Genomic DNA, 133,519 nt, shown 5'->3' with positions numbered 1-133,519 from the left:
TGTATATAGACAAACCTAAAAACTCCACCAAAAACTGCTAGAACTGATAAATGAATTTAGTAAAGTAGGAGGATACAAAATAAATATCCAGAAATCAGTTGCATTTTTATACACTAATAATGAACTATCAGAAAGGGAAACTAAAAAACAAATTTCCATTTAACAAATACACCAAAAAAAAAAAAAATACCTAGGAGTAAATTTAACCAAGGAGGTAAAAGACTTGTACTCAAAAACTTATGTCACTAAAGAAAGAAATTGAAGAAGATACAAATATGTGGGAATATATACTATGTTCATGATAGGAAGAATTAACACCATTAAAATGTCCACACTACCCAAAGCAATCTATAGAGTCAATGCAATTGCTATTAAAATAGCAATTTCACAGAACTAGAACAAATAATCCAAAAATTTATATGAAACCACAAAACCCAGATATAATCAGCAATATTGAGAAAGAAGAACAAAGTTGGAGGTATCATGCTACATGATACCAAACTATATTACTAGGCTATAGTAATCAAAACAGCATGGTGCTGGGATAAAAAACAGATGTGTAAATCAAGTGAACAGAATATGAACAGAATAGAGTTCAGAAATAAACCCATGTCTATATGGTCAATTAAGCGTTGACAAAGAAAGTAAGATGGTCTATTTCATTAATGATGCTGGGAAAATTGGACAGATACTTGCAAAAAAATGAAACTATATCAACTTCTTACACCATATAAATTCAAAATGCATTAAAGACTTAAATGTAAGACTCAAAACCATAAAAATTCTACAAGAAAACATAGGCAGTAAAATCTCGGTCATTTCTCTTAGCAACATTTTTTTTTTCCTGATATATCTTCTCAGGCAAGAGAAACAAAAGAATAAATAAATAAAAGGGGAAAAACTAAAAGTTTTTGCACAGCAAAGGAAACCATTAACAAAATGAAGAGACAGCCTACTGAATGGGACATATTCACCAATGATACATCTGATAAGGAATTAATATCCAAAATTATAAGAACTCAGGCAATTAACTCCAAATGCCCCCCCAAAAAACAACAACCCTGTTATAAAGTGGGAAGAAGACCCGAATAGACACTTCTCCAAGGAAGACATACAGATGGCCAATAGACATAGGAAAAGTTGCTCAATATCACTAATTGTCAGAGAAATGCAAATCAAAACTACAATGACATATCACCTCACACCTGTCAGAAGGGCTATCATCAATAAATCCACAAATGACAAATGTTGGCCAAGATGTGGAGAAAAGGGAGCCCTCATAAACTCACTGTTGGTGGGAACGCAGATTGGGGCAGCCACTATGGAAAATAATATGGAGTTTCCTCAAAAAATTAAAAATGGCCCTGACTAGTATGGTTCAGTTGGTAGGGCATTTTTCTGCAAAGTGAAGGCCACCAGTTTGATTCCCAGTCAAGGCACATGCCTGGGTTGCAGGTTTGGTCCCCAGTTGGGGCACAGATGAGAGACAACCAATCGATGTTTTTCTATCACATCGATGTTTCTCTCCCTCTCTTTCTCCCTCCCTCCATCTCTAAAAATAAATAAAAATATATATTTTTAAAAGCTAACATTATTTTAAAAATTAAAAATGGAACTGCCTTATGACCCAGAGATTCCACTTCTGGGAATCAAAGAAACCTGATGCGCAACTTTGAAAAATATATGTATCCCCATGTGCATTACAGTGTTACTTACAACAGCTAAGATATGGAAGCAATCCAGGTGCCCATCAATAGATGAGTACATTAAAAAAGCCCTGGTACATTTACACAATGGAATGTTACTCGGCCATAAAAAGAATGAAATCTTACCATTTCTGATGGCATGGATAGAGTTAGAGGGTATTATGCTCAGTGAAATAAGTCAGTAAGAGAAAGACAAATACCATATGACTTCACTTATATGTAGAATCTAAAGAACAAAATAAACAAACAAAACTGAAACAGACTCATAGACACAGATAGGAAACTGGTGGTGGCCAGAGGGGAGGGCAGTGGGAGGACTGGGTGAAAGAGGTGGCGGGATTAAGAAGTAAAAATTGGTAGTTACAAGATAGTCATGGGGATGTAAGTAAAGCAAAGGGCATATAGTCAACAATAATGTGATAACTATGTATGGTACCAGAGGGAGTACTGAAAATATTGAGGGGATCACTATATGATTGACTAATCACTAAGCTGTACACCTGATACTAATACAAAATAAAAGTGAAAGAAAAAAAAGGAATGGCCATGGTCCCTGGAGTGGGGGAAGAAGTAGAATGAGAGAGGGAGGGAGGAGAGCAGCACTGAAAGAGGAAGATGAGTGGCCCTGCCCAATACAATTTTAAGAAAATCAAAAAGAAGAAATATTTGCTCTCATATTCATCATCCTGCTCTCTTTATTCCTCTGTTGTAGAATCAGGTTTCCATGTGGTATAATTGTCTGTCTGAAGAATTTCCTTTACTATTCCTTGTAGTACAATTGAGGTAATGATGTTTTTGCAGCTTTTGATTTTCTGAAAAAAATTTATTTTGGATGATATTTTATATAAGACTTTACTTTGAAGGATATTTTTATTTTTGAGGGTATTTTATATAATTTCAAGTTAACAGATTTTAATGCACTGTGGTGTGGCTTTATTGTATTCCCTCTATTAGGGTTCCTGATCTTGAATTTGTTGGGTTGTTTATAATTTAGAAAAATTTCATTCGTTTTTCAAAATTTTAAAATCTTCTTTTTATTCTGGGACTCCAATATACAGATTATACTGCCTGGTAGTTCCCCCAGGTCAGTGAGGCTCAGGGTTGTTTTTTTTTTTCTCTTTGTGCTTCAGTTTAGATAGCTCACTTCATTTGTTTCTCTCCTCTTAGGGATCACAGTGTGGCTATTATCCAACATCTGAACTTAGGTATTTTTGTCCAACTAATTCTCCAGTTGCTTATATGGGAAGGGAAATCTGGTCCAAGCTACTCCATAGGGCCCAAAGCAGAAGCCTCAGCTTCATTTTTTAGGAAAGAATAATCAAACCAGACTTGGGCATATCATCAAATTACCAGTCTTAGATGGTAATTTGACTTTAAACTTTAGTGAGAAAGTAGAGTTAGAGGGAAAAGGCTCTCATGTTTTCACTACCAAATCTATCAACCTATGGGTATTTACTCTATTTTACCATCTTCCCTCTAGTTACAATTTAGAAGTGTCCATGATCTATTAAAGAGTAATTTCTCTTTTGTGCTCTGGATCAAATTCAAAATTTCACTCCTTTTATAATTCTCTCCCCCATGTCAGCCTTTTTCTCAATGGCTCAAGCCATCAACACATAAACATGGTTTAAGGTCTCCCAACTAAAAACCAAGAATCCTCTTTTCACACCCACATGAAATTTTCACCTTCTTTTCCTCTCTTCCGTGGCAAAACTTCTCAAAACAGTAGTCTACATTTACTGTCTCCGCTTCTTTACCAACCTCATAACCTCTTTCAACCTGATACAGTCTGGAAGCTTGCCCTTTGAACTTATCCATCAGTTTGCTGTGGCCAATTACAAGTCAGTTCATGGTACTCCTGTTACTTGATTTTTTACTCAGTAAATACATGCAACACAGTTGATCACTTTCTCCTACTTCAAGCACAATTTTCTCCTGCTATCATGAAACCCTACTCACTCACTTCACTGACCGTTCTTTGTCTTTTCTTACCGACTCCTCTCCCTCAATCAAATCTCTAAATGTTAGATTGTCTCAGGTCCTGATCCTTTCTTCCTTTTTTCTCACGACACTTCCTTAAGTTACCTTAACTGTATCCATTATTTTAAATGACTACCTATGTGACCTCTCTACTTCGATATCTAATAGGCATTTCAGATTTAACGTGCCCAAAATGGAATTTTTCTAAACTCCCTCCTCCTCCATATAAGTAAACAGTTCAACCATCCATTTAGTTGCTCAAACCACAACCTAAGAGACACACTGACCTGTTCCCTTTTCTCAACCTTCCCATACAATCCATCAGTAGCAGCAAGATACTTTCAGAAAATGAATGGTGAATAAACTAGTTTAGCTGTATTGAAAAATGATTAATAGTGGGAGATAAATCTAGGTAAGGCAATGTCTAGGGACATGTTTTGGAAGTCTTGAAATGACCGACAGAATCCTATTTTACAAAGGGGAGCAGATGGAGTTATCCTTCTTGAGCATAATTCTCCTGGAAAGTGATACTTATTCAATAGCTTAAAATATATTGATATGTTATTAATATTATAATAAAAGGATGCTAGTTAAAGCAGTATGAGAGCAATACAAGGAGACATGTAGAAAAGGCCATCAAATGATGGTGTCTTTAAAAATACTTTCTTCCTATTGTTCAGTCAACAAGGCAGGCCCTACCCCAGACTCTCTTTCTCTTAAAAATAAAATCTGGCTCTGCCTCTGGTTACAGTCTGGGCTGTTGGGGAGAGTTGGGAAGTTTTGGGCAGAAGAGTGACATGACTAAAACTGTGTTATGGGAATAACGAGCTGACAGTGATGTGCAGGACTAATGAGAAAAAAGTAGGAAGAGTAATTAAATTATTACACCAGTACAGACATGAAATTTTAAGGGAGTGCAAAAGAAGAGACTGATGGAAACAGTGAGGAAGGAGAACGGAAACAGTACACGAAATAAAAACAGGACTCAAAGGTTTTTACTCAGGGGCAGGGCATCTTAGCTCTGATGACAAGAGAATTGTGGCATCATTATCATGACTAAGCACATCAGGAAGAGAGGCTGTTTTGTGGAGAAAACACAGTGAGTTCGGCCTAAGAGTTCTGAACTGACAGATGCGAACAATAGTTACATATGGCTGCACCTGGTGTAATTCTTTGGGTCATTCACCATCATGCAAAACAGTTTAGCAACATTGGTTCTAGGTTAACATTTCCTATTTACTTGATTCAAATTTATTAAATATCTGTTTGCTAATATTATAACTGATACTGCTTCAGTTCTACCTACCACTTATTTCTGCTACTGAAAATTCATCAGAAGTAATGTCCTTTTAGAGATGAGCATCTATTTAATGTTCTGGTTTTTTTCCCTTGATATTTGTAAGTTATCTTTGTAACACTTTCTAAAGGTACATCTTTCTCCCCTCTCAACTAAAAATCCCTTGAGGATCTGAACGTTTTTGTTTACTAAGGGTTTAGCTTAGTGCCTTGTTCACTGTAGGCTCTCAAGAAAAGATTTGATAGAAGATTAAATAAGTGAGGTGTGTGGTTTGTTTACCACATAGGCTCATTTCCTCAAAAATAAGGTGGTTTAGCATGTGTTGGTATAGAGAGCACCCATCGGAGTCAGAAGAGCGGGGCTCTAGCCTGGCTTTGGTCTTGATCAGCTCTGCGATGCAGAAGAGTTACCGACCCTCTTTGGACTGAGCTTCCTCAGCTTTAATAAGGTTGTAACTAAATCTCTGATCCTCTTCTCTTACCCTAGAAAGCCTCCTTCATGTAGCAAGTATTATGGTGACTAGAAAACATGTTTCAGTTCCTTAAGCAATTATATGTCTGTCTAGATTTGAGAGTGTCTAATTCAAATAATACGTCTGGCAGAGTACTCTCAAAGTTATACAACACAAGCTTTTTAAAATTTCATTTAGTTTCAACTTTTTCTCACTATCCTTACATTGTTCCTTCTATAAAGGCTAACTTTCTACATCTTATTAAATTGTTGTGCACTTAAATTCTTTTGTTTGGAGAACAAGATGTAGAAATCCAACTAAAATTATACTTGAATAATTTCCACTGGGAACTAAAGTGATTTTGTCATCTTGCTACCTGAGAAATGTAACCATGGATCACTGCAGAAAGCTTTATCTATTTTATTGCTGCTTTATATGTGTGCTGCCAAAGCTGTTAAAGGCAGCGTGGTGAAGTGTTTATGAACTCTGGCATTGGAATCAGACTGCCTAAGTTTAAATTCCAGCATCATTCTTTCAACATGTGGGATTTGGGGATTTATTGTTACTTGCTAAACTTCAGTTTCAACACACTTAAAATGAGAAAAAAAAAATAGTACCTACCCCATAGTTGTATGGATAAACTGAGATAATTCACATAAGAGGGATATTACCCCTGCCCAAAGCATACTACAGATTTAATGCAATCCCTGTCAAGATCCCAATGACATTTTTTGCACAAATAGAAAAATCTATCCTAAAACTCATATAGAACCTCAAGAGACACCAACTAACCAAAACAATTTTGAAAAAGTACAACAAAGTTGGAGGTCTCACACTTCCTGATTTCAAAACTTACTACAAAAGCTGTAATAATCAAAACAGTATGGTACTGCCATAAAGACAACAATATAGACCAATAGAAAAAAAATAGAGAGCTCAGAAATAAACTCTCAAAGACATGGTCAAATGATTTGTGACAAGGTTGCCCCAATATCATTCAATGGGGAAAGAACACTCTGTTCCACAAATGGTACTAGAAACACTAGAAACCTACATGCAAAAAAAAAAGTTGGACCCGTACCTTACACCAAGGGTGTCAAACTCATTTTCACCAGGGCCTCATCAGCCTCACGGTTGCCTTCAAAGGGCTGACATAATTTTAGGACTGTATAAATGTAACTACTCCTTTAACTGTTAAGGAGTTGAAATTACATTTGGCCCTTTCGAGGCAATTGCAAGGCTGATGTGGCCCCTGGTGAAAATAAGTTTGACACCTCTGCCTTACACTATATATAAAAGTTAACTCAAAATGAACCGAAGGCCTAAATGTAAGAGCTAAAACTATACAATACTTTGAAGAAAACATAGGGAAGAAAGCTTCATGACATTGGTTTTGACAATGAATTCTTCAAACAATACCATAAGTAAAAATAAACATGAATACATCAAAATTAAAAACTTGTGCAACACAGGACACAATCAGCAAAGGAAAATGTCAATAACAGAATGGAAAAAGATATTTGCAAATTACATATCTTAGAATATATAATTTAAAAATCCAGACCATATAAAGAACTCCTATAACAGCAATTAAAAAACAAACAACCTGATTTTAAAATGGGCAAGACTTAAATAGACATTTTCCAAAGATACACAAATAGCCAATAAATTGCATATGAAGAGATAGTAAACCTCATTAATCACTAGTAAAATGCAAATCAAAACCACAATGCTATACCACTTCACACTCATCAGGAAGGCTACAATTCAGATAAATGTGGAATCTAATGAACACAATAAACTGGTGAACAAAATGAAACAGAGGTACGGATACATGGAGCAGGGGGGTGTTATGAAAGAAGGTGAAGGGATAACATATATATATATTATCATGTATCTCACATATACACACAGACAACAGTGTGATGATAGCCGAGAGAGGGTTGTGGGGGGGTAGGTGGAGGTGGGCGAAGGAGGGGTGAATGGGGATGAACGGGACTTTGCTTGGGGTGATGGGTGCACGATGCAATGTGCAGATGATACTTTATTGAGTTGTACACTTGAAAGCTGTATGGTTTGTGAACCAATGTCACCCAATAAGTTCAATTTTTTTAAAAAGCAAAAAATAAAAATAAAAAATAAAATAAAACTCCACATTTTTCAGTCAAAAATGGATAGTTTGTGTTCTGGGTAAATTTTGTAGCATAGATATCTAGACCTTTATTTGGCATTAACTGTTTCTTTCCTTTTTCTCTGTGGAAGTTTTATTTTAACTTTAACATACAGTAATGTTACATGGTTTTAAAATCAAAAGGTACTTTCTTCTTATCTCCTTACGACCAACAAGAAAAATCATTAACATCTGCATGTTACTATACCCCATGTTAAGTTTTTTAAGAAACTCTTATACATTTATTGTGAAATGTAAAACCATGCCACCACAATCGTACTTGAGGATATAGCTCCACTAAAAAAGACCCAATTGTTATATGTTAAGGAAAATCTTTAAGTCCTAGAAAGAAAATCCTTACCCGAGGACATTTTTTTTTTTCACTGCTTTAAGAAAGAGAGCAAGGAAGGAAGGGAGAGAAACATTGATGTGAGAGAAAAACATCAACTGGTTGCCTCCCACATGCATCCAAACTGGGGATCAGACCCACAACCTAAGTATGTGCCCTGCCTGGGAATTGAACCTGCAACCTTTCAGTTACAGGCACGACAATCCAACCAACTGAGCCACACTGTCCAGGACTACATGACTTTTTAAAACGGTATGTCAACTAATTTTTCTCAGTTCAGATACACTATTTAGAACGTTTCCTTAAAGATCTTATACTCAGCTGTTCTGACACTGACACATCCACCCTCTCTTTAATGAGTCATTCCTGAGGTAGTGCTATCTCGGCCCATGTCCCTGTAAGTATACTCTAGAGTGCAGTTGCTCAACTTTCTTTACATTATCTTCCTTCTCTTATGCCCCACTGCCCAACCCAAGACTTTTAAGTATTTTCCCCTAATCTCATCCACCATGAAATTTTAATAGCATTGTATATGTTTATGAACTTTATGCATTTTTTTGTTCTATACATGAAAACAGATTTTTTATCCTCCAATGTCAATATTCACCCTTTAGAGGTAATATCACATCTGTTGAAAAATCGTGCTCTGTAGAGACTCCAATTCTCACCCGAGGCCCAGGCTGCAGATGCTTTCCTGTGGCTCCTTCACATGAGATTATTTGGGGCAATACCAAACTAGGTTCCCTGAAAACACAATTGAGGTGCATATCCTCAGAGCTGCAGCAGAATGGAATATTTAAATGTTTTTGTCTGAATACTATTTAACAAGGAATTCTAAATTGATATACCTTCAGGATTCACCCTCGCATACAAAAGGGGACCCAGAAAAACCTGGCACTATCTTCTGGAGGGTGGGTCCCTTGTAGTACAGGCTTCCCCCGCTAGGTGAGTGGTCTAGGAATCCATCTGCATCAGCATACCAGCTGGTGGTGTTGTGAGAGGCTGTGTTTGGCTTCAGTGAATTTTTTTTGGAAGACTCTTTCAATATGCTCACTTCATGATGGGTGATTTGCAGCACACCTGCCCACCTGCACCAAGTGTTCAGCTATTTTTGACCAAAAATGGCATGACCCTATGCCCCACCCTCCATATTCACATGATCTCACCCCAAATGACTTTTTATTTTCCTGGATGAAAAAAGTCCTCAAAGGGAAACATTTTGCCAACATGGAAGAGTCGAAACAAACAAACAAACAAAAACAGCAGCACTAAAAGCATCAAAATTGACGAATTCAAAAACTGTTATGAACAGTGGGCAAAAAGTCTTGACAGATGTACTGCATCAAATGGAAAGTACTTTGAAGCTGACTGCAGTTTCAACATGTAAGAATAAATACACATTTTTAAGTAAATAAATTCTAGTTTGGGGGTGACCCCTTGTATAGCATTATCCAGGATCCCTTTGCCTATACCCATCACTGGTTTATCTAGTCTCTTTTATTCTCAACATGTGAATGAAACTTAGAATTTTATCAGCCTAAGAGGTGATGGCTTCATTACTATAACCAACAACTTGAATTACCTGATGCAAGTTAAAGGTTACAGGTAGCCTACATGGTCAGTATTGATACATGAGTGCAAATACAGAAAGGTCTGAAGTGTTATAAAATGTAGACACAGTCTTTATTTTATTTTTTTAATTTAGAAAGAAGAGCTCTACTAAAAATATGGTCATGAAGTAGTCAAGTGGGAGCTGTAAAAAATGACATAAATACTAGAGCCAAAGGATTTTTGGTATTTGATTGAGTTATGCCCTAATTCAATACTCTAACCTTCTACATTTATTAAAGTAATACTAAAATGAGAAAATTTTAAATGTTAGGGAAAAAATTCCCATTAAATGTGAATTTAATATCAGATCTGACAAAAAATTTAGGAATTCCCTTTTCCCAGAACTATACTTGTTGTTCCTTAGGTTTCACATTTCCAAATTATTTTTAGGAAATAGATTGTTCTTTCCAGCGCTATCCATTTTTTTTGGAAACTTCTTCCCCTGTAATAGTAGTTCTGGAAATAAGTGGGCCTCCTGAAGGAATGGTAAGATACTCAGGGTTCTAGAATTCAACTTCAACATTAAAAAAACCTTTCAATTTTGTCAACAATGCCTTTACCCATATTATCAAGAATTTGTATTCAACATGCTGCAAAGCAGTGTTATAAAACATTAACAGAAAGTGGGAAAAAATGGTACTAGGAGATCCACACTATCCTCAAAATCACTGATAGAAAAGATTTTAAATATTTTTTTAAAGGAAGGAAAGAAAAAAAACATTCTGGCAGGATTTATGGAAAATAGTAACTACAACTTTGTTTTTAAAATGCTTTCTGAACAGTAGTCAATAAGTGCTATCATTTAACAGAAACCACTTCTGATTGGTCATTTTACTCTGGGCCACCTGAAGCTTGCAAGTGAGTCGCTTTGATGATGCAGATTAAAAGTATTGTTAAATAATTTAGTTATTCTTAAGATTCAAGAAGTCTTTGATTCTGCAAATAACTTTCTTTTTTCTCCAACCAAAACTTGAGGGGTCTTAAATATTACTAAGGACATAAAATAATGAATCTTGTCCTAATAAACTTAAAATTTGAAATAGCTATAAAGATTCATTGTTATAGCAACCTTCAAAAGAACTTTTATGCAGAGGAAGAAAGTATATGTGTATTTCAAGTAGCTGAAGATGAAAATCTCAAGTAGATAGTTTCATAATTCAGTGCCTTGAGTGTTAGGCTTACCTTTCTTATTTTTTCCACTTTCTTTAGTATCTATGATTTTCTTAATTTAGAATGTTTTTAAATTCAGTAAATAAATTCTGACTCACAATCTTATAATATATGCTAAGAGAAAACCCACACTCGAAGATTTTTATATTCCAAGTATTAGAAAGATCCTAGAGTTTTCCATTAAATATATTATTCACTTATCTTTTGTTTCATGTGAAACACATGCCTAACATTTTCATCTATGTATGCAACTGTGCTTGAAAGGACAATTTATCAATAAACCTTTCTATTGCATGCTTTCACTTGTTTTTAGAACTTGTTCTGATGTCTTAATCATCCATAACTGGCAATCTGCCTTCTCAGCTGCTTGCTAACTTTATAATATCCTGCTATACTACTAACAAGAGAAAAATTCTGAGATGTTCTAAATTAAATTACAGCAACTGGAGAGTGAAAGAGACGAAGAGTTAACCAGTTAATAGCTCTAAGCAGCATAAACACTCAGGTAGGCACTGCACAGTGCCTTCGAACGCCTCACGGTTCTTTAGCATCTTCAGCTGGCTGCCTGCAGTGCCTTCTGCATCAGATCTCTTCTTCAAATTGAACTTAGCATTTTGTTTGTTATTATAATAACTTTGCTGTTACAAATCTTCATCCTGCATAGCTTGATGTTATAAAGACACCACTCTGATAATGGTTGCTCAACTTTTTAAGACCTGTGAGACAAATCTCAAGAAACTGCAGAAGATAACTGTCTTTAAAGACACATGACAGAAAAGCCTTTTCTGATCTGGCACTCTTTTTTGTTCAAAGGAGACCTAAGGCTCCTAAAAAACCACTTTCCCTTTTACATGGAACCTAACACACGAGGAATGAGCCTTCCCGGCTGTGAGGAACTGACAGTGCAAAGACGCGTCCAAACTGAGCCCCCTAGCAATGGAGGACCAACGACGTTTTAATCACTGATCAGTGCTGCTTTCAAATGACTGATCAGGGTCGCTTTCAAGGAAAGATCTTGACAAAAGGGGGGAAATATAAAAATGTAAACAGAGCCACTTTAAAAAATGGAGCTGGAGCTGCCAGAGGAACTGCCTTGCACATCTTATGCCTCAAATCTTTGGGATGTTTGAACAAGACAAAACAACCTTTGGACCGGGGTTTGGCCAACATTGTGTCCTAAAGAACTCTGCTGACAAAACAAAACTGCAGTTATTACTGCTGCTGGCCTACCAAACTCCAAATTAAAAACTTTGTTTAAAATTAACATCCTTATGTTGTAGTATATTCACCAGCAGCCAACATCTGCCTTCCACTGATGAAATTGCTCCCCTTCCCTTTCTCACAAATACCCATTGCTTTGTCTCCTAACCGAAACACTATCTGGGCTTCTGTCGGAATCCGTACTTCTTCCATGACTATTCTTACTGATCTCGAAGGAACACTTGTTGCTTCTCACTGAAAGACCATTTTATTTTTAAGTGAACATAGTTGTGGGCCAGCTAAGAAAAGACTACTCACATTCCTGAATGTATGTTGCAGCTTTGACTCAACCTCCAGGAGTGTATTAACCAACCACTAGACACCACTGCTTCCCACATACATTAACTTTCAGGACTGTCGCATGTAACCAATCAAAAGTAGCAAATACTTCTTCCTTACAGATTGGGCACCTATCATAGAATTCCCCTGCTTTACCTTTTCCCAACCCTGTTATCTGTAACCAATGTAAATTCTTTCAAAGCAACTTCCATCTCTCTTCCCCCAAACATTATGTATAAAAGCACCAACAACTTCGGGACAGCAAACACGTTTGTCTTTTCCACCCAGCTCTGCTAACGGTGGTTTACATTTCAAGCCCCAGGACTTGGTCCTTTCCTGGCTGGCATATGGCTCAATAAATCTGTAAGCTTTCGGCGGCAAAAGGTTTTTTTCATTTGTTTAACACCACTTTTTCCTTACCCCCTTGCACTACTTTTTAATATTATTTAATAATATTATTTAATGTTATTATTAAATATTTATTATTTAATATTACAACAGATCTAAAATGTATGTTTGTTTGTTCACACTAAAGCTGACTAAAGTTTGACCCCAATAAGTATTATTTATAGGAGTGTTTCCTACTACAGTTATTAAGATAAAATATATTAATCAAATCTAAGAATATGGATAACTGGAACAGGGATTCTGAGAGCTCTTTTAACCCTCTCATTTTATAAATCATTACAGTTACATTAAAAAAGTCAGCAATAAAAGCAATTGCTATGCAACTGCTATGCAAAGAAAAGCCTTATAATGGAATGATTATGTATCATAAGCCCCAACAGTTGTTTTTTCCTTTTTTCTAATGCAAATGTTCGGCTTAAGCTTTGATTGCTGAGGCATCCACCGCAAAGTAGGCTATCTCCAATAAACACCTTGTCAGCTACAGGAAGAATCAGGCCTCCCCTCTCCATCGAGACTCCTTTGTTTCAGAGATCTTAGTTAATTTCAATAATTGGCCATTTGGGCCACGTTTTTTTTCTCTTCCCATGCTTTAAATTCCTGCTCTTATACTTCAAACTTCCCAATAGAGTGAGCCCATGAAATCCTAGGCCCCCACCCTTGATAGAACCCCAGGCCAGTGTGCCTGTGCTCTTCTCTCTTCTCCCCTTCCCTCTCCACCCTTTTCTTCCACTGCCCCTCTGCCCTCTACCCAGACCTCACTGTGTGGCTCCAGGTGTACTATGTGATTTCCAGGTCCTATTGTTAGCGTGGGTGTTTAGCTAGAAAAAGGAGACAAAGGGAATTAGGCATTGAGTTCAATAAACTGGGGAGCATAAGCCTGTTTGCTTACCCAGGAAGCTACCTTCACACCTCAGGGAATTACAGCATTGCTCCACCAACGGGTTTAACACTCCTCCCTTCCCCACTCCAGTACAGGATTGTTGAGGGGGTGACAAGGGGAAGTGCTTGACCAAAGAGGCCCATCAATCTGGCTAGGGGGTGTGGACCTATCAAAAGCCCATGAAGGCTTGGAAAGTTCATTGGTGCTTTTGAAAAAGCACCTGATCCATCCCAAACCCAAGCTAATATAATCCTAGAAGAAGAAACTCTTTCCCTCTCTCTTTTGCTGGTGACCTGCAGCTGCCCAAGCATTCCTGCGTCCTCTCCATAGCCGTGTGGCCCTAGTAGCCATATGGCCCATTGACATGTGGACTCCACACACAGGCTCCAGGAGGGGGCACAGCAAAACCCTGCACCTGGAAACACAAGCTAAGCTAGCCACATGCTGGACTGGACTGTGCTGTAATACAGAGCAGAAACTCTGGACATTGGCTTTTGTTTTGGCAAAAGATTGGACCTTCCCTCTGGCAAGATGGATGGAAATGGGACATGGGGATGTCAGGAGGGGAACCCCCTTAATTTTACCTCATCAAAAAGGTTTACCACAAGCACCCCACCCCATCCTCCTGTGCGGGTCTCAGAAATTATCTTCCTCGCAACACTACAAGAATTCCGCTTCCACTGATAACACTAAAATAAACCTTTTTTTTTCAAAGTTTCCTGACAGTTATTGCTACATGGCATCTTGTGATCATAAGAACCACAAGGCCTGGTCCAACCACAACACTAGTTACTGACAGACTGAGACCAAAATGCAAAACAAGCCATTAACAAGTTTTAAAGCCATATTAATAAAGATTGGTGGTTCAGTTGGACTGAGGCTTTTCTTTATACATTTGTAAGATTTTAAAAATTAAATATTTTAATATTTAAGTATATAATGTACATTTTACTAAGAATTTGATTATGTGAAAAGGTAAAGGCCATATGATATGCCTATTATATAAATCTGATTAGTGAGAAAATTTTTAAATTCTGTCATTCTGAAATGTCTCTAATGTTCGTGCCCGCATTCAGAAGCACTTAGCAGCTAGCTACCTGAAATTAGCGCAACCAGCCCAAACCTTGGAGTAAACGCACATTTAGATCTAGGTTTTCTGATATTCATGCTCTGATACTTTTTTCTTAAATAAAATGAAGTTTATCTCATAATCTAGTCTTTTGTTTGGGTAATCCTCCTGACTTATATACTTACTCTTATAATTCATTCTAATATAGCAAAGTGAAAGATCTTTAGTAACTTATACTGGAAAACTAGAGAAACTTTCATTAGATGAAATTTAGATACCAGACAATGTTCATAAAAAGCACACAGTAGTTAACAGCAATCTTAGGAAGTATTTCTTCAAAAAAATCTAAAGGTAAGTTTACAACTGTAAAAGGCTTTCTCCACACATCTCTAAACCAGTGTGTGCACCCCCACTTCCTTGGTTAGGTGGCAATACAAAGGAATATAACTTCTGGATATTTATTACATGTATTTCAATTTTGTGGGAACATGCTAAAGGCACAATGAAGAAAATAACAGTTTTAATAAACTGACCACATAACACCACCCCATGGAGAATGGCTCTGCAGGTATAGAACTGTAGGTGGTTTCTAATTCCTACTCCATAATAAAACTGGTTAAATAAAATACAAATATCAGAAGTTATAGTTACAATAAAAAATTCACTTGACTTATAGCAGAAGTCTTGGGTTGTAAGAAAGTAATCCTCCATTACTGTGAAAGTGAATTATAGTGCTACTGACAGCACATATGCATATAACATAAAAACTTTCCCAATCGGACAGCCGTGGATATAAGAAATTATTTATAGAAAAACTGTATCACTTCATATACCAGAATATTTACAGAACTCTAGAATTCTAAGAAAATCTTTACCCTCACTTTTAATTTGAAGCAACATTTGGTACTAACAGGGACAATAATGACCCGTTTCTTGTGCAGAACCAACCGGACAGCTGCAAGTTTAATTTCTTTTATGTATAGTCAGGGTCACAATTTAAAACAGCACTGACCCTTAATGAATAATAAATAATTCTCTTGAAAACTTAAAACCTTACAATAAGATAGTTGTACCACTCTAAATACTTAAGATCATTTATATAATATTTTCCCTGAAACTAAAAACTGAAACATTAAAAACATTTTTAAAAGAAATCTAGTTAATATTCTTGTTTTTAAGAACAAATGTTTTAGACCTTTAAAATTCTACCTCTTAGTACTTAAATTTTAGTACAAAATCTGAAACCAAGCACATCATATGATATGCTACTTCTGACTTGAAAAGTAGCAAAACAGAAGATCTTTAATTACACTATATTTATAGATCCTTAAGCATTTTTACAAGTTAAATAAAAATTATATTCAACTTTCATCAAAATACCTACTAGAAATCTTTTAAAATCTAATATACTATCATCGTAGATGATTTTGGTAGTCAATAACTAATAAAATGTTTTAAACTATAAAAAGCATTTCTTCTCTTTCCTTCCAACCAAAAAATCTCAAACTTTACATGTAAAGCATTTTTGCTTATATAATTTGCACTTTAAAACTAGCTCAAAAAAGTCAGAAAAATAATCAAAAGTCTTAAATACAAGTTAAAAAATAGCACATACGGTCAAAACTAGAATAAAAAACTATTTTCTTTTTAACCAAAATACTAAGTATTTAAAACTCTATAAATAACACAACAAACCCTCCACAATTTAGATACGGTGCCTAAAACCATGTTTAAAGCAGTAGCACTAACACGAATGACAAAGACAATAAATAACCCTTTATGCTGCATTGAAAATATGTACACTTTCATTTTTCTTAATGGCATATTATGAATTTTCTACTGGCATTCTTGAATAAAATAACAAGCATACTTTTCCACCAATTTATTCTCATTTCTCCCTTGCACATAAGAATCTCTAACAAAAGAAAATTTCTTCTGTGACTACAATAGAGATTTCTAAAATCCCTAAAATACAGTCTTTAGAAAAAAAATTCCTAACCCATCTTAATAGGCTTATATATTTAAAAACAATGTCTCTTATGGCTTACACGCAAATTTAATGCATGACCATAGGTCCCAGGGATTGAAGAATTTTACTGGCAGCCAACAGCTGAAAGGATGACAATATTCCTGCATTTGTAATCTCAAAATTTTAAAAGAAAACTATTCACCATAGTCTTGGAAAAGCTCAAATATAGTTCTATTTTTAAAAAAACATACACAAATAGATACAGGGAGACAAATAAGAAAATAGATTGTGTTACAGCTTTGTAAACTTGTTCCATTTCAAAATGTATTTTTTAGAGCCAGGGAGATTTCCTATACAAATAAAACTAAACACTTGTTCCCTTTTCTTCAAAAAAGTATTTACAGTACATAGAACTACAAGCAAAAAGTGTGTAACTGCTTCTATTTCTGGCCAGTGATATAGATGAACAGGAACACAAAGGTGCTTATTCAATTATCTGAGCATCTTAGTTTGCTTGTAAAGTTATTATAGGTCAACTATGAAAAAATTAGAAAATACCATTAATGAATACCAGCCCTTTTGTCAAACATCACACAAGATGCCAAGGTATTTATACATTCTCTGTGGTAAAAACTGTACATACATATTCTGTGCATCTTTAACATTGCAAAATTTATATTACAACTTTTTCATCTCTCAAAATTCTGAGTTAAAAAATGCCTCTTTTTTCTTTTGCCAAAAAAAAGGATATTAATTGACTGATTAGGTTCATGAAACTTTCTACAAAATTCTTTGCTAAGGACTTTTCATCAATTTCTTTTCCTGGCATCTTCATAAAGCAATATTCACTGAACTTTGAAGGTTTTGAGCAGATATTCCCACATCTTTGTGGCCAGCACCCTGACACACATAATAACGACGTATGTAACAATAGTCCACAGCCGTGTGAAATACAAAACTTTGTTCTCTAACTTTATTTTGGTCTCAGAGTATGAAGTTCATTGCTTTCATCCAGCCATACTGTCCCTTATTTGATCAACTCGAAGGGCGAGGTGTCTGAAAGAGGGGCGTTGATTTACATTATTGTTCCAGCATTCTGTCATGATCACATAAATCTGTAAAAGAGAAAATAAACCAAAATTACAATGAGCACAAAGATCTCCCTTTTAATTGGCAGAAGACATGAATTCGGAACTCCCATTTTATTTTCCCATTCAGGTGGACTTCATGGCCACGCCTAGATCCACAGTCATGTGATTTATGCTATTTATCTAAGAATTCATCAATTAAATTTCATAAAGTGACCTACAGTCCTTGTTTCAAAAGGGAAGACAACTGCATGATTCCTATGGATAAAAGAAATATTTTGTTACCTCATCCGGGCATCCATCTGGTCTAGGTAATCTTCCATTATTCTTCAAGAGCTCTATCAAATGGAACACAATCATCTGTCCTTGTTTGTCATTGCCAATCATACGCATGAATTCCTGAAACACAAACCCACTTTTCAATGAGAGCTTTCGGGTACACTTCATTTGAAACAGAATTTTCTCAACTTATTCCAGTGAACTGGAAAAATTCTGTGTATGTATGTTACCTTATACATTTGAAACCTTTTAAAAATAGACTATTTTAATAAATAAAAACTTCCTTTTCAGTAATACTTCAGAAAAGACTGTTAAATGTGGAACTTCTATAATGCCATTTCCATAACTGTAATATATTCAACACAAATTCCCTAAGAAGGACCCAAAACAAGTGAACTAAAAACATATTCCCATTTTTTTGGTCATTATTGTTTTAGCATGTCACATTACATTTCAGCTGAAATTAAAATTTGAAGGTAAAAGAGGACATAATAAAAAAAAGTGCAGAATGAATGTTTAAGCATAAATGCATAGAGAAAAAAATGTTCATATGTTAAGAATTCATAAAAGTCTAAATGTAAACTAGAAAAATATTCAAATCATGTCATTAATTGAAATACAAAGAGCTCTTATAAACTGGTAAGAAAAACCACAAATACAAAAATGGGCAAAGCACATAAGGAGACAATGCACACACCACATACACTTGTACTGAACACCCAAAGAATACGTATTCAGGCACACTAATAGGAAAAATGTAAATTAAAATCAAATAGATGCAACTTCTCTCCTATCAATTTGACAAAACTTCATAAGAACATAATGGTCAATACTGCCAAGTGATGAAATGCACACACCCTGTGCACTGCTATTGAGAGTGTAATCTGGTACAGCTTTTCTAGAACGCATCTGGAAATAATCAAAAAACCTTTAAAAGAGTTCATGACCTTTCATCTATCATTATACTTTTATTCTAAGGTGAAAATCAGAGATAAATAAATATTTGTACATATTTATTCATCATGATCCTTGCCGTGTTACTTAAAAGACTAAAAAATGGAAAATAATTGTTTAGATATATCCTTACTATGAAATGCTACCCAGAAGATAGATGCCATATTTGCAGAAAATATTTATCAATACAGGAAAATATCCATGCTCTAATACTTAATGAAAAAGCAGGAGAGCAAGCTGTATAGTGTTTTAACATTTATTTTATAAAAGAAATATTTTAATAAAATTTAACTTTTACATATAAAATTAAAAGAAGCCTGGAAGAAAACATACCACAATATTAAAGTAGTTATCACTGAGTAGTTGAATTAGAGATGATTTTTTTCATGCTTTTCTATATTAAAAAAGTTCCACAATACAGGAAAAAAATTACTGTAAAAGATTTATTTTAACTTTTGCAATCACTCCTATAATGAATGAGTTTATTGGATTCACTGAGGATAATATTAAGAGAATATAGTAGATAGTACTCTACCTGCCCTTTTTAAAAAGTTTAAAGTTTATTTAATGAATAAGTTTAGGGTTGTTTTGTTGGATGCTGCCTTACAAATAAGCAGTAAGAGGCTCTAAAATGAGCCTTAAGCTTACTACTATTGTTTGGAAAAAGCTTTTTTAAGTCAAAAAAAGTTGAAAGTAAATAAAAAACACACTGACCGCTGGTGGACTTTTACTCTTCTCAATGTATGTGAAAAGTTCATACAGAACCACTCCAAAGCTCCAAACATCTGAGGCCACAGAAAACTTGCTCTCTGTCAGTGATTCTGGAGCATACCTGTGATATATAGGAAAAGCATTTAAAAGATGGTTTCTCGATGTGCCAACTCTTGATTTTACCTGCAAACCACTAGATTAAAGAAAAAGCAAGGTGTACAGGAAAGAGTTAACACAGCAGGTTTGAGGTTGCCATCCTCAAAAAGTCCTGCTTGCAGTGTTGACACCTGAGTGGTACATGGAGCTTAGATTTCAGGAGGGTTTCCACAGTTCTCTAAATGATAAGAGTGGCTCACTGTGACTACAATGTTTCTGCAAACAATATGGTTTGCGCTGAACACCTGCTTTCCTCCTACGAGTTTGGAGTTTTGGTACACACATATCCAATCCCAACAAAAGCCTTGGGCACTGAATTTCTAATGAGCTTCCTTGGTGGACAACATTTGATATGTGTTGTTACAATTTACTGCTGGGAAATTAAATGTGCCCCAAATGATTTTACTGAGAAAGGATCCTTGGAAGTTTGTGCTTGGTTTCCTCCAGCTTTGCTCCAGACTCCTTTTCCCTTTGCTGACTTTGCTTTGTATCCTTTCCCTGTAAGGAATCATAGCTATGAATATGACTTAATGCCGAGTGCTATGAATCCTCCTAGTGAGATTCAAACCTGAGGGTGGCCTTGGGAAACTCCAACACACAAAAATAACTAAAATCCAAAAAAAGTCATTTCTGTCTCTACAAGAAACACCAGAGTTAACTGCCAAATATGTTCTAAAAACTGAAAAATAATGCCCTGGCTGTGTGGCTCCATGGATTGAGTGCTGGCCTCTGAACCAAAGGGTCACCGGTTCGATTCCCAGTCAGGGCACATACCAGGGTTGCGGGCCAGGTCCTCAGTAGGGGGTGTGCAAGAGGCAAACACACATTGATGTTTCTCTCCTTCTCTTTCTCCCTCCCTTCCCTTCTCTCTAAAAATAAATAAACAAAATCTTTAAAAACAAAAACCCTGAAAAATAAGCTGTTCTTTGCAAGTGAAGCTTTAAATGAATACAGATAAGTATCCCAGAAGAAAAAGAAATGGCTTCTAAACTGGAGCAAGACTTGAAGCTATTAACATATGAAAGAAAGAACCTGTTTACCCCAGGAGAATGATTATGTGAGGGAGCCCAGAAAATATTACAAATCACAGGGAAGAATGGCACCACTGACTCCTCAAGTATCAACTCTAATCAAGGGAACATTTTTGGCCAATGGATTGTGAATATCTTGTTTACATTGCTAAGTTTATCCTTATTATGGAAGGTGATGACAAGGACCTGTTTAAGACTGATGAGATTAAAATATGAATTACAACCTGAAAAAAAAAGAATTATCAAAATTTAATCTCTTCTTTAAAATTTACTCCCACGAATCCTTCTCTGACTACTCAAGGTCTTAATGATCAAATGTTACTTAATTTCTATGATACTTGTAGTCCATACCATACAATTAACCATGTAATGCTATGTTAATCTTATATTTAGTTTTTAAAAGCACTTTACATATTTAGTTATGATATTTTAAATGAACACTAGCTTTCTCCCACAAATGGAACATAATCTTCCTGAAGACAGTGCTACTCCCCTAACCACTGCAAAATATTCTCATCTTTTGGTTTTCATGAAAGCACTCTGTAACTTCCCCTGCTCATCTCCGAGGTTGCTTTTCTCTTTCCCATTACTTGTATAAAGATAAATACAAATCAAAAAGAAAAAATATATAATCCTCCCTGTTGAAAATGAGGGAAATGACTCTTCCTTCTCTTTGCTGAAAGCATTTACTTTAAAAAACTTACCACTGTAAATTCTTTATCTCTTTCATATGTATGTAATTTTTTTTTAAAAAAGCTTTTGCTTAAAAGCCTCTTGCTAGCTTTATATTACCTAAATAAATGTCTTTCTCAAGAACCTGGGAACCATCTTTTTGGAAGGTAATCATCAAGGAAGTTAGTGACCCTATCTCCCAGTTCCTGTGGGAGTGTAAGAACCTAACTTCAGCAGATGCCCCTTCCTAGTTACAAAATTATCTCTTGTCATAAAGACATGAGTTTATTTTCCCTTTGGCAAAGCCAATTAACTAACAGAGATGGTGACTTTAATTACCTAGTGAATTCAGGGTGAACTGTGTGTGACAAATGGTGATGTCAAGTCCTCTCACTTGAGGACTCGTTACTGTTTATCTTGGGAACATGTATGTAATGGGTTGAATCTGCTTGGCCATAAAAAAGAGTAAGACTTCTTTCTCTCTTTGCAATCTATAAGTAGATTGCTTTTGATGCACATTACTTTCTGGATTAATGCTCATTCAGTAATAAAACAGATGTCTTTCTCTTCTATCTTTGTGATGAGGTTCTGGGTTGAGAGGAGATTTAGTTGTAAATTACCCTTCCCCAACACTTTCCTTTGTTTCCTCCATCCTCTAAGTCTAGCTTTCCCCAACACTGGCGATCCATCATCAGATCTCTTCCTCTTGGTCAAAAGCTTTCCCTTAGGTAGTTCATCCATCTAAATCCTCAAGTCTCCTAAATTTATAACATCTTTGACCTTTCTTTTGTACTTCAGACTTACTGAATATTCACATATTAAAGTTCTATAGGCAAACAGAATTCCATCCCCACCTTTCCAAAACCTACTGATTATTTTACTTTCCCAATACAATGAATTGTATCACAATCTGTGTAACTGCCCCAGCTTGAAATCTTGTGAATTATTTTGACTTGTTTTTCATTCCAAAGTCTAATGAGCCACCAAGTCCCTCTAAAGCATGTCTTAGAAATGTCGCAAATCAGTCTCCTATGTCAATATCCCTGGAAAGATATTAGGTGAGATCCTGTACTCAACTAGTACAGAGGTCTTCAAACCCGATGAAGAGCAACCCCAGGGACAGAGGATTTTCCAAGGGGACCTCTATAGCAAGAACAGTATAACGGTCCTCCATGAGTACAAAACACTGCTTCAACAATTTAAAAAAATATTTCAGCAGAAGCATTTTCCCTCATTTCTTCTTACTATCAACCCCTAGGGCATGGTGGATCGTGCTACTAGCAGAAAAGCACTTTTGAACAACAAATTAATATAGATGACAGGTTCTTTTAAGTGAAATTATAATTTTTATAAAGATATGATGGCTAAATACTATTGATAAAAATTATAACTGATTTCTTTCAGGCCAGAGTTAGTGTTCACTATTCAGTAAGTTGGCTAAAACCTATTTTATTAATTCATACTCTGAAATATTTATATAAAGTGTAGTGTATTATATAAAACATTTAATGTTTTTACTTGTTAATATAAAACTATATGTCAATTGCCAATTTGATTAGTTTTTAGCAGCTTATAGCAGCCATCTTTTTCATAAAACACATAGGGAAATTTTGGTCATGATGAAAATGATGTTATTTAAGATTTTTATTCAAGCTTCTCATTTAATGATTCCTCAAAATCAAAAGCAGCATTCGGTATATATATCTCCCCAACACATTTACTGAAGGAATATACCTTACTTCATAAGTTACAATCTTAGCTATGTTTTATTCTGTATTACTTATTGTAAATTAAGTAATGAGACGTTATGTCTTATTTTCATCACTTAATATGAAATTAATGATACTAGATATAGTATATCATTTTAAGTTTACCTTGACTGTCTTTGTGATTTAACTTTCCAGCTATGCAAGGAGAAATACAGGGTCCAAAGTTTACATAATTTGGGGGTTTGCATTATGACAAAGAATATAAAACTAGGTATAAAAGTGAATATTTAAAATTGGAAAAGAAGAAATCTTAGAAGGAAGGAGCTATGGGAAATATGTGTTGTTAGCTTCATTATAAACATGCCTCTGCACACGTGTTCTGCAATTTATTCTGTTTTTTACAAATAATATTTCATAATATTACTATAAGTACTTAAATTGAAAATTGAAGTCAGATTTTTCTCTTGGAAGTTAAATGTAATTTTTTTATGTGGCAAGGCATTGCCAAATGGGTAATATAAAAAATATTCTTCATAAACTGACTCAACCTTTGAGGCACCACAAAGGTTTGCCATATTTAAATAATATATTTAAAACATGATACAAAGTGTTATTAAAAAGCACGATTTGCCCTGGCTGGTATAGCTCAGTGGATTGAGCACCAGCCTGCAAACCAAACAGTTGCTGGTTCAATTCCCAGTCAGGGCACATGTCTGGCTTGCCCGTCAGGTCTCCAGTAGGGAGCGTGCGAGAGGCAACCACACACTGATGCTTCTTTCTCTCTCTCTTTCTCCTTCCCTTCCTCTCTGTCTAAAAATAAAATCTAAAAAAAAAAAGTACTATATTGAAATTTAAAATATTCTGTTTTTGCAACCTTTTCTGAATGTATCATTTTAAACAAGATGCCTTTAAATAAGAGCAACACCACAATTTAAATTAATTTGAAAAATTATTTTAGTATACTGCTTCTCAGAGATGGAGAAAATGAACGACTCTCATGGTTGGGTCATTAGAAAAGCAAGTGGCTTTAATTATTTGCTTTAAGAACAATGAAAGTAGATCTAATCATATTGCCAGCTAATAGATAAGTTTTAATGGAAGATTACTATATACATTTTTACTACATATCTCAGGAGTCATAGAAATAAATGATACTGTTATAACAAAACTTCCATTCCTACCTATTTACCCAAACAAGTTTTCTCAGTATTTATATGTATGAAAATGCAAAATAAACAAAGAATTTATGCTGAATTGGTCCCAATATAAAAATAAAAAGTATTAATCAAGGATATATAAACTCATCAGAGGGGGGAAACTCCATTTATTTCATTAAGAAATATCTCCAATAAAAATTTTTAAACAATTATCCAAATTTGTAATTTATTTACATTACTTTAGAAAATTGTATCCTAATAACTTCAATGATGACTCAATCTAGAATAAAAATGTAAAAACTTATGAGTTTTGTGGTCAGAGGAAATTTAAAAATTAATTACAATTTATATACATATTTTGGTTACAAATGAGATAAGTGATCAAAGAATTTTCCAAGTACAAACATAATACATTATGCAAACTTCTGGGTGAGAAGGGAAGTAGAAATATAATTTGAATGTAATTTTGAAGAGAAAAAAGACCAGGTTGGTGGGGCCCAGTGGAATGAGTGTTAGCCTGCAAACCAAAGGCTCACTGGTTCGATTCCCAGTTGAGGCACATGCCTGGTTTGTGGGCCAGGTCCCCAGTGGGGGCTGCACAAGAGGCAACCACACATTGATGTTTCTCTCCCTTTCTTTCTCCCTCCCCTGTCTAAAAATAAATAAATAAAATCTTTTAAAGAAAAAGAGAAGAATGATATAAAATTTTTATCAAAAATAAAATATCTGTTCCTATACTTTAAGTGGGTGATAATAGGTATCAAATTACTGTATTTAGATTTCATTGGATAAAATACTTTAGAAAATATATTATTTATAACTATTTAAATTTACAAAGAAAAAGTTTAGCTATCAATTTTAAAATGTGTGAGACAAGATACAGTTTTTATAATTCTTTCAGTGGGTATATGTACACAAAGGGTTTAAACACCAACAGCCTAGATTCCTGCAAAAGTTGCCTAACTAGCCTCTCCCTGCTGTTAGCCTCTCCTTAATGCAACATACCCTCTACACCAGCAGTTCTCAAACATTAGTTAAAGGCCCCCTAAATGCTCTTAAAAATTATTGAAGTTCCCAAAAAGCTTTTGTTTGTGTGGGTTATTTCTACCAATATTTACCATGTTAGATATTAAAACTAAGGAAATGTTAAAGTATTTATTAATTCACTGAAAATAACAATAAACCCAGTACATGTTAACAACTAAGTTTTATGAAAGACTATTTTGCAAAAACTATTTTGCAAACTAGAATAATTTTGTGAGAAGAGTAGCATTGTTTTACATTCAACTATCTTTAATGTTTGGTTTAATAGGAGACTGTAAAATTATAGCCTATGAAAAATTCCACTATTTACTCATGAAAAAAATGAAAGTGAAAAAGGCAAATAACATCTTAGCATTATTATGAAAATAATTTCTGATAACACAGACTCCCTAGAGAGAGAAACAGAGGTCCCCACACTTTGAGAACTACTGTTCTCCATCGAAAGTAGAGGAGGAGAACAAAAAAAAAATGTAGATTTATGTTCCTAAATTATGAGTCCCACCACACTATGCCCCTGGATAAGGCCTCTAATATCTCACCTACACACTTTCTACTAAACAAAGTCTGAACTAATTAACACGGTATACCATGGTATTGGGGCTGGAGCTCAGTATCATTCTAGCCCCAATTACTCCCTGTTTGTTCTGTAATTGTGCCCTTACTTGCAAGCCCCTGATCCTCTTGTTCTTGTTGCCCTCCTCATGGAATGCCCTTCCTCTGATCTATCAGTAAAATTTTTTTAAAAATTAAGTACTACTTTATTTCTTTTCTTTTTACTTAAATATAGTTGACATATAACATGAGTTTCAAGTGTACAACATAGTTATTCAACATTTACATATCTTACGAGGTGATCACTGTGATAAATCTAGTTAACCATCTGTCACTACACAAAGTTACTGTAATACTTCTGACTGTATTTCTTATGCTGCACATTACATCCCTGTGACTGACTTATTTTTATAACTGGAAGTTTGTATGGCTTATCCCTTCCACCTTTTTCACTCATCTCCCTAGAGACGCCCAACACTTCTAGGGTATCATACTAAGTGAAGTTAGTCAGACAGAGAAGGACCAATACCCAATGATTTCACTTGGTATGTGTAATGTAAAAAACTTTGACCTTGAGAAAGCTATTTACCCTGTCTACAATTCAGTTCCCTCATGCTTAAAATGAGATAATAATACATATTCTCCAAAGGTGGTTGTAAGGATTAAATGAGATAATCCATTAAATGCATTGAAGCCTAATGTAAGCATGTGATAAATTTTTGCTATTATTGACAGATTATTAATAATAGTAAAAATAAAGTATGAAGTTTGTGCTCTAAAATTTCATTTTATTGTACTAAAATATACTCACCAGAAGATGGGACTTTCACCAGGTTCTTTCACTTTGTAGTATTCTTTGTCTTGCGGCAAGACTTTGGTTAATCCAAAATCTCCAATTTTAACTCTGTTTTCATTCTCCACCAATATATTCCTTGTTGCCAGATCCCTGTGGATATACCTTTTTGTACCAAGATACTCCATACCCTATGGATAAAATATCATTCTTCTTTAGCTGGTTTTGTAAACATAAATAATTTAAATGGTCTTGCCTACATATACACCCTTAATTATCTAAGAAAAACTGGAGAATTTCTTAACAATTACTTCAACATGCTCTCCTCATCTACAACAAATAGCCAGAATATTAGGTACCTTGCATATTTGAAATGTGTACTGCAGAAGTTTTTTATGATCTATCCGTTCTTTATGCTTTTGGAGATAGTCGCGTAAACTTCCATATGGTAAATATTCCATAATTAATCTTAGATTACGCCGGCCTTTTAAAATACAAATGGTAACATAATTTTACTTTATCATATTTTACTGATAAAATATTTAAAAACAACCATACATAAGTGACTTAAAGATATATAAAACCTGAGTCTAAGATGACAAAATTTTATTACAAATGAAGGTGATATAATAAAGAACATAGGCTTTTGAATCAAAAAGTTTTTAAAAGCTTTAAAAATAGTTATATTTTAATCTTCTGTAACCCTTTATGCAAACCAAAGCTGATGAGAAAACTTTTCTCCTCATCTTGTATTAAACAAAAAACATCTAATTTTTCAAATATTTTTAAAGAAAATGTGAGCAAAGGCAATTTCTTTCTTTAAAAATAATATTCACTTGATAAGCTTAAGAAAGAGTGATAACCACTATTCTCAGCAAAGAGAATGATTAGCCAACTAGTCAAAGATCTCCTGTAGTGACAGTGCACTATCACCAAGCAGCATCCCCAGTCTTCTCTCTCTGGTCACTGGTATAAGTCCAGATCTTAAGACAGTATATGTTTCGATTACTCAGGATGCCAATGACATATCTTGAGTTCAAAATAGGTTTCAATGGGCAACATACCAGCACTGTAGCACACTCCCTTGTACTTTACAATGTTGTCATGTTGCAGGGATTTAAGGATTTCAATTTCCCTTTCAAAGTCCCTGAGGTGCTCTTCAGTACTGTGCTGAAGCTTTTTCACAGCCACCACCTCCCCAGTGTTGTCCTGTAGAGGGTCATACCGGCACATCTCCACACTCCCAAAATTACCCTAAACAACAGCACATAAGGATAGAAATCTCAAGTTTTCTACACAAATCATAACAAATTCTACGATAACTACATAAGCAATTCCAACAGCTAGAATTAACAGACATCTCTAAGCTTACATTAGGCAACTTTCAGAATAAAAAAAGGAAATAGTGTTTCAACAGGTGGGTAGTAAACCTACATATTTAATTTCTTCAAAAAGAATTATAAACAACTTCAAGAAACCATTTACACATAAATTATGAATATTAATTCTTAAGACATCCTAAGGGACATGCCAGGGAATTCCTAAATTTCTACTACTAACTTCCAGAAAGAACTTTGCTTCTTCCCAATATACCCTTTGATATCGCTGTCAGTGAGCTGGATGGAGTAAGGGTCTATTATGACTGAATGTGTATGTCCCCCCAAAATTCATCATAAAGCCTTAACCCCCAATATGAGTGTATGGTCTGTGAAGAAATGATAAAGGATGAATGAGGTCATAAGGGAGAGGCCTTAATATCACAGGGCTGGTGCCTTTATAAGAAGAGGAAGAGACACCAGAGCTCTGTCGTATGAGGGCACAAGAAGAGAGACATTACCTGCAACCAAATCCTGCCAGAACCTTGATGCTGGACTTTCTAGCCTCCAGAACAATCATAAATAAATATCTGATATTTAAGCCACCAAGGTTATGGTATTTTGTTATGGCAGCCTGAGCAGACTAATACCAAGTCTGATTTATTTGCTCAAGAAAGTAAATTTTTAGCGTATGGGGATTTTTTTTTAGGCAAGTCGTTAAAGATAAGTTGATATATAACATTAAAAATTAACTTCTGAGCATTAATCAAATTAGTATATTTTGGATACTATTGCATTCTTAAAGAATAAAACAACATAGTCCTTGAGCTATAAGATTCTAAGTGACTATATTTTCAGTTATATATTTGAAGTCAATTAAAAAAACTTAGACCATATATAACCTGAAAGTTAAATCTCTAATTACAGAGGCCACATAGCAAGGGGCGAGATGTCCCTTCTGAGATTAGGTTATAAAAAGGCCGTGGTTTCCACCGCAGGTGTTTGCTCTCAGCTGCCATGCTGGGAGGCAGTCCTACAGAGAGGCCCATGTACCTGGGTTTAAAGCAGATATTCTGAAGCCTGGCAACAGCCACATAAGTGAGCTTGTGAGTGGATCTTCCCCTTGTCAAGCTTTCAGATGAGACTGCCAGGTCTGGCTGACACCCACTAAGTTGCTACCAGAATCGTGACTCACCTAAATTAGGTGATAATAAAAGCTGTTCTCAGCTGTTAAGTTTTAGGGTAACTTGTTACACAGCAATAGACTTCTTTTTTTTTTTTTTTTTTTTTTTGCCATTACTACATCACTTGAAACATTCTTGAGAATATTTACAAACACAGAACAACAGCAAAGTATTAAACAACTAAGCCAACACCCAATATAATTCCCAGTGTTTAACTCTGGTAAAGAGGGATCAGAACATTTAGCTTAGAAACAAGGCCTAAGAGAGGCCTTCATAATATGTCCATACCAAAATCCAATTCATAAGGTCACATGGTACAGAACCCTATACTAGCAAACTTAGGGGAAGAAAGAGAGCTTACCACTATGATAGGACCTGCTAAGAACTGAGCTTTTCCTTGTCTTAAAATTTGTAGACTAAGCATGACTATGTCACCTTTTAGCAGAAAGAAACTGTCTGCTAGTGAACACAGTCCATCCAGTCAACAAGTAGACTCTGATGACATTCCTTTTCCCTGAGATGACTACAAAAGAAAGGGAGTAGAAAGGCTTAATTCAATTATTCCTTTCTCTATTTCGTAAATAAAGTGCCCTCTACCAAGAAAGAGTCCCATGGTCAAATCAACCAGGGAAATATTCCCTAATTTATCAAGCTCTTGAAGATATTCGATGCGCATTACATATTAAAGGTTCTGAGAAGCCCTCAGAACTTCTGACAACTAAATCTTTTTACCACACTCCTTAAAAATTTGTGAAATGTGAACTTTAAAGAATCTCTAAAGATTTTTTTTCTAAATAAAATGTTCTATGATTATACTTTATTTTAAAACTTCTGTCTCCTTACCTTGCCAAGTTGCTGCAGAAATTTCAAGTGTCTCTCTTCAAACTGAGTAGGGTCTCGGTCTTCAAAAGCACCAGAAAACCCTAGAGCACCTATCCTCATATTTGGTAACATGTCATTCTCTGTTAATAGTTCGTAATCTGCAGAAATAAAGTGTATTACCACCATAAGCTGGAAAATACATTCTCTGGGTTAAAATGATGTGTATTCAAGCTGACCAAAATAATTAGAATGAGTTAGAAATATTAAATACAAACTAATATAGGGTAACTCTAATAGCTTAGATTATATTAATGGGAGCCTTTAATTATTACCCATAATCTGTAGGCTTTCAAGAAATATTTTTACAAAGGATAAATGATTACAAGATAGGTAGTTTTAATATTTATAAAGTAAGAGTATATTCTGACATTTCCTGTGAAAATGGAGACTAGTTTTGAAACAGGAACTAGCTGTGGGTCAGACACATGCATATTTAGCTACATATTTTAAAGGAGAAGACAAACAAAATCAAATCTACTCCATGTTTAGAAAATATATTATAAAATGTATTAAAAACTGGTTTTTAAAAAAAGAAATTATTTTTAAAAACTCAAATAAGACAAATATACTTCTCTAGTACACTACTTATCAAGTGGAAGACTAAAACTGGGTAATTGAAGGAGAAAAAGCTTTTAAAAATGGAAAGACTGATCAATCACAGAGACCAGAAAATGTGTAAAGTAGGAAAAGTCATACGGACATAAGAAGTTAAGAAGTGCTAAAGACATTAAAGAACTTACTGGAAGGGATTATAAAATTACTAAAGATCTGTTAAATACAACAAAAATAGAAAGATACCTGGAGAATCAGTAAGAGTGCTGCGTCAATACATACCGGGAGTAAACAAACTGTTTAGATCTCGTATGATGGCTCTGAAAGAAGGTCTAAAATCTGGTTCGTAATCCATACAATTATTAATAAGATTTGCTAACTCTGTCCACTTTGGTGCAGGAAGCTGGTGTCTGTCTTCATAAAACTGTAGTTTCTATAATTAAAGAACCATACATTGAGAATAAATTGCATAATGCCTTATCAACCTTCTTTTAAACATTAGATGGGCTAAAAAAATATAAAATCATGTGAAACATCAAGGATCACAGAATTAATCCAATTTCCCAGTCTATAAAAACTTACTCTCTGAGAATCCAAAGCATTCAGAGGCTTATCTCCTCCACTGCAGATTTCCCACAAAGTGGTACCAAAACTCCACTTGTCTGTTGCCAAGTTTAAATTTTTAGGATTTTCAATGCATTCAGGTGGTACCCATGGTATTCTCTCCTGAAGGACTTTTAAATGATCAGAACATTGTATGGTTAAGTAGAGCTCACAAGTAATTCTTTAATATGCAAATACTTTTTAAAGTGATTTGAATAATCTACTTCAATATATGCTTTAACAATGACAAAACTGAAATCCATAAGGATGGTAATTTGCCCAAAGTCACACAATTTGTTAATAGCACTAAGAGAATTATAATCCTGTACAATAAATCCTGGATCAACTACACTTTTTCCATTAAATAATAGTGTCTCTTTACCCCTTCCTATTAATACTGCATTCAAAAAAATTTTTTTCACCCTGGCTGGTGTGGCTCAGTGGATTGAGTGTCAGTCTCTACCAAAGGGTCACTAGTTTGATTCCCAGTCAGGGCACATGCCTGGGTTGCAGGCCAGGTCCCCAGTAGGGGGCGTTCAAGAGGCAACCACAGATTGATGTTTCTCTTCCTCTCTCTCCCTCCCTTCCCTTCTCTAAAAATAAATAAATAAAACCTTAAAAATTTTTTTCCCATAAAATTTGTCCTCAAGTTGCCTCTTAATATTTTTTTGTATTTCTTTATAATGTGTAAGTAGCAAAGGTACATTCTAATATATTTTAATGATTCAATAGCAGTGGTAGTTCTAATTTGTAGATGAAAATATAAGAACCAACAGGCAGATGGGTGAGTAAATTATACCAAGATATTCTGGGTACAGAATCAATATATGTAGGTTCTGCTCAAATCATTGAATTTCTCCAGTAAAGTTTCTATGGTCTTTAACCTCATCAAAAAATGGTATTCAAGAAAAGAGGGAGCACTTTAACTCCACCTTCTTGTATTCAGGCATAGATAGATAACATAGGTAGGTAGATGGATAGAGAAGAATGAAGGATAATCTGTTGCATCTTTTGGTATATTCAAAGAGTACATGTGCCTTTCTCCTTCACTGTATGAATATGGTTTTCTTTCTTCACCTCCCATTCCAAAGGGTAAAATTTCACTGGGAACCATATTTAAGATTCTATAACATTTTCTGCCTTATAATCTGTCTTCACTGTCAGATAAGCCATCAAGTTTAAGTGCATGCATCAAACATGCTTAAACAAGCTGCATGCTCAAACATGCATCAATGCACAAAAATTGGTCAATTTTGATTCTAAATTAGAACATTCAATTAGAGAAATTAGCTAAGATAATGAAATACAATTACATTATTTGGACCAAAATAACTCTTTTCAACTATTCCACTGAAATTCTTAATTTTAACTAAATGTGTTAAATAGAAGGGTTAAGAAACACAAAAGAAAGGTTTGTTTCTTTTTTTAAAAAAAAGCTTTGAAAAGTCAGAATTACCTGAGTAATTAAACTAAATAAAGTCTCACACTAGGTAAACATATCTCCTCAAATTTTTATTTAGTGACTAAGAAAAGAAAAATTTAGCAAATTTACTTGTGGCTCAAAGAATATTAGAAAATTTCTTTTTAAAAATGGATAAAATCTGACCCTCCACATACAATTAGCGATCAAAACTATTTTTAAAAATTATGGGTAAAATGATAAATAAAATAAAAGCCATTTGACAAATGTATGAGAACTACACATCTAAAGCACACCCCAGTACGCGGAGGAATGCAGTGGGTAACAAAGAAAGGGTGCATGAATACCACAGAGACAGAGGGTAAAACTGGCTAACTCCTCCAAAAAAGTCAATGAAGATACATGTACAAACATCAAAATAAACTCCAGTTCAATAAGCATAACAAGGAAACAAAGGACATCAAATAAACAGAAAAACATTTAATTGAGTATTCTATCTGTGGGTAGGAAAGAACTATCAAAGCATAAAAGCAAGGGAAGGAATTATGAAGAAAATTATCAACAAATTTTCAAATTTACATAATCTTAATGTTAAAAAAATTAAAAAGTAAATCAGAATTGTAAAGAATTTGACAAAAAATGAGAAAGGTTAATATTATTCCGTGAAGAATATATGGGGATCAATAAAAAAAGTTTACTAAGATTGGCAAAGAAAAATAGACAGAAGATGGGAAAACCAGTGAAGGGTAGATATAAATACACAATAAGTTTATGAAAAACTCTTCAGTGTCATGAATAATCACAGAACAGGAAAGCAAAACAATGAGATGTTATTTTCATCTATTAAATTAGGAGTTCACAATGCTAGAAAGCCCTCTGAGGACAACTGAATACCACTTTTTCAGAGAGCTCCCTGATATCAAGAGCCTTAAAAACGTTCCATCCCTGGACCCAGTAATTGTACTGTAGGTATCTAAGGAAATATTCAGAAATATAGCCAAGATTTTTGCATATTATCATAGTCTCCAAAAAATAAGTAAAATAGAAAATAAAAATAAAGATAAAATCTGCCCTTCTATACAGAATTGGGGATTAAAACTGTTTAAAAAATTATCTTATAGTCCTGTGGTCCCTGAGAAAGAAGATGCCTACTAAGAAGGGCTCCTGGTGGCTAACTGGGCTCAAATTTGAAAAACAAACAAACAAAAAAACCCACCAGCAAAAAACAGAGCCTAGCAGACATTTCTATACAGGGGTAGCCTCTCATACAAACTGTACTTTAAGAAGAAGACTGCACTGAACTATTTGCCTCTGCACTGAACTGCCTGCCTTGCACTGCGTTTCTACCACCTGAGCCAGCCCTTATAAAGGAGCTCTGAAATCCTATTTCAATCAATAGGACTAATGCTTTTCCCACCCAGTTGGAGTAGCATAACTCCAAACAACCAGACTGGCTCTGTTCTGACCAATCAGGACAGTGACTTTTGGACCAATCAACTGGAAGGATTTGGAAACCTCATTTGCATAATATAGACCAATTAGGGACCAGGGGGTGGGGATTTCTGTCTATGTAAGACAGCTGGCCTCTTGCTCTGGAAGTGTACTTTACTTTCCACCAAAGACTAAAAAGAGTGTTTCCCTGGCTTCTCACCAAAGCAGATTGGCACAGAACAAAGCAGACCAGCACAGTGCAGAGCAGACTGGCATGAAGCAGAACAGACCAACAAGGAACAGAGTAGAGCAGGGTTGTCTAGCCAGAAAGGGGTCTGACCCTAGGGCCACCTGTTTTCACAGCCATGCTGTATCACAATTGCCCTGTTATGCACTGAATGAAGTTTCCCTTTCTACCACAGCCCAAATTTGGGGATTCCTGTTGGCAATGAATTAGCACCAATGACCATCAGTTGACAGTCCATAGTAACAAGCTTATAAGGACAAATGAACAGAGAGACTTGGATGCAACTATTACTTAATTTAGATTGCCAAAAATGGTAGATAAATTTTATTATTAATCAAGAACATGTCAATAAAATGGTTTAAGAAAAATTAACATGTTTTTAAATTCAACCTTCCAAGTAAAACTTAATGAAGTTAAATAAAATCCCTGTCGAACTTACTGTCCTTTGGCAAAACTGTGATACTAATGCCAGGATCACTAAGTTTGATGAAAGGAGGATTTCCCGTCTTCCTGTCTTCTTCTCTGATAAGTAGAATATTTTTGGCACACACATTCCCATGAATAAGGGTTTTTTCTTCCTATTAAAGTAAAATGGACATACATTCAAATATCAATCCATAAATATATAAGCACTTAATATAACTTAGACCCCAAAATGGCTTTAAAGAAGAAAACTAAGATAGTATTAATTAATAAACATTAATTTGGAGGTATGCTTTGAGATAATAAAAGGAAATTTTATGGCTAACAGTATGCTTCCTGTTTTACATTTTAAATGATAGCAATAATCTATACCCATAAGACAAATACATTAAAACTACTCAATGCCACTTTAGTTTCTAAAGCTGAGATTTTAAGTAGCATCTATTTCTAGGTGGTAGCTGACAGAAATACTATTTTGTTCAGCAGCACAATATAGGTACACTCTGAGGGGTCTGATCACTGGCTGACCCTCTAGTATTCTGCTTCTTTAGCAGTATTATTTTCTTATTGGGCATAATTTCTAATTGCCCACAAACACCACAGCAAGTTATATTTTAAGGTGTTTTCTACCATCCGTAGTAAGCACAAGTTTCTGCATAATTTTTGGTTAAATTCTCTCAACCTAAGTGACACAAACTACAGACTGTCTGTTCTTCAGTTCTCTGAGATTGGTGGGATGACAAAACTATTTCTAAACTATTTAAAACTATGTGCGTAAAATAATACCTTTCATAAACTACACAGATTAAATTATTCAGCATCCATTTATAAATGTATTTCTTGCTCCAGGGTCAAGATCCTTTCTATACTGCTTCATAAGATGAAACAAATTTTTGATAGAAGAATATACTAATTACTTACTAGAAAATGCATGGCCCATGCCAACTGTTTAGCCACTTCAAGTTTCCATAATATATTTATAGAAGTTTTATTCTTTTTCAAGTATGTATCTAGTGATCCAAATTTCACAAACTCCTGAACCAGAATATCTGCATAAAAATATATGACAATAAGGCTCAAGTACATATACACAATAAAAATATATAATTTTAAACTTTTATAAATATATTTATAATTATATGTGGATATTACAAAAAGATTTAATATATAAAATTCACTAATTTTTAAAAAGATTTTATTTATTTACGTATTATTAGAGATGGGAAAAAAGGGAGAAAGAGAGGGAGAGAAACATCGATGTGTAAGAAAAACATCAATTGGTTGCCTCTTGCATGCCCCCAGCTGGGGACTTGGCCCACAACCAAGGCATGTGCCCTGACCAGGAATCGAACCAGTGACCTTTCAGGTTGTGGGGCAATGACCAACTCACTGAGCCACACCAGTCAGGGCAAAATTCACTAATTCAAAGAAAGCTTAACAGCTATATACCATTTGAGAAGAGTTTAGTTTATTCACAACAGTAAAAGGTAGGAACCTAAACCACTGTATCTATAATATTATACATATATATGTATTACATATAGTAACATAATATACAACATAATACATATTATATCATGTAGTAGTATATGATATACATAAATATTATATAATGTGTATATAACATTATCATATACACATTTTACACACACACATGTAAAATATTACTTCAGCACACCTCTATGTGTCAGTACTAAATTATGGCTGCTTTTTCAAAACAAATGAAAATTTCTCACATAGTTAATTTTTTCTTCCATGGAACTATTTAGACATTCAAAACTTCCTGAAATTCTTCTTACACACACAAAAATTAATAGCAATGTCTATTCTATGAGACATAAAGCATAATTTGAGCTTGAACTGCATTTATTCCTTTATTTTATGCTGTAAAAAATTAGTGTTTTGTATTGTTTTATCTTTAAAACTTAAAAAAAAATATTATTAAAATATATAGGGTCCAGCAAAAGTAATGCCTGCTTGAGTGTGGTTGGTAGGTTATAACATGGGTATAATAATTCATAGTTTTAATTTGAACATTTCACCTAAAATGTCATATTGTATGCTTGAGTGTGATACTGTTATATTATAGAATTACATGTTTATGATTTTGTAATAAAAGATTTTGTGATCAAAAGGGGAATTATTTGTGCCAGACCAAGTATTTTGCCAGAAAAAAAAAATTAGCTCTTAGAAACAGTACTGACTGCCTTTAAGGCACAATAAAAATTCTCCACCCTGTTAGTATTGACCAAGATCCTGAAAGCCAAGACTGTTCCTACAAAAAGCATGTTATTTAATAAAATAATTAACTGGGTTTAGGGTTTACTTACCTTCATCTAGTAATAATTTATAATAGAGTAATAAGCTCAAGTTCTTAATTTCAAGTTTGAATTTATTAAGGTCATTTTGTTGTTTCGAAACCATAAATAGTGTTGTTTTTAAAATTAAAAAATGGGAAATTAAGATACAAAATAAAAAACACAAAAATTGAAGTAAAAATTGTAAACATGGTGTCATGATACATATTTTTAAAGAAATTCTGACAGCCCTGGCTGGTGTGGCTCAGTGGATTGAGTGCCAGCCTGCAGGTCACTGGTTTGATTCCCAGTCAGGGCGCATGCCTGGGTTGTGGGCCAGGTCCCTGGTCTGGGGCGTGCAAGAGGCAACCACAGATTGATGTTTCTCTCCCTCTCTTTCTCCCTCCCTTCCCCTCTCTAAAAATAAATAAGTAAAATCTTAAAAACAAAAAAAATTCTGACAGACTTCACACTGTAATCCATGTTTGTTCTTTGGCCCAGTAACTTTTTAAGTGCCTATACTTCATACATGCCTATGTTTCATATATTTGCTTTAAAATGCATACTGTAGAACTAATCTTGAATTGTGATTCTGCTTGATTTAATGTTAAAATTACTTAGTTTTAATTTGGTATATAACAACTGTTAGTAACAAAAGTTGCCTTTGGACCTTGCTGGGTGACAAAAACAAATTAAAGTTTTGCTGCCCATAGTTAATTGGGAGAACAATTCACATGCCAATAATTAAGTATTGACCAATGTTAGCCCAATAAATTTAATTTGAAAAAAGATAGCCTGCAGATAAATTTGTCAGGGAAAGTTTCAAAACAAAAAGACAAATAATGTAGGAGTTACAATGAGGCGCTTCATCAAACCTCTTTATGTGGCATTTAGGACCTACTATGTTTCATAGATACTATAGATTGTTACATGTCCCCTTATTTTATGTCACAAAAGAAAAAAATTACCAATTAAACTGACATGCCATCAATTATATCACACCTCAATTTCAGATATTCTTAAATGTGAAAAAAGTACATCACAGAATCAATGAAATAAGTATAAAAGCAAGTGTAAGAATTGGAATTATATGCTCTAAATGTATTATTCTTTTTCCCCCAAAATGAAAAATTATGAGAAGAATCAATAAATAAGAGATAAATATAAAACCACTCTAGCTGGCGATAAGTGGGTAGAACTCTCCACTACTGCATTTAGATCTACTCTTCTTTTATAAACCCCTAAGATACCTGAGGAACTTCCAGAAAACAGATTTGAAAGCCACCTGCCTTTGAAAAGACCATCAATTTTCAAATATATGAGGCAATGTTATATAAGTTTGGATGCATATCTAATCTACATTACTAATGGAAAATGGGGAATTACATAGAAATTTTCTGAATATAAACTTCACTGTTTTTATGAACAGTCTAAATTTAGACATAGAATATATCAAGTATCAACATCCAACCATTTCAGTTGGCTTCATTAACAATCATTCTACAATTTATATACTTTGTCTTTATAAACCCAAATAAATTGGTACTATACTGAAAAGGTCAGTTATTCCAATGTTAAATCAAACCAGCCATAATCTACAGGGCTGGGCAAAAGCAGGTTTGCAGTTGTTCATATGGAAAATAATACAGTAGTTAATAAATAATAATACAGGAATAAACTCTGTGTTTTGCATACTCACAAATGTAAACCTATTTTTTCCCTACCCTGTATATTGTTATGGTAAAAGATTAGTAAACATTGTTTACTATAATGCTGTATTGTTTTAGCATTTTAACATGAGCCATGTTAACTATTTTATGCATTTTAATTTCATTCATTGGTTTCCTTTTTTAGAAGACCTTACTGAACAGTTCTACAATGTTTTGGGTTTCAGTAATACTTAGTTCCTGTTAAATTATGGTTTATACTGATACCTAACTATGATCCTGAAATTGAGTTTTCTATATATACAAAAACAGATGTACTGAGAAAGTCACAACATTAACATAAGGAAGCCAGAGATTTACTTACTCTCCTCTCCACAGACACATACTCCATAATTTAAAACCAGATGCTTGTGAGAAAGCTGGCTCATCATGCTTGCTGCTTCAAAGAAAGACTAAGGAAAACAAAACCGTGCAAAAGAATTATTGTTCATGCCTGTAAGTGTTGACAGTTCACAAAGATAAGAGAAATGCACCTTTCTATTCTCCTCAGAACTATATAAATAAGCTACAATGTACTTTGGTCCCCTTATATTGTCTTGCAATGGCCACCAACCTTAATGCTAGAGTTCATTCTGAGGAAACCCCTAAATAAGGCTGGAATAAGCAGATAGCAATGAGAGAGAGGGAGCAATAGTACAGGGCAGCATGAATAATAGATTAAAAAGCTTAAACCCATGGCACCCAGAGTAGAAGACAGATACAGAGGTAGACACCAGAAACAGTAATATGGGACTGAAATAAATGGATGGGAGCTTCAGATTACACTTCCTGAGGAATTAAAAATGATCTCTATGCAGATAAAACATCATGACAACTATGCTGGGAGATTAGCACAGTATTTACATCACTCTAACTTAACTACACTTTGACTAGAATTTCTGGCTGTGGCTGTTGAGGATCACATTCACCAGCACTTTGGTGTTCTGGATTAGAGCAACTCTTTGATTTACATGCTTCATATCATATTCCACTAACATCCTTTAAGACAATTTAAGTATCACAACTGTTTGGTGATGCCTTTCTATGCTAAGGACTCTAGCAAATGGTGGCTGGGTTTCTGTGGGCTAATATCTCTGGAATCCATATTTCACCCAGAATGTTCCTTAGTACAAACTCTTTTTTTAAAAAAAGTAGATGAAATTGTGGAGGAAATCTGTGAAACTCATAAAGCTCTGGCAACCAAGTTTGAAATCCACTGCCTTAGTATATGAAAAGATGTAATAATACCCATAACATAATGCTAAAAGTAATTAGTTTGTAAATGTTATTTTAAAAAAATTCTTTAATTTTTGATAGCCACACCAGAAGGCATCCTTTGAAAGTCCTTGATAAATATACTTTTTAAAGTTGCAATTTTGAAAAACTACAAGCATGAATGTGTTGTGTACATATGAGACCACATCTTTAAAAATCATAAGCTACATGAACTACACAAAAAACATACACACCTCTGAATAGTTTCTATGTGCTTTATCCAAAACTTTTAAAAGAACTTCTGTTTCATGCAGTTGTCCATAGTCTCCTATTTCTCTTCTTATACCTTTAAAAATTTTTGTAAAAGTGCCTTGTCCAAGGCTTTCATTCTTTAAAAGAAAGGAAAGAAAAGAATGAGTAAACATGGATAAAGATGTGAGAATTAGGAAATATGTTCAATGACAAAGAGTTAAAAAAATCCATTAGCAAATATTTCTCTTACAAACTAAACCCAGATTTAAGACCCCAAATTAAGTATATTTTGCTTCCTCATACTCTAATATAAGAGAAGAAAACAAGAATTAATCAATAAAGTATATTTTGGTTTCACCTGGTTCTTAACACCCTGAATTAGTTGTAATTATCACTAATTTATAGAGTCAATGTTTACCTACATTTATTTAGAGGTGAATATTTTTTTGACTTCCTTTCCTAACAGTGCAATAGAAAGGCAGTACAAAATGGTCTGTGGAGGCAGAATACCTAACTTAGTCCTTTTACCCACTACCTGCTAGCTGTGTGACCTTGTACAGGCAATGTAATCTGGAGGAATGAGAAAAATAACTATTTTTCCATACGTTGTTATGAGCAATAAATGAATAAATACATGAAAGCACTTAGCCGAGTCCATGACACATAGTAAACGCTATTACTACTATTACTTAGTATTTCCTACATATCCTTAACAGAGTAATTGACATCCTGAACTCTAAAGCAGGGATGCCTATGTTTAAATTGAAACTCTACTGTTACTAGTTTTGTAATGTTAGGCTATCCATTATTTACATGAGAATTTATGTCTTTACAAATCTTGTTAATTCTACCTACTGCCTCTTTATGGAATTCAGACATCAGTTAATCTTTCTCATTATGCTCTCCATGTTCCTAATTTCTCTTTGTAATTTCCATTTCTTTCGCCCTATCTGCTATATCTGAATAACTTCCAGATCTATCTTCCAATTCACTAATTCTCTCTTCAACTATAAATTATCTGTTTTTTAACCTGTCCATTTTGCTTTAAGGTCAATGAGTATATTTTTTTCTATTTTTAAAAAGATTTTACTTATTTATATTTAGAGGGGAAGGGAGGGAGGAAGAGAGGGAAAGAAACATCAATGTGTGGTTGCCTCTCATGCACCACCCACTGGGGACCTGGCCTGCAACCCAGGCATGTGTCCTGACTGGGAATCAAACTGGTGACCCTTTGGTTGGCAGGCCAGCACTCAACTTACTGAGCCACACCAGCCAGGGCTTTTTCATTTCTTTATCTTTCTTCTCTAAATCTTTTTGATCTTTTTAAATTTAAATAATGTCTGGTTCCCCACCCCTATGTTTTCAACTGCTGTTATATCTTTAAAAATATTTATATATTTTATAATCTCTTTCTAAAAAGTCTGTTATATGAAGTACTTTTGATATTTGTTGGTCTGTTGACTCCCTTACTCTTAGATTATTCTCCTGTATGTTTTTATTTTTTCAATTAAAAGCTCATATTTGGATTTGTTTCATCTGAGAAGTCCTGAGTGACCTAGGTTAAGAGTATGTTCTTTCAAAAAGATTTTGTTTTTGCTTCTGCCACTTACCACTGGGTATTACTAGGGGAGTATCACTTCCTATTTTATTTATTAGCTTAGGGTTTCTTAGATCATGCAAGTGGAATAAAGAAACCCAAACTCAAAAGCTTATGATTACAAATCCTCAGGAGAGATTTTTTTTCCTAACTAAGAGCCCAATTAAAACAAAAAGTACTCCTGTTGTTAGTGGGTGAATTTTTCACACTCCACATACTGTTTTACTGAGAATATATTTACTTGAAGGTCTTGGCTTTCAGAGACAGCTTCACTTTTAACTCCTGGTCTTGTGTAGACCCCACGACTTGGCCCTACTTTTAGATCTTAATCCCCTTAGTTTTTGAGATTAATTCCAAACCCCATCATTCTATAGCCAAAACACTGGCTCTTATATACTACTCTGTTTTCAGTTTCTTTTTTATTTTTGGCTCCTTTAATTTCCCTTGTCTTCTTTACAACGTGATCATTAAGATATAGGTCTTTTGTATAAGACCATTTTAAATTTTTAATTTAAGATTTGAAAAGAAATTTCTAAAACCCTGAAAAGAGAATATAATTCCCTTCTTAAAATAATTAATTTTACTAATTTCTAACTCAAGTTTGGTATCACATTTTCACAAGAAATAAAAATATTAATTGGCAATAAATTTTAACAATATAGATAACAAAATAGTTCCAAATGTCACATGAATATAAGTGGGAAACAGTTGTTATTTTAAAAGGACAAAAAAAGACAATAATCAGTATCTGAAAACTTACAAATATCAAATCTTCATTTCTGATTTTGTGAAATACCATTTGGTTCACATTATTATGTCTCTGTAGTGTTGGTGAGGTTGGTACATCAGAAACACCGTTGGTTCTGAAGACTAGAAGGTTTGATTTATCTGTAAAAGAAAAAAAGAAATAATGAAAAACATATGTAATCAAAACACACTAAGGAAATAATGGTTCCAAATTGGTAAAATAAAATGTGTCCTAAATATAAGAAATGCTTAACTTACTATTCATTTTTTCATTTCAGAAAATTATTTTAGCATTTTATTCATTAAATTTTAATGTACTCTAACCAGTTATTTCAAATATTCAAAATTATAATCACTTCCTTAACTAGTATAATTTTTCAGGAATTTTGATAAATTTTAAAAATTCTATTTTTTAAAGACATTTCCAACCTTACCATTTTAATTTTAAAAGTTTAGAAATTAAAATTCTAACAGTATGAAAGTTTTTACTTAGAACCAAATGTGAGACTTTGGTAGTGAGGTCTTTCTTTCTCTTCAATAAATAGTGACTGATTTATATCAAGCAATTACTATTTATAAATAGCATTTTAGAATTATGGAACTTCCCATCACTTCTAGGCAACTCAAACCAAACTGAACAATGCTATTTGAGGATATATGTATAAAACAATGAGACAAAATTAGTCTGTTATTTGGAGCTGCTTTTTCAATATTTTTTTAAAATCAATATCCTGAAGTTATCACTCACTATAATAAAAGTCATGACCTATATTTTTAAAATAACAGGAAAATTACTTTACCTTTTGGCTTTGGGGGACAGCATTTCGTAAACTGGAAAATTATATTGTCTGAGCGAACAGTTTCCATCTGGTAGCAATTCAAAAGATCTTTAAGATTATTGAAGTTCTTCTTGGTCCCACTGAGGTTGTATTCTCCATTCTCATTTTTTGTAATTAAACAGTGCTTATATTCAATGACATTTTCTCGCTATATAAGTTTAATTATAAAAGAGAGAGGAAAAATCACAATGGACATCATGGTGATTATTGTGACAAAATAGATTCCACAAAAATAACCAGCAAAATATTTAGACATTTGAATCATGAACCCTTGTGTAGGACCAGTTTAGGATGATAGAGGTGCTTGATTCCTCAAAAAGGAATATATTGCATAGCCTATAAAAACACAACTAAATATTGTGTTGGCCAAAAATGTTCATTAAGTTTTTTCCATACATTGGCCCTAGTAGTGCTTAGTCATCTTTAACTTCATTCAAAACAATTTTGTTAGATTGCATTGCGATATCTATTATATTAGCGTACATATTTTTAAAAACTTACCAAGGGAGTTCTGGTCAAGATGATGGCATAAGTAAACATGTCTCACCTCCTGGCACAACCTCATCAAAATAACAACTAAATTATAGAACAACCATCACTCAGAACCATCAGAAATCAAGCAGAATGGAGGTCTGACAACTACGGAATTAAAGAAACCACATCCACCCAGACTGGTAGGAGGGGTGAAGACACAGAATGCACTGGTCAAATATTCCCAAGTGGAGGATAAAAATTGGGAGGGATATCTCTGGAGTAGAGTCACAGCCTCACACCAGGTCCCCCAGCCCAGACTACGGGTGCCAGGAAGAAAGTCCTCATAACTTCTGGCTGCAAAAGCTACCGGGGATGGAGTCGGTGGAAGAAATTTCTGGAGTCCCAAGCAGTTCCTCTTAAAATACCCACACACAAACTTACTCAGACTCACTCCCTCAGAGCTCTAGCACTGGGGTAGCAGCTTGAAAGGCAAAAGTGTCATACAGGGAGAAATTGGAAGTGGCTGGCATCAAGGCAAGAGCTGGGGGATAGCTTTCTCCCAAACAGAAAGGTTGGCAGAGCTACAGAGCAGGCAGGTGGATATCATGTATGAGACTCCACTAACCTGACTAAAGGGTTTGCCCTACCCTGGAGATCTTTGTCCCACTCAACTTGAAAGTATTAAGAGTAGCTTTCCCTTATGAATGGCTGTCTTGGCTCCAGCTTCACAACTTCCTAAATTCTTTCAAACAAGCAACGACTGGCCTCAGTGAGCACCCAGTCCCTGCCATACCTCTTGTTAAGTGGCTCTAGGCACAGCACTAACAGCAGCCAGCCTAGATTTACAGATTGGCTTTGCCTGGGAATCTCCAAGCCCAGCACAAGTAGCAGCCACCTCAGACTTCATTATAGTTCAGGTAAGGTAGCCTGGGCAGAACACAGGTGGGTGGTGGCTGACCTTGGCCTGCCACCACCCAGGAAACCCCAGGGTCTGTGCACCCAGTCGACAGCTATAGACCATGTCGGAGCACTACAACCCTGCCCCCTGCACAGCTGATCTCCACTGAGGGTGGAGATTGGCAGTAAGTGGTCACAGACAATCTTGGAAACTTACTGGCCTGGGTAAATTCTTCCCATTGACCTGCCAACTGCAATCAAGGATCTACTACAAGAGAAGAGTGTACTCAGCCCACATAGAGGGCACACCTAGAGTACTCAGCTTGGGTAATAGAGGAGACTGTACCACTGGACCCTACAGGACACCTACTACATTAGGCCATGCTACCAAAACACAGAATCAAAGCAGCTCTACCTAATACATAGAAACAAACACAGGGATGAGAAAAAGAAACATGGCCCAAATGGAAGAACAGATAAAAACTCCAGAAAAAGAACTAAACAAAATGGAGATAAGTAATCAATCGGATGCAGAGTTCAAAACACTGGTTATAAGGATGTTCAAGGAACTTAGTGAGGACCTCAACAGCATAAAAAAAATGAAGGATACACTAATTGAAACAAAGAACAATTTACAAGGAAACAACAGTAGAAGTGGATGAAGCCAATAATGAAATCAATTTTTTGGAAAATAAGGAAGCAAAAAAACCACCAATGAGAACAATGCAAGAAAAAGGAATCCAAAAAAGTGAGGATATTGTAAGGAGCCTCTGGGACAACTTCAAGTGTTCCAACTTTCAAACCATAGGGTTACCAGAAGGAGAAGAGAAAGAGTAAGACATTGGAAATCTATTTGAAAAAAACAATGAAAGAAAACTTCCCTAATTTGGTGAAGAAAATAAATATGCAAGTCCAGGAAGCCCACAGAGTCCCACACAAGATGGATGCAAAGAGGCCCCCTCCAAGACACATCAGAATTAGAATGCCCAAGGTTAAAGATAAAGAGAATCTTAAGAACAGCAAAAGAAAAGCAGTTAGTTACCTACCGGGGAGTTCCCATAAGACTGTCAGCTGATTTCTCAAAAGACACTTTGCAGGTTGGAAGGAGTTGGCAAGAAATATTCAAAGTCATGAGCAGGGACCTATAGCCAAGATTGCTCTATCCAGCAAAGCTACCATTAAAATTGAAGAGCAGATAAAGAGCTTCCCAGACAAGAAAAAACTAAAGGAGTTCATCATCACCAAATCATTACTACATGAAATGTTAAAGGGACTTATTTAAGAAAAAGAAGATCAAAACTATGAACAATAAAATGGCAATAAATACATACTGTCCACAACTGAATCTAAAAAACAAACTAAGCAAACAGGAAGAACAGAGACAGAATCATGGATACACAGAGCGTTTTGATGGTTGCCAAATGGGAAGGGGTTGCTGGGGAATGTTTGAAGAGATGAGGGGATTAAGAAGTACAGAGTAGGGAAGTATAGGGTAATTACAGAATAGCCATGGGGAGGTAAAGCAAAGTATAGGTAATGGAGTAGCAGAAGAACTTATACTGTGTGGCCCATGGACATGAACAATGGTGTGGGGATTGCCTGAGGGAGAACAGGTTGCTGGGTGGAGGGGGGAAAAGGAGGAAAAACTGGGACAACTGTAATAGCATAATCAATAAAATATAATTTAAAAATATCAAAATTGGTGAATCTTTCTGCAGCCACTTTAATATTAATGATGGAAGGAAATATGCAACATTTTCATCACATTATGCTTTATTATTTTGAGAAAAGTAAAAACATAACTGAAATGCAAAAAAAGAATTATGCAGTGTATGGAGAAGGTGCTGTGACTAAGTGAACGTGTCAAAAGTGGTTTGTGAAGTTTCTCGGCACTACTGACATTTTGGCCAAATAATTCTTTGCTGTGGGGCTGTCTTATACATTGGAAGATGTTTAGCAGCACCCCTGTCTAGAAGCCAATAGTGGGAGATAGCCTACATACTCAAAATATCCAAATCAACAAAGTTATTGGTGAAAATGAAAAATATGTCTTATTTTATGGAAGAAACTAAACAGACTTTTTGGCTAACCCAATACTTCCTCAAAGTCAACCTCAAGTCCTTCCTATACCAAAAGATCTTTGTTAACAACTGTAACCTTTTCTGTTATTATCTCTATTTGCCTACATTGAATAATTACAATGCTCTTTTTAGTATTTTTGGTATATTTTCTTATTTTCCAAAAGATGAATTTCTTGAAACAGGTCTAGGTATCATACATTCCCTAATATATAACAATATGGTCATTTTCATTTGAGAATTGAATATAATGAACTGCCATAATTATAGCAAGAAAATACTATACAGAGTATTCTAAAATGCTACAGTTATGGAGTAACCTACCTTCTGTTTTTATGGATAATTAATCCACCCTACATATGCTAAATATAAGATGGTTGTATTTTATCAAACTTAAAATAACTGAATAGTAAAATCATTACTTTCTCTATGTTTAAAAAGCAAGATAAATTTTGGAAGCTGATATAAAGGTTCTCAAGATTTATACCATGAAACTGCCTTATAAGTGATAGTATCTTTTTAGATAATTTAGGACAGTGAACAATCTCAGATGACATCCTAAATAATCTGAATTGACAGTGAGGTTTCACTGCAGTTTTATGCTTAAAACATAGATTGTAGCCATGGCCAGTGTGGCTGAGTTTGTTGGAGCATTGCCCTGTAAACTGAAGGGTCCATGGGTTCAATTCCTGGTCAGGACACAAACCTAGGTTGCAAGTTCAGTTCCCAGTTGGTGACCAGTTGATGTTTCTCTCCCTCCCCTTCCCTCCTTTCCCCTCTCTCTAAAATCAATGAGTATGTCCTCGGGTGAGGATTAAAAAAACAAACAAACAAAGAAACATACATTGTAGATCATTACTCTCAATAATGAAAAACCACTAGTTACAGGTAAAAACTTTTGTTTATTATTGCCCTACTTCACTCTAGTTTGGTAACCATTACTAGTAAAAGGAAAGTTTGCTTCTTATTTATTTTGTTCCACAAGATTTGGTGAAGATTTTCATTTTTCTGAAAAAAGAGACTTTAAGAGACTTGATGCAATTTTACACACTTGTGATACCCAAACATCAAAAAATTAAATTCTACATAAAAGACAGAAAGACATTATAAACCATTTTATATTTTTATATAAATCCTAGGAATTATATCTTGTTTATTATATATGCAGAATCCCTGAGGTAAATGAAATATTATTATGCTAGTTACATCCAAAGCCATAATTCAGAGTACTAAAAAGGAAATATAAAGGTAGATAAACACAAAAGGGAAATTATATGGACTGAATAAAGATGTCACCATCAATTAATTTGACATACTAACCTCGACAGCAAAAGTCAAAAAGTATTTATTAAACTCCTTAGGACTGCATCGAAGTACATAGAGTCCAGTCTGATTACCTGCTTTCTTCAGTTTACTTATGGCGAAATCCATCCTAAAGGTAAAGAAGTAATGTGAATGATGACACAGCAAGGCGCCATGCAAAAGATCAAAAGCCAAATCTAAAACTCAGAAACTTTAGAAGTCTCCTCTACTTTGTAAGTTTATGAATAATCTTGTAATGAAAAATAATGAAAGTTCAAACCAATTCAAGGGGCAATTATACTGCTTTAAAAATAAATAAAAGGACCCACAAAATCACAAAGAACAAGTCATTCATTTGAATTTTTTGCTTTCTGATTACAAACTTAGTATTTTAAAAACCATACTCACTCTCATAAAATGTAACTTAACTATGCAAACAACATATCATAAAACACTTTTGTCTCTTCTACCATAGCAATTTCTAATATAAAAACTTATTTTAATATTTAATGTAATACCAAAGTCTAGCAGAAGACCCATGACAAGTAACAAAGACTACTGACTTTAAAAATTTGCTACATGTTTTACTGAAGGTGTACATCTTGAAAGAAAGGTCAAAATGTAATCTACATGAAAGCAAGAATCATCTCTGTTTCACTTATCACTGTCTTATAACACACGTAGGCAACTAAACGTCAAACTTACACAAGTTAGAGGTATTGTAGATTCGGGTACAGGTGATAAATTATATCCTAGATAATTCTAATTATTATTTAACGTGATTGTAAATAGACTTTTATTACAAAAAACAACTTCAGTTAAGATTTTTTTTCTAAACTCCTAAACCTATGTATGTTACTCTGTTGTGTGAAACTTTCTTTGTAAATATATCATTTACTTTTCTAAAACTTTACTTCTAAAGTTTGTATTATTACTCACGAAATTGGGCCATGACAGTTGCTTTGTATATTTTCAAGCACCATTGGAGGGGCCACTTCTTTACAGAGGTAATGATGCGCATCTGCAGTTAATCTGTAATATCCATCAATTAATGACACAAAGGACAAAGCTTCCCTTAATGAGCTAAGTTCAATTTCCTAAGCAGAGAAGAGAAAAAGAAATATTAAGTATCATTTAAAAAGTCAACTGCAGGCTACATATTGCAAATTCTCTTCACTCCATGTGGTTAGAGTAATTCTCCTAAATTAATTTTCTTCTAAATTGCTCAAATGTCTTTTATGGTCCAGTCTGAATTATAAATTCTTCTGTTTAATATTTAAGACCATCTTGAATATGGGCTTGTCATGCCATTTACAGTTCATTGAACATCCATAATTTTACTATATATTCCAGTATCCCCATTAGAAAAATGTGCAGTTATCTCAGTTAGAAATCTCTCTAATCTGATATAAAAGTTGATATGAATTAGAAATAATGGGCATTTATTTTTATATACCGAATATACAGGTGATAAATTATGTCCTAAATAATTCTAATTATTATTTAATCTGATTATAAACAGACTTTCATTACAAAAAAAACAACTTAAGATTTTTTTCACTGATAAGTTAAAGTACTCATGCTATAAACTAAAATGTATATAGTATAAACTAAAATCATATATAGTTATGATATCATTATATCATACATACATATGTGAACATATAATTACTCTAAAATATAGCATCTTATTTATTGGGAAAATACCACAGCAACTTATCCTAAAATCAGCAATAAGAAAGCCTACTATTTAATAACATATCATATTGTATTATACTAACATAATGAAGCTATAGAAAGCATATATAGTAGAAAACTGGAAACAAAGAGATAAACTATCTCTATTGGGAGATTACATAACTGTATACTCAGGGAACCCAAAAGAAAACTATAAAACTATTATAAGAATAAGATAATTTATTAAGATTGCAGGATGCAGAAATCAATATCTTTCACACATAAAAAGTCAATTAAATTATATAATACAAAGTATAGCCCCATGTATAATAGCAACCAAAAAGCAGTATATAGAATTAAACTTAACCAAAAATGTACAAAATAATTTTTAGAAAAACTTCAAACCACTCTTGTGAGATACAACTTTCTACTTGACTATACAGAAGATTTACCATGTTTTTGAATGGGAAAACTCAACATCATAAAGATGTAAATATCCTCCCTAAATTGATTTTCTAGTTTGCCACAATCCCTAATATAAAAATATCAACAAGTACTGAAGGATGTACCCAGCATCTCAAGGCAAATATTAGATTGAGAAAACCAGGGATCCAACTTGGAAAAACAAGAAGATAATTTCCATGAAACACCAAGGTCTTTCTAAACTAGGCCCTAGAGCACTGAGCAAGGTGTAGGAAGTAAAACACACACACACACACACACACACACACACACATCCTTACCTTCAAGAAGCTCACAGTCTAATAGGGAGTAGCTGCACAGTATTAATCATATTTTTATCTAAGAACAGGAAAGCGTGCTGACTAAAATGAGTTGCAAGTTAGTTATAATTTTGGTAATATAAACTCGAAATGGCCCAAAAGGTACATACAGATACTTAAGTTAAATGACCAAATAACACTAATGTGACATTTAAGCCAGGATGTTAAGAAATATCTGAGTCAAAAAGAAAACAGCCAGATAAATAAGAAACTTTAGGGCAGAATATAAAGATTTTCATTTCTTTCCTTTCAATTAAAATAAGTGGGATTTCTGAAGATATTAAAGAAAAAGGATTAAATCTTTTTTTTAAATTGATTTCAGAGAGAGATGAAAAGGGAGAAAGAAAGAGAGAGATATCGATTTGTTGTTCCGCTTCTTTATGCATTCATTAATTGTTTCTTGTACTGCCCTGACCGGGATCAAAACTGCAACCTTGGAGTATCAGGATGATGCTTTAACCTATTGAGCCAAGCAGGCCAGGGCAAAAGGGTTAAATATTTTAGAATAAATCATGTCTTACAGTTGGGTAGGTCAGATTAGGGATTGGTTTACATTTTGTTATATAAATTCCCAGTGGAATTGTTTTGATTTCTTTCTCTCCTTCAATTAGGTAGTATGACTGGTATTATGCACATCTCTATTGGTAAAAAAGATTATAATCAGGAGTAAGAGCTATAACAGGAATTAGCACAACCCAGAGTGGGAAGAAAAAGAAACTGCTGCGTTGCTAATCATAAAAATGAGTGAAAAATACATTAATGTATAAGAAACTCTGTGGGAAGATAGTTTTAATAGTGATACAAAAATCTAGATGTAATAAAAAGCTGGCTAAACTGATATTTATGTTTAGAGCTATGTTTAAAACAATAATAAAAATTTCTGTAAGATAATAACTTGGTTATGAAGAATACTTTTTAAAACTGTATAACAATTATATAGTTATAAAGCAAACTTACCAGATTTTTACCATCTTGCTTATGGATAGTTACAATTCTGCTTTCATTTGAGACTTCTTGGTTTGCCTGCTTAATACTGACATCAATAATATCAGGAAAATCACAATATAACTGTAAATCCTATAATTAAGAGTATTTAAAATTAAAAACAGGTAGAATATATGGAGGTATTTTAAAACAAGACTTATGAAGGAGATTAACATTCATAACAAATTATTTAAAATAAGAAAGTATTGATAGCAACAGATAAATATTAAATGGGATTCTCTTCCCCAATAATGGAACCCTAGACTACACTGTATCTTGCTTTGATTTAAAAATGAGCATTAAATGGTGCCAGGAATCTGAGATGTGCTCTAGCTAGCACCCTTCAATCCAATCAACGTTAATAGCAACTACGGTCAGAAAACTCTAAGTTTACCATGGAGTGAAGACTAAAAAACTTTTAAATCTCTAATAATCTAAGAACAACACAGACATGAAACAGCTTAAAACTTATAATGCAATCCTAAAACAAACTAAATTATTTAACCGGTATACATCATCATAAAAATCAATTAAAATCAATATTGTTTAGGATATTAAATTTTATCACTGTGACTCCTAAGTCAATAATAGTAAAAGAAAACAAGGAGGCAAAACTACCTTTAAACATCACTTTTCTTAAACTATATGAATACTATGGCTAATTATTTTATCATAAAGAATTAAATTTTTTAAAAAATTTAAGAACAATCAGAAAAGAACTATACATATGACCTTGATGATTTCACACCATTAAAAATGTGTACTTGTATAAATGGGAGGAGAAAAGTACAAGGGCATGTTTCAAATGACTAAAATTATTTTGCTTCTACCACCATTCTACTTAAATTAACAAAGAATGAGAACATATCATTAAGGATTACCTGTTCTGTCAGTGTCTCACTTTCTTTATGTTTCCCTCTTGACCACTGAATTCCACCGTTTCCAGTTATTATAATGGTTGCAAAAATCTCCTCACCTGAAGGACCTCTTCCAGGTTCTTTTACTTCAAATTGTTCTGTGTAGAATGCAGACTGAAGAGTTTCCAGATTTATAAGATACTTAAGTTTCAAGTTTCTGGCAGTGGCTTTGCAATGGCTGAATTGCTCAATAAATCTGCGAAATCTGTACCTTATTCGCTTTCTTGTCAAAATATGATAGTCTTGGATCTTTGCTCGAACACATTTTGGTAAGAATGTTTTGTAGCTAGGGATAAAAAGCACACACAGCAAAACAAAACAAATTGGAATATAAATCTAAAACAAAATTAAAAGAAAAGTCACCACCTTTCCATGATAAATGCTATAAGCACACAAGTGGCAAAAGGTGACACAGTCACCAACCACATAATATAAAAACTTTCAGGCTTTGTGATGATGTGAATACACATGCAAATTCACTCTGAGTTATAAATGTTTAGGAGATGCTAATTTTCTTCCCCTAATGAAAGGAAGCTAGTCTAGTTATAATGGAGTCTCTAAAATTTGTTTTCACTGCCCTGACTGGCGTGGCTGTTGGTTGAGCATCATCCTACAAAGTGCATGGTCCCCAGTTGGGGCGCTAGTGAGAGGCAACCAATCAATGTTTTTCTCCCTGTTTCATCCTTCCCTCCCGTCTATAAAATTAATTTAAAAAATTCTTTTTCTCTGATTATGTCATATACCATTTTTTGGCACTGTGTTACAAATATTTCCTATCATGCTGTACACAAATATTTATCTGAATTCTGAAAATTGTTACATTTTGTTGAATGCTACTGTTGTTTGTTATTGAAACATACTTCTTTTGTATACATTATTTTCTTAGGCCAGCTTCAATAACTCCTGAGAATCCTTTTATATTCAAAACATTTTCATTTGGAAATACTCCGACCCTTTTGTACTTCCATCTCTATGTAAAATATCCTAAAGAAGATAGGTAACATTTCTCACCTGCCCAAATATCTAACAAATAAATAACATTTTATATCTGCAAGTACAACAATATTAAATTTCCATGCCTTTCACATATGCTAATCATTCTTCCCATCACCCATTCTACAAGGCTCAGCTCCAGCATTGTCAAATCCAGGAGACCTTTCTGGACCTCTGTGCCTACATTAGATGCCCCCTGCTTTGTCTGATAGCATCTGTGCACTGCTCCACAATACCATTTATAGCACTACACTGTACTTGAGAATTTACAGCAAGGGTTGGAGTGGCTGGTGCTGATGGCTTATTTTTTTTTTAAATGATTACACATAAAAAGTTTAATTCATCAGCAGTATCACTTTGTTTTTTTAAAAATTAATTTCATTTTATTGATTATGCTGTTGTCTATTTTTCCCCTTTGCCCCCCTCTGCCCTGCACCCTCCTTCCCTCCAGCAATCCCCGCCTCCCCTTAAAGGTTCATGTCCATGGGTCATACACATTAAGTTCTTTGGCTTTCTATTTCCTACACTATTCCTAACCTCCCCATCTATTTTGTACCTACCAATTACGCTTCTTATTCCCTGTACATTTTCCCCCATTCTCCCCCTTCATCTTCCCCGCTGATAATCCTCCATGGAATCTCCATTTCTGATTCTGTTCCTGTTCTAGTTGTTTGCTCAGTTCATGTTTTTGTTTTTGTAGGTTCAGTTGTTGATAATCCTGAGTTTGTTGTCATTTTACTGTTCATAGTTTTGATATTCTTCTTTTTCTTAGATAAGTCCCTTTAATATTTCATATACTAAAAACTTGGCAATGATGAACTCCTTTAACTTGACCTTATCTGGGAAGCACTTTATCTGCCCTTCCATTCTAAATGACAGCTTTGCTGGGTAGAGTAATCTAGGTTGTAAGTTCTTGCTTTTCATGACTTGGAATACTTCTTTCCAGCCCCTTCTTGCCAGCAAGGTTTCTTTTGAGAAATCAGCTGACAGTCTTATGGAACTCCTGCGTAGGTAACTCTCTACTTTTATCTTGCTGCTTTTAAGATTCTCTCTTTATCTTTAACCTTTAGCATTTTAATTATATCTTGGTGTGGCCCTCTTTGGGTCCAACTTCTCTGGGACTCTCTGAGTTTCCTGAACTTGTAAGTCTATTTTCTTTGCCAAATTAGAGAAGTTTTCTTTCACTATTTTTTCAAGTAAGTTTTCAATTTCTTGCTCTTCCTCTTTTCTTTCTGGTATCCCTATGATTTGGATGTTGGTACATTTAAAGTTGTCCTATAGGTTCCCAAGCCTCTCCTCACATTTTTTGAATTTTTCTTTCTTTTTTCTGTTCCAGTTGAATGTTTATTTCTTCCTTTTGTTCCAAATCGTTGATTTGAATCCCAGCTTTGTTCCCTTCCCTGTTGGTTCCCTGTATATTTTTCTTTATTTCTTCATTTCTTCATTTTATGGCTGTACTCAATCATTTCTCTGAGCAACCTGATCACCAGTGTTTTGAACTCTCCATCTGATAGGTTGGCTATCTCTGTGTCACTTAGTTCTTTTTCAGGAGTTTTGATCTGTTCTTTCATTTGGGCCATATTTCTTTGTCTACTCTATTTGGCAGCCTTTCTGTGTTTCTGTGTATTAGGTAGAGCTGCTCTGACTTCCCGTGTCAGTGCACCTGTTATACTGTAAGGGGCAAAGCAACCCGCTTTGCAGCTTTGTGGTGCTGTATGTGGGGGAGGCTTCAGAGAGGGGAACAATGCCAGTTGCGTGGCTCTCACCCCATTTTTAGTCACGTCCCCTACTTCCCAGACGTGACTGGTGCCCTTCTAGCACTTCCCTCATGCTGATTCCCTGATGGGTGAGTTTGTGTACATTCTAGGACCCTGTCGGCCCTTCAAACAGACTCTCCTGAGAGACTGGTGGTTTATTCCCTAACCTCAATCCCCAATGGTTTTTATAGCCAGAGGTTATGAGGCTTTATTTCCCAGCGCTGTTAACGCTGGGCTGTGTGGTCGGGCCTGGGACTGGGATTGCTTACTGCCTAGTTGTCCCTCCTAGTTTTTATATGCAGCACATGAATGTGGAACCCCTGTTCCACCAGCTGCCACAGCTGCCACATCACCACGTGTCCTCTCCACCCCGGCTGCCTGTCTCCACTCCTCCTACCTGTCTGGATGAATGTTTCTTCTTTAACTCCTTGGTTGTCGGACTTCCATACAGTTCAATTTTCTGGCAGTTCTGATTGTTTTTTTGTTTTTAGATTGGTTGTTACACTTCTTATTGTTGTGCTAGGAGGAGATGCATGTCTACCCATGCCTCCATCTTAGCCAGCAGTCAGCAGTATCACTGACAACTTATTTTAAAGATTATTTTGAGCTGACTGTTAAATAGCCATCATTAAAATTTAAATTATATGTAAACTTACTCATAAATCATATTAAAAATGTAGATAAGTACTCAAAACATATCACTTCCTAATTATTTTACATTTAAACTTTTATTTTACATTTTAGTACTATCTGTGCTTTTGAGGTTATGAGTGTCTATCATATATGAGTGGTGGAAAGATTTTGCTACTGCTCATCTCTTGCCAATTCTGCATTCAGTTAAGTCAGATTGATACCACAGGACAGGCCATGAACCAACCAGACCTTCCCCACCTCTCCTGTGAACTGGTTGTTAAACTTTTACCAGCGTACCACTTCTTACTCCCTTCCCCACCAGTCTACTGTAAGTCCCTGGAGGAACTCTCACTTTTGTACTCAAGTAGCCAGTGATGCTTGAGAAAGTCATTTGACAGTATTTGTGTTGCATTATAAATTCATAATCACCAATTTTAAATAGCCTTTCATACTTCCATCACTTTTACAACATTCCTCTGATCAACTAATTTTCCCAAGTCCCACAACCAAGCTAAACCTTCTCAAATTTCCTCAAACCTCAGCTACATCCCTCCTCACTTTCAGCTGATGGCTTCATCTCTTTCTGTTAAAAAAAAGAAAAAGTTTCTCTAAGTGAGTTCCCTCAATATCCTGCTGGCAAACCTATACACGTCTGCACTCATTTTCTCCTCCTCCATACCTGTTAAAATAAATGACGCATAAACCTGCTAGTTAAAGCCATACATTGCCAATACTTCCTAGACCCCATCTTCCTCTAATATACATTTACCTTCTGGGGACATTTACTCTACTTATTATTTCTCTTATATCTACATGTTTTAAAAATACTAATCTTCTTCCCATCCTAAGTGCAATTCTCTTTATCCCACATCTTCTCCAGCAACAGCCTATCTGGCCTCTTTTTGAAAGAGTTTATACAGCCATTTCCATCTTCCTGCCTTCCATTTACTGCTTAACTCACTTCAATTTGGCTTCTGCTCCATCATCCCATAGAAATTGCTCCTGCTAAAACCTATAAAAATTTCCATGTTGCTAATAACCCAAATTCTTGTGTTTATTTTTCTTGTGATTTTTCAGCAGCATCCAATACTACTAATCATTCTTTTCTTGAAACTCACTCCTCTTAGCTTTCCCGATTTTATTGTCATCTCTTTGGCTGCTTCTTTTCAATCTTCTTTACATGTTCACTCCCCCTTACCTAGTGATTAGATGTTAAAGTTCCTCAAAACTTAATTATGGGCCTTCTACTTATTTACACACATTCTCTTTCTTCTAGATACTCTATATGCAAATCATTTGATATTTCTATCTCTAGCCCTGACCTCCAAGCTCTAGACCCTAATCCTCCACAGTCAAGTCAATCTACCCATTTAATCTTGATGGCCCAAAAGCTCCTCAAACAATGTGTCAAACCAAACTCATGAGTCTCCCTAACATCCTTCCAAGATCCACCTTATAGCATTCCCTATCTGAGTAAACAGCACTAAAATTTACCTATTTCTGCAAGTCCCAGAAACCCAGGAATCACCCTTTATACTACCTTTTTCCTCAATCCCCATTATTCAATCCAACACCACATCCCCTTGATTTTACCTTCTGTATATTTCTCTTTTTTGCCCTTTTTTCTCAGGCTAACCCATTCAGCCTTATCTCCTGGAGGAACTACTACTCCATGGCCTTACTCTCTGATTGACTCTCATTTCCATTTACTCTTATCCCCCTCTGATTTGTTTTTTACAATGGAGTCATGAGGATCTTTTAAAAACACAAATATAATCATTTCATCCCTGCTTAATACCCTTGCTTGGTTTGTTAGTATTCTTAACCTTGACAACATGACTCTTAAGATTCTCCATGGTCAAACTCCTGCCTTATCTCCTACTAACTCTGAACCCTGACTGACTCTCTCCTGAGTCTTCCTATGGTTCCTTCTGCTACAACGCATTTTCCATCACTCACCTCTCTCCACCCAATAAATTCTACTCATTTTTCAGACCTCAAATCACATTCTATTCCTTTTCATAACAATTATATACTTGTAAATAAATATATGAAATTTAATAAAAGTCTAGATAGCACTTAAAAAAACCTCAGTAAATTTAGAATAAACACTGAAAAGAAGATTAAACATACAATCAGAATGCAAATCAAATGTCTATTTTATCTACTTCTGTCAAAAAAAAATTAGTTACCAAGAGCCTTACTAAATTTGGGATGTAATTTGCATAAACACAGGTGGTCATTTGACTTAATAAGCCTCTAGAAAACTAATTTTAAGAATAAAAAGAGGAGTTTAAGATAACATCATACAACAAATTTTTCCTCTTTAATTCCTAGAATAAAGGCCCAGACACCTTCTGGGAATACCAGAGGAGGGTGTGGTTCTTGAATAGGATGAATACCTTTCGGTGCCATGCTATCAGAACCAGACTTGCTGGAAATACTAAAATATTTCAAGAGACACAAGCTGATAACTTTTGAAACATAAAAAACATTTTTTCTGATGCTTCTCTTATATTGAGCTTTATAAAGAATACTAAAAGGCTCTAAAAGTCTTGAAATTGAGCTTTGCCTTAAACACTGTACTATATTTTGTACTGTAAAATGAAACCTTCATCTTATTACAATTGAAGTAAACCACTGGAAATTCTAGTACTTGCTTAGTTGTTTAGAAAGGGAGGCTTGGTGATACGAGGTATGTAGTTCAGTTGCTATATGAATAAGTGTCCTTGGCCCTGGCATAGTATTTGCAAACTCATCCATCAGAGTCTCCTTTAAACTCTTTCCATTCTCCAATTCTCTTCTTTCCACACTTTAGCAAATATAAGACTGTAAAGAGCAGATGAAGAATAAAAACAGAAAAATCTTATTTGTTTCCTTCACTTTCTATACTCCAACACCTAAACCAAAATATCCAGTTAGGGAATGAAACACAAAAGATTAAGTCTCTAACACATACACATGCACAAACACATATGTGCAGGTGCATGTGCACAGAGGCATGACTCACAGACACAGACACACCTGACACACAGGCACAGAAACAAAGAGATGCACCTTAAGTGTATTTTTTAAGTCTAGGAAAGGATATGTATTTTTCTTACACTAACCAGAGATCCACACTCTACTGGTTATTTATGGGAACAAAGCAGCTTATTTAATTCTGCTCAAACTAATCATTCATCTGTTCTTCCATCAATCCTGAATATTTTAACATTGAGTGGAGTTCTTTGATTATTTCTCAGAAATGAGCACTACAGGAGAATTCAGAAACCACCAGTGAGTTAAATTACATTAAGAAGGGAAGCAAAACAGGGATGGTTTTGCTTCAGGACAGGTATAAATTATTAATCTAATATTAAAATATCATGATACAAGACACAAGAGAAAAAAACAGATAAATTAGAGTACTTTAAAATTTAAACTTTTGTGTTGCAAATGATACTTTCAAGGAAGTGAAAAAACCTCTACAGAATGGGAAAAATATTTGTAAAATATATATATATAAAACTTGTATCCAGAATATATAGAGCTCTTACAACTCTATAATAAAAAATATTGAATTGTACATTTTCAATATGTAAACTTTATGTGAATTGTATCTCAAGAATGCTGTTTTAAAATATCTTGGAACTTTATAATGAATGTTTAATATTTAACAATTTTAAAAGTAAAGTAAAGAAAAATAGATGCAGAATTTTGCAGATGTATTTATTTCTTGATTAAGAGAAATACAATTACTAAACATTCACTGAGTTTAGGACACTAGACTTAATAACATGGGGAGAAGAAGAGAGGGCCTGACAAGTGACCTCAAAGAAACTACAAGATTGTATCAAAACTTTGGACAATATCAATGTCTGTAAAGCAGAAGTGTTCCAACATAGCATAAGCCTAGAGATGGCTTCATTTTTAGAAAATTCATTTTCAGTGGCTCAAATCTTCTCTGTCCTGCAACTGTGTTCTTTTCAATTCCTTCAGTTTCTACTAATGGTATGTAAGATATTCATCCCTGGACTCTATTCTCCTATGATCTGGCATATAGCAGGTATTCAATAAATACTGTTAAATGAGTGAATGAATGAATAAATGAATAAATAAATTAATACCCTAAGGAGTGTCTATCTGCCTTTTAATAAAGATCAAGGCCTTAGTGAAAACAAATGTTTCTTTTTCCTTTGGGATTTAAGATCTTCTAGATTCTTCAGTAAGTTCCTGTAATTACACCCTATGGCTTACAGCCTTAGGGTAAGGCCTAATGGACATCTGAAAGCAAAAGAAGAATACTTAAAACCAAAAAGGGAAAAAGAAATTGATACCCTGCAAATTGTGTATGAACTGTTTTGAAGGCACTCAAGAAAAAAGTGACTGAAGCCAATTATTGAAAAAATAATTTCAAGAAATAAAGGGAATTTTAATCAGCTTCATGACATCTTCAAACTTTAAATCTGGTATATACTATGTAAGATATATATATTCATTCTCCAATCTTAAAAAAAACCCAAAGCATTCATATACACCTTTAAAAAAGTAGAAGTTTCACAGCCATTAAAGCTGGGCTTATAGGAGTACAGTTTCCCTAAAAATTGTATTTGTGACCTGCGGACAAGATGGCAGGTAGGTAAACACAGTACTTGCCTACTCTCACAACATATCAAAATTACAACTAAACCATAGAACAACCAACATTCAGAACAACCTGAAATCTGGCTGAATGGAAGTTCTACAACTAGGGATATAAAGAAGGAGTCACACTGAGACTGGTAGGAAGGGTGGAGACACAGAACAACCTGGATGTACACCCACTGGGAGGTATGTCTCAGCTGTGGAGGTCCCCCCAAGAAGTGAGGTATCCTAGCCCTACACCAGGCCCACCATCCCAGGGTTCCAGTGCCAGGAAGAGAAATCCCAGTAACTTCTGGCTAACATTCGGTGGGGATTGAGGCTGAGGAGGAGAGAGGGATCGTGGAGTCCTAGGCAGCTCATCTTAAAGAGCCCATGCACGACCTTACTCAGATTCACTCCTTCTGAGCTCCAGCACTGGGGAAGCAGCTTGAAAAGCACCAGAGACATACAGAGAGAAACTGAACTGTTTGGCATTAGGGTGAGAGTTGGGGAGCAGCTTTCTCCCAGACAAAAGTTCTGGCAGAGGCCACTGTTCCTTTGATAAACCCTCCCCCCCACAGAGCTAGGAGGTGGGCACCATATCTAAGAATCCATCAACCTGGTTCACACTGTTTGCCCCAATCTATAATTCCCTGAGGCCCTCCCCCACCCAACTGCCAGGCCCACCCAAGCTGTTTCTAGTGGCTTTTCCATACAAAAGGCCCTATATAGGCTCATGCTTCAGAGTTTCTTAAAATCTCTCAAACAAGCAGCATCTGGCTTCAACATGCCCCATACCTCTCACTAAGTGGCCCCAGTCACCTAAAGTAGAAGTAGTCAGCCTTGGTTCATACCTAGGCCTCACCTGGGCACCTCCCAGGCCAGCACAAGCAGCAGCCATTTGCAGACTGCTTTGTAGCTCATGCCGGGTAGCCTCGGGCAAAATACTGGTGGTGGCTCACCTTGGCCTGCTCCTGCCTAGAGACCCTAGAGCCAGCACACCCAGCAGACAGTCTCAGACCACATCAAAGCATCACCACTTAACCACCTCCGTAAGCAACACATTCAAGAAGCAGACTCAGTGGGCATCAGAGCCACACTGAAATAAGTCCTACTCTGTGGGGTAGGCCCCTGCACAGCTGATCCTCCACAGTGGTAGGAGGTCAGTGGTGAGTGGTCACAACCAGTCCTTCCTGTTGACTGGTCTAGGAGTAAATCCCTCCCACTGACATGCCAACAGCAATCAAGGCTCAACTGCAACAAGAGGGTGTACACAGCCTACATGGGTGGCCCAGCTTGGGTCATCTGGGAGGATTGTGCCACTGGACCCTACAGAATACATACTACATTAGGCCACTCTGCCAAGCCTGGGAGACATAGCAGTTCACCTAATAAATAGAAACAAACACAGGGAAACTGCCCAAAAGAGGACACAAAGAAACATGTCCCAAATGAACAAACAGAATGAAACTCCAAAATAAATAAATAAAATAAACAAAATGGAGACAAGCAATCTACTAGATGCAGAGTTCAAATACTGGTTATGGGATGTTCAAGGAACTTAATGACACCTCATCAGTATAAATAAGGACCAATCAGAAATGAGGGATACACTAATGAAATGAAGAATAATTTACAGGGAATCAACAGCAGAGTAGATGAAGCCAAGAAGCTAATTGGCAATTTGGAATATAAGGAAGCAAAAACCACCCAATCAGAAGGGAAAAAAGAAAAAAGAATCCAAAAAAATGAGGAATCTCTGGGACAACTTCAGTCATACCAACATTCGCATCATGGGGTGGGGGACAGAAGGAGAAGATAACCTAATTTAAATTGAAAACCTATTTAAAAAAATAATGACATAAAACTTCCTTAACTTGGAGAAGGAAGTAGATACAAGCCCAGGAAGCATAGAGTCCCAAACAAGATGAACACAAAGAGGCCTACACCAAGACCCATCATAATTAAAATGCCAAAGGTTAAAGACAGAGACAGAATCTTAAAAGCAGCAAGAGAAAAGCAGTTTGTTACCTACAAGGCAGCTCCCATAATACTGTCAGCTGATTTTTCAACAGAAACTTTGCAGGCCAGAAGGGATTGGCAAGGAACATTCAAGTGATGAAAAGCAAGGACCTACAACCACGATTACTCTATCCAGAAAGCTATCATTTAGAATTGATACAGATAAAGAGCTTCCCAGACAAGAAAAAGTTAAAGGAGTCCAGCACCCCCAAAACAGCATTATTTGAAATGTTAAAGAATCTTCTTTAAGAAGGGAAAGGAGAATGATCAAAAATATGAATAAGTAATGGCAATAAATACATATCTATTAACAACTGAATCTAAAAAACAAAATATACACACAGAACAGAAATACTCATAGATACAGAGAACATTTTGATGGTTGCCAGATGAGAGGAGAGTTGGGGGGATGTGTGATAGAAGTGAAGGGATTTAGAATAATCATGAGGATATAGAGTACAGTACAGCATGGGGAATATAGCCAACAATATTCTACTAACTTTGTATGTTCTCAGATGGGTGCAAGATTTATTGGAATGAATAAAAAGAAAGTTAACTTAGAAAGTTAAGTAGTATCTAATCACTGGGTATACAACTGCAACTAATATAATATGTAACTGTAATCAAAAAATAAAAATGAGCCCTGGCTGGGGTGGCCCAGTGAACTGAGTGCCGGCCTGCAAACCAAAGGGTCACCGGTTCAATTCCCAGTCTAGGGCACATGCCTGGGTTGCGGGCTAGGTATCCAGTAGGGGGTGCTCGAGAGGCAACCATACATTGATGTCTCTCTCCCTCTCTTTCTACCTCCCTTACCCTCTCTCTAAAAAATAAATTAAAATCTTTTAAAAATAAATTTTAAAAAATACAAATTATTTTAAAATGGAGAAAATTGTATTTGGCATGATTGTCAATATTCAATGTGCAGAAAAATAATTTGGAGTGTGTGGAGTGGTTTACTTGTATAAGAATCTATTGAAATCAGTTATGAAATAAACAAGGTCTGAGAATCTAATGTACAACTTGGTGACTATAATTGACAAAAATGTATTATATAACTGAAATTTGCTAACGAGAATAGAACTTAAGTATTATCACCAAAAAATAACCCACAAAAAAAGATAAATATGTGAGGTAATGGGTGTATTTATAAACTTCATAGGGGATCCCTTCACAATGTGTATATGTATATCAAATCATCATGATGTACACTTTAAATATCTTACAATTTTACATGTCTATTATACTTCAATAAAGCTGAATTTTTTTTAATTTCCTGGAACACTTATAAAAATTCATATTTGTAGACTTCACTTCAGATTTACAGAATCCAAATTCTTGAGTTTGCACCCCAGAATCTTCATTTTAGGAGGAATCTCAGGTGATACTAATTTGAGTAAAATATGTACACTATTAGAGACACTCTGATTCAGAATTATTTATACAATGTGCAGATCTGCTGGCACAAATTATGTCTTCAAGTGGTCTTTTCAGGACTCTGGCTCCGCCTAGCCTTTTCACAATAAACAAATCAAAAAATAAATAGGTACTGAATGCCTATGATAATTTCTGTAGTACACCAACTCTTTCAATCATTTCTTTTAGTTACAAGATAAATAGGTACTTCTCAGACGCAATGTACAATATGATGACTACAGTTTATGCTGCTATATGGTATACATGAAAATTGTTAAGACAGTAGATCCTAAGAGTGTTTATCACAAGGAAAAAATATTTTTTTATTTCTACCCATATGAAATTATTAATATTTACTGAATTCATTGTGGTAATCATTTTACAAACATATAAGTCAAGTTGTTATCCTGTATACCTTACACTTGTACAGTGTTTTATGTCAATATTCCAATAAAACTAGAAAAAAAAAGTTTCTTTTATCTCACAAAATATGTGTTGTGCACAAGAAGAAAAAGTTACCCATAACACTTTTAATCAGTATAAAATAAAAAGTATGGGCAAACAGATTAAATACAAATAAAGTGCATAAAAACTCCAATAGTCCCCATTTATGTATATGGATTTGCAAAAGGAAATTACCTGATAGAGCTATAGATGTCCAGTGGGGTCTGATCCTTTTCTTTGGCTATTCTCATCATATCTAACACTGCCATCCCAAGACATTCTTCCTGTGTTTCATGAGTCACAGGTACTTTTATCCATCCATGCAAAAAATCATGACGCCACTAAAGGAAAAAAATGTTCAAAGGGAAATACCTCATAAGTTTCACTATCACATTTTAATCTACTACCATATTTCAACCTATAATTTTCAGAACGTATGCAATTAAAAAGAATGCCAACTCCCTAGATTTTCAATCATTTTGCCATAAAATTTTAGTAAAAGTTCTTTTGCAAATGGAAATTGGTTGAAATTGGGGTCCCAATTGTGGAATTGGGAACAATATATAGAGAGTACATATCTCAATCTATTTCACTGCTTACAGCTTCAAATTATATCTTCTACATCAAAACTACCTAAATTAAAATAGATATTAATTAAATATGTACTGAGTTCCAAATACATTGAAGGCATTATACTAGGGACTGTGTTGGATACAGTGTAAGATGTGGTCTCAACCCTCAAGGAGACTAACATCTAGCATAGAAGCTAAACATGTAAGTAGAAAATTATGATGCCAGGTACTGTATAGTAAGTGCCAGACAACAGATAGTTCAGGATTATATCCAGTTAGGGTAATCAGGGAAGGATTCATGGAAAATACAGTATTTCATGTATTCTTTGAAGATGAAGTAATTTTTGATGGACACAAAACACAGTGAGAAAATAGAAATGATACAAGAACAAAGCACAAGGCATGATCAAAGATTCAAACTAGTTGGATTGGGGTAGACAGTTCATGTAAGGGAATGGCGTGGATTAAAACTTGTAAAAGGAAGTTGGGGTCAGACTGGAGGAACCCATTAATGACCTGGTCCTAAAAGCAATAGAGAACCAGTTTCTTTAAGCCTGTTTTCTTAAAGCATCATGACTTTTTCATTGGTAGAAGTAGCAATGCTGGAAGTGCTTTAAGAAAATAAAGTGTATTCAGGAAAACTCTGTAAGAGACTGCTATAATGGTTCATATATGAAGCAATAAAGATCTGATGTAGGGAACAGAAGACATTAAAAGAATCTAAAAATTGATAACTTTATAAATATATATATAAAGAATAAAAAAAGGGGAAAAGAGAAATTCTAAGATTTTATGTGGATACTTGAAGGGATATGGATAAAATCAGATTGAACACGTATTGGGAGAAAGGAAAGAGTAGAACATGAAAAGCACCGATATTCTAAAAATAATAGCAATTTTCTTTATAAGAAATGTAAGAGATATAATATTAGCTGGAATGCCAATATTTAACCAAGGTTTTAAACTGGACATAAGAAAAATAGGGCTTTCTTCTATTTTTTTGTATTTATCCTCCTCCTTTTGATGTGATAACTTATTTCATGAAATTAAAGTTCTACATGCATTCTTTAAAAAATAAGTTTATTAAAAGAAATAAATATGAACTTAAAAGTAGGTTTGTTAACTTTCTATTAACTGAGAAAATATTTTTGTATAAGAAAATAAACTGTATCACTTAAAAGGCACAACAATGAAATAACCAGCGTTAACCAAAACAAAGGCCTAAATGTTGCCAATAAAAAACTAATTCAGGAAAGGAGCTGAATTTCCTTTCGCACAATTTCAAACACTTATTTCACAACACTTATTTTTTGAAAATGAACAAGTAAGTCATTCTGATTAAAAAGGAGCTACTAAAAACTGATGGCTAGGTAGATTTCTTTTTAATAGCGTGTGGTTTCCTCATATATAATATAGGACCAGTGAATAATAAATTCTATTCATGAAGATAGTCTGTGGAACTCACGCCCAAAAGACAACAAACATGAAAAATCTGTGAGAATAGCGCTAAGAACATAATCAACCAAATACCCATTAGAGAAAAGCTACAAGTAGAGTCCCAAATGCCAAAGCATGTTATTTATTTTAAACTAGCTTGCCTTCAATATCACAGAATGTACCAATGAATTTTCATTTCATTAAGACTGTAGAAAAGTAGTTTTTCATATGCGTGGCTGACAACATCTGAACAAAGAATTTTTGTCTGCATTCAGCCAGAAAAACAAGAAAACAGTTACCATCTCAAACTCAAAAATGAATCAAAGAAAGAACATGGCGTAAATATCCTTTTTTTGGCTGAATATATGTGAATCAATTAAAGGCTGTTCACATGGCAGCAGTTTACTTTCTTAAGAGTCCATATTTGATGATATAAAGAAAATCCTCAGGAAAAAAATAAATTTAAAAGGCTGGCAGCTTGATTTTGTCTTTTTAATCGCTTACAGGTTCCAAATCTGTCTTTCTACAATACTGTCTTACATACTCTAAAAACAGTTTAATGACTGAACTACTTTTTTTTTAAGTACTTTTTAGGGGTTTTTTGACCTGTAGTTTTCTTTCTTTGTTGTATCCTTGTCTGGTTTGGGGATTAGGATGATGCTGGCTTCATAAGAAGAGTTTGGGAGTCTTCCCTCTTCTTGAATTTTTTGGAATAGTCTGTGAAAGATAGGGGTTAGCTCTTCCTTAAATGCTTTGTAAAATTCTCCTGTGAAACTGTTTAATCCAGGGCTTTTGTGTGCTGGAAGTTTTTTAATTACTGCTTCAATTTTGTCAGCTGTTATTGGTCTGTTCAGGTGTTCAGCTTCTTCTTCTTCATTCAATTTTAGAAATTATATTTTTCTAGAAATTTATCCATTTCACCTAGGTTTTCAAATTTCTTAGCATATAGTTCTCCATAGTAATTTCTTACAATCCTTTGCATTTCTGTGGTATCAGTTGTAATCTCACCTCTTTCATTTCTGGTTGTGTTTATTTGGGTCCTCTCTCTTTTTTTCTTGATGACCCTGCTTAAAGGCTTGTCAATTTTGTTTATCTTTTCAAAGAACCAGCTCCTGGATTCATTGATCCTTTGAATTGGATTTATTGAATCCTATGTCATTTAATTCTGCTCTGATCTTGGTTATTTCCTTCCTACCACTTGCTCTGGACTGTCTTTGTTGTTGTTTCTCCAGTTCTTGTAGGCATAGGGTTAGGCTGTTTATTTGAAATGTTTCTATCTTTTTTTACATAGGCTTGTATCACTATACACTTCCCTCTCAGGACTGCCTTCGCTGTGTCCCATAAGTTCTAGATTGTTGTGAGTTCAATTTCATTTGTTTCTAGAAACTTTTTGATTTCTTCCTTGATCTCATTCTTAATCCATTCATTGTTTAATAGCATGCTATTCAATCTCCATGAGTTTGAGTGTTTGAGTTTTTTCCTTGAGGTTGGTTTCAAGTTTTAGTCCCTTGTGGTCAGAGAAAATGCTTGATACGATTTCAATTTTCTTGAATTTGTTGAGGCTTGTTTTGTGTCCTACCATGTGGTCTATCTTTGAAAATGTTCCATGTGCATTTGAAAAGAATGTGTATTTTGCTTCTTTGGGATGAAAGGTTCTATATATAAGTTAAGTCCATTTGATCGAGGACATTGTTCAATGCTGCAATATCTATTGATATTTTGTTTGGAAGATCTGTCCATTGCTGACAGTGGGGTGTTAAAGTCCCCTACTATAATCGTGTTGCTGTCAATAACTTTCTTGAATCCTCCAAGATTTTCCTTATGTATTTGGGTCCTCCTATGTTGAGTGCATATATATTTATAATGTTTATGTCTTCTTGATGGATTCTTCCCTTGAGTATTATGAAGTGACCTTCTGGTTCTCTTTTTATGGCCCCTGTTTTGAAGTCTAGTTTGTCTGAGACAAGTATTGCTACCCCCGCTCTTTTTCCCTGTCCATTTGCTTGTAATATTTTTTTCCAACCCTTCACTTTCAGTCTGTGTATGTCTTTTTTTCTGAGGTGGGTCTCTTGTAGGTAGCATATGTGTGGGTCATGATTTCTTAAATCTCAACATATTCTTACACTTTGGCAATATCATTGGTCAAATTTGCTTTACTTAGTCTCTAACCTGCATATAGCCTAACCTGATAAAATACATTCAAGGAATAAGATAACTACTACCTTATTTATTTTCTGGGCAGAGACTTACAGAAATAAAATATTAAGAAATATTTAAAAACTAATAAAAATACTATTAAATGTTAACTGGAATTTAAAAATTTTAAAGTTTATATTATAAAAAATAAATATAAAAATCATGTGGTATTGTCTGGACACTATTTAGGATTACATTGTGAAATTATTTTGCTGCTCTGAATGTGAAAATCCTTCCTAGAAAAACAAAACTGGATGGAAATCACTTCTTTTTCTAGATCAAAAGTATGAGATATCACAGTGTTAATATTTGGGTAAAGTAACTAAATTAATAGTTTAGGAAAACTTGCCTTATTAATGGAACTTAACTAGCAATGCCCCCAAAACAGATCAGCTCTACAATATGGATGAAATAAAATCATAAAAGTGACAGAAAGTCATAATCTCATACTACACCATTCTCAAAAGCTCATCTCTCTCTTTCTTAATGGTTATTGAAACAAAGGAAGCTGAACAAAAGTTGATTGGTGGGCAAATGATTTTTGACAAGAGTGCCAAGACTACTTAATGAAGAAAGGAAAGTCTGTTCAACAAATGGTGCTGAAAACACTGGATATCCACATGCAAAAATGAAGCTGGACCCTCTTCTGACAGCATATAAAAAAATATACCCAAAATGAACAAAGGACTTACATGTAACAACTAAAACAATAAAACACAAAAACACAAGAAAATATAAGGAGAAAGGTACATGATATTGGATCTGGCAATGATTTCTTGAATATGACACCAAAAGCACAGGTAACAGAAGAAAAAACTGGACTACATAAAAGTTAAAAACTATTGCACACCGCAGGGCACAATCAACAGAGTGAAAAGTAAACCTATGGAATGAGAGAAAAAAAATTGCAAATCATGTATCTGATGAGGGGTTAACATACAGAATTTATAAAGAACACTTATAGCTTGACAAAAAAACAACCTGATTTAAATATGGGCAAAGGGTTTAAATAAAAATTTCCCCAAAGACATACAAACAGCCAGCAAGCTTATGAAAAAATGGTTAACATCACTAATTATTAGGGAAATGTAAATCAAAACTACAAATGCTGGTTTATACCTATCAGAATGGCTATTATAAACAATAGAAAGTAAGTGTTGGCAAGGATGTGGGGAAACAGAAATGCTGAGCACTGCTAGTAGGAATGTAAAAATGATGCAGCTGCTATGGAAACCAGTCTCACGGTTTCTCAAAAAAACGTCAAAAAAGGAATTACCACTTGATCCAATTAATTCCACTTCTGGATATATATCCAAAGAAATTGAAAGCAGGGTCTCAGATCTAATCATGTAACAAGTAAACACGTAAACCCATGTTTACCACAGCACTATATATATTCACAAGAGCCGAAGATGGATGCAACTCAAATATTCATGAACAGATGAATGGATAAACAAAATGTGGTGCTATGTACAATACAATATGCAGTCTTAAAAAGGAAGGAAATGCTGACACATGCTACAACATGAATGAACCTTAAAGACATTATATTAGGAGAAAGAGGCCAGTAACAAAAATCCCACTTACATGAGATACCTGGAATAGGTAAATTCAGAGAGACATAAAGTACACAGGTGGCTGGCAGGGGCCAAAGGAGAGGGGAATGGGGAATTGTTGTTTCATGAGTATGAAGTTTCAGTTTAGGAAGATGAAAAACGTTCTGATGATGGACAGTAGTGATGGTTGCACAACAATGTGAATATACTTAATTAATGCCACTGATCTATCCAGTTAAAAAGACTCAAAATAGTAAATTTTATTATGTATATTTTACCACAATAAAAAATGTAGGTTGCTCTCATAGCCCACAAAAGAACTGTTTCAATTTGTTGCTCACAAACTGAACTAGCCCTACTAGATAGTTTAGAAATCTGAGCCACCGGGATCTGAAGGATTATTTCCTATTACATTGCCAAATCAGATTTAGAACTCCTTAAACTGACACCTTGCGGAATACTAAGACCATACCTTTACCCAAAAACACTAATATATTTTCTTTCTTTAGTTTCTACTCCTCAGACTTCTAGCACATAAAAACAAAAGTTATTTAATGATAAAACATTTCAATTACTGTTTAAATCAAGGTACATATTTAAAAAGCATTACAAAATGTTCAAATGCACTACAAAAATTTAACATAACAGTGTTAATAACAAATAACTGGAACCCAGCTGTCAGACTAAATATCAGCCACCCTCCCATAAGGAATTACATAAACTATTATAGTTCAACTTCTTATGCAGTTACCTAGTTTCTTTACATTTTACTCCCACTATTTAAGTCTGAAATTGTTCAGGAATTAAAAAATAAAACCTTTTCTAAAGATATTTTACTGTCTTGTATTTCAACCACTTATGTTTACATGAATCATGTTGTACAACTCAGTCTAAACTGTGAAATCTTTAAAATAATCTAAAGCACAAGAAGAAAGAAGGAAGAAGGAGGTGGAGGAGGAAGAAGAAGGAGAAGGAGGAAAAGGAGAAGAAAATTCAAAATGGCTAACTCAAGGAAACTTTATAAAATAGATTTTATTATCCATAAACCATGAGATTAAAAATTAGTGAAAAAGACTTAATTTTGTTATCTGTACCTTTTATGCAAAATGGAACATCAATTTTTCCATATGCGAAGATTTTCCTGATTAAAGAGGTACACTATAAAGCAAGGTATTTATCATTTAACACAGGTACAAGTAGATAATATAATCATACCTGAGCAAACAGGTAAGACATGACAAAGTCGTCAACAAGAGGAGCTTCAGCACCTCGAGATATTCCATGCCGATAGGTTCTGTTGCTGCCATTACAATACCAGTAAGGAAAGTAAAATCTACAAGACAGTTAAAACATTCCATCAGCCTCCAAATACATACTTCAAATATAAACATACTGTGTACATATAACCACTTCCAGCATACTAAAAGGTATTATCCCATAATCAGAAAATATAGCTAACAGTGTTAAATACAAGTTGAGAACAAAAGGAAATTTGGATAAGACCATAACAAAAGTATAAGTAGAAAATACAAGAAACATAACTGTAAAATCAATATACTCCTTCCTTCCATGCACACAATGTAGAGACAGTAACAGGAAACAGAGAAATGTAGAAATATGATTATTGACACTGTATATTGTTAACAATTATGTCATCTCCCAATAATGACTTTTTGTTTCTTTGTTCTCAATTATTAAACTTTTTTCTCCTGTCTTACTGCACTGGTTAGGAACTTGACTAAAATCCTAAACAGAAGCAGTGACTGTGGCTATCTTTGTTCCTAATTTGAAAGGGACCACTTCAAACATTTTATCACTTAAGAATATTATTTGCTACATGTTTTTTTATAGACACCCTTTATCATGGTAAGAATATCTCTCTTATGCCTTAGTTAATTAAGGCTCCCTTTACCTTTCTTTTTAAAATTATAAATGAGTCCATGTTCTTTTTTACTGTAACACTGACTCTCTAAAGTGAATGGATCTATTTCATAAGAGCCACAGATCAAACTCAACTTCTTTGTTTCTTTGAGTAGGAAAGTACTTCTGGATTTCTCTAAATTAGTATTACATGTTACCATAAATTATTAAATAAATTAACTTTATAATTTGAGACTATAATGAACACTGGAAAAATCTTATCTTCTCTTCAACTTTAAAAAGAAGACATGTGAGATTATATTTTATTGCACAAAACATTTAATTTCCTGGGAACCTATCAATATTCCAAACATTTAGGATTTTGCTAGTAAAGCCATACTCATCCTTTAAAAAATTTAATGATAATTATAAGTGGTAACGTAGCATGTCACCAGAACAGCTTTATTTTCAGAGCATTCTAGTCAAAGAACATGTATGGACACTTCCTTTAAAGGAGAAACGCAGTCTTAAATGAAGAAAATTAAATGTTAATTAGTTCTAGTCTGGCATTATGTAGCTTGCAATTAAAATTATTTTCAATAATTTCTCCCATTTTGCCCTTTACTACTAAGTGAGTCACGTTACTGAAGAAAGCACCTTATTCTGTAGAGTACACTGTGCCTCGTTGATTCGTCAATATGGAAGACATGGTTGGGCGGATACCAGATCCTTTCTGTTTCACTCATCAAGGCAAACATACTGTGATACACTGGTGTGATTCCTAGGAGAGAAGCAGAGAAAGAAATGAGTACAGATAGTTGAAAGTACATTTATATACCATCTATAATTTGTAGTGGGTCTGAAGTAAGAACTCAAAAATAAGCACCAATGCAATAGCAGTCAAAATCTTTTTCCCTCTGTATTTTAAAACATGATTGCTGGTATTCTTCTAAGCAGATTTTTAAAAATTATTCAATTTTTTTAGTTGTCTCTACAGAAAAATTGATTCAAACCTGTATGTGTTTTAATTGATAATGAGGACAGCAAACAACTAAAATATTTAGAAGTCACTGGATACTTTTAAGAGAACAGTGAAAGAGGTTTATTTTTAAATATCAAGTTTTACACAATACATTAGTAATTATATTCTTAGTCCTATTTAAACTTACAATGAAAATTTTTAAATGTGAACTTAAAAATGCAAAGATGTGTGATCTTTTTCAAAGATATTTTTGGATGAACATGAACAAAAAGTTGAAGGCCACTGAATTTTTACAAATGCATATAAAGTCTCTAAGTCACACAATTAATGCTTTTTATTTCAGCATATACAGAATATTCACACATACGTGAACATATACACATCAATCATGTGAAGATTAAAAACGAGGCTCCAAAAATGCCAGAGAATAATCATACATAGCAGGTCCTCTAGTCATGAATCATTTAGCTCAGAAATGAATACTTAAAAATTTTAAAGGCTGGGTTATCTGGCCAACATGGAGGTGTAGGTGTAGATACACTTTGCTTCCTTGCACAACCAAAAGAAGGATAACAACCAATTAAAAAAAAAAAAAACAGAACTGCCAGAAAATCAAACTGTATGGATGGAAGTCTGACAACCAAGTGGTTAAAGAAGAAACATTCATCCAGACTGGTGCACTGAGATAAAGGAATACAGCCCAAATGAAAGAATAGATCAGAACTCCAGATAAAGAAGGAAGTGATGAGAAGATAGCCTACCAAGCAGATGCAGAGTTCAAAGTACTGATAATCAGGGTGCTTACAGAAATGATTGAATATGGTCACAAAGGAAGAAGTGAAGGCTATACAAAGTAAAATAAAGAAAAATATACAGGGAACCAATAGTGAAGGGAAGGAAACCAGGACTCAATTCAACAATTTGGAACAAAAAGGAGAAATAAACATTCAACTGGAACAGAATGAAGAAACAAGAATTCAAAAAAAAAAAAAAATTGAGGAGAGGCTTAGGAACCTCTGGGACAACTTTAAACGTTCCAACATCTGAATGATAGGGGTGCCAGAAGAACAGGAAGAGCAAGAAATTGAAAACTTATTTGAAAAAATAATGAAGGAAAACTTCCCCAATCTGACAAAGGAAACAGACATGAAAGTCCAGTTGGACTCAAGGAGGAACACACCAAAACACATCACAATTAAATTACCCAAGATTAAGGAGAAGGAGAGAATCTTAAAAGCAGCAAGAGAGGAGAGTTACCTACAAAGGAGTTCCCATAAAACTACTGGCTGACTTCTCAAAAGAAACCTTATAGGTAAGAAGGGTCTGGAAAGAAGTATTAATATTCGAAGTCGTGAAAAGCAAGGACCTACGTCCAAGATTACTCTATGAAGCAAAGCTGTCATGTAGAATGCAAGGGCAGATAAAATGCTCCCCAGATAAGGTCAAGTTAAAGGAGTTCATCATCACCAAGTGCTTATTATATGAAATGTTAAAGGGACTTATCTAAAAAAAGATCAAAACAACAAACAACTATCAACACCTGAACCTAATAGAAAACAAAAACAAACTAAGCAAAGAACTAGAACAGGAACAGAATCAGAAATGGAAATCACATGGAGGGTTATCAGCAGAGAGGGGGAGAGGGAGAATGGGTAAAAAAGGTACAGGGAATAAAAAGCATAACTGGAAGGTACAAAATAGACAGGAGGAGGTTAAGAATGGCATAGGAAATGGAAAAGTCAAAGAACTTATATGTATAACCCATGGACATGAACTCAGGTGAGGGTTGGGGGAGAGGAATGCTGGAGGGAAGAGGGGTGCAGGGCATAAGGGGAGAAAGGGGAGGAAAAAAGGGACAATTATAATAGCATATTCTATAAAATATACTTAAAATTAAAAAATAAAAATAGAAATACTAAGTCATTAGTTCAAATGAAATAACAAGTACATGAAATTAAAATAATTTAATTTTTTAAATAAAAAAATTTATAAATCCTATATATTCCAAAATATAACCCTCAAAAAAGTATTTTTTTAAATATATTTATTGATTATGCTATTACAGTTGTCCTATTCCCCCCCCCCACTCCACTCCATCCTGCCCACCCCCCTCCCTCCCACATTCCCCCCCCAATAGTTCATGTCCATGGGTCATACTTATAAGTTCTTTGGCTTCTACATTTCCTACACTATTTTTACCCTCCCCCTGTCTATTTTCCACCTATCATCTATGCTACTTATTCTCTGTACCTTTACCCCCCTCTCCCCCTCCCACTCCCTTATTGACCACCCTCATGTTCTAGTTGTTTGCCTAGTTTGCTCTCGTTTTTGTTTTAGGTGTGGTCGTTAATAACTGTGAGTTTGCTGTCATTTTTACTGTTCCTATTTTTGTTCTTCTTTTTCTTAGGTAACTCCCTTTAACATTTCATATAATAAGGGCTTGGTGATGATGAGCTTCTTTAACTTGACCTTATCTGAGAAGCACTTTATCTTCCCTTCCATTCTAAATGATAGCTTTGCTGGATACAGTAATCTTGGATGTAGGTCCTTGCGTTTAATCTTGGGTAATGTAATTATGATGTGCCTTGGTGTGTTCCTCCTTGGGTCCAGCTTCTTTGGGACTCTCTGAGCTTCCTGGACTTCCCGGAAGCCTATTTCCTTTGAAGATCGGGGAAGTTCTCCATTATTTGTTCAAATAAGTTTTCAATTTTTTGTTCTTCCTCTTCTCCTTCTGGCACCCCTATAATTCGGATGTTGGAACGTTTCAAGGTGTCCTGGAGGTTCCTAAGCCTCTCCTCATTTTTCCAAGTTCTTGTTTCTTCATTCTTCTCTGGTTGGATGTTTGTTTCTTCCTTCTGGTCCATACCATTGATTTGAGTCCCAGTTTCCTTCTCATCACTATTGGTTCCCTGTACATTTTCCTTTGTTTCTCTTAGCATAGGCTTCATTTTTTCATCTGGTTTTCGAACAGATTCAGCCAAGTCTGTGAGCATATTGATAACCAGTGCTTTGAACTGTGCATCCGATAGGTTGGCTATCTCTTCGTCGCTTAGTTGTATTTTTTCAGGAGCTTTGAAGTGTTCTGTCATTTGGGCCATTTTTTTTGTTTGTTTGTCTTGGAGCATCTGTTACTTTAAGGGGCGGAGCCTTAGGTGTTCACCGGGGCGGGGTAATGCTGGTTGCTGCGCTGTGATGCTGTACGTGGGGGAGGGGCCAAGTGGGAGCACTGGCGCCCGCCTCACTCTCCTCCGGATTTCAATCTTCCACTCCGATACCCACAATCAAACTGGGCCACTCTGGTGCTGGTTCCCGAGTAAGTGGGCCTGTGCACACTCTAGGCCCCTGTGGGTCTCTCCAACAACCTCTCCCATGAGGCTGGGAGTCTCTCCTGCTGCTGCCCCAACCCCCAGGGGCGCTTTCAATCAGAGGTTTGAGGCTTTATTTCCCCGAGCTGGAGCCCTAGGTTGCGCAGCGGTCTGCTTCGCTGCCCGCCGTTGGTCCGGTTTATCTGCGGGCGAATGTGGTGCCGCAAGGTGCTACCCGCCACTCTGCCTGCCCCACTCTCCGCCACTCTGAGTCCAGCCCTCTGGGTTTATCTGTGCAAATGTGGGACCACAGGGTCTGCTAGTGCTCGGACTGCCTGCGCCATTTGTCCCACACTCCGCCAGTCTCAGTCCTGCCACAGCCACGCGAGTCCTCTCCACCCCGGTGCCCGTCTCCGCCCCTCCTACCAGTCTGGATGAATGATTATTTTCTGTTTCCTTGGTGTCAGTCCCCCTTGCTGTTCGACTCTCTGCCAGTTCTGGTTGTGCGAGGAGGCGCAGTGTGTCTACCTACGCCGCCATCTTGGTTCCCCTCCTCAAAAAAGTATTTTTAAGGCATATCAACTTTATTTGTTCAAAAATTATTTTAAAAAGAGAGAATAGGGAAGTTTTTGATATTCACTGATAAATTATTACTTAAAGAAATTATTGTAAATTCTTTATTAGTAATAATGTTTTTTTCCCTCAGGAATAGCTGTTTCATTTTATTTTATACTTTTCCATCACTATTTATACCCCCTATACCCTCTTTGACCTCCACCCACTCCCTTCCCCCTCACTATTACTACACTATTGTAGGTGTCCATGACTTCTTTCTCACTTTTTTAAAGATTTTATTTATTTACTTTTATAGAGAGGGAAAGGGAGGAAGAAAGAGAGGGAGATAAACAGCAATGTGCGAGGGATACATGAATTGGTTGCCCTTTGCACGCCCCCCAACTGGGGACCTAGCCCGCAACCCAGGCATGTGCCCTGACTGGAATCAAACTGGACACCTTGCAGTTTGCAGGCCGTTACTCAATCCACTGAGCCACACCAACCAGGGCAAGTTCTTTCTCTCCTTATTTCTTTTTTTGTTCAACCCCTCCACACACCCAAAGCTGTCAGCCTGCTCTCTCTCTGAGTCTGTTTCTATTTTGCTTCTGACTTCAGTTGCACATTAGATTCCACATAAGAATGAAATAATATGGTAGTCATCTTTCTCTGACAACCTTATTTCACTTGGCATAATTCTCTCCAGGACCATCCATGCTGTCACAAGGGGTAAAATTTTCTTCTTTTTTTTATAGCTGAGTAATATTCCATTGTGTAAGTGTATCATAGCTATTTTTATCTGCTTATCTACTGAGAGTGTTTTTAATTTTAGTGATATTTTCATTCTTTTGCACTGTAGGCAAAATGACACCAACTTCACATACTGACAAAAATTCTTAATTTGTAGTTAAATTATTAAAATTGTCTAGTCTTAGTAATTTTAGTAAGTTACATATAACTTTAATAATTTTAGTAAGTTACATATAAAAAGCTTATTCAGCAAAAATTTTGAAACTGTGTCCTCGTGCTCATTTTTGTATTTATAAATACTTCTAAATATCTTACAGGTCACAGAAGAAATTATCACAAAAGTTAAAAAGCATTTGTAATAAATGATCATCAAACCATGTGTTAAAAATTATAAAATATAACTGAACTGATACTCAAGAGGAAAATAGCTCTGATCTGATTACATTAGAAAATAACAGATTGATGTAAGTTACCTAAATCAAGATATTAGCAAACAACAGAGTAATCCCAGAGACAGCTGACAGGATATGATACAACAGAACTTACAACACAAGGAATAAAAATTTAATAAAGAGAATTAACAAGGTAAAAGCTGATTATTTGCAATGACTAAGTAAACCAGCCTTTTCAACTGTGATAAAAAAGAAGGCACAGGTAAACACTAAGAAGTTTTTAAAGTATAAGTTATGAAGACAAAAAGAGAGGCTAGAATAAATTATGCCAATAAATCTGAAAATGTAGACAAATGAACAATATATAACTAAATTAAAATATATAACTTTAAAATGGATTTAATAAAACATTTCAAAGAACTACAATCATTAAAGAAATAATCTATCCATTTTTTTTAAATGGAGAAGAAAGGAGGAGGAAGAAGGAAAAGAGAAATAAGAATTAGAAAGAAGAAAGGAATACCACCATCAGGTCCACATGAAATTTATATGAGTTCAACCAATCCTGTCTTATTACAGAGAATAAAAAGGAGAGAACAGAGAAACTGACACATATTGTGAGTTAGGGGGATCATGATACCAAGACCAGACAAAAACATCGTAAAATGATAATGTCACTTAACCAAAATAGATACTAAAAATCCTAAATATTAGCAAACCAAATTCTGTAATGTTTCCTTTTTAAAAATTAACAAAGTTCATTCACTCTAAGACTCCAAGATGGCTAAATTAGAAAAATCTATTAATGTAATGTATCACAATAACATGCTGGAGAAAAATCTGGAGTAAAATGGCAAAATCACAGACTTGAAAAGTTGGGTGGTGAGTACACTGATACGTATTATATTTTTCTAAACAAAGTATTGCTTAAAATATTTTATAATAAATCAAAATTGGAAAGGTAAGATAAAAAATTGAAGTGAAAAATGGAAATAAGTTATTCACAGTAGAGCAAATCTACATGACTAATAAAAAGTAATGGTGGGACCCAGTATTGAAGGAAATGCAAATTAAAATTATGTGAAATCACTTTATAACCATTCACCTAGCAAAAATAATAAGAGGGATAACATCTAGTGCTGATTCAGTTGTGGTAGAAAGGGTACTATTACATAACTGCTAGAAATATAAACTGGTAGAGCTTCTGTGAAAGCAATATTGATATAATTTTGAGGAATCAATGTCAATAAAAAATTTTAAATACCTTTAAACCTAGCACTCTCTCCTATGTACCTCTAAAAGCATAGTACATTAGTAAGAAAATTGAAAGGAAATGTAAATCCAAGAGCAGAAGATAAAAAATTGTGGTAGTATAATCCATGCCATGGACTGTTACAAAATTAAATGAAAGAATGAGTTAGTGCAAAAGTAGTTGGCTTGAATAGATTTTTCACAATGTATGTATTCATAGGAAAAGTAAGAAGCACACAAGGGTATATAATATGATTCCATTTTATAAAACAAGAGTCTCAACATCCTAATGACTGGGGGTATGGGAGGGAGTGAGACAGTGTGTCCATATGTGATTATTTGATCATGGAGACAACTATAAAAGGATTCACAAGTGATTTCCACCCTAGTTAAGAGGTTGGGACTAAGAAAAGTGCAGGCCTGACTACAATGGAGAAGAAACTTTTCCAAAAAATGTATTAAATAAAAACAGTAAGCCCTCATGTCAAAAAGAAAGAAAAGTTCAAGGGGAAACAAAGCAGACTAATCAATTCCAATATAAAGGTTTATATTGGAATAAATATAAATCCATGTAAATCATCTTGAAACTATAGAGAATTATGGTTTGTCATTCTCTAAACTTTAAAATAACAGTAAGATGCCTTGGCGGGTGTGGCTCAGTTGGTTGGAGCATTGCCCTATAAACCAAAAGATGGGGGGTTCAATTCCAGGTCAGAGCCCATCCTAGATTAAGGGTTCAAGTACCCTATCGGGGGCATAGGAGAGGCAACCAATGGATATTTCTCTCTCACATAATGCTTCTCACCCTCTCTCCCTCCCTTTCCCCCTGTCTCTAAAATCAATAAGCATGCCCTCGGGTAAGGATAAAAAATAAAATAAAATAACATTGAGTTAATAGCAAATGTCATTCAAATAATTTGAGAAAGTTATTTTATTGGAATACTCTTTTGATCCACACAAATTCTGCATTGAAAAAATATTTTAAATAACATCATTTAGTCAAGTAGCTAGCATCACAATCCATATCTCTGTGTCTTGCACATACTACTTTTTTTATCTAGAAGGTACTACTTCTCTCTGTGCAAAATATTTCACATAATCCAGTGTTCTAGCTATATAAGAGATGCAGAGGGTGATGAAATTGCCCAGAAAGGGGCCGTAAAAGACCTAATATGAAATCATCTTGGAAAGAGAAAAATACTGGGAAGAGAACCTTAATTAACAGAGAGATAGCATTCAGTTTAAATGTAATCATACAAACAAAATTATACAGAGTCTGGCACAAATAATGCCCCTATTTTATTACAAAATCATAGGCATGTAATTCTGTAACATAACAATATCACACTCAAGCATACCATATGACATTTTACGTACAAAATGTTCAAATGTTCAAATTGAAACTATAAATTATTACACCCTACCAACCACACTCAAGTAGGCCTTCCTTCTGCTGGACCCTGTATATGTAGCTATTGTTCTTAGCACATGTTGACAGGGATATTTTTTAGCACAACACAGTGTCATGATTTTCAAATAGCAAAACTACACAAAACAGGAAAAGTGAATTTATGCTATGGATCATCAGGATTTTTTTTTAATGAAGAATAATGATTTCTTAACATAACAAAGACTCCATTAATTATAGGTATCAACATAGGAAAATGAATGTATCCATATAAATTGGCAGAAAGAGGTCAGAAAAAGGGTGTACACACCAAAAGAAAAATTGTTAGGTCAGTCTTGCAATGCCGGAAGACAATGTTTATAGCCATGTATAGGCACACTGATACTTTATTTCAAAATGGAAATTGTATATTAAAACTTTTTTTTTTCATTTTGATTGGGTTGTTCTAGAAAGGAAGCAAAGGAAGTGACCCCAAATTTAAGATACACATTGTATTAAAAAATAGGACCTCAAAGAAATTTCTGCCATTTTCACTCCCTTTTCTCTCCCTATACACCAATTGCAAATTCTTTTTATTTTTATTTATTGAAATCACTTAGATGTGTTTCTTCTTTTCCCAACTATTACCAGATTTGCGGTGTAGTTTCACATCACTCTAGAGCAAGAGCAATCATCATTCCACTAATATTAACAGAGTACCTATGCTATATAAGCACAAGATGGGTGTGGGAATGAAAAGTAGTGCCTAACTTTAAAGATCTCACAGTGTAGTAAATGGCACAGAGAAGCCTTTGGAGAATTATAACCCAAAAGCATCAGTATAATGGTTGTGAAGACCACAAGACAACACAGAAGTACAGGGGAGGGGTGACAAAGATTCTTGGCTGGGTCAAATTATAGTCAAGTTCCTCTGAACATTCTCCCAACAAAGCCCATGAGTTTACAGAATTTAGTTTTAGTAAGAATCCTGCTAAGTCCTTCTAGCAAGAATTCCCCACCTTTGATATATCATCAAACTCCTTTTCCCTACTACTTCCCAGATGATATCTGATCACTTTGGCCTGGCTTGAGCAAGAATCCTGTTAGGTTGGTTCAGTGGGTAACCACTAACAGAATAACATTAAAAACTATAACAAAAAATCTAATAGAAGCTATAAATTAAAAAAATGAAATATAGCCCTGGCTGGGTGCTTTAGTTAATTGGAGTGTCATCCCATACACCAAAAGGTTGCAGGTTCAATCCCTGGCCAGGGCATGCTGGGGAGGCAACTAATGGATGTTCCTCTCTCACACAGATATTTCTTTCTCTCTTGCAGGCGCTCTCTCTCTCTCTCTCTCTCTCTCTCCCCCTCCTCCCCCCTCTAAAATCAATAAACATCCTTAGATGAGGATTAAAAAATTAAAAAATAAAATACCTGATTGACCCTTAAAGTTAGCAAGGAAGGAAAATATACAGAAAATGGAAACAAAAACAAATAACAAGATAATAGATTTAAACACAATTATATTACTAGTTACATTACATGTAAATATAAACAAGCCAATTAAAACACGAAGCCTAATATTTTGGATTATAGAAAAAAAGACTTATTTAAAAGATATACGAAGGACATAGGTTGAAGCTAAAAAGAAGGAAAATGATGACATGCAACCACAAAGCAAAAGAAACTTGGTGAGAAAACTAAACTTTAAGAAAGAAGTATTAGTTGAGCCCTGGACAATGTGGCTCAGTTGGTTGGAGCATTGTCTTCTAACCCAAAGGTTGTGGGTTTGATTCCTAGTCAGGGCACACAGCAAGTTGTGCGCTTGATCCCCACTGGGGCACACACCAGAGGCAACTGATTGATGCTATTCTTGCATTGATGTTTCTCTCTCTCCCTTCCTCTCTTTCTAAAAGCAATGAAAAAAAATGCCCTCACCCTGACTGGTATGGCTCAGTGGGCTGGCCATCATCGTCCTACAAACCGAAAGGTCATAGGTTTGATTTCCAGTCAGGGCACGTGCCTGGGTTGCAGGCCAAGTCCCCACTTGGGGTCATGGGAGAAGCAACAGATCTATGTTTCTCTCCCTCTCTTTCTCCCTCCCTTCCCTTCTCTCTAAATATAAATAAATAAAATCTTTTTTTAAAGAAGTCCTTGAGTGAGAATTATATATATATTTAAAAGAAGTATTAGTTAAGATAAAATGTATATGACGTTAAGGGGGTCAATTCAACAGAAAGACACAAAAATATTAAATTTGTGTGCAACTAGTAACAAGGCTTCGAAATATATTAACTATGAAGTAAAAATAGATGGAACCAGAAAAGAAGCAGACAAATTCAAAATCTCTAAACATGGGAGAAGACAAAAAACAAAAATAAAAGAACATAAAATTTTAAAACTAATAACCAAATTGAACTTAGTTTATGTTTAGAGAACACTATACCTGGTAAGTGCAGAATATAAACTGTCTTTAAATGCATGTGAAACATTTTTTAAACCTTGCATGATAATCTGAATCATAAAACAGTCAATAAATTTCAGAGGACTAAAATTATACAGACTATAATATAGGAGTTCCAGAGGAAGATAAAATAGAGAATGGGGCAAAAAGAATATTTAGAGAAATAATCGCCTAAACCCCACAAATTTGATGGAACCCACAAATACACAAATCCATGAAACACAGTGAGTTCCAAGACAGATAAATTCAAAATGATACAGACTAAGACATGAAAATCCAACTATCAAAAGCCAATGATAAAGAACCTTGAAAACAGCAAGAGAGAAGTAATTTATTATATACAAGAAATTCTCAATTAGGAATCAATAAGACTTACGGCCAATTTCTCATCAGAAACCACTGAGATCATAAGACACTGTTATGACATATTTAAAGAGCTCAAAAAGAAAACTGTCCTCATTTTATGGTTTTATAATCAACCACAAGTTCCTTAAACTTTTTACACCAAATTGGCAAACACTAATTGTAGTGTTATAACTTTTATTTTCATCAATTTGAAATGCAGGGGGTTTTTTTCAGTTCCAAAATAATGTAATTTCTTTATTTAGAAATGCATTACATTTCCAACTTTGTATTTAATTGTGCCTTACTTCTTTATTCTAATTAGCATTTTATATCCAACAATGAAATAACATGCACAAATAAATCTCTCATACAAAGTATATGCACTGTAACTAATTCACTTGTCAAAAACAACCAATGACACCCTAGTAAACTTAATTTTTATAAAAAGAGAGAAAACTGTCAAACAAGTTTGTATCTGCAAAATTATCCTTCAAAAATGACAGAGAAATTAAGACATTCTTTGGTAAACAAAAACTGAGGGAATTCACTGCTAAGAGACATGCCCTGTAAGAAATGTGAAAAGCATTCTTCAGGTGGAAATGACAAGACATTATTAGATAGTACCTCAAAGACAAGTAAAGAAAAAGAACTCTAATGAAGGTAACTGCATAGGTAAATACAAAAGCCAGTATTATTAGATTTTTTATTGTAATTCCTCCTTTTTTCCCCCTATATGATTTAAAAGAAAATGCATAAACCAATAATTACAAATCTATACAATGGGCACACAGTGCATAAAGATATAATTAGTAAAACAATATCATAAAGGAGAAGGTACAGAGGTGTATTGTAAGCAGAGTTTTGCATACTATTGAAGCTAAGGTGGTATTAATTCAAAATAGATTGTTAAATTTTAAGAGACAAATTGTAATCCCTTGTATAACCCATAAGAAAATAATTTCAAAAATATACAGAGTGGAAAGTGAAAAGGAATAAAAATGACATAATAAAAAATTAAACACAGAAGAAGGCAACAGTGGAGGAAACTAAGAATGAAAAAGATGAAAAATACAGAAAACAGAGAAAATGGCAGAAATTAGTCTTCCTTATCAGTAATTACTACAAATGTAAATGAATAAAGCTATGCAAATAAGGCAGAGATTGGTAGAATTGGTAAGAAAAAAACACTACCCAACTTTATGCTGTCCACAAGAGACTCATTTTAAATCTAAGGACATAATCAGTTGAAAGGGAAAGGATGGAAAAAGATAACCCATGCAAATAGTAAGAAAAAGAAAGCTGGGATGGCTATAAATAGTATCAGAATAAATAGACAATGAGATTATGATTTATAAAATATATGTGTTGTTAGGTAGCAGAAGTGGCTAAGAAAGGACCCAGAGCCAGAAAAGTCCAATTAAGGGTTTTTATTGGAGGCAGAACACCCCAAGGGAAAAGGTAGACAGTGTTAAGGTATATAGTAGACCTCCAGGGGAGGGCGAGTCACCCTGCTGATCTGCTCCAGGTGTCCTGGGTAGCTATATGATCAGGGAGGAATGATTCTGTAGAAAGCTCAAGGGAAAGGAGAGGGGGTAGTGAGGAGTCAACTGGTTTCCAGCAGGATGCCAGCGGCTTTGCCTCTGTTGCTTCTGATAGGGGAATCCAGTGGTCAGGTAAATAGCTGGTGATGGTGACGAATACCTTCTTTGTTCCAGCATAAGTGGTGGCTTAGGTCCATGTCCCAGTTCATTCTAATGTGTGTATACACATTCAGATGACCAAAATATATTTCTCAGATATATTTGGTCTTCATCCACAGTTCCTGGCTCACATTTCTCAAAACCCTTAGAATTTCCTGAGCAATAAGAGCAATGGGAGCCTCTTTTGTTTTGACATTTGGTCTCTTGTCCTCAGTTTCTGAGAGCTTCAGAGCCATAAAAGTAAAATGGGTGTCTGTTATTCATAACAAGCTCTCTCCATCACAGTTGGGTTTATGTTCATAAAAGGTGACTTTTGCAAAGCACCTACGAAAAGGGGCTGGTTGCTAGGAGAACCAAAAACGAATAGAAGGTTGGAACTTGCAGTCCCACCATCTAATTTCTGGGGAGGAGATGGGCTAGAGGTTAAACTAAACACCAGTGGACAGTGAGTTAATCAATCATGCCTCCATTTAATGAAGCCTCCACAATAATCCAAAAGGAAGGGTTTTTTGGAACTTCCACATTGGGGAATCAAAACACTAAGTCCCAAGCTCCATGAACACAGAAGCTCCTTTGTTCAGCAGCTCACCTACATATCTCTTCATGTGGCTGTTGGTTCATACTGTTTAACATCCTTTGTAATAAATCAGTTACTGAATGGTTTTACCTAAGATCTTCAAGCCCTTCTAGCAAATTAACCAAACCCAAGGAGGGGGTCATTAGAACCTCCCATTTATAGCCAGTTAGAAGCACAGGTAACAACCTGGGCTTGCAACTGGCATCCGAAGTGGAGGGCAATCTGGTGGGAATGAGTTCTTTACCTGTGGAATCTGATTCTATCTCTGAGTAGATAGTGTCAGAATTGAGTCGAAGTCTTGATACCCAGCTAGTATCTGAGAATGGCATGTTGGTGTAGTTAAGCCTACACATACATACACACACACACACACACACACACGTTGGAACTAGGTCCAGGAACTCTTTCAGAGACTCTAAGTCAAAAATAGTTACAAAAGACAAAGGACATTATGAAAGCTGCAATCCTTCAAAGAGCATAACAATTATAAACATGTATAACTAACAAATTAGCCTCAAAATATATGAACCAAAGACTGAAAACTAAAGGGAGGAATAAACAATCCACTAATAATACTTAGAAAGTTCAATACCCCATTCTCAATAATGGACAGGAAAATTAGACCAAAGAACAATAAAGAAGTAGGAAATTTAAATAACACTATACCTTAATTATATTATCTCTAACAGATATATATAGAACACTACCACAAAATAGCAGAACATACACTTTTCTGAAATGCAAATGGAATATTCTCCAGAATAGGCCATGTGTTAAGTCACAAAAGAAATCTCAATACATTTATAAAGACTGAAATCATCCTAAGTATCTTCTCTGACCACAATGGCATAAACTAAAAACTGTAACAGAAGGGACACTAAAAAAATTCACAAATATATGGAAATTAAACAACACACTGAAACAGTCAGTGGGTTATAGAGGAAGTAACAAGGGAAATTAGAAATACACTGAGACAAATGAAAACAAAAACACAACATCAAAACTTACAGGAGGCAGTGCAACCATAAGATAGGAAATTTTGGTTGTAAACACTTGCATTAAAAAGAATAAAGATCTGCCATGGCCGGTGTGGCTCAGTGGATTGAGCACTGGCCTGTGAACCAAAAGGTTGTCTGTTGTCAGTTGGATTCCTAGTCAGGACATATGCCTGAGTTGCAGGCCAGGTCCCCAGTAGGGGGCCGTGCGAGAGGCAACCACACATTGATGTTTCTCTCCCTCTCTTTCTCTCTTCCTTCCCATCTCTCTAAAAATAAGTAAATAAAATCTTAAAAAAAGAAAAGAATGAAGATCTGAAATCAAAGTCTCACTCTACTCCTTAAGAAATTAAAAAGGAAAAAAAAATAGTAGACTAAGCCCAAAGTCAACAGAAAGGAGGAAATAATTAAGAATAGAGTTCAGATAAGGGAAAGAGAGAATAGAAAAACAACAGAGAAAAATTGGTGAAATCAAACATTGGTGCTATGAAAAGATTAAGAAAATTGACATACCTTTAGCAAAACTGAACAAGGAAAAAAAGAAAATATTCAAAAGAAACTTCCAAAGTCAGAAATGAGAGTGGGAACATTGGTACTGAAATTACAAAAAAACAAACGTATAAGAAAATACTATGAAAAATGTTTGCAAAATTAGACAATCTAGATAAAACAGAAAAGTTCCTACAAACACACAAACTATCAAAATTGACTCAAGAAGAAATAAAAAATCTAAACAGACCTATAAGAAATAAAGAGATTGAATCCATAATTAAAAATTTCCAAACAAATAAAAGCCCAGGACCAGGTGGGTTCACTGGTGAATTCTACCAATTACTGAAGAAGAAATAACAACAATCTTTCTCAAAATCTACAAAGAAAAAATAAAGAGAGAATGCTTCCTAACTCATTCAATTAAACCAGCATTACCTTGATACCAAAGCAAAACAAAGCCACTACAAGAAAACTACAAACCAATATTTTTGATAAATACAGATATAAATGTCCTCAACAAAAAGTGGCAAACCACACCCAGCAAAATATTGAAAAGACTAATATGCCATGACCAGGTGGGATTTATCCTAGGAATAAAAGGGTAGTTCAACATATGAAAATAATCAAGATAATGGAGGAAAACAACACATTATCATCTCAATTTATATACAAAAAGTGTGCAATAAGTCTAGTACTCTTTCATGACTAAAAACCAAACAAACAACTAGAAATGGAAGGGAACTTCCTCAATGTAATAATGGGCATGGAAGAAATGTTTACCCACAAGTAACATTATGAACACTTGTGAAAGACTAAAAACCTACCCTTAAGATAAGGATCAAGACAAGGATGTCCCATTCACACCACTCCTGTTCAACATTGTAATTGGGAAGGAAGAATCAAAATTGTCCCTATCTCCATGTGGCATAATCTTATATACAGAAAATAATAAACAATACCCCCCCAAATGATCAGAGCTTTAAATAAATTCAGCAAAATTGCAGAATACAAGATCAATGGGCAACGATCGCTTGCACTTTTATACACTAGCAATGAACAACCCAAAAAGGATAATAATTTAAAAATCCATTTACAATAACATCCAAGTGAATAAAATACCTATGAATAAACTTAAGAGGTAAAAGACTTACACACTGAACACTGTAAAAGACTGCAGAAAAAAATTAAAGAAGACCTAAATAGACAAAAACACATCTAATGTTCATGGATTAGAAGACTTATGTAAGATCACAACACTTCCTGAATTGACCTATATATTCACTGCAATCTCTACTGAAATCTCAGCTTTCTTCATTGCAAAAATTGACAAGTTAATCATAAAATTCACATAAAAGTTGAAGGGCCAGAACAGTCTTTAAAAAGAACAAAAAAAATTGGAACACTTATACTTCCTGATTTCAACCTACTATAAAGCTACAGTGAAGAGACTGGTACTTTCATTTGAACAGACATATAGACAAATGAAACAGAATTGAAAATCCAGAAATAAATCTGTTTTTCTATGGGCAAATGATATTTTGACAAGGGTTCTAAGACAAATGAGTGAAAAAATCATAGCTTCTTCATCTAACGGTGCTGAGATTTGCCTGTGGATATCCATTGGTTTCTGGCTTCTTGTTATAAGGTTCATCCATGTTGTAACATGTATTTGATATTATTCAGCCACAAAAGAATAATGTACTAATATGTAGTACAACATGGATGAACTTATAAACACTGTACGAAGTGGGAGAAGTCAGTAACCAATGGATACTCACATGAAAAAGGAGGATCCTGGAACCATCTGCAAAAATTAACTCAAAAAACTTTAAAACTCCTAGGAAAAAAATGCAGAAACAATTCTTCATGACCTTGGATTTGATTTCTCAGATAGGACAAAAAACACAGTACCAAAAGCAAAAGTATATAAACTGGACTTTATTAAAATTAAAAATCTTTCTTTCAGAGGACACTATCTAGATCCAGTTAGTGAAAAGACAAAACACAAAATGGAGAATATTTCCAAATGATATATTTGATAATGGATCTGTATATTGAAAGTATGACTAATATTAACAACTCAATAACAAGAAACAAGCCATTTTAAAAGTGGGCAAAGGAATTAAAAAGACATTTCTCCCAAGGAGATAGGCAAATGACTAATAAGCAATGCAAAGATGCTCAAAATCATTAGTAATTGGAAAAAATATCAAAACTACAAGATACTACTTCACACCTGCTAGAACAGATATAATATAAAAAGTCAGATAACAACAGGATTAGGCTGGTAGTGTTACTGAACAGCAAGTGGGGTCCTGCTGCTTGCCCCCACCCTTTAGGTAAAATTCCGGAGTCAAAGATTTGGTGATAATGGAAAGGAGTCTTTATTCAAAAGCTACACAATTTTGGAAGAATGGCAGGCTTCTGACTCAGAGCTTGTCCCCTGAAAAACACCCAAAGAATAATCCTACCACCCTCTGCTAGTCCAATGTAATCCTAGGCTGAACCCGGAGTTTCTTCTCCCATCCGAAATACCATCCTTTGGGAAATGCAGGCAGCTGCAGCACCATCATCCAAGCATTCTTGAGGAAGAGAGCTGGAGAACCAGTCTCTGCCCTCTTTTTATTTTAAATCTTCTGGCCCAAAATTCCATATACTCTGGAGACATTCAGCCTCTCAGCCAATCCCATCCTAAACTGTTTACCATTGCCTCAGGCAACCTCCTCCTACAGCTCCTCCCTACTCTTCCCCAGTGATCTGATTAGATCTCTCCTTATCAATAGTTCCTCAAAAGTGAAATGTGGAGTTACCATTTGACCCAGCAATTCCACTCCTAGGTATATACACAGGAGAAATTATCATATGTCCATACAAAGATTTGTACATAAATGTTCAAAGCAACATTACTCATGATCTCATGACAGTCCAAAGGGGAAAAAGAGTCATAATGTGTATCAACTGATAAATAGTTAAACAATATGCGGTATTATCCACACAATGGAATATTATTCAGTCATAAAAAATGAAGTACTGATAGATGGTACAACATGAATGAACTTCATGCTATCATCAAAAAGACAGGTAATAACAAGTGTTGATGAAGATGCAGAGAAATTGAGGCCTTCATACACTGCTGATGGGAATGTGAAAGGTACAGGTGCTTTGAAAACATTCTGGCAGTTCCTCAAAAGGTTAAGCACAAAGTTACCACGTGACTTAGCAATTCCACTCCTAGTCCAAAAGAACCACATATTGCATGATTCCATTTATATGAAATGTCCCAAATATGCAAATTCCTAAAGACAGAAGTAGATGGGTGGTTGAGGGAGCCGAGGAAGAAATGGGGAGTGATTTCTGATAGGTATGAGGTGGTGAAAATTGACATGATGATTGCACAGCTCTGTAAATACACTAAAAATACTGAATTACCTAACAAAAAAAGAAGGAAATCTCAAAAGCAACAAAGTAAACCACAAGTTACCTAATCATCTGCCAGAACAAAATCCATCATTATTTAAAGAATACCATAAAATCCAGCAGTCAACAGTGTAAATTACAAATTTTTGTTACAATGTGCAGCATCCAATCAAAAATTGTAGGCATTCAAAGAAGCAGGAAAATATGACCCAAAACTAGAAGAAATATCAATGAACAGAAGGATGTCCCAAAATGAAACAGACTGTAGAGTTACCAATGAAAAAAATGATATCAAATACTATTAACACTTTCCATTTATTAAAGAAGGTAGAGCAAAACATGAACATGGTGAGGTAATGGAAATCATTAAAAAGCAATCCAAATAAAACTTTTAAAGTATAAACTGCAGGAAAAAAAGATTTCTGAATATGAAGACACAGCAAATGAAATGAAGAAACCAAATCCAATGAAACCAAACACAGAAAACTAAGACTGAACAAAAAATGCAAAAGTGATGTCAGAAAATATCAAAAGGTCTAACTAATAAAGTCCAGAAGCCAAGGAACAGAAAGGAGTACATAAATATAATGAAAATTATAAACTCATAGATCCAAAAGGCTCAACAAACCACCAGTAAGGCAAACATAAAGAAATCTGCAACAAAGTACATGATAATCAAATTTCTGAAAACAAGTGATGAAAAGAGAATCATAAAAACCATCAGAGAAAAAAGACACACTAAATACAAAGAAACAAAGATAAGAATGATATAGCTTCTCATTAGAAACATTTCAAGCTAAAAACAGTGAAAGGAAGTATTGAAAGAAAACATTGTGGACATTCTACATACATGGCTAAATGTCTTTCAAAAATAATGGTAAAAACTTTTAACGACACAAAAGTTGAGATAATTTATATCCAGCAAACCTACACTACAAAAAAATATTAAAGGAAAGTTATTCAAAAGAAGAATGATGCCAAATGGACATCTGAATTCACACAAAGAAATAAAGATTGCTAAAAATTGTACATATGTGGACAAATAAAAGATATTCTTCAAATCTCTTTAACAGTTATTCAAAACATTAGAAATATTAGTTCTAACTCTAAATAGGCAGGTTTAAAAAACAATTCTACCCTGATGAGACCTTGGTTATTTTTCTCACTTCAAAGTAGAGTTGACAATGGTTTCCAACATCATTGTATAACCTTTCTTTACTCTGTTTCCACAACAGAGTTAACCCATTTATTCACTTGTCAAATGATTCTGGGTTAAATGGCTTAACTGGGTGCTGGCTTGGCTGAACCATCTCCTGACTGGTCACAATTTTCAATGTTGAAGATTAGGGCCCTAAAAACTCTACTTCCAAAACCGCCAAAAAGAATTCTAAGCTCAGGTTAAAGAATAAAGAATAATTTGGGCCATTCTGTCATCTTTAAAAGAAAGATAACAATAGTACCTACACATGCTAGTATTGTTGTAAGTATTAAATAACACATCTAAAGTACTTAGGACAGTGTAAGTTTTAGCTAGCTGAAAAAAATGTTGTATAATATAGTATACAGCTGTAACATTAACTCTACATTCTATTCTACTCTTTAGGTACTGAGTTAAAAATAAAGGTCATTAAAAAATATATATTTCCCCTAAACATTTTACAATTAGAGATTACTATAGATCAGGATACACCATTAAATACAAATATTTTGATATTAAAAATATTTTCATGTATAACATAAAATATTTTATAGGATAATAAAATCCATACTAAACAAAGGGTTGTTAATATTAAGTTTTGATTGCAGGTAGATAGAATGAAAGGCATTTGGGGATGGGAAAGGAAGGGTACACAAGCAGCACAGTCAAGGAAGAGTAATAGGCAAAGGGCTCAGAGAGAGGTGGGAAAATTCCAACAGATAACTATATAGCCAGTTTGTCTAAATCTTATTGTCTCTACACTATGATGCCCTGACCTCTAGGCCCACTGGGGCAGTGTTCCTGCCCCTACATCTTTGCTGGGCAGAGTTTAGGCTCCCAAGGCTCCAGAAGCCATGCCCCATGGATTTGGGTGCCTCTATCCTTGAAAATCTAGCTGGAGGGAACCATACCCTCTGGGCTTGTGCAATCTCAAATGATAGAAGCAGCTTATTCCACCAAAGTTTGCTGCCTGCACCCTCCAGAGGGGCAGCTGCTGCAGTAGAGACTACCAGAGCTGCACCTAGGGCAGCCAACGAGCTCAGAGCCCTCAAAATGAGGCAGCACCAGGAAGCAAGCAGGATGTCTCCAAGATTTGGCAGCTCCTCCTTTGAAACTGCTCTGTCACCAGGGCCCTTGCACTCTGAGTCTGATAGGATAAGCAGCCCAAATGATTTCTGAGTTGCCTTTGCAGTCATTCTTTATTGTCTTAAGGAATAACTCCTGGCATCTATTGAGATGGTTGATTCACACTAATTATCAAATGGTTGTTTGGCCACTGCCTGGCCACTGCCTGAGAGTTCTCTCCAACCACATTTTGTCATTTTTTACAAGATGGATGGGCTGAGAACTTTCCAGATCTTTAAGTTTTGCTTCCCTTTTGCTTAACAATTCCATTTTCAAGTCATTCCTCATACTTGCCTAAGACCTCATCAGAATAACCTTTACTGTCCATATTTCTACCAACATTCTGTTCAAGATTACTTAAGTATTCTCCAAGAAGATGAGGCTTTCCCTACAGCTCTCCTCTTTTCTTTCTGAGTCTTCACCAGAACTGCCTTTAATGGTCTGTTCACGACAAGGTAGGCTCTTTCTAGCATGCACCTCAAAACTCTTTCATTACCTATTACCCAATTACAAAACCACATCCACATTTTTAGGTATTTGTTACAGCATCCCCCCATGTCTCAGTACCAATCTTTCTCTTAGTCTATTTGGCATGCTATAACAAAAATACCATAGACTAAGTAGCTTCTAAACAACAGAAGTTTCTCACAGTTCTGGAGGTCGGAAAGAACAAAATTAAGGTGCTGGCAGATTCAGTGTCTAATGATGATTCACTCCTGGTTCATAGATGATTCATTTTCTGATTCATCTTCTTACTATGTCTTCACATGGCAGAAGTAACAAAGATGATCTCTGGGTTCTCTTTTATAAGGGCATTAATCCCACTGATGAAGGATCTGCCTGATAACCTAAATCACTTCCCAAAGGCCCTACCTCCAAATAACATCACACTGGGGGAATAAATTTCAATATAAATTGTGCTGGGGTTGGGGGCGGTGGAGACGAGGGGACACACAACCATTCAGTCTACAGTACTAGCGCAAGGCAGATCTGCCTTAAATTCTACTATAGTGACGTTCTCATTTTTTATGCATATAAAAGCACACCTGTCAGCCACACAAGCATAAAAAAATAATATTAACACATTATACATGTACATTGTATTAGAGTAGGATAATTAAGGTAATCATCTATTAATAAGAAGAAAAATAACTATTTTAATAGTTACCACAGGCTTTAGAAGCAGCAACACAAATTTCTTCTGCAACATACTCCCCAGTTGGAAACTTCAGGTAATCTCCCTCAGTCTTCCCAAGGGAATGATAAAGATACACCTGTAGGACTGGATCTACTTGCTTCACAGAATCAGCAATTCCAGGAATATCACCATTGTGATGTATAGGAAATGTGGATGTTCCTTCCATTTCTGTCATTGTAAGGCAAGCCATTTCTCTGCAGAGTCTTTTTCAGAACATTTGCCTGTAGGAGAAAACAACATAGTCAGCAAATGAAAATGGTATTGATAAGGCATCCTTTATATGTCTTTATATGTCAGTGAAAGAAGTCTTCACTGACAAGACCCTATCAAATCCGTAATTTGGATATTGTGTACTACCATATAAAAAGCACTGTGAAAGGCATCAAGATCATAAACTTACTGCAGACAAGGACCATAAAACTGTCAAGTTTACAAACTGAGAAAACATAATATAAATACATAACACAAAACAAAGAAAATCAGCTAAAGACCACAGAAAAAGTTCCCATGAGGCGTATTTCTCAACAAATGAATTACTCTGACAATTGCTTATTAGTGTCTGGAGGGGAAAAAACAAGATTTCAAGCTGGGATTAATTGATGAGTTTTATTAGAGGAGGTCAAATTTAAAACTGATCTTGAACAATGGTTTGGATTTAGATGGGCGGAAAAGGAAGAACATTCCAAGAGAGTGAAACTGCTCAACGGTAGAAAGATATAAAATACGTTCAGTAATCGATTGGACTGAAGGGTAGAATTTCAGAAGTTACACCATTTAGGATAGACAGGTACTCATGGCAAAACTGTAGCTACATACCCTTATCTGCATTTTTCCTTTTTCCTTGATACAGAAGCCCAATTTTATTGAAGAGAATAATGTATCAAAAAAACAAAACAAAACACTGTACTTCCCCACAGATAGGTAGTCATGTGAACCAGTTTTAGAAAATGAGATTTAAATGAAAGTTGAGTGGTACTTCCAGGACCACTCCTCCTTAAAAGGAAGCTGGCTTAGCTTCCGTTTTGCTTTTTCACCTTCACTCTCTTCCTACCTGAATATGAATATAAATATAGGGTAGTGTCATCACCTTAAAACCAGTAGGCAACCATGAAGCAAAGTCCAAGAGAACAAAAGACCTGGCAACCTTAAGTAGCTGAATCAATGTCAAGAATCACCTCCAATCACTAGAAATTTTGTTACTTGTAAATGAATGCAATCCTAACTGATACAGTACAAAACTAAGGAAGGTCTGAATGTCAGATAAAAGAATTTAAACTTTAGCCCACGGTCAATAATGAATTAGAAAGGTAAAATCATGAAGAGTCAGAAAGCTACTGCAATGATATAGGTAGTAGTAAGACCCTGAACTGAAATGGCCTGATGAGAGGTAAAATAAAAGCAAAACTTGATACATCCTGAAGACTAACTGAATATAGAAGCCAGGAGTGGAGGATGGTGAGAGGATTTCAAATTTGTGAGATCCATAACACCATTAATGGAAATAAGGAGATGAGGGACTTTGCCCTTTGACACTGGAAGGTGAGGAGAATAAGTTCTACAGTTTTACACACTTTAATTTAGAAATATAAGCAGGGCAATTACACCAGAATCTAGTTGCCAGCTAAAACATGACACTGACATTTGGAAAAGGTGAAAATCTGGCAACCTTCCCCATAGATGTAAATCATGAGCAGAGGAAGATGGGATAATAGCAAGCGTACTTATATGACATGTCCTATGGATCAAGCACTTCACTAAGTACAGATATTAAGGAAGGAAAAATGATTATTGAGTAAGTGAACTGCAATGTGATATTTAGTTCTGTATTCAACTAAGTCTTAGAGAAGACTAAGTTCTCCTCTCAGAAAATTTCAATTATACAATACAGTATTCTCAACTATAGTCACCATGTTACACTTTAGATCTTCAGACCGTATCTATCTTATAACTGAGAACTTATAGCCTTTACTAATTTCTCCCTATTTTCCCCACCGCCTGGCAATCACTGTTTTGTTTCTTAGAGTTACACCTTTTTTTCTTTTTAAGATTCCAGATATGTGTCACTATACAGTATTTGTCCTTTTGTCTGGATTATTTTACTTGCCCTCCAGGTTCATTTATGGTTTCACGAATAGCATGTATTCCTTTAAAAAGGCTGAATAATAACTGTAGCATGTATTCCTTTAAAAAGGCTGAATAATAACTGTAGCATGTATTCCTTTAAAAAGACTGAATAACAACTGTCCCAGTGTACACACCCATGCACATGTGCACACACCACATTTTCTTGACCCAATCACCCAGTGACAGGTAATTTCTATACCTTGGCTGTTGTGAATAATGCTGCAATGAACACTGGAGTACAAATATCTCTTCAAGATAATGGTTAAGTTTCCATTGGATACAGACCCAAAAGTGGGAATGCTGGATCATATTGTAGTTCTATTTTTAATTTCCTGAGGAACCTCCACACTGTTTCCATAGTGGCTGTACCAATTTACATTCCCACCAACAGTATAAAGCGTTCCATTTTCTCTGCATCCTCACCAGCATCTGTTACCTCTTGTCTTTTGGATAGCCACACTAACAGGTGTGAGGTGATATCTCACTGTGGTCTTACTTTGTATTTGCCTGATAGTGATATTGAGCACCTTTTCATATATCTGTTGGTTATTTATATGTCTTCTTTGGAAAAGTGTCTTTTCAGGTCCTTTGACAATTTTTTAATTAGGTTTTTGGTTGTTTGTTGGCTATTGAGTTGTATGAATCCCTTATATATTTTGAGTATTACCCCTTTATCAGACAGATACTTTGCAAATATTTTCCCCCATTTCATAGGTTGCATTTTCATTTTGTTGATGGTTTCCTTCCCTGAGCATTAACTTTTTCATTCCACGTAGTCCCTCTCATTTATTTTTACTCTGGATGCCTCTCCTTTTGCTGTCAAATAAAAACCAATAAAAAAAATCATTGTTAAGACCAATGTAAAGGAGCAAAACTCCTTGTTTTCTTCTAGGAATTTTATGACTTCAAGCATTACACTCAAGTCTTTAGTCCATACTGAGTTGATTTTGTGTATGATAGGGACTCAGCTTCATTCTTTTGCATCTGGCTGTCCAGTTTTCCCAACACATTTAATTGAAGAGACTATTCTTTCTCCATTGTATATATATATTATTGACTCCTTTGTCATATTAATTGACCATGTATGTATGTGCTTATGTAGGGGCTCTCTATTCTGTTTCATTGATCTATGTGTGATTTTATGCAATACCATACTGTTTTGATTACCATAGCTTTGTCATATTTTAAAATCAGAAACTGTGATACTTCCAGCTTTGTTCTACTTACTCGATATTGCTTTGGCTATTAGGAGTCTTTTTTGATGCCATAGAGTTGCAGGTTTGTTTTATTTTTGTGAAAATACCATTGTAATTTTGATAGGGATTGCATTTAATCTGTAGATTGCTTTGGGTAGTAGGGACATTTTAACAGTATTAATTCCTCCAATCCATGAGCATGGAATAGCTTTCTATTTATATGGACTCTTCAATTTCTTTGATTACTGTCATATAGTTTTTACTGTACTGATCTTTCATGTCCTGGGCTAAATTTATTCTGAAGTATTTTATTCCTTTTGATGCAACTGTAAAGAAATTGTTTTCTTAATTTCTCTGATTGTTCATTGTTAGTGTATAGAAGTGCAACTGATATTTGCATATTGATTTTCTATCCTGCAACTTTACTGAATGTATGTATTAGTTCTAACAGCTTTTTTGGTAGAGGTTTTAGGGTTTTCTATATATAATATCTTGTCATATGCAAATAGAGACATTTTTACTTCTTCCTTTCTGATTTGGATGCCATTTCTTTTTCTTGCCTAATGCTCTAAGACTTCCAGTACCATGTTGAATAAAAGTGGTGAGTAGGCATCCTTGTACTGTGTCTGACCTTAGGAAAAAAAACTTTCAGCTTTTCACTGTTGAGGATGACATTAGTTGTAGTTTTGTCTAATACGGCCTTTCTTATTTGAGGTAAATCCCTTCTATCGACAATTTGTTGAGAGTTTTTAATCATGAAAAGATGCTGAATTTTGTCAAATGCTTTCTCTGAATCTATTGAGATAAGCGTATGATCTACTTTGATCAACTGTAGTTTAATTCCAATGTTTCCATATTGATTTTCTGTCTGGATGATCTATCCATTGTTCAAAGTAGGATACTAAATCCCATACTGTTTTTGTATTGCTATTTCTCCACTCAGATCAGTTAATATTTGCTTTATATATTTAGGTTCTCCTCTGTTGGGTGCATGAATAGTTAATAATGTTATATCCTCTTCACATATTGACACCTTCATCCTTGTGTAATGACCTTTTTTGTGTTGTTATGCTCTGTGGTTTAAAGGCTATTTTGTTTGATATATGTATAGCTACACCAGCTTTTTTTGACTTCCATATGACAGAGAACCTTATATCTTGCCACTTCCTTGTGGCCAACAAAATTTTTGCTAAAAAAAAAAAAAATCTGATAGTCTTATGGGAGTTTCCTTGTAGGTAATAAGTTGCTTTTCCCTTCCTGCTTTTAAGATTCTTTCCTAATGTTTAACTTTTGACAATTAATTATAATGTGTCTCAATGCGGGTCTCTTTAAATTCATTATATTTGGTATTCTTTGGGCTTCTTGGATCTAGATGTCTTTTCTTTTCCTAGGTTAGCCAAGTTTTCAGCCTTTATTTCCCTGAGTAATCTTTATTTTCTTTCCTCTCTTTCTTCTCCTCTGGACCCCATTAATGCATATATTGGTCTACTTGATGGTTTCCTGTAAGTCTCTTAAGCTATCTTCACTCTTTTTCATTTTTTTTTTCTTTTGCTTTTCTGATTAAATGAATTCCAGTGCCCTGTCTTCTAGTTCACTGGTTCTTTCTTCTGTTTTATCTAGGCTGATGTTGAATCCCACAACTAAATTTTTTAGTTGAATTATTCTATTCTTCAGTTCTATGATTTCTTTTCTTTTTTAAGTTTTATTTATTTATTTTTAGAGAGAAGGGAAGGGAGGGAGAGAGAAGGGAGAGAAACATCTCTGTGAAACAGAAACTTTGATCAGTTGCCTCTCATATAATGAATGCCCTGACAAGGGACCGAACATGCAACCCAGGCATGTACTCTGACTGGCGACCTTTCACTTCACAGAATGACACCCAATCAACTGAGCCACACCATTCAGGGCAGCTCTACGATTCCTGTTAGTACTTTTTAATATTTTTATCTCTCTTTGTTGAGCTTCTCACTTTGCTCATGCATTGCTCTCCTGACCTCAGTGAGCATCTTTATGACTTATGTTAAACTCTGTCAAGTTACCTCTATTTGATTAAGATCTGTTTCTGGAGATTTATCTTGTTCTTTTGTTTAAAACACATTCCTTTGTTTCTTCATTTTCCTTGACCCTGGGTTGGTTTCTGAGCATTGAATAAAGCAGCAACTTCTTTTAGTCTAAATAGGTTGGTCTTGGGTAGGGGATGTACCTTGTCAAACTGGCCTAAACTCCTGACTGTTTTCCAACCATTTTGATTGTCCAAGCAGCTTCTTTGTTCTTAGCGGCTCCCAGTACTTCAGGGTATGACAAGAACCACCAGTGTTCCAAATGGAAAGATCACATTCAAAATCTAGATGCAAGCTGATTGGAAGCCAGACCCTCTGGCATCAGCTAGGATAATATGTAGATAAGCCCCTTCTCTACGGAAGAAGGGAGATAAATATTTTTGCCTGTTCCCTCTGTGCTAGGCTCAGGTCTAAAGCTGCAGGGTGGGAGGATTGCTCCCGTGCTTGTTAAGAACCACATTTTTGTTTGCTATAGCATTATGGGACCCATGAATGCAAGCCCCAATGGCTATCTAAGCCAGATCCAGGGGCACATCACTCAGGAAGCAGCTGCAAAAGCTAAGGTGCAAGACTTCACACAAGCTCTTTCTAAGGAGATACTTATGACCTAAAGTAAGCTAAAAGGAGAAGGTACGGGAGGTGACTGCCAGCTTCCCCTGTATCCAGAAAGGATCAAACCCTGGGCCTAGATGCCTTCTAAACTAGAAGCCTGCCATCAAACAGGAGCTTTTAAAGTATGCAGGTAGACCCCTCTTAGGACAAGATAGAGACAGGTGTTATTGTCTGCTCCTGCTGGGCTAAGGGAGATAGTTGCTTTGAATGCTTGCACACCTGCTGACAACTGCTTCTTTGTTTGCTATAGTCTTGTGGTGCTTATGACAAAAGCCTGGTTGGCTTTTAGAACTATGTGTTTTGGGTGCCTATCACTCAAGTGGAAGTCTTAAGAGTTGGGGCACTAAACATGTAGTCCAACCCCTTTGCTCCTCAGGGAGAAGCTGGGAGGTCCCTCCTGACTGTATGGTCCTGTGCCAGGGGTGGGGTTTATGATGAGAGTGTGTCTCAGCCTTTCCTACTGGTTTCAATGTAGACATTCTCTCATTTGTCTATGTGTAAGATCCGGTCAGGGCACATACCTAGGTTGCAGGTACGATCCCTGGTCAGGGCATGTGCAGGAGGCAACTGATTGATGTTTTTTTCTCACATCAATGTTTCGATCTCTCTCTGTCTTTCTCTCCCCCTTCCTCTCTAAAATCAATAAGCATATCCTGGCATGAGGATTTAAAAAAAAAAGAGTATCTTCATGATGTACATGAAAAAGGGGGGTCCTATGTAATGTAATCTCACAGGGTTATCTGATTATAAATTCCTAACTGGGCAGGTCATTGGTAGGTAGTCATGCCCCAGGCCTATCACTTCTTAGTGAAAGGTTTAATTTTTGTGCCTCTAGGTTAACACATCTTTGAAATACCAGAAGTAACCCTCAAGAGGACCCATAACAATGTTAACTCTCCTATATTGCATTTTTCCCACCTCCAGGTAATCTTCCTTAGTTTCTTCCTTAATTTCAAATGCATAAACGAGGCTGCAAAACTGTTAGCCGGCAAAGCATTTGAGATCTTGCTCCCAGTATAAGCAGTCTGTTGGGCTCAAATAAAATCTTATTAAAAATTCTCTACAGGTTTTTACATTTCTTATGTCAAAACATCCTTTTCAAGTGCAAACAGAACATTCACTAAGTTGTACCATGTGCTGATCTGGTCTATAAACTAAGTTTCAGTGAATGTGTAAAGATTAAATGTATAAGAATTATGTTCTTGGACCTCAGTGAAATTAAACTAGAAATTAATATTTAAATGATACCTAGAAAAATCTCCCTATATTGCTAAATTAACATACTTCTAAATAATGGAGAACCTTCTCATTTTGTTCCTTTGTCCACAGTACTATTCCAGAAGGCAGAGTTGTTATCTCCATAATTCCTCACCCTTATATAATAAACCTAAAAAGTTCCTTGAGAATTGTTTGGGACATCCAGTCAAGACAGCAGCATAGGCAGATGTGGCTCGCCTCTTTGCACAACCACATCAAAAATATAGAACCATCACTCAGAACCACCAAAAATCAAGTTGAATGGAAGTCTGACAACTACAGAATTAAAGAAACCACATCCATCCAGACTGAGCCGTCAGGCTGGTGTCATATCAACCTAGCTACCACGTTTGACCTCCCCCTTGAAGATCGCCAGACACACTGCCCCACTCAACTTATGGGCCCACCCCAGCTGCTTTTCCATATGAATGGCTGGTCTTCGCTCAAGCTTTACAACTTCCTAAATTCCATCAAACAAGCAACAGCTGGCCTCAGCAAGCCCCAGGCCCGAAACTAGCAGCAACCAGTCTAGATTCACAGCTTGGCTTTGCCTGGGAATCACAAGTCCAGCACAAGTAGCAGCCATCTCAGAATGCTATAGGCTCAAGCAAGGTGGCCCTGGGCAAAACACAGGATGGGGCTGACCTTGGCCTGCACCACCCAGGAAACCCCAGGACTAGCACAACCAGTGGACAGCTACAGACCACCTCAGAGCACCACCACCCTGTCCCTGCAGAGCTGATTCTCCAGGGGTGGAGGCTGGCTGGCTGTCCTGGGTAAATAAATCCCACCCATTGACCTGCCAACAGCAAACAAGGCTCAACTTTACGAGGGTGTACTCAGCTCACACAAAGGGCACACCTTGAGTATCCAGCTTGGGTGATAGGAGAGGCTGTGCCACCAGACCATAAAGGACACCTACTACATTAGGCAACACTACCCAAGACACAAAGTCAAAGCAGCTCTACTTAAAACATAGAAACAAACACAGGGAGACTGACAAAACGAGACAACAAAAAGCATGGCCCAAATGAAATAACAGATCAAAACTCCAGTAAAAGGACTAAATGAGCCCTGGCTGGTGTGCCTCAGTGGATTGCGTGCCGGCCTGTGAACCAAAGGGTCGCCGGTTTGATTCTCAGTCAGGGAACATTCCTAGGTTGCAGGCCAGGTCCCCAGTTGGGGACATTCAAGAGGCAACCAATCTATGTATCTCTCACACACCAATGTTTCTCTCCTTCTCTTTCTCCCTCCCTTCTTGTCTCTCTAAAACTAAATAAATAAAATCTTTTTTCTAAGAAAAGCTAAAAGAAATGGAGATAAGCAATCCACCAAATGCAAAGTCAAAACACTGGTTATAAGGATGCTCAAGGAACTTAGTGAAGACCTCAACAGCATAAAAAAGATCCACTCAGAAAAGAAGGTTACAGTAATTAAAATAAAGGAAATTTACAGGGACTGCTTTCACCTCTCTTATTCATCATAGTACCGGAAGTCCTACCCACAGCAATCAGACAAGAAATTGGAGGCATCCAAATTGTAAAGAAGTAAAACTGTCTTTATGTGCAGATGACATTATACTGTACACAGAGAACGCCAAATATTCCACCAGGAAACTACTAAAAATGATACATGAATTCAGCAAAGTAGCAGGATACAAAATTAATATCCAGAAATCAGCTGCATTCTTATATGCCAGTAACAAATTAACAAAAAGGGAAATTAAGAAAACAATCTCATTCAAAATCGCTTCAAAAAGAATTATATAGCCATGGCTGGTGTGGCTCAATGGATTGAGTGCCAGCCTGTGAACCAAAGGGTTGCCAGTTTGATTCCCTGTCGGGGCACATTCCTGGGTTTCAGACCAGTCCCCAGTGTGGGGGGTGCACAAGAGGTAACCACACATTGATGTTTCTCTCCCTCTCTGTCTTTCTCCCTTTCCCTCTCTCTAAAAATTAGTAAATAAAGTCTTTAAAAAAGAAGAATAAAATACCTAGGAATAAACCTAACCAAGGATGTAAAAGACCTATACATGGAAAATTACAAGACACTGAAGAACAAAACTAGAGAAGATAAAAATAAGTGGAAGCACATACAGTATTCATGGATAGGAAGAATTAATATAAAAATGTCCATACTACCCAAAGCAATCTACAGATTCAACGCAATTCCTATCAAGATTCCAATGACGTATTTTACAGAACTAGAACCAATATTTCAAAAATTTATATAGAACCACAAAAGGCCCCGCATTGCAACAACAATCCTGAGAAAGAAGAATGAAGTTGGAGAAATCATGCTACCTAACATCAAGCTATACTACAAGCCCAAAGCCCAATCAAAACAGCCTGGTACTGGCATAAAAACAGACACATAGATCCATGGAACAGAATAGAAACCCCAGAAATAAACCCACACCTTTATAGTCAATTAATATTCAACAGAGGAAGCAAACACATCCAATGGGCTAAAGATAGTTTATTCAATAAATGGTGTTGGGAAAATTGGACAGATATATGCAGAAAAATGAAACTAGACCACCTTCTTACACCGTTCACAAGAATAAATTCAACATGAATCAAAGACTTACCTGTTAGCCCCAAAACCACAAAAATCCTTGAGCATAGGCAGCAAAATTGCTCATATACAATTTGTATCGGACATATCTCCCAGGCAAGGAAACAAAAGAAAAAATAAAACAAATGGGACTATAACAAACTAAAAAAATTTTGCTCAGCAAAGGAAATTGTCAACAAAATAAAAAGACAACCCACAGGATGGGAGAACGTACATGCTGATACATCTGATAAGGAGTTAATATCCAAAATGCATAAAGTGCTTACAAAACTCAACACCAAATAAACAAACAACCCAATTAAAAAAAACTGGCAAAGGACCTGAATAGACACTTCTCCAAAGAGGAAATACAGATGGCCAACAGACATATGAAAAGATGCTCAACATTACTAATCATCAGAGAAACACAAATTAAAACCACAATGAGATATGAACTCACACAGGTCAGAATGGCCATCATCAATAAATCAACAAACAAGTGCTGGTGAGGATGTCGAGAGAGAGGAACCCTTTTGCACTGTTGGTGGGAATGCAGATTGGTGCAGCTGCTGTGGAAAGCAGTATGGAGATACCTCAAAACATTAAAAACAGATCTGCCTTTTGACTCAGTGATCCCACTTCTGGGAATATATCTGAAGGAACCCAAAACACTAATTCGGAAGAACATATGCACCCCTATGTTCATTGCAGTATTATTTTATTTACAATCACCAAGATATATGGAAGCAGCCCAAGTGTCCATCAGTAGATGAGTGGATAAAACAACTATGGGACATTTACACAATGGAATTGTACTCACCTGTAAAAAAGAAGAAAATTTTACCATCTGCAACAGTATGAATGGACCTGACGAACATTATGCTAAGTTAAATAAGCCAGTCAGAGAAAGGCAAATACCATATGACTTTACTCATATGTGGAATCTAATGAACAAACTAAACTAACAAACGAAACAGAGACAGACTCATAGACAGAGAACAGATGACAGCTAGTGGGGGCAGGGGCGGTCACAGGGTAGAGGTATTGAGCAAAAAGGGAAAGGAACTCATGGACATAGACAACAGTGTGGTGATTGCTGGGGGGACAGAGGCATAAGGGGTCTAAATATAACAGAAAAAATACAATAAAGATTTTTAAAAAGATAGAAACAAAGGAAAAAGAATCCACTGGACTTGGCAATTAAGAAGTTGAAAGAGGCCCAGCTGGTGTGGCTCAGTGGATTGAGCGCAGGCCTTCGAACTGAAGGGTCACCAGTTTGATTCCCAGTCAGGGCACATGCCTGGGTTGCAGGCCAGGTCCCCAGTAGCGGGCACTTGAGAGGCAACCACACATTGATATTTCCCTCTCTTTCTTCCTCTCTCTAAAAATAAATAAATAAAATCTTTTAAAAATAAAATAAAAAGAATTTGAAAGAAGACTACCTCTAGGAAAAGGATCTCAAAGATAAGGATGACTTTTCTATTTCATTGTGTATCTTTACTTTGAATTTTCTAATTTCATGCAAAGTTTTTAACTTTGAGTTCTCACCCAAAAGAAAAAGCCATTTTCAAACATTCAAAGATTTAAAGTTTACCTCAAAAGCATCATGTGAAGTTATTTTCCAAAGGAGTAAATAAAAAGAGATGACATCTCGTCCAAAAAATAGATCCAACTCTGGGAAGTTGGAAAGTCAAGTCATGTAATAACAGCTGGGTAGAAAGCCTAAGGCACACTCGGCCCAGAGAGAAGCAGAGGGACTCTGGAAGACTTCATAAAAAAAGTGGGTGTTAGGCTGCTTGCTTGATGGAGTTAAAAATAAAACTAAACTAAACAAAAACACCCACAGATGATAAATAATAATAAAGGAAAGCAGTGAAAGAAAAGAAAAAGGTAATTCTAAGAAAACTTGGCCAAAAAAGGGGATGAAATAACAGTAGAGTATACTCCTTGACTCTATAACAAACAATCCTCAATACAGGGGTGGGCAAAAGTAGGTTTACAATTAAATACAAATAAATAATACAATTAATAAATAATACAAGAATAAATTCTGTTTTGCATACTCACAGCTATAAACCTACTTTTGTCCACCACTGTTTAATATAGTCATTGTTGCTTTTGCAAATTATAATCACCTTCAAAGCACTTAAGTTTTAATTATTGTTAAACAGAATGTAAGTATTAATCAACATAAAAATATGAATGTTAGATGCTGACATGTGACAGCAAGGAGGGTGGCTAAAGAGAAACTTGGGAGAGGAGCATTAATCTTTGAAAGTGAGAAATCACCAAATATTGCCTATGATTGCTAGAATAACAAATAAAGTTAGAAATACATAACCTTAAATATCAATGACAACAAATATAGGAAATAAAAGAGTGAAATCATCAATTTGAGAAAAGGTGGTATAGGTATAATAGAGATTTTACTACCAGAAGTTTGCAGTCAATACTGACTCCCTCTGGAGAAAAGGATTAGTCATAAGAATAGAACTTATTGTAACTGGATTGTTTCACATTATAAATTCTCAATATTTATGAAATATCTGGGGGAAAATTTAAGAAGAAAGTCATTAGGAAAGAAGGAAATCAAGTTGACAACACTACTCTTACAGGTGAAGAGCAGAAAAGATAAAGGGTAGCTGCTGATAGTCAAAGATCAAAAGGAGAATATGAAAATAAAACATAAAGCAGAAATGTAAATACTTCATCTAGACACTAAGGTAGATAGGATGCAATACCTTTAAGAAAGGCAACTTCCAGTGAAGGTAGGGAAGTACAAGGATACTGACGCTATAGAGAACTCAATTTACAAGGGGATAGGAATTCAGAAGGGCTCTATAAAAAGAACTAAACAATAACAACAACAACATCCTACAGATGAAATAATAAAAGCAGTGAAAGAAAAGAAAAAGGCAATTCTGATGGAAGAAAGCTTGGCAAGGGGATGAAATAACAGTATAGTATACTCCTTGACTCTGTAACAATCTTCAATAAAATACAGGCAATGTTATTGTGTTTTTTTCAAATTACAGTCACCTACAAAGCCATTAAGTTTTAATTATGGTTACTAAATTGAAAAAAATCATCTAAAGAAGTATAAATAGTAAAACAAGAATATATAAGAAAATATCTTCTAGTAGTATATGAAAATCTTAAAGACAAGCCAGTAAAATAGCAATTAACAGGAAATGCAGAGAACAGACGAGCACATCAAACTTCACCATAAGAATGTGATCTCGCAAATCTAGATTGTGGGAAACTGCAACCAACCTGGTTAAAAAGGAAAAAGAAAAGCAATGCAGGAACTAGATAGAGACTGTAAGCTTGCAATGTGTGGACCTTATTTGGAAGCTGGTTTAAACAAAATAAAACTAGACACATCAAAATTACAACTAAACTACAAAACAATTATCATTCAGAACCGCCTAAAGTCTTACTGAATGAAGTCCTACAACTAGGGAATTAAAGAAGCCACACCAAGACTGGTAGGAGGGGTGAAAACTCGAATGGACTAGTCCCCCACCCACGTGTGGCAGAAAAAACTCAAGAGGTATAACTTTGCTGCTGAGGTTCCCCCTGAAAAACAAGGGTCCCAGCCCCCATCCCAGGGTTCCAGTGCCAGGAAGAGATATCCCCATAACTCCTGGCTGTGAACACCAGCGGAGATTAAGGCTGAAGAAGACAGAGGCTGCTGGACACCCAGGCAGTTTCTCTTAAAGGGCCTGCACGAACTTACTCAGATCTACTCCCTCTGAGATTTAGCACTGGCAACAGCTTGAGACACCAGAGACATATGAGGAGAAACTGAATTGTCTGGCATCAGGGCAAGAGCTGCGGGGGCCACATTTCTCCCAGATAGAAGTGCTAGCAGAAGCCACTGCTCCTTTGACAAGCCCTCACCCACAGAGCCAGCAGGTGGGCACCGTATCTGAGACTCCATCAATGGGGCTCACAGTGTTCGCATTGCTGGGGTGATTGCTCAAGGCCCCACACAAGCTGTTTCTAGAGGCTTTTCCATATGAATGGCCTGTCTTGGTTCACACTTCAGAGTTCCCTGAAATCTCGGAAATGGGGACATGCTGAGGCAGCACCTGGCTTCAGCATGTCCCCATACTCCATATCTCTCTCACCAAGTCGCTCCAGCCCCAAAACTAGCAGCAGCTGTTTCACAGCTTGGTCTTGGTTCACAGCTTGGCCTCACCTGGGCACCTCCAAGCCTAGCACAAGTAGTAGCCATCTGAAAACTGCTTTGTAGCTCATGCCAGGTGGCCCTGTGCAAAACAGAGGCTGCAGCTGACCTTGGCCTGCAACTCCCAAGAGGCCTCAGTGGGCAGCTTAAGATCACATGGAAGTATCACCACCCAACCACCTACACAAGCAACACACTTAAGGAGTGAACGGGTCAGAGAGCAATAGAGTCCCAATGAAGTAAATCCTGCTCTGTGGGGAGGGCCTCTGCACAGCTGATTGGAGTCTGGTGGTCACAGCCAGTCCTTGCAGCTGATCATCCTGGGGGTAAACCTCTCCATCCCGCTGAAGGGCCAACAGCAATAAATGCTCAACTGCAACAGAAGGGTGTACACAGCCCACATTGAGGGTGCACCTGGAGTGCCCAGCTAGAGTGATCAGGAAGGCTGTGCCACTGGACCCTAGAGAACACCCACTACATTAGGCCAAGCTACCAAGCCTTGGAGATGTGGCAGCTCTACCTAATTAATACATAGAAATAAACACAGGGAGGCTGCCAAAATGAGGAGACAAAGAAACATGTCCCAAATGAAGGAACAGAACAAAACTCCAGAAGAACTAAACAAAATGGACACAAGCAATTTACTAGAAGCAGAGTTCTAAACATTGGCTATAAAGGGTACTCACTCAGTGAGCTTAGTGAGAATCTCAACAGCATAAAAAAAGACCAGTCAGAAATGAAAGATAGCCTGGCCAGTGTGGCTCAGTTGGGTGGCGAGCCATCCCATAAACAAGAGGCTGCAGGTTCAATTCCTGGCCGGGGCACATGCCCAGGTTGTGGGTTCAGTCCCCAGTGAGGGGCAACCAATCGGTTTCTCTCTCACATCAATGTTTCTCTTTCTCTTGCTACCTTCTTTACCCTCTCTCTAAAATCAATAAGCAAGTCCTCAGGTAAGGATAAAAAGAACGAAAAAAGAAATGAAGGCTACACTAACTGAAGTGAAGAATAATTTACAGGGAATCAACAACAGAGAAGATGAAGCCAAGAATCAAATCAGCCATATGGGAGGAGCCTCTGGCACAACTTCAAGCATACCAACATTCACATCATGGGGCACCAGGGGCAGAAGGAGAAGATAGAAATTGAAAACCTATTTGAAAAAAATGATGACAGAAAACTTCCCTAACCTGGTGAAGGAAACAGACATACAAATCCAGGAAGCACAAAGAGTCCCAAACAAGATGTACCCAAAGAGGCCACGACACATTAGTCATAATTAAAACTTCAAAGGTTAAAGACAAAGAGACAATCTTAAAAACAGCAAGAGAAAAGCAGTTAGTTACCAACAGGGAGCTCCCATAAGACTGTCAGATGATTCCTAAACAGAAACTTTGCTGGCCAGACAGAGAAGGGAATGGCAAGAAATATTCAAAGTGATGAAAAGGAAGAACCTACAACCAAGATTACTCTATCCAGCAAAGCTATCATTTAGAGTCAAAGAACAGATAAAGGACACCCCAGAAAAGAAAAAGCTGGAGTTCATCACCACAAAACTAGTATTACATGAAATTGTTAAAGGATCTTCTTTAAGAAGAAGGATAAAAAAATATGAACACAAAAATGGCAATAAGTACATAACTATCAACAACTGAATCTAAACAAAATAAATGAGCAAGCATAACAGAAAAAGACTCATAGATAGACAACATTTTGACAGTTACAACATGAGAGGGGAGTTGGGGAGTGGGTGAAAAAGGTGAAGGGATTAAGAAATACAAATTAGTTGTTACAGAATAGTCATCGGACGCTCACTTCCGCAGCACATATACTAAAATTGGAACAATACAGAGAAGATTAGCACAGCCCTGCACAAGGATGACATGCAAATTCATGAAGCGTTCCCTATTTAAAAAAAAATAATAATAGTCATGGTGACGTAAAGTTATACCATAAGGAATATAGTCAGTACTATTCTAATAATTATGTATGATGTCACACGGGTGCAAGATTTATAGGGATTATCACACAGTAAGTTATATAATGTCTAATCACTGGGTCATACACCTGAAACTAATATAATAATCTATATCATCTGTAATTAAAAAATAAAAATTTTATGAAGTCAGAAATGGTAGAGGCTTTAAGCACATTTAGTATAAGGCCACAGGATAAATTTCGTACAGAGGTTATGAATGCTTTAAAACCAAAGTAATTTGGTTGTAGGAGGAGAGGTGTTATATACTTTCACTAAGCAAAGCTTAAAAGTGTCTGCTAAAGTAAAAGGTCCCCTGTGAATCTGATACATTAAACCAAAGATGGTACACTTTGTTACAAAAAAGCAGTTGTTACTTGCTAATCTTTCTTTACTTGTGCATATACAGACCTCTTTCTTCATTTAAAATACACTTACAAAGCTGTAACAGTACAAAAGAGCCCCTTTTTTGGTTAATGAAGAGGAATGGTGTCTGGGATAATGTAAGAATTTCATTTATTACATAAAAACTGTGTATTCTCTACTAAACAAGATTAAAGGCAAATGATGAAGTTTTTTTTATAAATAGAGATTCTGTTAAATTCTGCTTGAATGTATTTGATAGGCATTTAAAACCAAAGTGGTATTGGTATGCACACAGACAGATCAGTGGACCAAAACAGCACCCAGAAATAAATTCAAGTACATGTGGGAACTTAATACAACAATATTTTGATACAGTTAGAAGAAAAAGTTTATTTGTCTACAAAAGGCACTGGCATAACTGACAGTACAACTAGAGAAAACATGCTAAACCTATACTATATATAAAAATAAATTATATATAAATTAAACATTTAATGTAAAATATAAAACAATGAAAATATTGAAAGAATCTTTGAGATAACTTTTACCTGGAATGGAAAAAAATTTATAATGCAAAATGAAAAACACAAAATCGATACAACAAAATTCACAGAAATTGCCTGAGTTCTCATTTTCCTTGGTCAATAAAATGTTTTTTATTCCCACTTTAATTTTAGTGCCTTAGGACATGCACTGTCCAGTGCCCCATGGTCTGCCTTTCCCCCTACTGTCTTACATACTAAGCCTCCTTATACACATTAATGACACTGAAGTCAATCAAGTAGTTTACCTGTACAGGAAAGAAAAAGATGTATTATATTAAATTTTTAATTTTTCTAAGGAAAAGCAATCATAAACAAAAGCACAAGACAGACCGAGAGAAAACATCTGCAACTCATTTGTCAAACAAGGAGTACCTCCAATATAAAAAGTGCTCCACACGCCAATAAAAGACAATACACTAGAAAAAATGACAAGATACAACTTTCCATCAAAAATACATTTTGAGCACATATGAAATATTTACAAAAATTGACCATAAGGAAACTATCCTCAAAAATTAAAGAAATAAAATTAAAATTAAGCATAACAAGATCTAAAAAAACTACTTCAAATTAAAGTAATTGCTACTAGGAAACTATTTCTGCAATGAGTACATATGCCTTTATTTCATTTCTTTTTATATTTGTAGTTTATTCTTTCAAAATGACTTAAAACACATTTTCAAATGCTTCATACTCTCTTTAAAAATCATTTTTGTTAGCTCTTCTTAATGCTCTTCTGACTTGTCTCCTTACCTATTTGAAGTTGGACATTTCCAGCAATTTCTTTGGTGTGTTTTAAATCCATCCACTTTAATTATTTCTACACTCAAAAAAAAAAAATCTTTCACATATGTACATCCTTTCCAAACCAAACATCGAAGCAAAAAATAAAAGAAAATAAAGATGGGTAAACTTGACTACATAAAACTATAAACATCACAATCACGTTTTTTTTTAAAGTGAGAAAGAAACATGCTACAAAGGTTTAATTAGTTATACAAGTAATCCTTACAAATCAATGAGAAAAGTGATCAAAGTACATGAGTAGGCATTTTACAAAAGAAATGCAAACATTCCCTAAAATGAAGACATGGTCAACATCATTAAATGAGAGAAAAGTAAATAAAAATGAAATATTGTTTCTTCTTTAGCAGACTGGCAAAAATTAAGATTGGCAATACTCAGCTTTGGCAAGGATATGGAAGAAAGAATACCTAAGATTTTTTCCTTTTAAAAAGACATGAGCACAACAGTAAGATGTGTATCTAAGAATTCTATGGAACACTGTTAATAATAATGAAAATTTTTTCAATAACATTAAAAGGATCTGATAAATACACTATGGTATTCATAGCCAATAGAATAGTATGAAGACATTAAAAATTATATCCATGGCTTACACTACAATCTTAGCATTATATCCTGTACATAGCACAAAATGGACACTGAGTGTTGACTGCATAATTACATCAATGATTCATTTATTTTTAATGAGTGAGTGATTGCTTGAGTGTGTAGGTGGTAGGTGACTAATTGACCAACTGAGTGACCCACTGAGGGAGTGGCTTGAGCTATTGAATGATGAGCTAAGTACCGTACTTTGCTATGTATAATGCGCACCCTCATCCTTGTGTGCATTATACATGGGATTATTATACCCATGCATAATGCACATCCTTATTTTTCCCTCAAAAATTTGGGCAAAAAGTGTGCATTACACATGGCAAAATACAGTAATGAATGACTGACTAAATGATGACCCTACAAGATGATCCTAATCATTTCAAGCTATATTTGAATTTGTCACTATACACAAACATCCAGAAAGGTATTTAAACTTGTTAAGCAAGGTTGATCAATCAGAAGAAGCACCTGCAACTCTTTTTGCCCCTTTCATTGATGAATGTAATTTTTATCTTGTTTTTTAATCCTTACCCATAGACATGCTTAGAGAGGGGAAGGCAGGGAGAGAAAGAGGGAGAGAAACATCAATGTAAGAGAGAAACATCGACTGGTTGCCTTTCACGCGCCCCTAACTGGGGTCCCAGCCTGTAACCCAGGCATGTGCCCTGACTGGGAATAGAATCCGAAACCTTTTTCAGCCTACGGGATGACATTCAAACCAATGAAGCCACACCAGCCAGGGTGATGAATGTAATTTTTAAAACAACCAATATACAAATAATCCCTGACTTAGAAATCACAGAGTGGTTCACAGCAGCCAATGTTGGAATAAAACGGAGTCTGGAAATAGACCCAACTACATATATAATTTAAAACACTACCAGTTCACAGCAGTAGAGAAAAGATGGGTTATTCAACACACAGTGTTGGAACAACGAAAAAACCATTGAGGGTAAAAAGTTGGGTCCCTTCTTATACCTTGCACCAATATAAATTCCAGATAAATCAAGAAAACATGGGAGAGTTTCAAAATATAATTTCAGAGTTAGTGGGGAACTAAGTAAGCCTTTTTTTAAGTAGTAAAAGGAATGACTAACAAAAAGAACAGCATAAAAACTAAAAATGTATGCATGACAAAAAAATTGCACTATAAGTAGAGTCAAAAAGATAAAAAGACAACCTGGGTAAAATATTTACAATTCATTTCACATAGAACTATTTTTCTTAGTCTAGAAAGAGTTCCTGATAGGGGAATTCAGGAGTGAATGATTTTATCTTCAGTTGATATGCTTAAGTGATTAATAAATGTAGAAGATGTCAGAATGCATGACCTACATCAGGGATCCCCAACCCCCGGGGGCCACAGACCAGAGAGGTACCTGTCCGTGGCCTGTTAGGAACTGGGCCACACAGCAAGAGGTGAGCTGCATGCCAGCAAGCAAAACTTTGCTCCCATTACCACCTGAACTTTGCCTCCTGTCTCCTTCCCACCCTCATAGTGGAAAAAAATGTCTATTGTCTTCCTTGAAACCTAAACCTGTCCCTGGTGCCTAAAAGGTTGGGGACCCTTGACCTACACCACTCCAGGACTTCAACAAGCAATTCAACCTTTGTGCCTCAGGGGGTCTGCAAGAGATGGAAATGGTATATGAGCCATTGTGTTCCAGGGAGGGAATGTGGGAGATGGAGATAAAGAATTGTTGATCAGCAGATAAAGAAACACTAGGAAAATTGCTGCTGGACTGCAACTCTTTGCCAACTTTTTTCCAAACCCCTTACCCACCCTTTCATTCTCCCTAAAAAATGGTCAACTTGAGATGAGATGTTAAGACAGTTTGTGAGGGTACATAATCAGCCATCTTCGCTGATCACCAGCATATGAATAAAGTGCCCATAAAGATTCAATCCTTGTCTCTACTTATTGGTTCTGGTAGTGACAAGCAGCACGAACAATGACTCTTCCAGTTTCACTCCCACAAATCATAGTAAAAGCTCAACAATCACACAGGAAATGGGCCAGGATATGAGCGAATAGTTCCCAGAAAAGAAAAATTCAAAGCAAATTAAAATTATGAGATTCCATTTTTCACATCTCAAATTGACAAATATCAAACCATCTGAAAATAAGTGTAGAAAAGTATAAGCTGGCATTTCTGTGGAGATCAATTTGGCAATATTTACTGAAATTAATAACAAATATCACTTTTGAATCAGCAATTCCTCTATGTAATCTAGAGTTATGGTCCTACACATGCAAACTGACCTATGTACAGAGATATTTAATATTTTTTTAAACTTTATCTATTTTTAGAGGGGGGGAGGGAGGAAGAGAGGGGGAGAAACATTGATGTGTGACAAAGACATTGATCAATCGCCTCTTGCATGTGCTCCAACTAGGGACTGGCCCACAACCCAGGCACCTGCCCTGACCGGGAATCAAACTGGTGACCTCTTGCTTTGCAGGATGATGCTCAACCAACTGAGTCACACTGATCTGAACTTTAATATGTTTTGAATTCTAAAACATTTTAAATGTCACCCATTCAGAGTAGATAAAATTTTTGAGAAAATAAAAACAGAAAAATACAGACAACCCTTTCAAGAGCTTTGCTCTAAAGGAAAAGTGGAAAATGGGTCAGTAGCTAGAAGAGAATGTGTCAATTAATGGCATTAAATTGGGAATTGACAAACTACTGTATTTTGCCATGTACAATGCACTCCTGTGTATAGTGTGCACCCACGTTCTGTGCACATTATACAAGGGATTATTATATCCATTATTATACCCATGGTATCTAATCATTATTCCCATGTATAATGCTCATCCTTATTTTTCCCTTAAAAATTTGGGCAAAAATGCACGCATTATACATGACAAAATACGGTAATGCTCACAGGTCAAATTCAGCCAGTTGCCAGTGTGTAAATAAATCTTTGTAAATTCTTTCATTTTTGTATTATCCTTGGTTGCTTTTGCATCATGAAGGCAGAGTTGAGTAGTTGCAATAGGGATAATCTTGCCAGCAAATCCTAAAATATTTGCAATCTGGTCCTTACTAGAAAAACTTTGCCAACCCTGGTTCATATCAGTGATTCTCACAGTCTGGTCCTCCAATCAACATCATCAGCCATCACCTGGGAACTTGTTAGTAAAGCAAATTCTCAGGTCCCACTCCAGACCAACAGAAACAGAAATTCTGGGAATGGGGCCCAGCAATTTGTGTTACAACCAACCCTCCAGCCAATTCTGAGAACCTCTGGGTTAGGGGACAGTTCTAGTATAGCCAGGAACAGATGAGGACCCATCAGAGGTTTGAGTTCACAAATATAAAAAGCATTAAGGAGATTTAATTGAAGCCTAAAGAGACGGCTTAAAGGAAAGTGAGGAAAATACTACTGAAGGCTGAATTAGAGATCCTTGTTATATAGTAATGGAAAGTTTGGCAAAACTATCACCTACAGTATCATAGAAAATAAAATATATACAGTAGACTCTTGAACAACACAGGAGTTAAGGGTGCTGATTCCTGTGTAGTCAAAAATCTGCATATCACTTTGGACTCCCCCAAAACTTAACTATTAATAGACTACTGTTGACCAGAAGCTTCACCAATAACATCATCAATTAACACAAACTTTGTATAAGTTTTATATACTTCATTCTTAAGAAAATGTTACGGAAATTATAAGGAAGAGAGAATACATTTACAGTACTGTATTGATAAAATACATTTATCAATACAGTAAGTTTATGTCATCTGATTATTCACTATTCATTAAGTGGCAGTAAATCATCATAAGTGGCAGTGGATCATTATCAAGGTCTTCATCCCTGTCTTCACATTGAGCAGGCTGGAGAGGAGGAGAAAGAGGGGGCACTGGTCTTGTGATCTCAGGGGTGGCAGAGGCAGAATATATGGAAAGGGAAACAGAAGAGAGAGGCTCCACTAATGTAACTTTACAGAAATACATTGTAATTTGTCTAACTTTTTTCTTTTTCATTTCTCTAAAAACGTTTCTACATAGTACCAACCACTCTTCCACCATCCACTTTACTTCCAGTGTCAGTATCATAGAAAGGTTTATGTCCTAAAAGATGTCAAAAGCAGTCCTGAATGATCGGAACCCTTCTGTCAGACTGTGTAATGTCTGTTTTCTGGCTCTGCTTCTTCCACTTCTTTTTCCTCATGTATGACAGGTTCTGGAGCACTACTCTCTATCAAGTCATCTTCTGTTAATTTCTCTGGTGTGGTGCCTATCAGCTCTTGAATTTTTCCAGAATTCATATCTTGAAAGTTTTCACCACCCACCTTTTTTGTCATATTCACAATCTCATGATTTCCTTGACTGGCTGTCATAATCCTGTGAATTCACACACAACATCTGGACAGTTTCCTCAACTGGAACTTCTTCAGGCTTGATGACTTTTACAGATTTTTCTTCAACAACGATGGCATCTTCAATGGTGTATAATCCTTCCATACTTTCATGATGTTCTCTCTATCAGGGGTCTCTGCTATAGTGTTGTCCTATAGGACACTTTGACTGCAATATGCAATTGACTGGAGACAAAGTCCTCACAAGGAGATGATTAAGGTCACACAGCGTTTTAAGCGGATACTCGCAACACTCAAGCTCACCACAACAGCAACAGAAGGTAGTTATGAAATTATTACAGGAGTACAGTATGTACTACAGTTAACTTTTGCATCTTTATTTTATTTACATTTATCTCAACAGTGAATGTTGCCATGTACAGCCTGTGTTTGTGAGCCTGTTTTGATAAATTTTAACTTTCTATAATAGATTTGTGTATATTTTATGTTACTATCGTAAAATGATAAAACAGGTTAGTATCTACATATATTTATGCATTCATGGCACACCTAACTTTTTCTTAACTTTACAAATATTTCTAAGCTACACAGTTCATCTGCAAGTTTTTCAAATTATCACACATCTCCAAAATTTTTTCCAATATATTTACTGGAAAAAAATCTACATAAAAGTGGACCCATGAAGTTCAAATCAATGTTGTTCGAGGGTCAACTGTACTTAAGGAATTAAGGGGATTCTATGTAGAATGTTGAAGAAGCAGTTAACTTCTTCTAGCTACCTTAATAATTGAGAGAGCAAAGGGAAATGAACTAAAGAATGAGCTGTTCACTTTTTGAGTGGAATTTCAAGGAAATGTAAAGGGCTCAAAACAGTCTTTTCAGTCACCAAAGTGTTCTGGAAGTAAGAAAGGGTCTCAGGGCAAAGATCAATCTAGACTGGGACGATGAGATCCATTGCTAAAACCTTAGCAAGATCTAAGTCAGCACCTTATAGATCCTTTCAGACACAAGATTAACTTAGGATCTTAAGAGTTTGGTTCCATGGCAGCCTCATAGGGAGCCTAAGGTAGGAAAAAAATTGCTATAAGAGATTTGTGGGTATGGCTTTTGTCTCATGGAGTCAATTATTAACTACTACACAGAAAGTCCATAAGGTTCTAAAGGAGTTATATTAGCTTAGAATGAAAAGGACAGTAACTATATAAAATTAAAGGAGGCCTTTGAACCTTAAACGACACTATAGGCAGGAAGGAAGCTCAGAAGATTACTCAGTTGCATATGAAGATAAATTCTTCTGGAGAAAAAAAAAAATGGGATAATTCAGAAGGTGAAACCAAAGACCAAAAGAAGCAGGCAGGGCCCACTAAGAATAACAAGGTAATAGGACTGAGTCCCAATCAAGAAAATACCTAGCCACGTATTTTACATGTACCTAGCCAGGTTTTAGAATTGCTATATTCTGTTTGTACAGGAGTGACTACTGTGGTTTACATGTGCCTTTCCAATATTGTATGTTAATTATGTGGGAACATTACTTGTCTCTTCATAGTCTTCAGATAAAGAACAATCATTCTCAAGAAATCATACCCAAGGAACCTGATCTGTACATGGACCTGATCTAGATGATGATATACTGGATTTCCAGCTGTCACAATGGGTTGTGAATTTAGAGGTCTCTGAGGAGGAAGTTGGTGTCTTTTGCAAGTAATTTGGGTGTAGGAGGGATGTGAAGTGTGGCAAAAGGGTAAACTATGGCAATGGTATTGTCCAAAGATGGCCATAGCAATAGCTCTAGGGCCCTGGCCAGGTTGCTCAGTTGGTTAGACCATTATCTTGATACACCAAGGTTGTGGGTTCGAGCCCCTGGCAGGGAACATACATACAAAAACCAACCAGGATGCAAAATTAATATCCAGAGTCAGGTGCATTTTTACATGCTAATAATGAACAAAGGGAAACTATGAAAACAATCCGATTCACAATTGCTTCAAAAAGAATAAAACACCTAGGAATAAACCTAATCTGTGATATAAAAGACCTGTACCTAGAAAATTATAAGACACTGAATAAAGAAATTGAAGAAATACAAATAAGTGGAAGCACAAACTGTTCACAGAAAGAATTAACATCATTAAAATGTCCATACTACCCAAAGCAATCTATAGATTCAATGCAATTCCTATCATGATCCCAATGATATACCATATTTTGCCATGTACAATGCACTTCCATGTGTAATTGCACACCCACACTTTTGTATTTCTTATACACAGGATTATTATACCCATTATTATACCCATGGTATGTAATAATTATACCCATGTATAATGCACAGTCCTATTTGTCCCTCAAAAACTTGGGCAAAAAAGTGCGCATTATACACAGCAAAAGTTTGATGTATATGGTACATCAAACTAGAAAGTTTTTGCACAGCAAAGGAAAACATCAACAAAATAAAAAGACAACTCACAGGATGGGGAAATACATTTCACTGATACATTTATTAAGGAGTTAATATCCAAAATGCATAAAGTGCTTACAAAACTCAACACCAAATAAACAACCCAATTTAAAAAACTGGCAAAGGACCTGAATAGACACTTCTCCAAAGAGGACATACAGATGGCCAACAGACATATGAAAAGATGTTCAACGTCACTAATCATCAGAGAAATGCAAATTAAAACCACACTGAGATACCATCTCATACCTGTCAGAATGGCCATCATCAATAAATCAACAAACAAGTGCTGGTGAGGATGTCGAGAGAGAGGAACCCTTTTGTACTGTTGGTGGGAATGCAGATTGGTGCAGCCGCTGTGGAAAGCAGTATGGAGATACCTCAAAACATTAAAAACAGATCTGCCTTTTGACTCAGTGATCCCACTTCTGGGAATATATCTGAAGGAACCCAAAACACTAATTCGGAAGAACATATGCACCCCTATGTTCATTGCAGTATTATTTTATTTACAATCACCAAGATATATGGAAGCAGCCCAAGTGTCCATCAGTAGATGAGTGGATAAAACAACTATGGGACATTTACACAATGGAATTGTACTCACCTGTAAAAAAGAAGAAAATTTTACCATCTGCAACAGTATGAATGGACCTGGAGAACATTATGCTAAGTTAAATAAACCAGTCAGAGAAAGACAAATATCATATGATTTCACTCCTACATAGAATTTAATGAACAAACTGAACTAACAAGCAAAATAGAGACAGACTCATAGAGAGCAGGATGTCAGCTAAGGTGGGTGGGGGAGGGAGGTTAGGGGGTGGAGGGATTGAGCAAAAAGGAAAAAAAGACTTATGGACATGGACAACAGTGTGTTGATTACTGGCGGGGGAGGGAAGGGGAGTATAAAGGGACTAAATGATAATGGAAAAAATACAATAAAAATAAATTTAAGAAAAAGAACGAACCAATGAATGCATAAATAAGTGGAACAATGAACTGATGTTTCTCCTACTCATTCAAATTAATAAGATATTTTAAAAGCATCATCTCTATCCCATGTTTTCTTCTACAATGTGACCTTGCCAGCCCCCTATTAATAAATGGAGTCTAATCCTCAGCATCACCCCGACTGCCATGTTCACCAAAACACTGGCTTTTAAACTCTGACTCACCATGTAAGAAAGTCAACCACCTTGATTGAGGTCCCCATATTGTAAGGAACTCCAGGCCATATGTACATGCTCTAGTTAACAGCCCCAGCTGAGATCTTGGTCAATTGCCAGCATTAACTACCAGTCATATGAGTAAAGACACCTCCAGATGATTCCAGTCAGGTGGGGATAACCCACCTTCAGGTTATCCCCAGTCAACAAGTCTTCCCAACTGAGGTCCTAGACATTATGAAGTAGAAACAAGCCATCACTGGTGTGTCCCATTTGAATTATTGACCCATAATATTTGTATCTGTGAATCTAATAAAGTAGATATTTTACATCAACAAGTTTTGGGGTAGTTATGTCACATAGCAATAGCAACCAGACTTCATATTGATGAAAATCTGGTAGAGACAAAAAAAGGAAAAAAAAAGGAGAAATACAATTGCGAAATCCTTAAATACAAAAGGGATGGATTCCTCTACACAAGTAGATGGAGAAGCCTTAGATGCAACACTGAACAGTTCATTCATTGCCAAGGGGAAAAGGGCAGAGTACAGGTACAGACACAGTGGGGGTGGAGGGATATTGATTTTAGATTGTAATTTAGAAATATAGAGGTAACACCAGAAGACACTGTTATGAACTTCATACATATTTTACCACATGAGTCCACTCTTTTAAAATAAAGGGTTTTTTTTTTAAAGATTTAGTCCATTCCTCATTTTCTAAATAAGGAAAATACAAGGCTCAATGATTACGTGATTGGCTCAAAATCACACACCATGTTGACAGCAGAGTCAGTCCCTGATCCTGTTTCCAAAGCAGTGTACTTCCTCACAGCACAGTACCTTTCATATTACAAGAATATTATCTAGTGGCACTATATTTCATAATCAGAATTTATTAAACTAAAATCATTTAGTAAGCAATAATGAATACTCTATTCCTAAGGACTGATATCAAAAATGCAGGCTAAAGGATGTCCTTGGGAAAATTAAAACAAGCATTCAAGCAAAACAAATAGTCCATGGACTATCCCAACCATAGCTATACTGTACAGGCTTCAAAAACAGATAATGCTCGCCTTTCCCCTTTCCAATTCTCCAATTGTGAACACTCTTTATCACGCTAACTTCAGTTTTAAGTTATCTACCAAGAATTTCTCCTTCCTTTTAGAAACTTATGTTATCACTTTATTCAGATTTTACCAATATGATAGCACCCAGAGACCACTTGCCTAAGCCACTAGCTCATTGAATGTCTACTTATTTAAATAATACAAATGCAAGGCTAGTGTCCACAAGGAATAGCAGTACCTGTGTAGTGCAAAATGAAAGGACACAGAAGAATGATGAATACTCTCAAAAATACCTCCCAGTCTCTATTACACCCAAAATTTTCATCATTAATCTCCATGATAAGAGCCTCGGCTAGAAGTCTCCACTGTTCAGCCAATTGTCGAATCCAAAGATTTGACGTACTAGAAAGAACAAAATATTAACAGCAGTTATTTCTGCATGAGGACACTATAAGCAATCTTCTTCTTTCTTCTTCTTTCCTAGATTTAATACCAGGTACAACACTACTACACATTTTTAAGACGTTTTTTCAGTTCTGATTCTTCTCATTGGTTGGCAGTGATCAAGAATGATCAACATGTTAATCACTCTCACCTTCTTAACCTACCCATCCACTTGCTTCTCATGCTAACTGCCCCTTCTTTGCCTCCTTTGCCAATTCTTCTTTCACCCACTCTCTAATTACAGACATTTCCCAAGGCTTAATCTCAGGTCTACTGCTCTTTACTCTGAGCACTATAATCCAAGCCTTAAATTTCTCTACCAAGTTCTAGTGATGTGTCCCACTGTCTGGCTATCTATTTTTCACTTGACTATCCCACTGTCACCTCAAACTCAACATATCCAAAATATAAGTCCAGCTTATATCTGTATCTCCTCAACCAGCCACTAATACCTTCATACCTATCTCTGTCAACACTGCCATTAATAAAATTCTAGTTCCTTCTTTGTCACTAACTAGCTGAGTAACTTTAGACACATTTTTAAATCTCTCTGGGTCTCTCATTCGTAATGCAGAAAATGTATACATTGTGGCCCAGATGTTCTCAGATATCTTGGAGTTATAACACTTCATTACCTCTGTCACTAAAGATCAAAACCTCAAAGTCATCTTTGATTACTCTTCACCACACCCCACCCCACCCCACCCCTGCCCTATCCTCCTTTCCTATCCAATCCAAAATGAAGTCTTATGTGACATCTCTCCAGTCTTATTTCCACTAAGTGCAAATCCTCATTACTTCAAGCCTAGCATTGGTGCCTCTCTGATTTTCCTAAAATACTTTTAGCAATCTCTTTCTTAACACAAAAATTAAGATAGGTAAAGCTTCTCTGTTTCCTATGGAGTAAAGTACATTCTTCTCATCCCAGGTCTTAAAGGCATCCATAATCTAATTCCAACATACATTTTCAACCTGGTTTCTTACCAATCTCCTACACAAACCTTCATTTCAGTCAAATTTTTTTAATGTACTGTTCTTTGAATGTATCATGCATGTCCTGCTTTTGTTTACCTCCTATATAAGTTCATTCCTCTGAGGCAAAATCAAATCTTACCTAGATTTGATTCTACCTCCTCTCCAGAGCCTTTTATGCTTCAACTCTAAGTGACCTCAAATATCTGTAACTTTCTTTACTTATCTCCCCAAGTGAAAAGGACCTATTTTATATTTTCCTGCATCTCTTTTAGACATAGCAACGTACCTATAACATTGTAGGCATTAATAAGTATTTGTTTGGTGATTGACTAAAGTTCCTTTTTTTTTTTAAAAGACTTTATTTATTTTTATAGACAGAGGGAAGGGATGGAGAAAGAGAGGGAGTGAAATATCAATGTGTGGTTGCCTCTTGTGCACCCCCTACTGGGGACCTGGCCTGCATCCCAGGCATGTGCCCTGACTGGGAATTGAACCAGCAACCTTTTGGTTTGCAGGCCCATGCTCAATCCACTGAGCTACACCAGCCAGGGCTAAAGTTCCTTTTTAATACATAGCATTTACTGAATGTTCCCCATGTGCTTAGCACTCTGTGCATTTGTGCTTTTTAATCTAGGTATTGTTCATCAAAGCATACACAACCAATTTGAAAACATATGGTTAACACCAGGAAGGTAATTATCAAACAACCAAAGCATGCCCAGTTCTTTCATTTTAAAACTAATCTTGTTGCTCATTTGTCATTCTAGTCACAGTACTCATCTTCTAATATTTTTGACCATATCCTCAAACTCAACACATCCCCCCCAAAAATCATTATTTCATATCCTTTTGTAATTTCCTTCTCTCCTGGTTATATGGGATTTAAATTAGGCATCATTTTAAAACTACTTCTTTCATTTACCACTTATATTAACCCATTCAACACGTCCTATCCATATTTCTGTTATCCCTAACATGATCAGATGGTACTAGCTGATCAACAATTGTATCAAAAATTTTGGTAGAGAGGAGGGTCAATTAGTGACCAACATTTAAAAAAATGTAGTTTTTCCATTAAAAATAATTCTTTTTTTGAAATCAGAAAAGTCAACCAAAAGCTAAGGCTGAGGGTCTCCAACTTTCTCCATTCTGGGACTCCTCAGTCTTTGCAATTTTCTTCCAGGACCCCTAGGCAAAAACAAACACTTAAGTAGGCAGGTTGAAACCATTTAAGTGTTAATGTCCTTACAACTTAGTGCTTGCTGGGCAGTGTGAATCTTCTCAAACCTAGGAATGAACTCAGACAACATCACACTCTCATTGCCTATACCATTGATTTTCATGTAGTATTTGCTTTTTATCAGAGCAACCTCTGAAAACACAGCTTTGTAAAGATATGACAATGTAAAGATATGACATTGTAGAAAGAAATGTGTCAATCTAATGTTGAAACTGTGAACTACTTCAAATGAAGAGTTCAGGCCTGAGTTCACTGGGGCCCTGGGGCACCTCAGCTCACAATTTGGGAAACTGTGTGCTGGGAGGAAAGGGAAGGGCTCTAAAACAAGACCCCCCCCCCCCCCAAAAAAAAGCAATGTGGGAGGAGCAAAAGAAAGTTCTTAGCACAATTAACCACAAGAGGGCAGCACAATAGTTGGTAGGGGCAGCTTAAGGGGGTAAAGGTGTCAAAGCTGGAGGCACAACCTTTCCATAAAAAAGCTGTAAAATCCCTTAACTAGTTAAAGACCTAAAACTCCTTTTTCTCCTTATTCTAAAGAGGAAGAAACACTGGTCACTGGCAGATCACCTTATGCAGAGTCATTCTGCCCTTCTCCCAATCTCCTTGGCCTGCCCAGCCATGATAGCAGCCAAGACTTTTATAGCAGCCAAGCAATTTACCACTTTGCACGCATAATATTATTCAATCTTCACAACAATCATAAGAAAAGTGAGGCTCAAAGGGATTTTAAATAATACAACACCGGGATTCCAACAGAGATCTGACTCCCAAGCTGGTGCGGTTTCCTGTTCTGCCTCGAAAGCACCCCACCTTTCAGCAATAGCCAGGTAAAAGCAGAGAAAAGATATCCCTTCCCACACCTGAGGCACCTATCTCAAATCACCAACCCCCCCAAAACAAACAAACAAACAAACAAAACCCCAAACAGTACATGATCCTTAAATGGTCCCTAAAACATAATGAACTCCAAACACAGGATATTCAATTAGAGCAAAAACAAGTATTATGTGCTTATCGAGTCAGCAAGTATGACAGCGTTCCTGGACAGGCAAGTACATGCACTACAAAGGCAAGTGTTGGACACATCCCGTTTGCAGTTGTTTGGTACACACTAACGCTTACATGCATATACAAAGGGTTCTCCCACTGTAAGCGTAAAAGGTGAAGGGGGTGGGGAAAGGGAGGACAAAGGGTGATCATTCATCTTCAGATCTGCTGGGTGTTATATCAGAATATTTGCAGTAGCCCAACAACTCACTTGTATAAACCTATTATGAAACCAAAAGCAATTGTCATCTCTCATTTCCACTTCTGGTTTCCTTCTCCACATTTCTCCTCCCCACTGTGTATGACACACCTCAGCTGCTTCTATCCTTTCATTCAGAGAAAAGGAGTTTCTCCTGACAGATTAACAATCACCGGAAAGCAAACTGGGTAAATTCAACCGACACAGCAAACTTAGGCAGATAAAACCATCCAGGAAGCATTCAGTGTGGTAGCAGAAACCCCAGCAAGAACGGCTAACGTGTTCTCTCAATTCATACCTGAGTACTAGAAAATGTTCCTCTTTGAAAAATTAAGAATCTCTGGCTGCTTGAAGAGCAAGGGTACCTGCCAACGTTTTTTCTGCAAAGCCCTATCATTTGTCTCATCAGCAGAGAAAGAAACACTGAATGTTTCTGAACAAATCCAAGGGCAACAATAAGAGATACTCTCCCAGACCAACACTGAAAGTGCAGCACTGCCTTTTCGAGCAGGGTAGGAAACCACGAGCCTACCTGTCTAAACACGTCGCCGACCTTCCGAGCTCGCACGCACAGCTCGTGATCCCCTCACCTTTACTGCAGCGATAAAGGGCAGCAGCCGGGATGCAAACTCACCTTCGCGGGAAGGGGAGGAAGGGCCTCTTTTTCTGCAGAAGAAAAACAGTTCACATCTTGTTCCCTTGCCTGAAACCTAAAAAAGAAGCGAAGCAGCAGTTACTACCGCAGACATCCAGGGGAAATGCATGTTCTTTTCTAGGCTGTTTGGATGTCGGGAAAATTTTAAAGAGGGGTAAGCAGTAAAGGGTGCGGGTGGATATCAGGCACACATGGATGCAAATATCAACAGCAAAACACTCCGCTGTTTCGCCATAAAGAGGAAGATTTTCTTGCTGTCAAGTTTACTGCCAGGAGCAGGAGGAAAGCGGAGAGCAGGATGTGGGACGGTGGCGGAGAGACGACTGCAGTCCCCCACCCAAAGACTAGACAGCAGTAATACTGCCAGCTGCGCGGACCGGGCGACGAGGACGCGCCCCCGAGCCCACAGGGGCTGCTCCTACCAGGTGCCTCCGGCCGGCCAAGGTCCACGAAGCCGCGGGAGCGGGTACGGGTCCGAGCGTCCGCCAGGCTGGGGCCCTCCCGTGCGAGTTCGGCTCCCACTCACATCCCTTGGCGGCGAGGACCGGGCCTTCCCCTGAGCCGCGGCAGCAGCTCGTCGCCCCGACGCGCGCCGCAAGCCCGGGCGCCGAGGGGTCGAGTCGGCGGCGCGAACTCCCGAGCGAGCCGGTCGCGGGCCCAGCGGGTCAGTGCCCAGGGAGGCCGTTAGCTACAGCCGCTGCTGCCCCCTCCTGCTCCTCTTTCCTCTCTACTTCCGGCAGCCCCCACCACTCTTACTTCAGGCAGCCGGGCAGCCCGGCACAGTACTCGTCTCCACCCTCGCCCGGGCCACCCGGTTTCCTCAGAGCCGCAGGCGACACTCGGACTTAGCCGACCGGTTGGCCGTCCGTCGGGCAGCCTATTTACGGCGAACTGAGGCCGGGTCTGAGCCAGGCGAGGGCGGGAGGGGGGAAACGAGGCGCGCGCCCCCGGACTGCGCGTGCGCCGCTCCACCCGCGCCCCGCGTACGCCGGCGCGCGCCGCGGGGCCGCGAGGGGGGGCCACGCAGGACCGTGGCCTCCTACGAAGCCGGCGGGCACGCGCGGAGATTCCCGGGACGGCCCCTGGGCCGGAGCGAAGGGAGAAGCTGAGCTAGCGGGGGTAGGGGGACGCCTCCCCAAGATGGGCGTCTCTGTGCGGCCTCCCGCTGCGGAGGCGGCCGGGAATGAGTCAGCCCGGGGAGGAAGGCGCCCCCTGCGCGCGGCCCAGCACAGCACAGACTTTCCCCGCCCGCGCACGGGTGCCTCCTTCCTGCCTTTGCTTCCACTTCCCCAGTCTCGGCCTCGAGACCGACGGCTGGGGCCACGCGTCCCTCCGCGCCGTTTTGCGCCTATGCAGACCCAAGCACCCTAGCTAGAAAGCAGTGAGGGTGGGGTAAGGCTCCCAGCTGCCTGAGAATTGACAAGGCCTGTGCGAATGAGTAGAAACACCTTCCACCATCCCAAAGAGCTTCATTCATCATTCAACAAATATTTACAGAACACCAACTAGGTGCCAGGCTGTAGGCCCCCAAGGATGCTATGTAATCACTAACTGCCTACTTCTTGCGTACTGGAGTAGTATTCTGATAAAGTGACAAAAAATGCCTTAAATGTATAACGTGCAGGTGTCTAATTGCCACTAAAACAAATAATGCAAGGAGTAGAAAGAGAGCAGGCGGTGTGTTATTTTAGTTAGGATTGCCAGGAAAGACCTCCCAGAGAAACTGACATTTCAGCAGAGATCCCGACGATGAGGATGAGCCAGTCCTGTGACCTTGGAAAAGAGTTTCAGGCAGAGGGACTATCAAAGAGGCAAAGATCTCCAGAAGGGGATGTGCTTGGCAAATTTAAGGACCAGGAAAGAGGTCACTGTGACTGAAGGACAGTGAGTGAGGGGGCAGTGGTAAGAGGTGAGGTCGAAGACTTAAGCTGTAACTGACAGCGTAGGGCTTTTTTCACTTATTAGCCTTGTTTCTGTCAATCTGAAGGAACTGATGCATTTATGGCCATACACAAGTGATACTGCCATTCAGATGTGGCTTGTATTTAATGGTTTCTTTAAATAAACCTCACCAAAGCACCTCCCGCGTTTCTTCTTACATAAGACCCATTGCAAAGGGTCTTTGAGCAAATGATAGCAGGATAGAAAACCGACTTCTTTAAAGTAAATAATGTACTAGGGCCCTGTTTTCTCATAAGAGGAAGAGATTATAGGATAATTGCATTCTTATGATGCAATATTGTGATTTATAAGATAATTGGTGTTCATCATACACAGCTTTGAGAGTGATAGAGGTGTCTTTTGTTAACGAGGTGACTTTTGGACCTCACCCAAGGGTAGGATCTGGTTGGCAGAAGAACCAACCAAATGATTAGAGATTTGTAACTTTGAGTCCCAACCACCCCACACTACCCCATTTTGGGATAAGGAAAAGGGGCTGGAAATTAGGTTCAATTGCCAAAGGTCAGTGACTCAGTCAGTCATTACTGTGTAATGAAGCCTCCATAAAAATCCAGGAGGCCAGCTTTTCCTTTTTTGGAGAGTTTCCACATTGGGGAACTAGAATGCTTTCATATGATTGCCACTTTGTAGGGGCCCCAAGCTTCACAAGGACAGAAACTCCTTTGTTCTAGGCCTTGCCCTAGATATCTCTTCATCTGGCTGTATGCTTTAATGTCCTTTTATAATAAACCAATAATCTAGTAAGTAAAATGTTTCTGAGTTCTGTGACCCATTCTAGCAAATTAATCAAACCCAAGAAGGGTGTTGTGGGAACCTCTGATTTATAGCCTCTTGGTCAGAAGTACAGCTAACAACTCGGACTTGAGATTGGCATTCTAAACTGGAGGAGTCTTTGGAACCTGCATTCTATAGTTTGTTGGTCAGAAGCATAGGTAAAACCTTGGGCTTGTGGTTGGCATCCGAAGTGTGTGTGTGTTCTGGGGAGGGAGGTGACGGGCAGTCTTTGTAAGTCTCATCCCTTCACCTGTGGAATCTGATGCTCCAGGTAGATAGTGTTAGAAATGAGGTGAATTCTTTGACAGTGTCTGAGCAAGAACTGTTTGTTGGTATGAGGGGAATCCTCCCTCCCATGATGGAATTGGGTCCAGGAACCTTATTCATATGATGACTGACTTGCAAGCAAAATATGCTGCAAAATCCCTTTCTATTAATTTCTTTTAAAAAATTAGAAATGTAAGCTGTGACTCAAATGGCAAATCTGAAATCTTCTTAGAATATTAAAGCTGAAATTACAAGTAGCAACTGCCATGAGAGTTCTTTTCTGCAAACAAAAACTGTTGCTGTAGTACAAACCAGAACACGGACTCACACAAAAGAAGTTAAGTGCTGAATGTGGCTTTAATGTCGGGGTTAAAATAAAAAGCACTAAACTGTGGAGATAAAAACATTCTCTCTTGTGAGGAAATAAAAGCCTTTTAGAACTCTGAAAGTGCAAATACATTCATTGCAGTTAAGTGATGTTTCTATATTTTGCAATGATACGTTTATTCAGCCAGGCATGGTGTCTGCTACTATCGACTGCCTATTCACCAGAAAAAGCCATTTGGAACTAGAGAATATTGAGAGTTTCTGTGGGGAAATGGATTCTTTTTTTAATTTTTTTATATTGGAGATTTGGATATGGAAGACAGGTGCAAAAGGGAAAAACGGTATTCAGAGGCCTACACAATTGACAAGTCAATATACCTATGCAGAGAGATTAAATGACTTGCTCAGTGTCTGTCATTCAGATAGCGACAGCCTCTCTTCTCACAAAAATATTAGGATTTTAAGATAATACAGCCCTGGAATATTTAGCTCTTTTTAATCTGGAGAGAATTGTTTAGCTCTTTGTGTGATCCCTGGGAGCTAGAAATTTATCCCAGGGCAAACATTTCAGGAAATTTGCGCTGTTCTTTGATAATAACATAAGAAAGTACAAAAAAAAAAAAAAAACTGACCAAGTCTTTCACAACCTTCTTTCACACAATATGGAGGAACAAGAAATGTGGGTTGGTTGATAACACGTTTAGATTCAGAACTGATTGTATGGCCCCTATCTAAAAACAAAAACTCGCAGGTGACTGTGAGCTGTGGGGCAGTGTGTAGAGGTAGCTATGCAGCAAAATCCTGTGCTGCCACCATCGCAGACCCCGGCAGCAGTCGTCGTCGACTGACTCTCCCCAGACCCACACCCGCAAAAAGCTGTAACAGTATGTGAGATGGGGCCTTGGCTTCTGTCTCTTTTGAAAGTTCTTAGGCGGTTTTGAAGCAAAGCCAGGGTTGAAGACCCAGGGCAAGGGGTTGAAGAACTTAAGCTTGAGAGTCTGGCCAACCCAGATTTGAATCACAGCTCTCACCAAAGAAGTCACTGAGATTTTCTAAACTTCCATTTCCTCATCAGTATAATGGGGATAATACCATCTTCCTTGAAGAGTTGTTTTGAAGAATAGATGAAAAAGTATTTTTTAAATGCTTAGCACAGTTATTAAATGGCTATTATAGTGATTGTAGGGAAAATTTACCAATGTCACCAAGCTTGGAGGTATAAGAAATATGTTGGATTTAATTTGTGATCTTGAAGAATTTATCAGTTTCTTGCATTACACATAAATGTGTGGGCTGGCATGATTAGGGCTGAGTTTTAATAGAAATAAATGCGAAGAACTGAATTTGGATTAAAAAAAATAAAACTATGCCATTAAATGATGAAATAATAAAAATAATCTTAGGCCCTGGCCGAGTAACAACTCAATTGGTTAGAGTGTCATCTCAATCCCCAAGGTTGCAGGTTAGATCACTGGTCAGAGCACCTGTAAGAATCAACCGATGAATGCATAAATAAGTGGAACAACAAATCAATGCTACTCTCTCTCTCTCTCTCTCTCTCTCTCTCTCTCTCTCTCTCTCTCTCCCTCCTTTCTAAAACCAATTTTTAAAGTTAATTATTTTTTTAAAATCTTAAGGGGAACATAAATATTGGAGCAAAAAAAGAAAGAGAAAGCAGCCCTGGCTGGTATGGCTCAGTGGATTGAGTGCTGGCTTACAAAATGAAAGGTTGCCAATTTGGTTCCCAGTCAGGGCACATGCCTGGGTTGCAGGCCAGGTCCCCAGTTGAGGGCATGTGAGAGGCAACGAACTGATGTTTCTCTCACATGGCAATGTTTCTCTCCCTCTCCTTCTCCCTCCCTTCCCCTCCCTCTAAAAATAAACAAATAAAATCTTTAAAAAGTATATATATATAGAGAGAGAGAGAGAGAAAGCCCTTGGAAGGGGAAACAGGCCCAAGCAAAGGATCTATCCCCATAAACCCTGCAGTTAGTTTGTTTCTTTCCAAGATACAGAAGATAGGCTTTTCTTAAAGACAGGAAGTAGCTATGAAGAGAGCTGGTTTATCCCAGGTCTGGTAATATACGGGGAAGGCAGGACTATGAATGAGATAGACAGACAAACAAGCACTGTGTTTTTTTGTTTGTTTGTTTGATTTTTTCTTTTTTTTACTTTGAATCATCCAGATATTTCAGGTCTATTCATTTCAAAGTTTGGCTGAATATGGCAAAAGTTTTTCCAAAACCTCCTCTACAGCGAAGACCTTGTCTCTGTACCAATCCTCTCATTCTTCCGTATAGTCCCAAAGAAAAATGTGTTCTTGGAAACAGGTCCCTACTTTCCTTGATATAATCAGGTAAGTTTAACTTCCATACATAGAAACCCAAACAATATTCACCTCTGTAAGTTAGGAATTAATAGCCTCCTTCAGGTGAGCATAATTACATTATGCAAAATGTTGATTATAATTATGCTTTACAAAAAATTTAGCAATTCACTAAAAATATTTTTCTTTGTAAAACGATTCATACCAAGATTCACTCTTAAATATAGAAATCTCCCTGGCATATTGTTAGTTTACAGAACATCAGTTCCTGAGTCCTTATTTAGATTAAGGATTCTTCCCTCTTCACCCAGAGTAGCCAGCCTCTAGCCCCAATATTATTGTTTGCGACTCTGCCCCCACACCCTTGATTGCACCATGAATTGTCACCTGACTAAGCCAATCAGGGGTTCCCTCCTGGGGGAGTTGGAACTGGGATTCAAAGACAGTTGCTCAGACTTCTGTTCACCTAAAATAAAGTTGCCCATGCTGTAAAGTTAAGCACTGTGAGGTTGCCATCTTTACTCGAGTACATGATGCTGACAGAAAGCTGATTTGCTGTGGGAGAAAAGAATGACCAGAAGAGAAAAAAGACCAAACGTGCACCAGCAATAATCCTCACAGTTTTTTAGTTTCCTTTTCCTTATAAGGCCTAAAGAAACTTCCTGTATTTGGTATCTTGAAAATACTTCCTTATGAGAAATTTCTTTTTTATTTAAGCTGGGGCTAGCGGTGCCAGCATACTTACAGTGAAAGAACCCGGAGAAAGACAGCTAGGATAGCACACTAATGGGAAGAAAAGAAAACATACTCTCGCAGATTACAATATGGAAAATGTATATATTTTAAAAATCTAGTGTACCCACAAATTTTGAAAGTCTACCTTCAATCACAAAGCCAAGCATAACTATATAAGTATTTGTCACAACTAAGGCATTACATGGACCCCATACGTTAGCAGAAAATAAGTTATCTTTGAGGATGATGGACATGGCCTACAAGGAAGTTTTCCTCACCTCCTCTTCCCTACCATCACTTCCCTCACCACCCTTCTGTTTTCTTTTCTCACTTGTGTCACTCTACTTCCTCTGTAATAATTTTGTGAATCCTCTGAGATGTAGCTACGGTAATTGCTTAATTATTCCACTCTAGCTACACTACTGATCAAAGCCAAATCTGATTTGATATTAAAGCATCATAAACATAAATCATTGAAATACTCTGTTTTTCTATTTTTACCTATGAAATACATAAGTGGACCAGAAACTGCTGCAAGAAAGAGTTCTCAATTTTAACTTCTACTCCTAGTTGGGTACATACCCCCAATGTCTATAATTTGTCCTTAAGTAGGCCTTTTCTCCCCCTTCTTTGTCATTCCCATGATGCCTTCTTTTTCCTAAGTTTTGAGGCTGTACTTTTTATTTTGCAAGTGAGTAAAACAGGAAACAATGAATAAGAGAAGAGGTCTAGAAAACACTTATTTACAGGCATGAGATTGATTTTATTCCTAGCATTTCAAATAATTTTTGTTAACTTGCTTAACCCTCAACATTTCTCATCTAGAATACATAACCCCTAAGGATGGTTTTTACCAGATAGTGAATGTGAAAGTGTTTTGGTAAAATATTAGACACATTGTAAGTCAGAGGCCTTATAATTAGTGTCACAGAAGTAAAAAAAAAAAAAAAAAAAAAAGTGGAGACTTCCAAGAAGGGTGAAAGTAGTGTCAGGTGCTACAGACTTTCAGAAGAAAATTTATTCTTACCTCAATTTATTTGGTTTATGATTTAAGGAAG

The 133,519-nt window shown here is 36.2% G+C and overlaps 1 protein-coding gene and 1 non-coding gene across 5 annotated transcripts; one reads left to right on the top strand and one right to left on the bottom strand.

Moving 5' to 3' along the window:
- Positions 1–16,497: 16,497 nt before the first annotated feature.
- Positions 16,498–127,259, bottom strand: JAK2 (Janus kinase 2). Of its 4 annotated transcripts, none has more exons than XM_024554958.4 (25): positions 126,493–127,255; positions 126,050–126,125; positions 94,158–94,408; positions 72,713–72,836; positions 71,411–71,528; positions 64,630–64,775; positions 52,532–52,853; positions 51,624–51,743; positions 49,147–49,304; positions 48,226–48,337; positions 43,418–43,604; positions 42,631–42,758; positions 40,276–40,410; positions 39,132–39,219; positions 35,725–35,852; positions 34,820–34,958; positions 31,262–31,413; positions 30,962–31,112; positions 30,089–30,225; positions 27,810–27,999; positions 27,105–27,229; positions 26,764–26,936; positions 19,635–19,752; positions 17,973–18,086; positions 16,498–17,714 (listed from the first exon to the last, which is right to left on the bottom strand). In XM_024554958.4, exons 3-25 carry the CDS (start codon positions 94,375–94,377, stop codon positions 17,607–17,609), a joined length of 3,393 nt encoding a protein of 1,130 aa, XP_024410726.1. In that variant the 5' UTR covers positions 94,378–94,408; positions 126,050–126,125; positions 126,493–127,255; the 3' UTR covers positions 16,498–17,606. The 4 variants fall into 4 exon arrangements, 3 of the variants coding, with proteins under 3 accessions (XP_024410726.1, XP_045046881.1, XP_071077655.1); XM_045190946.3 differs by having other exon boundaries at positions 126,827–127,255; XR_006654685.3 differs by lacking the exon at positions 19,635–19,752 and having other exon boundaries at positions 126,493–127,259.
- Positions 109,989–110,094, top strand: LOC112300414 (U6 spliceosomal RNA). The gene has a single exon (XR_002974388.1). It is a non-coding gene; the product is annotated as a U6 spliceosomal RNA (small nuclear RNA).
- Positions 127,260–133,519: the final 6,260 nt, after the last annotated feature.

This window comes from Desmodus rotundus, chromosome 1, assembly GCF_022682495.2.
Source record: "Desmodus rotundus isolate HL8 chromosome 1, HLdesRot8A.1, whole genome shotgun sequence".
In the NCBI taxonomy this organism is placed as follows: domain Eukaryota; kingdom Metazoa; phylum Chordata; class Mammalia; order Chiroptera; family Phyllostomidae; genus Desmodus; species Desmodus rotundus.
This window is presented reverse-complemented; position numbering and strand designations above follow the sequence as displayed.

Coding starts and splice junctions, on each gene's coding strand:
- JAK2 (XM_024554958.4), bottom strand. CDS start 94,377: ATGGCTTGCCTTACAATGACAGAAATGGAAGGAACATCCACATTTCCT. Junction 28,000..30,088: donor TTCTGCAGCAACTTGGCAAG/GTAAGGAGACAG, acceptor GCTGTTGTTTAG/GGTAATTTTGGGAGTGTGGA. Junction 27,230..27,809: donor GGGAGTGTGCTACAGTGCTG/GTATGTTGCCCA, acceptor GTATTTTAAAAG/GCCGGCGTAATCTAAGATTA.